The 144,179-nt window shown below is 40.2% G+C and overlaps 8 protein-coding genes across 19 annotated transcripts in view; 5 read left to right on the top strand and 3 right to left on the bottom strand.

The window, feature by feature from the left end:
* Positions 1–15,851, top strand: part of spon2a (spondin 2a, extracellular matrix protein) — a 22,962-nt gene extending 7,111 nt beyond the window's left edge. For all 3 annotated transcript variants that reach the window (XM_074647543.1, XM_074647544.1, XM_074647542.1), the window contains exons 2-6: positions 4,541–4,769; positions 7,528–7,748; positions 12,846–13,037; positions 13,352–13,523; positions 14,951–15,851. In XM_074647543.1, coding sequence (XP_074503644.1) covers positions 4,541–4,769; positions 7,528–7,748; positions 12,846–13,037; positions 13,352–13,523; positions 14,951–15,138 — 1,002 coding nt within the window. In that variant the 3' untranslated portion in view covers positions 15,139–15,851. The remainder of the gene's footprint in view (positions 1–4,540; positions 4,770–7,527; positions 7,749–12,845; positions 13,038–13,351; positions 13,524–14,950) is intronic.
* Positions 15,852–17,416: 1,565 nt separating this feature from the next.
* kdm3b (lysine (K)-specific demethylase 3B) lies at positions 17,417–38,819 on the top strand. Of its 3 annotated transcripts, none has more exons than XM_074647503.1 (25): positions 17,417–17,929; positions 23,384–23,548; positions 25,188–25,301; positions 25,496–25,601; positions 25,821–25,945; positions 26,323–26,382; positions 26,557–27,261; positions 27,361–28,546; positions 28,623–28,839; positions 28,973–29,187; positions 29,277–29,429; positions 29,598–29,705; positions 29,833–29,960; positions 30,052–30,355; positions 30,469–30,722; positions 31,113–31,385; positions 31,485–31,656; positions 31,811–31,901; positions 32,519–32,649; positions 32,762–32,881; positions 33,506–33,529; positions 36,452–36,591; positions 36,896–37,072; positions 37,183–37,317; positions 37,826–38,819. In XM_074647503.1, exons 1-25 carry the CDS (start codon positions 17,708–17,710, stop codon positions 37,904–37,906), a joined length of 5,406 nt encoding a protein of 1,801 aa, XP_074503604.1. In that variant the 5' UTR covers positions 17,417–17,707; the 3' UTR covers positions 37,907–38,819. The 3 variants fall into 3 exon arrangements, with proteins under 3 accessions (XP_074503604.1, XP_074503605.1, XP_074503603.1); XM_074647502.1 differs by having other exon boundaries at positions 17,418–17,929; positions 30,049–30,355; XM_074647504.1 differs by lacking the exon at positions 33,506–33,529 and having other exon boundaries at positions 30,049–30,355.
* Positions 38,820–40,391: 1,572 nt separating this feature from the next.
* reep2 (receptor accessory protein 2) lies at positions 40,392–57,658 on the top strand. The gene is made up of 9 exons (XM_074649444.1): positions 40,392–40,594; positions 42,310–42,649; positions 45,415–45,487; positions 48,382–48,458; positions 49,532–49,652; positions 49,815–49,928; positions 52,978–53,158; positions 54,429–54,595; positions 55,426–57,658. The coding sequence occupies exons 2-9, from the start codon at positions 42,618–42,620 to the stop codon at positions 55,495–55,497; spliced, it is 837 nt and encodes a 278-aa protein (XP_074505545.1). The 5' UTR covers positions 40,392–40,594; positions 42,310–42,617; the 3' UTR covers positions 55,498–57,658.
* Positions 57,659–65,286: 7,628 nt separating this feature from the next.
* On the bottom strand, positions 65,287–85,181 carry LOC141774742 (four and a half LIM domains protein 1-like). 3 transcript variants are annotated; one of them, XM_074647548.1, is made up of 6 exons: positions 84,618–85,181; positions 69,305–69,476; positions 67,778–67,955; positions 67,307–67,476; positions 66,967–67,153; positions 65,287–66,028 (listed from the first exon to the last, which is right to left on the bottom strand). In XM_074647548.1, exons 2-6 carry the CDS (start codon positions 69,458–69,460, stop codon positions 65,874–65,876), a joined length of 846 nt encoding a protein of 281 aa, XP_074503649.1. In that variant the 5' UTR covers positions 69,461–69,476; positions 84,618–85,181; the 3' UTR covers positions 65,287–65,873. The 3 variants fall into 3 exon arrangements, with proteins under 3 accessions (XP_074503649.1, XP_074503648.1, XP_074503647.1); XM_074647547.1 differs by having other exon boundaries at positions 69,305–69,486; positions 84,618–85,180; XM_074647546.1 differs by lacking the exon at positions 84,618–85,181 and adding an exon at positions 73,180–73,326 and having other exon boundaries at positions 69,305–69,486.
* A 2,963-nt stretch (positions 85,182–88,144) lies between these two features.
* LOC141774728 (sodium/hydrogen exchanger 6-like) lies at positions 88,145–107,496 on the bottom strand. Its single transcript, XM_074647514.1, has 16 exons — positions 107,016–107,496; positions 104,758–104,957; positions 103,252–103,329; positions 102,973–103,049; positions 102,681–102,793; positions 101,598–101,703; positions 98,984–99,125; positions 98,446–98,551; positions 97,914–98,002; positions 96,752–96,865; positions 96,417–96,528; positions 95,546–95,699; positions 95,177–95,207; positions 95,002–95,087; positions 93,463–93,568; positions 88,145–92,101 (listed from the first exon to the last, which is right to left on the bottom strand). Exons 1-16 carry the CDS (start codon positions 107,311–107,313, stop codon positions 91,832–91,834), a joined length of 2,082 nt encoding a protein of 693 aa, XP_074503615.1. The 5' UTR covers positions 107,314–107,496; the 3' UTR covers positions 88,145–91,831.
* A 2,307-nt stretch (positions 107,497–109,803) lies between these two features.
* On the top strand, positions 109,804–121,053 carry taf7 (TAF7 RNA polymerase II, TATA box binding protein (TBP)-associated factor). 2 transcript variants are annotated; one of them, XM_074647536.1, is made up of 12 exons: positions 109,804–109,994; positions 111,087–111,160; positions 111,254–111,332; positions 112,525–112,658; positions 113,281–113,401; positions 113,555–113,613; positions 114,105–114,177; positions 115,727–115,840; positions 118,167–118,361; positions 119,526–119,638; positions 120,253–120,312; positions 120,670–121,053. In XM_074647536.1, the coding sequence occupies exons 1-12, from the start codon at positions 109,976–109,978 to the stop codon at positions 120,712–120,714; spliced, it is 1,086 nt and encodes a 361-aa protein (XP_074503637.1). In that variant the 5' UTR covers positions 109,804–109,975; the 3' UTR covers positions 120,715–121,053. The 2 variants fall into 2 exon arrangements, with proteins under 2 accessions (XP_074503637.1, XP_074503636.1); XM_074647535.1 differs by having other exon boundaries at positions 111,084–111,160.
* A 2,306-nt stretch (positions 121,054–123,359) lies between these two features.
* LOC141774727 (uncharacterized) lies at positions 123,360–141,116 on the top strand. The gene is made up of 8 exons (XM_074647512.1): positions 123,360–123,489; positions 125,212–125,391; positions 125,757–125,945; positions 127,649–127,825; positions 128,370–128,511; positions 134,041–134,654; positions 138,782–138,923; positions 140,188–141,116. Exons 1-8 carry the CDS (start codon positions 123,394–123,396, stop codon positions 140,889–140,891), a joined length of 2,244 nt encoding a protein of 747 aa, XP_074503613.1. The 5' UTR covers positions 123,360–123,393; the 3' UTR covers positions 140,892–141,116.
* A 37-nt stretch (positions 141,117–141,153) lies between these two features.
* The window catches only part of drp2 (dystrophin related protein 2), a 213,592-nt gene continuing 210,566 nt past the window's right edge, over positions 141,154–144,179 (bottom strand). For all 5 annotated transcript variants that reach the window (XM_074647509.1, XM_074647506.1, XM_074647507.1 and 2 more), the window contains one exon: positions 141,154–144,179. This exon is cut by the window's right edge and continues 2,459 nt beyond it. The gene's annotated coding sequence lies outside the window, so the exon portion shown is untranslated.

Here is a 144,179-nt window from a genome sequence, read left to right as displayed (position 1 = left end):
CAGCTGATAAAGGTGTGGCTAATTTATATACTACTGCTGTGTAATTCAATCTACAATAATACATCATATTTTGATTAATCAAAATCTGCAAAGTAACTAAATAAATGAAGTGGAGTAAAAAAAGTACAATATTTACCTCAGAGATGTAGCGTAGTAGAAGTATAAAGTAGCATAAAATGAAAACACTCAGATAAAGTACAAGTACAGTACTTGAGTTAATGTACTTAGTTGCTATTCCACCAATGGAAATACTCAAGTAAAGCACAAAATTGTACCTCAAAAAAGTATTTTCCCACAACTAATTTTATTTGTTCTCATGCAAGAATAATGTTGCAAATATATCTGTTTTTTTTTGTTAGCATTGCATCCTTTTTTTTTGCTCATCATAACCCTGAACACAAATCTATTGCGACTAAATTCACACTTCATCTTTATTGATTTTTTGCATGTGTTTGTATCGGCAGTTGCCTCCCCTTCATTGGTGCAATTTCTATACAATATACGTTCATGCATATTCCATGCACATTGGTCTTTCCTGCTGAAATTGTGGCTCTAGTTAAGTAATTCAGGAGACCACAATCTGCATGCCCTCCTCACTTTCCTGCACCGCTGTGTTCACGGTCATGATTTCCTCCGCTTGACCTCCTGTTGTGATGCATACATGTGTGTCTTATCTGTCTGAAGGTGAACATTATACAGGAGTGTATTAAAAGTGTCTTTTCTCAGCAGAAAGCCCTCCTGAATCTTAGGGAAAACAGCAAAAATTACCTCCCCTTGTTAAAAATGAACATACCTCCCGCTGTGTGCACAAATCTGTGCTTGTGCGTGCATACCTGCGTGCCTGTGTGTGTATGAGCCGAGATGAATGCGTGTATTATCTCTGCATGAGTCTGCTGTAATTACACAGGGGAAAGGTGCCCATGGGGCGGCAGCAGCCACGCTTGGCTCCACGCCACATCCCCTCGTTTTATTGTGACTGAAAAAACTGCTGCGTGTGTCTGTCTGTGATGAGAGAAGGTCCGTGGTGGTTTGAGTGTAAACTCCCATGCAGTAAATAGCATGCAGACATCAGCTGGTAGCAGGTCTGTGTGGGAGCGCTGACTGGTGAAGTTCAGTGTGTCAGTGTTGGGAATTCAAGAAATGTCTCTATAGTGTGTTATAGTGACAAGTTCAGAGGGAAGGTCGAAGGGTTTACTGAGCCAAGTGCAGAATCTGATCATCTGATTGAATGGTTGTTATAGCAACAGAGATCACATAACAAGCCACTAACAGAAACACAATCATTTCAAGATCACGTTGAGCGCGTGCATCTCATCGCTCGCTGTGCAGTTTTAAAATGCTGATCTTCCTCATCTGGAATGTGTGTGTGAACTTTGCAGTGACAGGACTGACCTCCTTTTCTGTACCAAAACATAAGAGGACGGAGCAGACGGGGACCGCAGCAGTTAAAAAAGATCACACACTGATGTGAAAAACCTCCATGTGGTGAACTTCCATCAACCCCGAGCACACAGAAATCAATCACAAGCGTCAAAACTGGGGAAAGTTACTTTTTTGGAAGTAGTTGCACGGCTAAGCATCTCAACCTGGAGCTTCATCTGCCTCCCCGCGGAGCGGCGGAGTCGCAGCCAGTGAGATGATCAGATGACTGAGCAGTGAGATCAAAGTGTGTCTCTGTACTTGTGGTATTTTTACGGGCCGGCTGTTAAGTCTGCGCGGTGGTTAATATACGTTTAATGGAGACGGGGAATTGATAAAACAGTCAGTGTGACATGTCAGAGTTGGGAGTTTTGCAGCTATATATTGGCGGAGTAATACTATCTGACCTCTGGAAATAGACTTCAGGGACAATGTGCAGCTGGACATGAGTGTTATGTGCGTCTGGTGGTGGTGGTGGTGTGTGTGTGTGTTTGTGCACTTGCCCAAATTTAACTGTCTGCATTCTGCAGCTGCTTGGAGGTTTAGTTATAGTCTAGTAACCCACTGAAACGCCACACAAAAGGCTGCAGCCCGCGAACAAATACAGAGAAATAAATCTGTCATCAAGTCATAAACGCTCATCTCAAAGTTTAAAAAACAATGAAATAGGAAGAAAGAAATAGCATCACTTTCTTTGATGCATTTAGTATTTATTCACGGAAAACGTCCTCAGAGCTGCAAATTGGACAGACATATCATTATATCACGTCTTTTTATTCATGAGAATTTATTTTTATAGAAACAATAAAAAACTGTCACCCCGGTGCCAAATTACATCTGGTGGTTTCCATGGAAATTTTTAACAGCTCGCTCTTTTGAATGCAGCCCCTTAAAAAACGCAAGTCTGGAATAAATTAAGATGGAGCGTTTGTTGCAGATTCTCACACACAATAGAGTGGTTTGTCCGTTTCGGCCGTTGGAGAGCAGAGACAGGATGAGGATGTGGAGGATGTGGAGGATGCTTGTTCAAAGTCAAGTCAATTTTATTTGTATAGCCCCAAATCACAAATTTGCCTTAAAAAAAAAACTTTAACAGGGAAAAAGAAAAAATGGAATAAACCTCAAGAAGAGGAGGGATCCCCCTTCCAGGACGGACAGACGTGTGATAGATGTCGTGTGTTCAGAGTAACAACGTAATGAAAATACAACATAGACAATCCATAGACAAAAAATAATACATATAATGTGAAGCATATGTGTGAAGGTGGATCCAGGAGGATGTCAAGCAGCTTCTGGGCGTCGCCAAACAGATAGAGCCAGAGCAACACGACCTCCTCTCCACGCTCAAACAGATAGAGCCAGAGCAACACAACCTCCTCTCCACGCCAAAACAGATAGAGTGAGTGCAACAGGACCTCCTCTCCATGCCAAAACAGAGCCAGAGCAACACAACCTTCTCTCCATGCCAAAACAGACAGAGCCAGAGCAACATGACCTCCTCTCTACGCCAATACAGATGAAGCTAGAGCAACACAACCTCCTCTCCACGCCAAAACAGATAGACCCAGAGCAACACGACCTCCTCTCCACGCCAAAACAGATAGAGCCAGAGCAACATGACCTCCTCTCCACGCCAAATAGACAGAGCCAGAGCAACACAACCTCCCCTCCACACTAAAACAGATAGAGTCAGAGCAACACAACATCCTCTCCACACCAAAACAGACAGAGCCAGAGCAACACAGCCTCCTCTCCACGCTAAAACAGATAGAGCTAGAGCAACACAACTTCCTCTCCATGCCAAAACAGATAGTCAGAGCAACACAACCTCTTCTCCACGCCAAATAGAGCTAGAGCAACATGACATCCTCTCCATGCCAAAACAGACAGAGCCAGAGCAACACAACCTCCCCTCCACGCTAAAACAGATAGAGCCAGGGCAACACAACATCCTCTCCACACCAAAAAAGACAGAGCCAGAGCAACACAGCCTCCTCTCCACGCTAAAACAGATAGAGCCAGAGCAACACAACCTCCTCTACATGCCAAAACAGACAGTCAGAGCAACACAACCTCCTCTTCACGCTAAAACAGATAGAGTCAGAGCAACACAACCTCCTCTCTATGCCAAAACAGATAGAGCCAGAGCAACACGACCTTCTCTCCATGCCAAAAGAGACAGAGCCAGAGCAACACAACCTCTTCTTCATGCTAAAACAGATAGAGCCAGAGAAACACAACCTCCTCTCCACAGATGGAACAGATGGAGCTAGAGCAACACAACCTCCTCTCCACGCCAAATAGATAGAGCCAGAGCCAAACAATATCCGCTCCATGCCAAACAGAGCCAAAGCAACACAACCTCCTTTCCACGCCAAATACATAGATCGAGAGCAACACAACCTCCTCTCCACGCCAAATATATAGAGCCAGAGCCACACAATATCCGCTCCATGCCAAACAGAGACAGAGCAACACAACCTCCTCTCCACCATGGAAGTTAGAAAGAGGACCATGTTTTAGAGGTAAAGGGTGCAGAGAGGAGAAAAGTAGCAGGGCTCCGATTTACATTCATCTCCTGCAGCAGTGTTATCAGGCAACGCTCCTCAGGCCTACACGATGACATGTATAAGGCTGTAATGTTTTTTAGCGACCATAATGCTCGTGCCCTCCTCCCCTCGCTGCCTCTCTCTTAATATGGTGAGTCTGAGTCAGCAGTCGGTGGTCAGCGGATGGTCAGTCGGTGAGGTCAGTAGAGCAGCGGAGCAGACAGGATTTTGCATCAAGTGTTTTATTTTAAACCGGCTTCTGTTCACAGCAGCGAGCCGGCCCTAAAATAAAACAACACGGATGCCACGGCAGACATTACCGTGACGGCGTTGAATGTTAACCGTTTCGCCGTGTAGCCACAGATCGGCCCTCCCAGGGTCAAATGAGTTCAATCAGCTTTGTTCTTAGATGAAATGGATGTGTTGTGATATGAATGTCTGGGTTTGGTTTTCCTTTATGTTCATGTTTAAGATCCTTTCATTTGCTTGCGGTTACATGCCAAAGTACTTCTGACAGACTTCTTCAGCAGCTCTCTCTCACAACCATTTTTCATTTCTTCCATTTCTTTCAGATGATGTCATCAGAGCACCTGACCTGCGGCTGGCTGCAGCAGCTACTCGTTGTGCTCCTGAAGCTTTGCCTTACTTTCGCCGGGCCTCTGCGACCGCTTAATGGGACCGAATGCACGGCCAAGGGTCCCGCGTCCTACATCCTGGTCTTTACAGGTCACTGGAGCCCGCAGGCCTTCCCCAAGCAGTATCCACTGTTCCGACCCCCCGCACAGTGGTCCAAACTCATAGGTGAGAAAGACTCTAACCACCTGATAATCCATTGAACTATTATTTCAGACTCGCAACAGCAGCGAGGAGTCAGAGGTAGGGATGTCCATAATTAACCGTTTAACCGTTAACCGACATTAAGCATTTTAACCGATTAACGCTATCGGTTAAAACGGTTAAAAGTTATGTTAATAATTAACTCAAAAGCTGAGCGGCTCAGAGGAGCGGCTCCTCTCTTTAAGGAGAACAGCTGGTCCACCTTAACAGCCCACCTTACGAGACGGAGCCGGAGCTGCAGGATACAGGAAGTCGGCTCCGGTCTTGCTTGAGCGGAGCGGAGGAGTTGTAGTTTCGTAGCATTTATTCACCGATAAATAAACTGTACACACACTGCTACACCTACGTTCACAGCTATAACGCCACCAACAACCTCACACTCACCGCCAACACACACACGGTCTGTTGGAAACTCGCTAAGGTTATGCAGACTACGTGTGCGGCGGCGGCGAGCACGAAGCCTCCGGCAATGCTAGAGCTGCTAACGTAGCACAAATGCACACACTGTTTGTTGGACAATCGCTAAAGGTATGCCGGGCAGACACACAGCTGACAACCTGCTAAACTAAACTAAATGTGCGGTGGAGACTTTTACTGGGAAAGTGGCTGCATGTCGGTGACACTACACGCAGCACCGTAGCTGCTAAGTTAACGCTCCCAGACGGTGAACTGGAGACTCCCGTCAACCAATATCTGTTGCGCTCCTACACTGCAGCTGGTACACCGCTGCATGCGAGGCACAAATCTTGTCAGTTAACGGTTAATAATCGGTTAACGAGGGTCGGTTATTGGTTAAGAAATGTTTTCAAAATGAGCATCCGTAGTCAGAGGTTATGTTTGACCTTAAATATACCCACGCATAGTTTCTGTGTGACGAACCAGGGACAGAAATGGTGACCACAGTGAGATGAAGGGGACACGTAGCTTCAACTAAAGGCAGACGTTTGGCTCTCCATCATGTGTCAGAGGTTTAGAGCCTCATTGTCAGCGTACACGTCTGCACACAGACGCAGGGGTGAGTGATGTTAATGAGCAAAGCAGCAAGAGGCAGAGAGCAATAAGAAAGACTAAATGCTACCAGATGGGGTGTTTTTTATTTTTTTTTCTCTAACTTCTGTCCAGCCATATCTTTATATTTCTCTATTTCTTCTTCAACCCCCTTTACACTCCTTCCCACATTTCTGCTGGTTTCCCACAGTGTTGGCGGTAAAACACTGGAGTGGTGGTTTTCGGGGGTTGGTGAAGGTGGGTGATGATAGTCGGGGTGTGGTGGGGTCAGACCGCTTACCTCGGAGCCAGGAGGAGGAGAAGAAGAAGCGATTCAGGCCTCTCTGTTCTGCTTTTTTTTTCAAGAGCATGGGATGGATGGCAGATGTTTGTACATGTGTGTGTGTGTGTGTGTATGTGTGTGTGTGTGTGTGTGCTGGACTGCTCTTGTGCATCACTGTCTGTGGCGGCCGTGGCTTTGTCTGGTTTCCAGCTCTCCCACTGGTGCCCTGCTGCCCTGCCAGAGGATGATGGGCTACTTACTCCATATAGAGACAGGCACCGGAGATTCTGACATACCCATAATGGCTTTTAATGTCCCCAGCAACACCCCCCCCCACCAGGAATGGGAACACAATGAGAAGAAAAACACAAGGGGCCTCAGTGAGCTGACAGTCTGCTGGTAGGGGACAAAACGAACGTTGGAAATTGAGTTTGTCACAAAGAAAAGCATAAAACTATCGAGAGGTTTTGGGGAGGCCTGCGGTGGTTTTGTGTTGCTTTACCGTGGAGACTTGGGGTCGAGGGACCAAGGACACCACCAGAGGGGAATGGAGTTTGTCATGGCCAAAGAAAAAAAACACAATTTAAGAAGGGCGGGAAGTGGGCTTTAACTTCTTGGTGGGGCTTAAACGTGACGTGTTATCGGGTTTCAAGGTCCTGACGCTTGTGGGAAATTTGTTAGGATGGAAATGCAATTAAGTGCGTAAGTAATGGCAGTTCAGGGGAGAAACAAGATAGTGTGTGAAGTGTGCTGGGCAGGTTGTGTGTGTGTGTGTGTGTGTGTGTGTGTGTGGCTCAGTTTGTGTTAATACATGTGTCAAGAGTGTTTAAGTTTAAAATGCACCGTTGTGTGTGTGTGTGTGTGTGTGTGTGTGTGTACGCAGCTCTGCAAAGTGAGGTAAGGCAGAACCATCGGAGCATTTGTCAGCGTGTTTCTGGCTAACCTTACTCTGCCCTTAAAACCACTGGCCCGGGCCGGTGGCTCTCTGTGGGTTTCAATACGCAGCTCCAGAACCTGCGGTGCAAACAGTTTAACCTAAATCAGCCTCTTGATTCTCAACAGATTTCTTTGATAACCAGAACTAAATAGGAGAAAGTGAAGCAAACAGTTCTGTCGGCCCGACGGGGATGAAAAAAGGGATTTCAAAATAGTTATAAACTCCGAGATCCTGACCGGTCGCCTGGCAGCTCCAGCTTGCGTTGTGGTTTTTTATCAGTGATAGATGGAGAAAAGATTAAACTATAACCGTGCATGTGTGGGCAATTCCTGCAGAATTGTCTGTTTAATTACAGGATGTAGGAGGCAGCCGTAGAAATACACTCAGACTCCGTGGTGGAAATGATCTCACCGTCTGGCTGAGGCTCTGTGGTACTTCACTGACATTGATATGCATTCCAGTGAATAAGCATCTTACTCCTGTCTTCTCCTCTTTCTTGTGTTTCTCCCCTTTAGCGGTCAGCCATAATCGCCATTTTCGGTTGTGGAGGGAGGGTGCTACGGCCAGTGCAGGGGTGCAGAGCTTCGCCGAAGTCGGAGTGACGGTGGAGCTGATGAAGGAGGCCAAGGAGGCCAGGAAGAGACGCGCGGTCGGCGCCATGTACCGAACGGCCGGCATCCCTAACGGCATCGGGCACAGCTCCACGGAGTTGCTCGTGCATCCCCGGGGCTCCCTGGTAGGCACAAATAACACTTAAAGCAAATAACTCATTCACAAAAGCAAACACATGCTCAGACGCAGTAAGTCACACAAACCGTCTGTTTGACTAAATCCGTCATCTGGTGACCCGGGCCTCCCCATAACGTCGTCCATCCGCTCTGACCAAACACTACACCACTTCTTTCCACTATCCAATCAGACTATGTTTAGCCCAAGTGCTGAAGCCCCGCAGCCACAAACGCCCACATCCATCCTGCGCGGTCTGCTCTCTGTCTGCTGCCTGTCCCACTGAACTCTGTGAGCTCAGGACGAGGGGCCCCGGATGAAGAGTGGTGCAAGGATGACAGATTTTTGTAGGCCAATCAGGAAGTTAGCATCGCTCTGGCTCCTTGACAAAAAGCCAATGGGATTTTTCCATTGGGTTTGGAATTGTTGCAGAAAATAAACTCTGTGGCAAACAAACATTTATGATACTTACACGTTTTGTTCAACAAAATAATCTTCACAAATGAACACCACTTTTATGATTTTTGAAATGCAATCAAAGTAAAAAGCTAACGTTAGGCTATAAATGAACTACAACCACGGTCGCACGAACGCGAGTATACACAAGGAGGCTGTAAAGGCGGCGAGTTGGCGTGCTAACGTTTAGTAGTCTCATTTAGCCACTTGTTAGCAACCGCCTTTTTTTAAAGGTCCCATATCGTGCTCATTTTCAGGTTCATACTTATATTTTGGGTTTCTACTGGAACATGTTTACATGCTGTAATGTTCAAACAACACATTATTTATCTCATTCTGTCTGCCTGAAAATACCTGTATTCACCCTCTGTCAGAAACACTCCGTTTTAGCGCATTTCAACGGAATTGCGTTGCTAGGAAATAGCTTGGGTCCATGTTTACTTCCTGACAGCTGATGTTATTCACATACACTGCAACAGGAAATAAACTGGGACACGAATGTTTACATTTAAAACTGTGAAATGGTCTAAATATTGTATATTTGTGACATCACAAATGGACAGAAATCCTAACGGCTTGTTTCAAACGCACAAGATTATATCTCTAAAAATTACATTATGCCGCGTTACGTGGGGTTATGTGCTGAAGCCTCATACGACCTCATATTTAAGGTTGACTGGTGAATGGAGAGTAGTGGGCTGCAGGCTCATCGCTGGACTACAGGGCTCCACTGCTAGCTGAATAGTGAGTGAGGTTGGGGGCGAAGGTCATGGTTGGACTCGCTAAATTTTGGTCCTAGGGCTTAAAACAAACACAAAGGATTTGAGGTAGGAATAGAAAAATGTATCATACTATTCACAGAGTTAAATCTAGAAATAACGTGATCCTTTCCTGATGAACGAGGGCGAAAGAGGTGAAGAGGAAGGGCGGACATTCACTGGGGTTTTTAGAAATTGGCGTGTGCCTGTCTAAAAGTCTGGTGACCTACATTTGTTTATTGGTTATTCCACTGCCTGAACCCGGAGGCCCTTAAAAATAATAAACAACCCCGTCGGAGGGCATCTTCGGTAAGCACTTGTCATGGACAGCAGCTTAACAGCTTGTCATCTTGGTACATGATGTCTGTGGCTGCTCTTAAATGGTATCCGTCTGTTTTTAGATCAGTGGACAGAGCGGCGAAAAAACAAGCAGGGAACCAGACTATTATGTGTTTGTTTTGAACGTGACAACGACAGACTGAATTAATGTGAGTCTGTCGACAGCTTCATCTGTTATTCTGCTTCTCTGTCTGTCTGTTTCTCTCTCTCTCGCTAACTCGTATATAAATCCCATCCTTTCTCTCTTCCCCACAAAACCAAAACATTCAGACGCAATGCCCCAAAAATCCCAAACACATATGATTCCTATTTCCATATTCATGAGCCTCCTGCTATTGCTGCTACATGTGTAATTCGAAACAGACAGATCACGGACAAATAATCACCATTCAGGATTCAACTGGCATTATTCTTAGAAAGGTTCTCTATAGGATATCCAGAGCATTAACGCTATGTAAAGATATGGAGGAGTAATGTCTACCTGAGCAGAGAATGAAGTGTCTCTCCCTCTGTGTGTGTGTTGTAATGTGAGCTTCTCTGTGCTTTGTTGACATCGCCGGGCCGACTGCGCATGCCTTTAGTACATGTTGAGGTCTCCAAGCTACGTTTTGTCATGAAAACACACGCAAGAAATACACGGTAAATGACGTGTTTACATTTTCATTTTTTTTTCTCGTAAAGTTATGACTTTATTCTTGTAATATTACGACTTTTTTTCTTGTTAAGTTATGACTTTATTCTCGTAATATTACAACCTTTTTTCTTGTTAAGTTATGGCTTTATTCTCGTAATATAACAACCTTTTTTCTCGTTAAGTTATGACTTTATTCTCGTAATATAACAACCTTTTTTCTTGTTAAGTTATGGCTTTATCCTCGTAATATTATGACTTTTTTTCTTGTTAAGTTATGACTTTATTCTCATAATATAACAACCTTTTTTCTCGTTAAGTTATGACTTTATTCTCGTAATATTAAGAATTTTTTTCTTTTTAAGTTATGACTTTATCCTCGTAATATTACGACTTTTTTTCTCGTAAAATTATGACTTTATTCTGGAAATCTCAGATGTTTTTTCTCTCAATGTGGCCCTAATACTCCGTAGTACATTTACACTTTGGCCCTCACTGCATTAGACTTATATACTATATACTTAGACTATAAACTGTGTTACCTTCATCACAATGCTCAAATGTTTTGCGGCTCCAGACAGATTTTTTTTTTGTTGCCTAAAATGGCTCTTTTGATAGTAAAGGTTGCTGACCCCTGCTTTAGGTGCAACGACAACTTTGTTGCCATGTTGAGAGCTGTGTGGAGGCACTAGATGTGCTCTGAATATCGGATTTAACACCTTTAGAGGGTATCAGTGGCACCACAAACTGTGGAACAACAAAAACAACTGAGCATTAAGTGCTTGCACTACTGGACTGAGTTGCATGTTTTTTAGGTCGACTCCTTCTCTCCGGGGCTCTGCAGAAGATTTGCTGTGATGGAGAAAAAGTGCGAGGGATCATGGGAGCTTTGAGTTACCGTCTGTGTTCCAGAGATACTTCCTGGCCTGTATATTTGCAAACCACCATGGCCTGATCAAGCCGGTGACGGGGGATAGCCCTTTAGTAGACAACATCCTTGCTGAGTGGCCCAATGGATATAGCAGGACGGGACTTCTTGGAAAAAACGCTGTTTGAGAGAAGCCTGAAAAGGACAAGAGGAGGGAGGGATGTTAGCAGAGGAGGGAGGAAAGGAAGGAAGGAAGGAAGGAGGGGATCAGGGGAGGATTCTGAAAAGCAACAGAGCTGCTTCTGATTTGGTTTCTCTGTTTCTTGCCGTGCGTCACGAGCAAACAGACCCCATGTGTCAGGCTGACACTACCTGCCCGCCTCCTGTCCCGAGTGGTTCTGGTCTTCCTGGTGAACTGGTTTGATCTCTGTTCCAGCACACTTCTAGCCAGCGCTCTGGTTGACTCCGTCCAAAGCGCTCTCCAAGCCCACCCATCCCAACCCCGAGCCTCAGCAGCTCAGCCCAGGTCCTCAAATTTCAGGCCTGCAAGTGAGGAGGCGTTTTTCAAATGCGCTGTTTTCTGGACGTCTGCCACCTCTGCGTGTGCTGACCCCCAGGCCACTTCCTGTATGAGGTCACCAGCTCTCAGGAAACATCCATCACACAGGAGACACAGTCTAACCCTGCACAGGAAACTGAGCGGGTGCACGCAGGCAGTCCCTACAAAGTTTATAAACCCTGACGTTCAGCAGTGTTTGTGTGTATTTTACTAATTTATTCCCTTTCCTTTAATCTAATTTATTCTACACACAACATAATATCAACAGACAGGGGGCAGCGTAACACATCATATTGTGGTGAGGTAATCAAGTTGTTGTTGTTTCTACTACTTTTCTACTCATCCAGAGTGCTGCAGTTAGACTTTTGATTGGAGCCAGAAAAATGAATCAAAACTGTTACTTCTGTCTCCTTGGGAATTAAGTATTTCACTGCATTTTCTTTGTAGTTTCATTTGTGGCGTAGGCGATGTGTGTCTCATTTAGGTCTATACCAGGGGTCAGCAACCTGCAGCTCCGGAGCCACATACGGCTCTTTAGCTCCTCTCCAGAGGCTCCCTGTGGATTTATAAAAATGGAAATGAATATGTTTTTTGTTTACATTTTCATTTTTATTTATCATTGTTGTAGGTGTATGGTACGACGGTACGACGGTACGATGGAGTATTAGGGCCACATTGAGGAAAAAAATAAATCTGAGATTTCGAGAATAAAGTCATAATATTATAAAGTAGTAATTTTAAGTGTTATTTTCTTTTTTTTCTTGTAAAGTTATGACTTTATTAAAGCAATATTATGACTTTTTTTCTTGCTAAGTTAGGACTTTATTCTGGTAATATTTTTACCTTTTTTCTCGTAATATTATGACTTTATTCTGGAAATCTCAGATGTTTTTTCTCCCAATGTGGCCCTAATACTCCGTAGTACTTTTGCTCTTTGGCCCTCACTGCATTAGATTTATGTACTATATACTTAGACTATTAACTGTGTTACCTTCATCACAATGCTCAAATGTTTTGCGGCTCCAGACAGATTTTGTTTTTTTCTTCTTTGCCTAAAATGGTTCTTTTGATAGTAAAGGTTGCTGACCCCTGCTCTATCCCATTATAGGTGATCGCCTGTGCCACACCAACACTACACCTGAAATAACAAAATGAACTTAGTCACATGTAGGAGCAGGTGTGGTGTTGAGTGAAGCTGCAATGGTGAGGTGCGCTGTACTATCGAGCGACCTCTGACTCTACATCTAACACGTAGAAAATACAACACTTCCAGTTACATGTAGAGGAGGCAGGTGTGGCGTATCAGTGCAGGGTTTGAGTGAAGTTGAACACTATGTCAATGTTGTTTTAGTCATGCTTACATTTTATGAGCCATCGACTTGATTGATTAATAAATAATTGATCTCGTCATGTCATTATGGTCTATAAAGGAGTACATAATTGTGTAATTCTGCTTTGTTATTGTTCTAACTGCATTCTCTCTCTCTGACCGACAGTTGTCCCTGATGGTGAAGATGATCCCCAGCCCGGACTGGTTCGTCGGCGTGGACAGCGTAAACCTCTGCGAGGGCGGCCGGTGGAAACATGAAGTGACCGTCGACCTCCAGCCTTATGATGCGGGGACAGACAGCGGATTCACCTTCTCTTCTCCCAACTTCCCCTCCAGCCCCCCAGAAAACATCACAAAGGTGAGCACTTGTTCACAAGTACAAAAACGATCATCGGTTCGTACATTGACTCGATTCGAGGTCGTCTTATTCTTAAAATAGGTTAGCAGCAGCATGGGGGAATGGGACGTCAATCTGAGCTGTCTCCACTTAAATGATTGCTTGGCGGCCCTCATGCCTGACCTGAAATGATTTAAGTATAAAGGGCCTCTCTTACATAATAAATCTATACTTTCCCAGCATATGTTTTAAAGTGGGCTTAGTGTTATATTTGAACTTTTAGTTGAGAACCTGCTGGCTCTCCTGATGAATTATGCCCAAATGTTCTTCTCCAGATCACATCTGAGATGCCAAACCATCCAGCCAACTCCTTCTACTATCCACGTTTAAAGGATCTTCCGCCGATAGCCAGCATACGGATCACTCAACAGAGCAGATCGTCTGACCGTCAAACCCCGATGTCCAATCATATTCTGCCAAACTCCATCAGTCCCCGGCGCTTCTCAGGTAAGACCACGGGACTCCCGACATCAGTGACGAGCGGTGAGCGGTGAGGTTAGTTAGAAAGCAACCATGCTCATCCTCATCCTCTTCACTTCCAACCTCAAAGTGGAGACCTTCTGACTCTTCCTCACATTATATTCACAGCTTTAAAGGGGCTTTATGTAAGAATCAGCCAACGACAGTCGGCGTCTTGTTGCTCACGCTCGTGCTCGCACTATGTAGACGCGAGCGAGCATCGGTCTAAACAGTGAGGCGACACACAAGAGACTGAACGTGATTGACAGCTAAAACAACAATATCACTATATATTTCACATGCTTGGCAGTAATGTGAGCTTACCTGTCCAATAGGATTTTTTTCCAGCTCGGGGTCCGTTTTGATCCCCAAAACCAGACGAAAGTCCCTCCAGGAATCAAACGCCCGGCTGACGTTGATCTCAGTTTTCCCCCGACGTCGCTCACATTCCTGTTTATAACTTTGGTTTTTTTTGTGCTTCCGTGGAGTTTGTGTCGGAGTCTGAGTTGTGGTGGAGGCGGGACATTTGTTGGCGTTAGCGGACTCCATTTCCAACCGAACGTTAGCTATGGTTGCACACTGTTAGCCCTTAAACAGAACTGATGAGAGTTAAGACACTTGCGAGCGTGCATGACATCACATGCGTTGGATTTTCTCAGAAAAAACATTAAAGCCTGAAGTAGGCGAGATTGGAGCAAATATGATTAAAAAAAGTATTTTTATAAAACGGTCGCTTTATCGTGACAGTAGTACATGAAACAGGTAACCTGAAAAAAATCATGTTCCTCTGTGTCCTCCGGTGCTCCTAACGGCATCTGCAAGATTTCACAGACTGGAGGAAAACAAGCAGTAAGAACTGATCTGAGGTCTGCTGTCCATCTGCCGTCTATGAGAGCCGGCTGTCAATCACTCGCGAACTCCGACCAAACGGTCAAACTAGGCAGCGCTGATCAAATATGAATCAATATTCTGTTACTTTAATGCCTATTACTCTCCTCAGATGTTTTCAGAATCGTCTTGTAGTGCACGGTTTAGCTGTAAAATGAGAAAGTTTGTGACTCCGTCGTCATTGTAAAATCTGATGAAGGGACGCCAAGTTCCGGTCACATGACCAGAGCACAGCCAATAGGAACGCTCTCTCTCTCTGAAATGACCTGTGACCTGTAAACAGAGCCATGAGGAGGAGCAGAAGTCTAGTTATCTCTCAGAACACTTGAATTACAATATGCTGAAAGGTTATTATGGAAGTTTTGCCCAATGATGCCAAAAATATATACTGACTACTGAAGCTTTAAACAGTTCTACTCACACACACAATCACTTGCTTATAGAAACAACTCTTGTTTCTGCAGAAATTTGTACTTATGAAGTCTTTATTCTATATTTATCTCACATCTCTTTCTATCTCGATTCAGCGACACCGTTGGACTGTGAAACGTCTCTCTGGTCGTCCTGGGGTTTGTGTCTCGGCCCCTGCTCCAGAGGTGGTGTCCGCCACCGCACGCGTTACATCCTCTTGCGGCCGGCCAACGCCGGCGTCCCCTGCCCCGAGCTGGAGGAACAGGCTGATTGCGTACCACACAGCTGTATGAAACTCCAGTAACCCACAGATACTGCCAGTATAACAAAACACTGGGACTCTCATGTTATTACTGCTGGACGGAGAAATGGTGCTGCATCTTCTCGAGCATCTCCTTGAAGGATTCTTGTGTTTGTCAAGTTAAATTGTGGAAATGAAAGACTTGCTGCCTTAACCTGTGCAGCCCCTTAGTATTACAGTGCACACTCCTCTGGGTGTATTTTAATGTCAATAAGGGGAAGACTGACATCTGAGTGTTGCAGAGTTCTGGACAGTTAATTAATGTTTGAGATGAAAGTGATTTTTATAAATTGTCGTGGATGCAGAAGGAAGATGCATGACAAAATGTGTCCCCTCAAAACCTGTTTGACACATGTATGCACACAAAGGTCCTTGCACATACTGCATACTTTTACAGACACGGAGGCATTAGTTTACGTAACCTATACATGCTTGGCACATGCAGCTCTTTCAAAAATAACCTCACACCCCGATTTATAAATATCACCTTTCACAAGAAGAAACACCTAATAGCTAACTTGAGCTAGTCTAAAGAAGCTGGCCTATTTTATAATAAGATTTGTTTTTTTGTAGAAAGGTTTTTATAGAAAGAAAGATAAATATTTGTATTATTATATCTCTTTTTGATATTTTAATGTTGAGATTTTGTATATACTGTATGATGTATCTTGTGTAACTCATGAATAAATAGGGAGGTGTGTTTTTCAAATAGAAAACGTCTGTGTTACTTTGTTCACCCTGTACGGCTTCTCAGCTGGAAAGTGTTATTATTATGTAAATGTCTTTATTTAAAACTCTTGTGAGACCAAAGAGCATTCTCGGTTTTGGACGGCTCCAGTAATACGTGATGAAGTCAATTTATTTGTGTATGCCAGAGCATAATTTGACCAGTATTCTTTAATTGTGTCCAAAGAACTCACAGCCTAAATGTAAAAATACACAGACGTAAATATGACAGTGTGAAAAGTTTATGATGCCTTATATTCACCAAAATAGAAGTTACAGTTCTACATATTTATAGATGAAAATGATATGTATTCCACAATATCTCTCAGTGCTTCATGGTACTTTAAACTTTTTAAAATGTAATACCACTTTGTGGTATTTGGATGGTGAATAGATGAATGTAAATATGAATGTAATATATATTTTTACTGATAGGAATTATTAATTATGAAGTATTCACTCTGGCAGCACATCCCTAGAAATACTGACTGATTGACTGCACTGCAATGATGAGTGTGTGGCAGTGTAGCATCTCCTAGTGGTCACAATCAGCAACAACAATACTACTATGCATCACAACTGAGATCACTTTTAATCATAATAGAAACACAAAGAGTGATCAAGAGTCTTACGTAAAATTTTATATACTTTTATGTTCTTTTTTATTTGGTTGGATTTTCTGTTTTATTAGTCCTGTTTTATATAATTGTGTAAATGTGTGTTTTTATATGCACTGTATAGGTATGTTTAACATATACAGTGCAGTTAATCTACCATTATTTAATTTTTTAATCACAAAATGTGTGGCATTAAAAATATATCGATATATATTTACAATAATAATAATAATGATAATTTAAAAAATCGGAATATGAGCCATGTTATATTTTATTTTATTATTTTAAAAATATATATTTTTTATCTATATAATAATAATTATTAATAAAATTATTATTATTTATTTATTTATATATATATATATATATATATATACAATATACAGCATTTACATTTAATAATTGACCCATATTATATTTTGTTTATTATTTTTAAATTATATATTTTTTTATATAATAATAATTATTATTAATACAATTATTATTTGTATTTCCATATATATATAATTATTTATTTATAATATGGGTCATATTCAGATTTTTGTAACTATTAAATGTAAATATTGGTATTAGCCTAAAAAAATCCAGTAGACTACCTACTTATTATTTTTAAATAATATATTTTTTATTTATATAATAATAATAATAATTATTATTATATAAATAATAATAATTATTATTATTATATAAATAAATATATAATTTAAAAATAATAAAAGATTTCAGTAGATTACTAATTCGACCCTAATATAAATAATGCATTATTTAATTAAAAGTTATTTACCTTTTTGTTTTATTTCAGGCAAAAGTGTTGGTCCACTTTAACTTTAACACTGCGGAAAATCCTGAACTCCTCTCCCCACTAGAGCTCCCTGTACCCGGGTAGGAGTAGCTGATCTACCGGTCCTCACCGCTGGAGGTCGCTGTTCCTCTCTCTCTCTCAGCCTCCGCAGTGCCGCCTGGCTACGAGGAGTGCGTTTGATTGTTGCAGCGCTCAATGGCGGACAGAGAAGCAGAGAGAGAGTCAGTCAGACAATAACACCTCAGACTGAGAGAGAGGATTCACACCGCCGCTGCCTTAACGGTCACAACGGTTCTAACGGTTCTAACGGACACTCCCGGGCTCTCACTAACGGCTGTTTTCCAGCGTGTCTTCTTCTTTTCTTCGCATTCCTGAGTTTCCTCCGCGGAGAAGTTCCTCTGTTCATGGTGGTGCACTAACACTAACCATGGGGGACTCTCTGGAACTGATCGGGAAGCGGCTGCTGCTGCTCCTCGACGACGGTGGTGGTGGCGGCGGCAGGTCCGGATCCAGCGAGCCGGAGAAGGCTGACTGGCTCCGGGGCACCGTGAGGGCGGTCAGCGTCATCGGCCTGGCCGCTCCGGAGGTGAGCTGCGGCGGAGGAGGAGGAGGAGGAGAGGCGACAACAACAACCGCTGCTGGGCTCACGGTCAGTGTTTACATACAAACTACTGCCTCACCACCTCACTAAACACCTCCTTTAATCACATATAAACATGTAACTCACATATAAGTCATTTTAACCTCATTAACCGTCAATGTTTGACTTTTATACGCAGCTAACGTATATTTATGCTTCAAGTCTCAAGGCGGGGGGCGAAGCTAAACTCGAGGCCGAGGCTTTTTATGGCCTTCGCTTTGTTCTGCTTGTTAGCTCGTTAATGAGTCACATTAAGCTCCATTAATGTTTACAGTAACCTTCCTAGTAATCAGTGGCAAAGCAAAGATCTGATATGTATAACTAAACTATCATGATAGTGTGATAAATCGGTGTGAATAAACGGCGTTAGTGAGCTGACGGTAGTTTAAAGGCCTCAACAAGTTCAGATGAGGGTGAAGCAGGAATGCATCCACTCTGCTGGCTTTACTGATGGAGCTCCAGGCTTTAAGTTTGTTATCTAATAAATACATTCATCTCCTCAAACTGTTTAATCTATATTGTGCAGATTCTGATAAACTGCTAAAGACATATGATGGAGATTTGTAAGAAAGAGATTTGGGGTGTTGGTGACCTACATAATAACAAACACCAACAACAAGGCAGTGTAGTATGTAGTCAGCATTAAGTACACATAATGTTTATTTACATTAACAGTACTTTTTTAAGGCCTTAAATGTACAGATAATAAAACAAAAGTAAATAAAATAAGGTCTATTTATCAAAACATGGATTAATTGGATTAAAAATCACCCCCATTGGATATAATGTAGAGTGATGATTAAATTAATGAAAATACTGATACAAGTAAAAGTACTAGTACCACACTGTAAAAATACACTGATACAAGTAAAAGTACTAGTACTACACTGTAAAAATACACTGATACAAATAAAAGTACTAGTACTACACTGTAAAAATACACTGATACAAGTAAAAGTACTAGTACTACACTGTAAAAATACACTGATACAAATAAAAGTACTAGTACTACACTGTAAAAATACACTGATACAAGTAAATGTCCTGCATTGAACATGTTACTTCAGTAAAATAACTAATACTACACTGTAAAAATACACTGTTACAAGTAAAAGTACTAGTACTACACTGTAAACATACTATGTTACAACTAAAAGTACTAGTCTATTTATCAAAACATAGGTTAATTGGATTAAAAATGACCTTGTTTGAATTGGATATAATGTAGAGTGAGGATTAAATTAATGAATATCCTGTTACAAATAAAAGTACCACACTGTAACAATATGTGGTGATACAGTTTGTACAGTACTTTGAAAAGATTTTAAGGGCTTAAATGTACAGATAATAAAACATATATTTATCAAAACAATAGGTTAATTGGATTAAAAATCACCTAGTTGTAGAGTGAGGATTAAATTAATGAAAATACTGTTAGAAGTAAAAGTACGAGTACCACACTGTAAACATACACTGATACAAGTAAATGTCCTGCATTGAACATGTTACTTCAGTAAAATTACTAATACTACTCTGTAACAATACTCTGTTACAACTAAAATACTAGTACCACACTGTCTGATACAGTTTGTACAGTACTTTAAAAATTACCTAGTTGTAGAGTGAGGATTAAATTAATAGAAATACTCTGTTACAACTAAAAGTACTAATACCAGACTGTAAAAATGGACTTAAACAAGTTAATGTCCTGCATTGAAAGTGTTACTTCAGTAAAAGTACTAATACTACACTGTAAAAATACACTGATACAAGTAAAAGTCCTATTAGTACTTTTACTTGTATCAGCATTTTCATTAATTTAATTCTCACTCTACATTATATCCAATTCCAACTAGGTGATTTTTAATCCAATTAACATATGTTTTGTTAAATATAAGTTTTATTATCTGTACATTTAAGCCATTCAAATCTTTTTAAAGTACTGTGCAAACTGTATCAGCATATTTTTACAGGGTGGTACTAATACTTTTAGTGGTAACAGATTATTTTTACATTGTAGTATTAGTACTTCAGCGTAGACCTTCACAATGTTGATGTCTGGCATTTATTGTAATTTAATACATTTAATTTCTCTCTCTCACTTTTTCTTTTTCCTCTTAAACCTCATAAGCAAGCAGGTACTTGGCGAATCAGTTGCATAGATGGTGTTAATCAATAACTTTCCCACCTTGAATTTAAACAAAGCTGATTTGACTAGAAGCAATGACCGGGGGAGTCAGGCAGACTGATAACAGTCCAGTCTGTTTCTCACAGCTCGCTCTGTTAAATAAAAAAAAGCTTAGACGTGTCTGTGGTGTTTTACTTCACCCAAGCCCCACAAAACAATAAACCTCCACTATCAACTTTATAACCATGAAAATAGGCGGTGTCACGGTGTCTTCAGTAAGTGTGATAAAAGTCAAATGGTACAAATCTCACACACATTTCATAAGAGGGAGCCCAGCTGGTGTCAAGTTTACTTTGACTTTGTCTTTTTGAAAACCTTGGATAAGGGAGTGTCATTGTTCAGTTGGATTATCCATTGTGAATCAATGCATACCAGTTCTATTCTGTTTATTTGACACAGAAAAGAAGATGCATAACAAAAATATCTCGCATTAAGAATGAACTTTAGTTGAGGAACTGGTTGAGCAAAACACTTCAGACTGAAAACAGCCCTGTGTTAAAAACAAAGCAGGGGAAAGCGTTTGTGGTGACGTGTTGTTTAAGGGTAACAATGAGACATGAAATATAATCCACAAACCTATGTGGCGTCTGATAAATCTTATCCCAGTAATCTGTTACTCTAACTCAGGGGTCAGCAACCTTTACTATCAAAAGAGCCATTTAGGCAAAGAACAAAAAAAAATCTGCCTGGAGCCACAAAACATTTGAGCATTGTGATGAAGGTAACACAGTTTATAGTCTAAGTATATAGTATATAAGTCTAATGCAGTGAGGGCCAAAGAGACAATGTACTACGGAGTATTAGGGCCACATTGAGGGAAAAAACATCTGAGATTTACAGAATAAAGTCATAACTTTACTAGAAAAAAAAGTTGTAATATTACGAGAATAAAGTCATAACTTTACGAGAAAAAAAGAAAATAACACGTAAAATTTCTACGTTATAATATTATGACTTTATTCTCATAATACTACGACTTTTTTCTCTTAAACTTATGACTTTATTCTCATAATATTACAACTTTTTTTCTCGTAAACCTATGACTTTTTTCTCGTAATATTATGACTTTATTCTCAAAATCTCAGATTTATTTTTTTCCCTCAATGTGGCCCTAATACTCCGTCGTACCACAGAACTACAACAGTGATAAATGAAAATGTAAACAAAAAACAGTTATTCATTTCCATTTTTAAAAATCCACAGAGAGCCACTCGAGAGTGGCTAAAGAGCCGCAGGTTGCTGACCCCTGCTCTAAATGGACTTCCTAGATTGTAATACTCACAGACAGGATTTTAAAACTGTAAACTTATCATGGTGGCAACTTTTCAAAAAAAAAAAATTATATGACAATTGTGAGGTAAACAGCAGTAATACACCTTTCACGTTACAAAGTGTGCAGAAATGTGCACCTGCGTTTATGTGGTTGGCCAACGCAGCGTCATAACAAAGTTTGATCATGCTCACTGAACCCATCATGGATAAATTAATACAAAATACCATCAACAGAGACATTTGTAACTAACAGTGACTAATTCCAATCAATTCGTGACTAACTGGAGGTTCCCTGATGTGTGCTTATCGTAGAATTCACAAAATGTATATCTATGTATTTGTTACATTTTGTTTTACTCAGTTAGGAAAGCAGTGTTTAAGTCAAGCCTTACACATAAGAGAATGATCCCAGTCACTTCCACACAGTGAGGCATACAGCTTATTAATTAAAGACTGGTATCAGATCGGTACTCGGTATTGGCTGATACCCAAAGCCCAGGTATCGCTATCGGGACTGAAAAAGTCGGATCGGTGCATCCCTACTTTTTAATCTCTCTTAAGAGCACATTTTTGAACAAACTAAAATACAGGTACAAAGTGGGTCAGTATTTAGATACTACTGCACATTTTTCAGCCTCATGTACAGGCTATAATCCTTTTCAAAACTCACATACGGCAGTATACATATTAAATAAATCTATGCTTTAAGTCAGCAACAATAGACTAATGGACTATTTTTGGTACCACCCCCCCAAATGTTTCCATTTTTTAAGGCTGCATCTTTCATTTTAAGCCAATCAATCATCAACTTTTTTTAAAGTAGCTAGACAGCTAATGATTGACAGGCACTCCTCCTGTGATCCTTCCAGAGGATTATATCTTCATATGAGTCAGTGAGTCACAGTTCTTTGCTAAATGAAGTGTGTTATCCAACTCTTGCTCTAACTTGCTGTAGATGTAGACAGATTTACTGTTGTGAATTGTAAGAAAGGTTTGAAAACAAAATGATGACATTAACGACGCAGACTGGAAATTTTCCGTTTCTAGTATTCTCATTTGAATAAACTGAGTAGTATAAGTATGAGACTGTATTATCACGGTTGTAAAATGCTCTTTTAAAGGAGTTGCTGGTACACACAGACATTGTAGTGAAAGTGTCTAATGAGCTTTTGGCCACTGAAGAGGCTCTGTGTGGCTGTCTGCACTGGCACATAGTAGCTGGCCAGTCCGCTTGCAGTAATTCTGTCTTTGTGTTGTGTTACTTGCACATATTTCCACTTTATGCTGCACTTTTAATTCATTTGATTCGCTATAGTTGCAGTTATGTCATTTAAAGCTGAAGTAGACGAGATTGGAGCAAATGTGATTTAAAAAAAAGTTAAAACGGTCGCTATATCGTGTCAGTAGTACATAAAACAGGTAATCTGAAAAAAATCATGTGCCTCTGTGTCCTCCGGTGTCCTCCAGAGCTCCTAACGGCATCTGCAAGATTTCCCAGACCGGAGGAAAATAAGTAGTAAGAGCTGATCTGAGGTCTGCTGTACATCTGCCGTATAAGAAAGCCGGCTGTCAATCACTCGCGAACTCTGACCAAACGGTCAAACTAGGCAGTGCTGATGAAATATGAATCAATATTATGTTACGTTAATGCCTATTTCTCCCCTCAAATGTTTTCAGAATCATCTTGTAGTGCACGGTTTAGCTGTAAAATGAGAAAGTTTGTTTCAATGAAATGACCTGTGATTGGTCAAAGTCTCCCGTCACGGGCTAGATTTTCTAAAGCCTGTAAACAGAGCCATGAGGAGGAGCAGGAGTCTAGTTATCTCTCAGAACACTTGAATAACAATATGCTGAAAGGTTATTATGGGATTTTTGCTCAATGATGCCAAAAATATATACTGCCTACGGAAGCTTTAATTCATTTGATTTCGCTATAGTTGCAGTTATATCACTTAACAGTCCGTATGTTTATGTTCTGCTTCTTTCTGTTTTTCCGATTGCAGGTATTTGTGGAGTTTGAGAATGCTCTGCAGCGCTGCTCTTGGGTGCAGGTGTATGACAAGGGGGTGAAAGCCGTGTTGGTGGAAGACTCCATAGTTTGGGCCAATCGGACTGATGGTACCGGGACTGCTGGAGCTCCAGCGTCATCCACTGCCTGGCCTGCTCTGGTGAGTGCATTCCAACCACGGCTGCCAAATAGGCCGATAACTTTGGCTTTCAGTTTGAGTATTCCCTCTCAAGTTTGGACCTTGACCATTACTAACTAATGTTTTTTAATGGGTTGTCCGTCTGTCCGACCCATTCTCATGAACGTTATATCTATAGTAGAGCCGCTACTCCTTTGCGTTGAAAGGAGCCAGCTGAGGTGGTTCGAGCATCTAGTAAGGATGCCCCCCCCCTGGGCGCCTCCCTAGGGAGGTGTTCCAGGCAGGACCAGCTGGGAGGAGGCCACGGGGAAGACCCAGGACTAGGTAGAGAGATTATATCTCCACACTGGCCTGGGAACGCCTCGGGATCCCCCAGTCAGAGCTGGTTAATGTGGCCCGGGAAAGGGAAGTTTGCGGTCTCCTGCTGGAGCTGTTGCTTCGCGACCCGACCCCGGATAAGCGGTTGAAGATGAGATGAGATATGCAGGAAAAATGCTCAATTTGTTTTACCCTCCTGACCCTGAAGAGTTTGTTGATGGGGGCCAAGATGAGGGCAGCTTTACACCTCATAATGCAAAATGACTCCATTTATATTTTTGTACCTGTGCCACAGGTTATATACACTCACCGGCCACTTTATTAGGTACACCTTGCTAGTACCGGGTGGTCTTCTGCTGCTGTAGCCCATCTGCTTCAAGGTTGGACGTGTTGTGCGTTCAGAGATGGTATTCTGCATACCTTGGTTGTAACGAGTGGTTATTTGAGTTACTGTTGCCTTCCTATCATCTCGAACCACTCTGCCCATTCTCCTCTGACCTCTGACATCAACAAGGCATTTCCGTCCACACAACTGCCGCTCACTGGATATTTTCTCTTTTTCGGACCATTCTCTGTAAACCCTAGAGATGGTTGTGCGTGAAAATCCCAGTAGATCAGCAGTTTTTTAAATACTCAGACCAGGCCGTCTGGCACCAACAACCATGCCACGTTCAAAGTCACTTAAATCCCTTTTCTTCCCCATTTTGATGCTCGGTTTGAACTTCAGCAAGTTGTCTTCACCACGTCTAGATGCCTAAATGCATTGAGTTGTTGCCATGTGATTGGCTGATTAGATATTTGTGTTAACAAGCAATTGAACAGGTGTGCCTAATAAAGTGGCCGGTGAGTGTATATAATGTGAACATGTAATCATAGAAACTTGATATTTTAAGACATGATTTGGGTCAAATATATATGTGGACATAAATTGAAAATAAATGGGATAACTGTTGATTTTCATCTAATTTTGAATCCAGTTTCTTGGAGATTCATTTGAAAATAAAATTTGCACTTTGGACTAAACCCTGATTTGGGCTACAGATGCCTGTTGCTCTCCAGGCTCACCCTTCCCCACCCAGACTGGGCTCAAAACCATAGTCACAACTCCAGTTCACCCTCCAGCTGGAATAGTTGTTCCTGACTTGTTTGTGCCCGGTGCAGATGGCCGTTTGGCTGTGCTTGTGCTTCAGCTTATGTCTGGAGTCAGTTAATGTGTTCATGTGGGTGACCAGAAACACAGGAATCAGATTATGGCTCACTATAACATGACTTAATGCTGTTGAATTGAATGCAAATATATCAAGTGTACAGGGAATTTCACGTTGTTGACTTTTCTCCTCAGGTCTTCCGCTCCCTGGTGGACAGAGTGGGGATAGGATCGTTGGTTCCTGTGGAGTATTTTGGAAACAAAAATTTTGAGTTCCTGCCCGATAACAAAACTGTCCAGAGGTTTGAGGTGTGTATGTTTGTTTTGCAGTGTGTTAATCCTCTTAGTAGTGTTAAGTGCTAGAACAATAAGTTTATAAACCAGTTTGTTCAACTGTCAGTTCAACTGTTAGTTGCAGCGCTGGTGTTCTTTCTTGTAATATTTACATTATTGCTGTACCACTATCACTATTTCAGGACAGTGTGGTTTGTCTCCTTGTGCAGGTTGATAAAGACGCAAGACACCCTTTGTTGTTGGAGCAGCCCTCAGTGCAGGCTGCCATCTCCAGCTGGCGTACTGACTTTGAACTGCAGGAGATCTTCAGGAAGGGTAAGACTCAACCTTCACCAGTTTTTACGTTGTTTTCATACACTACCTCTGTGTATTCTCTGGGGTGTTGTAACTTAATGTTTAACACATTTTTTCTTGCTGAAATAAGCAACCCTGGAATTACTGTTCATTTAAAATGCTTAAACTTGGCTTTTGTCATTAAATGTTTAAATCTGGCAGAATGTAACTCCTACTTTTCTCCCTGTTCCTGTTCCTCAGGTTCATACACTATTCAAGGACGCAGGGTCCGCGTGTACCAGCCAGAGTTTGAGGAGTGCTGGGCCTCAGGACTGGTCTCACAGCACGACCCTATCTCACACATTATGGAGATTACCTTAGATAAGGTAAATAATGCTCATGTCACAAGTCTAATAGGAATGCACATTGTATTAGTTATTTACAACATCAGTCCTATGTCACTTTCAGACCAGAGGAGTTTGATTCAAATGACTGTATTGCTTCACATCTTATTTGTAATTCACCCACTACCTATTCTCTGCTATATTTAAGAAACGGGACACACAGTTAAACAAATTCCTCTGGATTTGGCAAACGCCTTGAGTAAAAATGCAAATTCAGAATTTAAGTAAATCTAGAGGTGGATCAGCGCTCCCCAATTTGCAAAAAACATCTTAAAATAATGCTTATGTTTTGCCTAAATGTATTCTGGTCATGATGTAAAATGATGCCACTTAAATTCCCACTTTTTTGTTTGCTGTAGGGAGAAGAAAACCAGGTGGTAGATCCTCGTGTGATACATGTCATGCTGGCAGAGGAGGAGGTACTGAATTGTTCCTGAATTTCCCCTCCAGGGATCAATAAAGGCTTATCTTATCTTATCTTGTCTTACTGTGCAGTACATTTTGCTAAAGTGGTTTTCAGCTTTAGAAATACATTTAAAAAAAAATGTAATAACAGAATTACTTCCTAAAATGTCCCCCCTTTTTTTTTTTAGCTTGGTAAGAATGGACGGCGAAGGAAGGACAGTGAAACAATGAAGGGTGACAGTGGACGCAGACGTAGGACTGCCTCCGAAAGTGAGGATGACTTGAACTTGAAACGTTTTAAAGGAGCGGCAGATACGGGAGCTGACGGGCAAAACTGTGGCGATTCCAACAAAACGCCGGCAGCAGAAGGGATTGGGATCTGGGGCGGAGACTCCGGCGAAAGAGTCAGCAGCACAACCAAAAACGGAAGCTCTTCAGAAGGAACCTTTCCTCAGGGCAGAGTGTCATCCCCCAACGCCAATTCCTCGCTCCAGATGGATCAATCGAACGCTACTCCGCCTCGTTATCCTGCCCATGTCAAAGAAAACGGTCGCTCCATCTCCACACAGGGGGCGGCGGACTCCACCACTGCCGTGCCTCACACCCCGACCCCTCCTCCCCTCAAACCAGCCCCCTCTCCCTTCTCCACCACATCCTTCCCCTCACTAGGCCAGATGCCGAGCCTGGTCCCCGGAGCTCCAGCCCCCAAGGCCTCCCCATCCCCCCAGCCAGACCGAGAGGAGGCCTCCCAATCAGCTTATTCCAAAACAGCTGCTCTTGTTTCCCCGGGGCCCGTCACCATTTCTTGGTCGCATGACAGCGGCCCTAGTGTGGCACTTTCTGCGTCTGTGGGTTTTAGTCCTAAAGCCCCCACCTGGGGAAGCCAGACTGAGGTAAGACGATCAATATGATCAGTACTGTCAATACCGTCATCACAGTTTTGTTTCTGTTATTAATATGATGTCGCTGAACCACCTTGTTTTCTTTCTCAGGGCTCCAAAACTGCATCAGGTTTCCGTTTGCCCGCCGCTTCTGTGTTTGGAGATGTCACCTCTCAAACCAACGGAGCTCCTACTACCACTACCGCCGCCTCCCAGGACACTCCCAGGCCCTTTGGCTTCGGCTTTGGCGGAGCAAAGAACGAGACTCAATCCAAGCAAGACCAAAACTTGTTTTTCCAGTGCATGACCCAGAATTCTGGGTCCAGCCCAAGCCTAGCTGCTGGTCAGACCCAGTCCAAGGACACCAATTACTTCACCACAGTGTCTGAGAGCCTGAGTAAGGAGGCCCCAAGCCTTTTCAAGTCCGCAACCTCCACTGAAGGGTTGAAAAAGCCTGAGCAGCCCAAAGTGCCTGAGACCCATTCAACGGGAAATGGTGTGCTCAACAAATCGGCCTTCCAGGGCATGGGTGGCTCTGCAGCAGGAGGACGAGGTTCTGGTCTAAGTATTGGTGGCCTTGCTGCAGCCTCTGGAGCTCAAAGTACTTCTAAGAAGAGCAGTAATAATGGGACTTCTGTGGGGGGCTTAGGACTGCAGTCTGGTTTTAATACTTCTGATAGCCACCAGAACCTTTTTCTGCAGGCGTCCAAAGAGCCTGCTAATCCATTTCTGGCATATGGGGACAAAACCTCCCACACCTCCTTCGCTGGCCTCACCGGGGCCGAGCCACAGACCCTCGGTCCGACCTCGGACAGCAAGCCTAACCTGTTCGCGATGGCAGAGCCGCCTAAGGGGATTCTGTCTTCCCCTTTCCCGGCACTCTCAGCAGCTGCTTCCCCCAGCTCTTCCTCCTCTCCAGCACCGACCTCATCACAGAGGTCACAGAGTGAAGGGACTGTGACAAAAGTGGAGCAGGATGTCGGGGAGATGCCTACGTCCACCTCGGGCTGCCCCATGTTTGGAAACACTGGCCCTGGTGGGATGGAGGACGTCCCCGTGTCCTTTGACCAGAGCCAGACTCAGAAGTTCACCCTGGAGGAACGAGGCCAGTCATCCAAACGTGACTCTGACTCAAGCAGCAACAGCGGCCTGTCAGACCTGAGTGACAACGAGGAGGGCCCGGAGAAAGGCCAAATCCCAGGAGGACCACCACACCCTCCCAAGGACGTAATCATGATGCAGAAAGCTAAAGTCCAAGGGGCTGCTAAGAGCCGTCCGCGTAACAAGCCTTTCAAAGGTAAGTCTTGTCCACTCTTTCCTCGTTTTGTGGTGACAAATGAAGCAATAGAATTAACTCAAGTTGTCTCCTCCAGTGGGCCAGTCTGTACTAAAAGACCAGAGCAAAGTGCGTCGCCTGAAGCAGTCTGGCGAGTCCTTTCTCCAGGATGGCTCCTGCATCAATGTGGCCCCTCACTTGCACAAGTGCCGCGAGTGCCGTCTGGAGCGCTACCGTAAATATCGTACCACAGGCGAAGACAGCGATGACGACGACGACCCAAATGTGTCCTGCCGCTTCTTCCACTTCAGAAGGTACACGCTTATGTGCTTTATATGTCTTGCTCTGTGTATTTGAGCGTTATAGAGAGTTATCAGAATAGAGGAGGCAATCATCATCAATCAATGATGTGTTACTGAATTAACCTTTTCTTCCCGCCGTGACCAGATTGGCGTTCACTCGTAAAGGTATACTGCGTGTGGAAGGCTTCCTGAGTCCTCAGCAGAGCGATTCCATGGCAATGGGTCTGTGGCTACCTGCACCAGCTGTCCAAGAGGGCCTTGACCTCGATACATCCAAGTACATCCTGGCCAATGTGGGAGACCAGTTCTGTCAGTTGGTCATGTCTGAGAAGGAGGCCATGATGATGGTGGAGCCTCACCGTAAGATATCATTTTATTCACATTCTATGTTTTATCTTGTCTCTCCATTTTGTCTCAACACTCTATTTTTTTTTTTACCCGTTCTTCAGAGAAAGTGGCGTGGAAACGTGCCGTGCGAGGTGTCAGAGAAATGTGTGACGTGTGTGAGACTACCCTGTTCAACATCCACTGGGTGTGTCGCAAGTGTGGCTTCGGAGTGTGTCTGGACTGCTATCGGTTCCGCAGGAACAGGCCAAGGGAGGGTGAGTCATCGCAGTGACATCTAGGGAACTTTTAGGGCAAAAATTGTGATCACGATTAATTAATATTCGGTTAATAGTGCAGCCCTAATAGACAGGGTTAATACTTTGTGAGGTCTTTTGAGTTGGAGGACGTTGGAAACACACAGGTCAATATGTTCTCTCCTTCAGATTTAGACGAAGGTCCGGAGGATGAGGTTTTCTCTTGGTTGAAGTGTGCCAAAGGCCAACCTCATGAGCCACAGAACCTTATGCCTACGCAGATTATACCTGGGACAGGTAACGTATACATTATGATTGAATCATAAATCTATCAACCCCCACCTCACAAGCATCAAGTAATTCGATACGATCTTGTATTGGTACAGTAAGAGTTGTATTGATTTGATTTGCCTTTCTCCTTTAGCTCTTTACAACATAGGCGACATGGTGCACTCAGCGAGGGGCAAGTGGGGTATCAAGGCCAATTGTCCCTGTACCAGTCGACACACTAAGCCTCTAGTACGCCCTAGTGCCCCCAACGGGATTACACAGGTACTGTTGGACCACATCAGGTTTTTCCTCAGTCCTTCATTGTGAGAGGTGTTTTAACTTTAATGTCTGGTTGTTGTGCTCGTCTCAGCAGTCTGCAACAAGCAGTAGTGGTGTCCTCGCAGCTGCAACTCCCGGTATTTCCACCACTCCAAAATCAGAGGGAGAAACATCAGCGATCAAAACAGAACCTACGCAAACAGCAGCGCCATCAGACAGCGGGGGAGGAGAAACTGTGGGTGGCGTCAGTAATTCCACAACCAGTGGCGCATCCTCCCCCTGTAATCTCACCCAGTCCGCTGCCAAGGAGTCGCGCTCATCAGGAGAGGGCAACAGCTCAGCTCTGCACTGGCTGGCAGACTTGGCCACACAGAAGGCCAAGGATGACACCACCAAGGGTAAGTAGGAAAGAGGAAACGCTGAGTCAGTGTAGTCTGTGCATAACAAAAGTTAAAAAAAATCAATATTAAAGCTGAAGTTACATCACCATCCTCTTGCCATCTTCTTCCAGAATCCGGTTCACTTCGCTCCATGATGAATCGAGACAGCCGACCTCCTTTCGGCCTGGACTCACTCAGTGCCCTGTCAAAGCCTTCTGCTTCCAGTCCTAAGCTATTTAACAGTCTGTTACTGGGCTCCAGCATGGCCCACTCCAAACCTGAGGGGTCCAGTCTCCGGGACCTGCTCAACTCCGGACCGGGCAAACTCCCCCAGGGGCCCGGAGAGAGTGGGGTGCCGTTCCCCTCCGTCTTTACCTCAGCAGGCGTACGTAGAAAGCTTTTATTATTATTACATGTAGTTTTATGAAGTGTACACATTCATACTGAAAATCCTCTCAGCAAGATCCGTTTCTGATTGAAAAATAAATCACACTTTACACAGTGTATGCCTGTTTAAATATGGAAACATTTTCACATACACAACATTTTCTACAAGAATAATTTAAATTGTAGGAAGATTAGATTCGGAATAACTGATCATAAATTATATTTCTACCAGTTACTGGTGTAGTAATGAAGCAGAGCATCCACTTTGAGTGGAAACTACTAAACAAATATTACTTTCAAAAAAGATGAGGCTTATAATTGAAGTCATTTACCTGAAAGTACAAATAGATAGCTGGGTAATCAAACATTTATCTATTTTGTCTGTCAGAGTGACAAGCTGAAGAGCAGCCTCCCGAACTTCCTGGATCACATCATCGCCTCGGTTGTGGAGACCAAGAAGGCAGAAGGTCGTCGGACTGGGGCCTCTGAGGGCGGCGAGCTCGGTGTGCTGGGGGGCCGCAAAGACGGAGTAATGGGCCTTAGTGTTTTGGAACCGCATACCTCCCACTCCTGGCTCTGTGATGGACGACTCCTCTGCCTACAGGATCCCAGCAACAGCAACAACTGGAAGATCTTCAGAGAGTGCTGGAAGCAGGGACAGGTAGGAACAATGATTAGAAAGATTGCTGTTGGAGAAACATGGAAACATTGAAACTTTACTGCACTGACTTCTGTGTAACCTCTTCTCTTTTGTGTCCAGCCCGTGTTGGTGTCAGCAATACATAAACGCCTGAAAGGTGAATTGTGGAGACCTGATGCCTTCAGTAGGGAGTTTGGAGACCAGGATGTAGACCTGGTCAATTGTAGAAACTGTGCTATCATCTCTGATGTGAAGGTGCGAGACTTCTGGGACGGCTTTGAAATCATCTCCAGTGAGTGCACACAACTATTTGTTCCTAAATTATTCTTATTTGTTGTTTTGGATTGATTGACTGATTGATTGATTAATATTTATGCCACTGTGTTATTTTTAGCTCGTGTGCCTCTCAGAAATGGTAGCTAATGTGTTTTTATCTGTGAATGCAGAGCGACTGCAAGATAGTGAGGGCCAACCCATGGTGTTGAAATTAAAGGATTGGCCTCCAGGTGAAGACTTCAGGGACATGATGCCCACACGGTGAGCAGACACAGAAATATATTTGCTTTGGTATTTTTTATTAATTTGAGCATTTTTTTACATTATAAGGACTAGGGGTGTCACGATTTTGATTCTAAATTGGAAATCGATCGAAATTGGTTTCCGATCATCGAAATCAAAAGCAGGATCGACTATTCCACACATGCCATAAATGCGTAAAAAAAAAATTGGTATTCTGGATTGATAATGAATTTATATTTTGATAAGGATAATTATATCAGTAATTCATTTATATTTCTCTATGACAGCGATAAAAGGTAATAATTATAGTTAGACAAGTTTAGGAAAATGAATTAGAGTATATGTATGGCTCAATAAGGAAGCTGGTTAATTATTAATGAATGACTTATGGAGAAGGGGTGGGATTAAATAAGTTTTCCACTTCTTCTCACTCCTTTTCGAATATGTAACCCACGGCGTCAAGTGTTTGATAATTTCTTTTACTTATGCTTTTCATTTTATTAAATACTACTTTTTTCTGGCTGTCCACTTGTTGATATGATCATTCTCTTTTTTATTTTTTTTTATTTTACATGTTCGAGATAAATTTTGAAATGAAAATGAATATGAATGGAGTTCTGTCATTCTTTTGCCAGGTTTGACGATCTGATGGATAACCTCCCTTTGCCCGAGTACACAAAAAGAGATGGTCGTTTAAATCTCGCTGCACGTCTGCCCAACTTTTTTGTGCGTCCTGACCTTGGACCTAAGATGTACAACGCCTACGGTGAGTAGGATTGACTGAGTCAACTAGATAGTCTCTTCTCTTTCTCTCCCCTTCCCTTTAGAACACATTTATCTTCATCCTCTCCCTCTCACTCTCCCTCTGTGTCTCTCAGGCCTAACCTCGTCTGAAGACAGGAAGGTGGGAACCACTAATCTCCATCTGGATGTCTCTGATGCCGTCAACGTCATGGTCTATGTTGGCATCCCTCAAATAGAGGGAGACCCCGAGCAAGGTCAGTGGACTTAAACACACACTTTGTGTCTTGTTCTCTCAGTTACACACACATTTAAGAAACATTTGAACTACTAAATGATATCAAAAGCACTACTTACTTCCCAAATAATTTTATTATGTATTATTTACAATATTACATGCAAAAGATTTTTTTCCCCATAACAAATTAAAGACAATGAATACATGAAGGATATGAAAAACATAACTAATTTCAAACACTGGACATGAATCACTTCATCTAGCTCAGGGGTCAGCAACCTGCGTCTCTAATAGTCCGTCGTATATTTACACTTTGGCCCTCACTGCATTAGACTTATATACTATATACTTAGACTATAAACTGTGTTACCTTCATCACAATGATCAAATGTTTTGCGGCTCCATACAAATTTTTTTTCTTCTTCTTTGCCTAAAATGGTTCTTTTGATAGTAAAGGTTGCTGACCCCTGATCTAACTGCTCCCTCCTGAACAATCTTAAAGAATATAGTCCCAGCTGTTCCCCGAACATAGTGCTTTTACTGTTTTAGTTGCCCCAGACTAGAATGGCTTGGATAGGACCCCTGAAAAGACCCTTCGGTCGGTTTCGCTCATTTACATTGTGGCAACATTTCTCATTCACAGAGCGAGATATCAATGGACGCAAAGGTCTGTAGACTTTCAATTGTATCACTTCAGTAGCATGTCCTTCTTTGTGACTAACTCCCCCTTCTTCACTCCTCCACTCCACCCTTTTGTTATTATCTGTGCAGCCGGGGGGTCGGAGCACTGGGACCCATTTGTTGGTTTGGTAACACTTCATATTACAGGTCTGCCAATTTCATGGTAATTAGGTAATAATTAGCAAGTAACATATTTGAAATTTCTTTGGAATTACTGCCAAATTACCCCGATATTTACCTCAAAATCCATCAAAAATTACTCTATCATAAACATAATTTAATAATTATATGCTAAAATAGGCTTAGGCTTGAGAAGTGGCTGAGAAGACACTTCTGATCTGGCACAAATCTCATCATTGTTTGATTTATTGTCGACACAAATGTAACCTGGTAGCTGATGTCATGATTCAGGGAGTTTTTTTTAAAGAAATTTCAAAGAAGTTATTATGCTAATTATTATTTATTTATCAGCAGACATGGAAATAAAGCATGTCAATTAACTTTGTATTCTTTTCCTGGAAATGTATTAAATAAATTACCAGCTATTGGGAAATAGCGGAATGTAATTATTAATTAATAAGATAAGATAATATATTACATTACATATAAGCATCAGTAAAAAAACAAAAATCAGATACAACACAGTGCAAAAGCAAAACAAAAGTAGACAGAACTTATAAAATATGAACAATTTAAATAGAAGGAATATAAAATAGGAACAATATAAACAAGAGGAATATTAAAAATTGGAACACTATATACAGTATTGACAATAAACAGGCTATTAACACAATTGCACAATTATAATTAAGTCATTTTTGATAGATTTTGAGGTAAATATTGGGGTAATTTGACAGTTATTCCAAATAAATTTCAAAAAGGTTACTTGCTAATTATCACCTAATTACCATGAAATTTGCGGACCTGTAAAATGAAGTGTTCCCGTTGGTTTCTACTGTGGCATGTTTTGTAAATTTCTATGTAAATGCAACCTTTATTAACACCTTCAATTAATAACAACAGATGGCGTAGATATTTCTGTAGTTGCCCTTTGGAGATTCTGACTTTCTTCCTCTATGTAGATTTCATGGTTGTGCTGTTTTGGGGTTCCGTCATTAAAGCAGCAAAGAATCCACAAATCTGACATAAAGTTCACACAAGATTTCATATAATTACTGGATATTTCTTCAGTTCCTGTTAGCTTTGGATGAGCTGCGTTCTGGTCCATACACTGTGGGAGAAAAGTTTGCTCCGCCGCGCACACCCGCTGTGACCGCTCCGTCCTCTGCACGGCCGTGGCCTCATTAACGTTATAGTTCCCTTATAGCGTTGGTTTAAATCTGAAATGCTGCCAAATAGGCGCTTTTGCTTTTTTCGCTTCGCATCGTCTTGTCTGTCAACTCTCTCGTCCCGTGTGTGAAACATGACTCCTGCTACGGAGCTGAGACTCCGTATGGAGCAGATGCATTCACTGTCAGGTTGTAGTGTCAGTCATCCGACTATCTATTGATAACACGGCGCTGATACGCCAAAATTAACTAAATGGGATTTTATTTCTGTAAAAAAAGCCTGTCACGGTCATTTCAACAGGACGGAGTGAAAACGCTGTCGCGAGTGTCTCGGAGGACTTCTATGAGAAGTGCTGCCTCCGGCCAGCTTTGCATTTTGCATTACAAATATTGCAACGAGCGTCGTCTGCGTCGAGATTTGAAAAGTATAACCACACTTGCAACCGTTTTCGGTTCGCCACTCACTTGAACACGCTGCAGGGGATGACTTTAGTAATATCCAGAGCTGTGATTGGTCAAAGTCTCCCGTCACGGGTTAGATTTTCTAAAGCCTGAAAACAGAGTCATGAGGAGGAGCAGAAGTCTAGTCTTCTCTCAGAACACTTGAATTACAATATGCTGAAAGGTTATTATGGAATTTTTGCCCAATGATGCCAAAAATATATACTGCCTTCTGACACTTTAAAAGTATAAAGTTCGGTACCCAACCCTATTCACTTATCCTTCTAAATAACTCGTGAATCAACTCTGTAAATGAGAGGTCAGCATATTTTCAGGCAGCAGAGTTCGCTGCTCTGTACGATCAACCTCAGGATGTGGATGTGAACATTATGTCAGTAATGTGATTGTGTAGTCTGTAACTTGTCCTTTTCTTTGCCCCGGTGGTTCTCAACTGGTCCAGCTACATGATCCACATTTGTCTTTTAAGTCACAATCCAGACATCATTGCAAATTTGTACCGTTTTCATTAATTTCTCAGAATGAATAGTTGAGTAATTTACAATGCTTTCATGCACTAGAAACAATAGTCCCGATAATTCATGTTTTACCAAAGGCTATATTAATAGTTTCTGTTTAGAGACATTTTCTTTTTTTCTCACAGTTCTTTGGGGGGGAAAACATAAACACATACAGAGCTGCTGCTTGGGATGTTTGTGTCATGACAGCCACATGATGCAGCTGGAAACAGTATTTTAAGAGAAGCTCTAGAAAATCAGCGCACTGCAGAATGAAACTGTTATGTTAAGTTCACTTATAACGAACCTGTAACGTCATGATGAGCCACCAGTTGAGAACTAGAGCTCTGTGCCATTTTTGTCAAACGATATGATGGATGTACATTAATTCAGTTGTTTAAGAATCATGCAATAAAAAATCAGATCCCAGTCACTGAGGCACGATACGTTTAGTCAGTCATCAAACTGGAATAAATAGAAGTAATGTTGAGACATCAACAACCACAGCTCAAAACCTAATTCACATTCACAATTTCTGATTCTTACAAACATTCCCTTTAAAGAGGTAACTGCTGTAAAAATGTTGTTGTGATAGAGACCCTGCTGATGACCCTTTGCTGCCCTGTATGTGTGTGCTTTGTTTGTTTATGTTTGGTCCTCCAGAGGTCATGACCACCATCGAGGAGGGCGACGTGGATGACATGACGAAGAGGAGGGTGTACGAGGGAAAGGAGAAGCCAGGAGCTCTCTGGCACATCTACGCTGCCAAGGATGCCGAGAAAATCAGAGAACTGCTCCGCAAGGTCAGCAGCCAGTGGATTTCTGTCTAAAATTTCATCTGAGCTCTGGAGCTGCAGTATCACTGCCTCCGAACCTCAGACTCCTTTACAAAGACAGTGAATTTAATGAAAGGTGCACTACCGATGGCCTGAATCTGATTGTGAAAACGCTTTACGTATGCTAACGTATAATTTTAGGACTATGAATTGATGTTAATCAGATTCCTGATAGGTTTACCCTCCACTACATCCTTGTTTATTATACTAAAACATCATCAGCTGAGAGATAATTGTGTGGTTCTGATTCATCGTGGTTTATCTGTGTCAGGTGGGAGAGGAGCAGGGTCAGGAGAACCCTCCAGACCACGACCCCATTCACGACCAGAGCTGGTACCTGGACCAGGCGCTCCGCCGCAGGCTCTATGAAGAATACAGCGTCCAGGGTTGGGCCATTGTACAGTTTTTGGGAGATGCAGTATTTATCCCCGCTGGAGCTCCACACCAGGTCAGACACGTTGTGTTATATATTAAGGATGCTTGCTATAGAAATCCATTTATTTAGATGATTCATATTTATTTTGTTTCATCTGTTCATTTTCTGCTCTTCCCCTCCAGGTGCACAACCTGTACAGCTGTATCAAGGTGGCCGAGGACTTTGTGTCTCCTGAGCATGTAAAGCACTGTTTCAGACTGACCCAGGAGTTCAGACACCTGTCCACTACTCATACGAACCACGAAGACAAGCTACAGGTCGGTGTGCTTTTTCTCTCGTGTAGTTTCAGCATTCAAATCCGCTAAACGTTTCTACTTTTAAATCTACTTTCTTTAATTACAGGAAATAAATCTGCTGATTTTTTTGACAAATACAACAATCTGTTTGTGACATTAAACTATAATTGATTTCTTTAAATTATTCTGCAGGATTCTTTTTTTTTTTTAAATAATATTTTTTATTCAATAAGAAGAATATTATTCAGATATTTTTTTTTTTAAATAATATTTTTATTTAAGAAAAAAGTGTTACATTCTGAGAATAAAGTCATACGTTTCCGATTAAAAAAAAGTATGACTTTTTCTCGTAAATTTATGACTTTATCCTCGTGATATTATGACTTTCTCTTGAAATCTCAGATTTATTTATTTTCCCTCAGTGTGGCCCTAATACTCTGTCGTCAAAAACATGAAAGTCAGTGTGAGGCATTGGTGTTGTTTCCATGTCGTTGTTTTAACAGACACTTCCTGTCATTTTTGTCCTCAGGTGAAGAACATCATCTATCACGCAGTGAAGGACGCTGTTGGGACACTGAAGGCTCATGAACCTAAACTAGCACGCCCTTAGTTCCTCTGATTTAACGCTGTCCCAAAACAACCAGCCTCTGACGACCACACACACACACAGTATACATTACATACCTACATACACAGTACAGGTTGCAGAGTGAAGCTAGACTGAAGGTTCTTTTGGGGCAGTGACGGTCCGGGTTTGGGGATAGAGAAACATTTGATTTGGGGAGGGATTAGACGGGGAGGGGCTAGTCAGCGCTTTGATGAAGGAAGTCCTTTATCGCTGTTACACAGTACGCTCAAACTTGTCTAGTTGTTTTCCAATTATAATTTTTTTTTTTGATTAACTCTGTATTTAAGGTCAGTGTGTTCGTTCTGTTGTTTTCATTGTACATGTAAGATGTGAGAGTAAGGGAGGTAAAAAGCTGACTTGCCTTCGGAGCAGATGTTCAGCTACCGTATAAGCGACTGACAAAAATGTGAGTTCTGGGCTAACTTTCCTATTTTGATGACGTTGATCTTATTTCTCTTCGATAGGAGCGAGGTTAATCCTGTTTTTGTAGATTTTATTTTGTTGTTGTTGTTGCAGTTTTTAAAAACAGCTGATTGCTTCTGCCCTCTGTGGCTGAAATGAATTTGCGAAGCAGCCGGCGAGGGGAGGCAGACCAAAGTTTTGTATTTTACGTTTTCTTATTTCACTTTTAGAATAAGAAGTCTTTTCTTTTTATACACCATCAAGGCAATGATCAGGAGGACTTCAGAGAGGCTAGGTTTTATTTTATTTTTTTTTTTTCGTTTTTGGTCACCTATCTTTGTCCCATGGGCTGAATGAACTGCAGACTTCCAACAACATTGTTCAAGAATCACAATTGCAGCTGAATAGAACTACTGGCCATTAACATTGTATCAATATATATATTGATCTTAGCAGTCTGTTTGATTTTTCACATTAAAGTTTACAAAAACTACCGTTTGTCAACTGTTTGTTTGTTTGTTAGCCACAAAAAACCCTCCATGCATGTAGAACCAGCGTTTACATAAAACGTGTCTGAATCAGGGTCGCAGCTCACAATTATTTTCATTATCAATTCATATTTTTGATCAAGTCCCAAAAAAAGAATCAGTTTACGAATGATAATAAAACAGAAATATTATAACATCTTTGGTGTCCTAGGCAAAAATGTTGCCTAGGACAAAACAAATCTGAGATTTACAGAATAAAGTCATAACTTTACGACAAAAAAGGTCGTAATATTACGAGAATAAAGTCGTAATATTACGACCTTTTTTGTCGTAAAGTTATGACTTTATTCTGTAAATCTCCAATTTTTTTTCCCCTCAATGTGACCTGTTTATTTGTTCATTTGTTACCTCAGTGCAGAAAATGAGGAAGAGTGCCCATGGCACTAGAAAAGAAAGTATTTAATTCTTTTATTTTTTTAGAAGGTGATGATATGGTCTAAACATTCAGACTTTCATTCATTACATTCTCAATATTTTCAGTGCTGAATTCGGTCTTATTTTCAACTCTTAATTGGCTTAATAAAGGTGACTTAAGTACTATATAGCTTTCCATTAGTTGTATCTTAAACGTGTTGCCAGTGTTAATACCACACACTAATATATATATATATATATATATATATTAGTGTTTTACTGATGCTACATGCTCTTATATCTTATGTCTTGTGTGGCCCAGCTTTCACTGCTCAGGTCTGAATTAGTAAGTAGATCACAGAAATGGGTCAGGGAGTGTACTGTACCTCCCCGACGAGGAGGAGGAGGAGGAGGAGGAGGAGGCAAGCATGAATTCAGTTAGTCCAAACCAACAAAGACATACAGTATCATTTAATATTACAAAATAATAGGTCTTTGTTAGTTTGAACTAACTTTACAACTATACATATTTCTTGTCCTTTAATAATAGTCGCTGTATAATAATCTGTCACTTAAAGCAGCAGTGGGTAGAATTGGAATATAATATATTCCATAATAGATCATTTTAATCTCGTAATATTATGACTTTTTTCTCGTAATATTACGACTTTATTCTCGTAATATTACGACCTTTTTTGTCGTAAAGTTATGACTTTATTCTGTAAATCTCAGATTTTTTTTCCCCTCAATGTGACCCTAAAACTCCGAAGTACAATTGCACTTTGGCCTTCACTGCATTACTAGACTAGACTATAAACTGTATTACCTTCATCACAATGCTCACATGTTTTGTGGCTCCAGACAGATTTTATATTATTATTTTGTTTTGTATATAATGTCATTCCTCATGTGAAGTAGATGTATTAAATGTATGCATTCTGTCATGTGTGGGTGGGTGGGTGGTAGCATGTGGTGTTGGGGATGACTGTTTTCAGGCTTTAAAAACATCTATCCAGTGGCGAGAAATTTTGACCAATCACAGCTCAGCGCGAGAGAGAGGAGCGTTCCTATTGGCTGTGCTCCGTGCCGGTGGGCGGGGCTCCGTACTGGTGGGCGGGGCTTTGGATATTTCTTCAACTGTTTTCAACATGGCTGCTGATCACAACAAACACGGTCACAAACTGTTTCTCATTTTACAGCTAAACTGTGCTCTATAAGATGATTATGGAAAACATTTGAGAGGAGAAATTAACGTAAGGCATTAATGTAACAGAATAGTCATTCATAGTTGATCAGAGTTGCCTAGTTTGACCGTTATTCGCAGTTTGAGGAGAGATTGACAGCCGGCTCTCATAGACGGAAACAGGTACGTTGTTGTTTTCACTGCTTGAGCTCACTGGATGAACGAACACAGATTACATGCATCATAAACTGTCATGTTTACCAGTAGAGAGAAAAGACTCGCCTTAAGCACAGCAACATTATTTAGTAAGAGCATTTATTCTACTAAACCAGAGTTTTTATACAGTCAAATTATCAAATAATATAAGATAAGAGGAACCTTTATTAATCCCCAGAGAGAAATTCAGGTGTCAAAGCAGCAACATCAGCAAACAGAGTGAAACACAGGAGAGGTAAAGGTATACAAAAATTATAAAAACAATAATTAGATATAAAAGATACAGAGTGAATGGGTGAAATTGTGTGTACAGTACATCAATAAATAAATGTAGTATGTACAATAAATAAATGTAGTATGTACAATAAATACATTTAAAATGAACAATAAATAAATGTAATATAAACAATAAATAAACGTAATATGTACAATAAATAAATGTATGTACAATAAATAAATTTAAAATGAACAATAAATGAACGTAATATAAACAATAAATAAACGTAATATGTACAATAAATAAATGTAATATGTACAATAAATAAATTTAATATGAACAATAAATAAATGTATGTACAATAAATACATTTAAAATGAACAATAAATGAACGTAATATAAACAATAAATAAATGTAGTATGTACAATAAATAAATTTAAAATGAACAATAAATGAACGTAATATAAACAATAAATAAATGTAGTATGTACAATAAATACATTTAATATGTACAATAAATAAACGTAATATATACAATAAATAAACGTAATATGTACAATAAATACATTTAAAATGAACAATAAAAAAACGTTATATACAATAAATAAAACGTAATATGTACAATAAATAAATGTATGTACAATAAATAAATGTATGTACAATAAATAAATGTAATATGAACAATAAATAAATGTAGTATGTACAATAAATAAATATAATATGAACAATAAATAAATGTAGTATGTACAATAAATAAATGTAGTATGTACAATAAATAAATTTAATATGTACAATAAATAAATGTAGTATGTACAATGTACAATAAGTAAATGTAGTATGTACAATAAATAAATGTAATATGTAAAATAAATAAATGTAGTATGTACAATGTACAATAAATAAATGTAGTATTTTCAATAAATAAATGTAGTATGTACAATAAATAAATGTAGTATGTACAATAAATAAATGTAGTATGTACAATAAATAAATGTAGTATTTTCAATAAATAAATGTAGTATGTACAATAAATAAATGTAGTATGTACAATAAATAAATGTAGTATGTACAATAAATAAATGTAGTATGTACAATAAATAAATGTATGTACAATAAATAAACGTAATATGTACAATAAATAAATGTAGTATGTACATATGTGCAGTCTATAAAGTGGTATAATGGATGTATAGTGTAAAGTAAGTGTAGAGTACAATGGTTGTGGAAGATGTGTATGAATGGAAAATGTTAATGTTATTAATGTAATGCAAATTTGATGTTGTATATATGTATGTGATACATTTAATGTACTTGATTTCGGACCCCAGGAAGACGAGCTGGTGCCATTGGTATCAGCTAATTGGGATCCTTTTTAAATAAAGAAATAAATTGGATCGTGTGTTTTATTGGATAAGAGGAGCAATGTAATTTATTTTTTAACTTAAAATGACATATTGTTTACAGCTTGGGTGCCTGGCCCTTTAAGAGCCAGTGTGTTTCCAGCAGCTTGGAGCAGCCAGAGAGACTGCAGCAGCAGCACATCATCATCCTCCTCATCATCCTCCTCAGCTGCTGCTGCTGCTGTTAGACCACCTGACAACCAGGACAACCAGGACAACCTCCACCACCTCCACCGTTCAGCCTCTCAGCCGGTTCACATCGCCGACCACCCCGCGTCCTGGAGCGGGGATATGGGGGGCATCTAGCCCGCTCTGCTGACCAACTAGACTCCTCTGGAAGCGGTCGAGGTCTGACTCCCAGCAGACAGAAAGATGGTCTCCTGGATGATCTCGAGGATAGTTGTGTGAGTATCCGAGCTGGGCTGCATCTTGTTGTTGTCTGTTCAACGTTACATCCTCCATTCATCATCAGCTGTCTCTTCTTCATGATTAACACCGCGCAAAACTAGCTAGCATCCATTTATGCGTCTGGATTTATGTTAAATGACAGTAAAACCGTGTTTATTGAGACAGCGAGCTGAGCAGTTCTCTATAGTAACCGTTGCTCTGTTATTCAATGAACTGGTGCAGCAGACTGCTCTGCTAGCTTGCTGGGAGCTAACGTGTGCTGGCTAACCACCTGACAGTTGGCAGAGGAAGGAGCTGTTAATCTGGCCACGTTATTCAAGAGAAACCTGCTTAATATGCCAGCCTCGCTGCAGACAACAAAACAGGCATTTTAAAACATCCCAGCCTTGATATAGCTGGTGTGTATACTGAGCACCATATGGTAACAACATGATGTGCAAGGCTAACTTAAAGCCCAGTCAGCAGTCATGCATGTGGGTCTACCCATCCATCCTGTATTCACATATACTGGCCAGATAAATGTGTATACATGTTTTTTACATTACAACATGTCTAGTCCTTGCTGTGTATGAGTGGATTCAGGCCTGGACTTCCACCTGAACACACTGTCTGTGGATGACTCAACTAAAGCCAGCAGCTGCCCTCATCCCCATCCCTCATGCAGACATTTTATTTGTTTAAACATCCCAGCCTTGGTGTGTATACTGAGCATCATATGGTAACAACATGATGTGATGGCAAGGCTAACTTAAAGCCCAGTCAGTCATGGATGTTGGTCTACCCATCCATCCTGTATATTCAGATATACTAGCCAGATAAATGTGTATATGTTTTCAATATTACAACATCCTTGCTGTGTATGAGTGGAGCAGGATTCAGGCCTGGACTTCCACCTGAACACACTGTCTGTGGATGACTCAACTAAAGCCAGCAGCTGCCCTCATCCTCACCCCTCATGCAGACATTTTATTTTTTTTATAATGCTGCATTAGTGTCATCTTATATCAAGAGACCGATCTGAGTTTTTAATCAGGATAGTGTGGCGTCTGACCTTCCGGATGTACCTGTCTGTCAGTGATGTCGTCAATTTCTTGTGGATTTAACCACGATGTACTTGCAGTAGGCAGTATGTTTTTGGCATCATTGGGCATAACAACCTTTCAGCATATTGTAATTCAAGTGTTCTGAGCGATAACTAGACTTCCGCACCTCCTCATGACTCTGTTTTCAGGCTTTAAAGGTCCCATATTGTAATAAGTGAGATTTTCACGTCTTTTTTTATTATAAAGCAGGTTGAAGTCCTATATAAATACTGTGACAGTATTGAAACGCTCAATCCACAGGGAAATACACACAGCTCGTATTCAGAAACTCTGCATTTGAAACAAGCTGTCAGGATTTCTGTCGATTTGTGATGTCACAAATATACAATATTTAGACCCTTTACACAGATTTAAACGTAAACATTCTAAAACTAGGCAGCGCTGATCAAATATGAATCAATATGCTGATACAGTTACACAGCTGCTTTAAGCTTGGAAGTGTTTTTTTTTAAAGGCCCAGGTGTAGAAATGTTATCGATGTTTCATCATCATCGCTATAAATATTCTGCTTGCCTTGATTACATAAGTAGAGGATAACATTGGCAAACGGTTGCTTTTAGTGGCTTCCAGCTGGCTCTTCCACTTCACTGCACCTCAGGTAGTCATGTGAACGATGGGAGACAAACAATGTGACTGGATGTGCATCATAAAGGCTGCTGCACATCTAACACAAGATCAATCATTTGTCATCTTAACTTTGCACTTTAAACATGCAGCTGCCTCTAAATTGGACAGTGTTGTGTTTTTCATTACAGATGAATGATTAGTCCTAACCAGAAAAACTGAAAACAGGTGAATAAGCAGTGTAAAACACTATGTTCAGTATCTCTGATCATATAGTCTCAGCGAGAGGACGGGACGGCCTCAAACTCGGTGAAGTGACCCTGAGATGGGGACACAAAGAGGCACAGGGCGTCTGCTGAGGAAGTCTACTGGCCTAGAGGCCTGCTACGAGTCGCCTCAGCTTACTGTACAGAGCTGAGCGGCGCTGCACACATGACTGAGCAGCTCAGACACATACTGGGACTGCGGACCTTCTTGAATGCTGAGAAAAACAATAGAAATGTAGCTGGAAGCCTCACAGAGAGACTCTTAGTGAAAAACATTCAATCTTTTAGTTTAGATTAGGTCACAATCGGTGGTTACACTGTAAGCAAACGGGCAAACTAGTGACTCTCTGAACTCTATTCTCCCTGCTATCCCGTAACTCAGCGTTTAGCATCCTGTCACATCAGCACATATCACCACAATGGCACAGGACGCAACCAAACGCACATCAAAAACACGGCTCTGTTTGCACGGTGTCCCGATCTGCACGTGGTGACCCACCCCTGGCACACTTTTGTGTGTTTTTCCATTTTGTGTCGCTGCAGTCTTCCTGACTCCATGAGCTCTGTTATATATTTGTTTTCCACTGATAATCAGACCAGTGTGTTTTGACAAGCCACCGCCCATCCACTCTCTACTGTGTGGCGTCACCATTCAGATCAAAACCACCAATAATACATACTTGTGTTTACATAAGCTCCAAGCTAACATAGCTAAGTGGCCTTGTTAAGCAGGAACACATTGATTAGGTGTCACAGTCGACACCCAGAGGCCATGTTCTCAAGCTGAATCCCCTCCTCTGACTAACGCTTCTCTCCTTTTGTTTGCAGCCTTGCCTTTGGGACGCTCTACCCGGCATACTCCTCATACAAGGCAGTCAAAACGAAGAATGTGAAGGAATATGTGAGTATCACCTCTAATTATTTAATCACAGCAGACCGTTTCTGACTCGTCTGCTTTGTTTCACTCTTGGGATATTTTGCCCCGGACTGCTGTTTGCTATTTTTAAGTTTTAAATGCACATTGTGAGAAGGAATATAATACAAAGCCTGCAGATAGACTTTAGGCCAGGCACACACACAACATAGTTTAATAGGAGGACACATATTAATCACCTGGAGTAATTTTTGTTGAGATGTTGGCCACTAGTGATGTACTCGACTGAAGAAATTCTTAGTTGACTAACATTCATACGATTTTGTCAACTAAACGACTAATAGTTGATTTAATCGACAGATCTGTAAAACTGAGTTTCTCCACAAAGAATCATGCAAAAGCACCACTTTATATCTAGTGTTTACCAGAGATGTGCTCATAAGTTTCTCGGAAAAAAGTCATTCAGCATAAAAAACGACTAATCGACTAAAAAAATCTTAGTCGACAGATCAACTAAGAGCTGGCAGCCCAGTTGGCCACACTGACTATTCTATGTCTTTGAGCATTATCACTCAAAGACTGATAACCAACATTTTAAGCATGTTTTCTAATGATCACAGATGACCATGATAACTGGGGCACACCAACCTTCATGAAACTGGGTCACTGAGCCACCATAATTACTCTAAAAGACAAAGTAATACCTCCATATCGCTCTCCTGATTCTTCTTTTACATGGATTTTCATGTCCATGTGGGATAAAAGACGAATTGGGAACAAACAGATAATTTGTATCCAACACCTGCAAAGAATATATGAATGTGTGCACCTCCTAATGATTACATAACAGCCTGCCGACGCTGCAGATCGTGAATACACGTCTTCTTCATCTGGTGCAGATGTTCCCAACCCAACCTAGGGAATAAATGTGATGGATCACAAGAAGATTAACTCGATAGGAAAGAATAAAAAAAAATACTTTTCTAAGTCAGAAAAAAATAAACTTTAAGAGGAAACAAGCTAATAGAATTGGGAACAACTGATCTGGTAGGCGTTTTGTCTGAGACTAACACCCATAGCATGTTAAGTGCATGAAACTACCAAATCGTTTGGTACCTAAATGATTCATAGTTTAAATGTACACGTCCTTATGTTGTCATGACGGCCTATAGTACCTTAAAATTTCCTCTCAGCTCACTGTTCTTTTAAAACTCAACACACGTGAATACAGTTGGGCTCATTGGATCCACAAGAGTCTCAGCTTTACAGTGATACCCAATTTATGTAATTTAAGACTGTTTAGGGACCCCAGTATGCAGAAATATTCAAACACATCATTTTAGAAACACATGAAATAATAAAACGCATACAAAACTTAAACAGGAATTAAAATTCCAGTATATGATGTATATAATAATTTAATTTAAAGATCCCATATTATGCTAATTTTCAGGTTCATACTTGTATTTTGTGTTTCTACGAGAACATGTTTACATGCTGTAATGTTAAAAAAAAACTTTATTTTCCTCATACTGTCGGCCTGAATATGCCTGTATTTACCCTCCGTCTGAAAGGCTCCGTTTTAGCGCATTTCGACGGAATTGTGACGAAATTGCACAGAATTGCGTTGCTAGGCAACAGCTTGGGTCCATGTGTACTTCCTGTCAGCTGATGACATTCACATACACTGCAACCAGGAAATAAACTGGGACACATTTAGAATGTTTACATTTAAATCTGTGTAAAGGGTCTAAATATTGTATATTTGTGACATCACAAAAGGACAGAAATCCTGACAGCTTGTTTCAAATGCAGAGTTTCTGAATACGGGCTGTGTGTATTTCCCTGTGGATTGAGTGTTTCGATACTTTCACAGTATTTATATAGGACTTAAGCCTGCTTTATAATAAAAAAACATGAATATCTCACTTTTATATAATATGGGACCTTTAATAGCTCGGCTCCATTGTCACCGATACCCGATCCAACTATTTGAGTCAGTATCGGCCCGATATCGAATCCATTATGAGTGCATCCCTACCTTTAAGTAACACAACAAATAAAGTGGTAATGATGTTCAGATGGAATAACCAGTGTTACCAGTGGAAACCAGGAGAAAAAAACCCAGTAGATTCCCTCTCGATTTTAATAAACGGGGTCCTCCGTGCTTACCTCATCATCACTGCAAGGGATGAGAGAGGGGTGGTCCAGGAGGAGGAGGAGATATCAGCATCCTGGCTCTCTGCCTAGATTTGCATCGGAGAACAGTCTCCTCCTGGCTGGTTACCATGGCAACACCCCCCCGCCCCCCTTCCCAATTGCTACTCAAGCAGACAGCCACAGAAGAAGCGAATAAGGGAGGGAGAGAGAGAGAGAGAGAGAGAGAGAGAGTGGAGGATGCCATTTTTAGAACTGATGTTTTCATCCCCCTTTCCTCTAGTTTCTGATGAGTCAAATGATTCACTGTTATGTGTGTTTATGCGGCTGTCTGTGGCCTGTTAATGCCTTTTAAACACACCGTTACAGTGCAGGGCTTTACTCTTCATTTTGTAACATTTGATATAGCAATATTTTTGATTATTGGATAATGTATTTTCCACTAAATCTATGGTATTGTTTACTGAGCTAGTTTGTCTCTAAGTGCCTCATTTATTGCATTTCATTTAGTTTAGACGATGCCCTACATGTCCTTTGTCTCCGGGACATTATCCACGCATACTGATGTGATCTGACACGACTTAAAACATATGTTCCATTTCTGCATTGGCATGTCTGTTTAGCCCCACGTGTCTCAGCACGTGTACACCGGATGCTGTGGGTTTTTTATGTGCTATTTTTTGTGATGTTCTCTCTCCTCACCTGTGTCTGTGTCTGTGTCTGTCTGTGTCTGTGTCTGTGTCTGTGTCTGTCTGTGTCTCCAGGTGAAATGGATGATGTACTGGATAGTGTTTGCGTTGTTCACTACTGCAGAGACGGCCACAGACCTGCTGCTATCGTGGTGAGTCAAGAGAGCTGCTGATCGTGACCCTCGTGCCCTACTGGCTTGAAATAAACACACTTATATAATATCAATAGTCATGTGTGTTTCTAGTGCTAAGGGTACTTGATATTTTTAGTACAATGCCTCTTATTGAAGTGTCTTGTCACTTTAAAAAAATGCAACTCACACAGTTATTCAGCCTTTTTATATATCAGATCAGCGTCTTATCTTATTGTGTCTTTGTGTACGTTTTTTCTTTTTTATTATATTTTTATTGACACTTAGCAACAAACTTACTTCCATGAAATAAGTTACAGACCCTGTATACATACATCACCCACCTATGTCTGTCTGAAGTGCCGTATTTTAAGATTTGTTATAGAAAAACAAAACGGTAAAAACTATGAACAAATAGGGAGTGATCTTTTCATTTCCATACAATCCTAGATTTGCAAAAATAAAATCTGGCCTCAGTTCTCCCAGCGTGACACAAACAATTCCAACTTATGGTTGACGTATGCTGTTATCCTCCATTTTTTAAATGGCCATCTGGGCAATTTAAAGTTGGGCTCTCCTGTGATAACCACTTCCTCGTTAAGAGCCTTTTTTACCAGCTACCAGCAATATATTTAATAAATGTCTCTTTTCAACCATTCTTGAGGCTTAACTCCAAAAAATAAAGTCTTACTCTCCAGGGGAACATGACATCCTGTAAGGCATTATGAATCCCTCTCCAAAGATCTTGAATGACGGGACAATCCCAGAAAACTTTGTAATGATGTGCATTCAGATTTCCACAATTTCTCCAGCAAGCTGGGGAGTTACTGTCATAGTGGGATTTCCGAGAGGGTGAAACAAAATACCTTATCAGACTTTTCCAACTAAACCCCCTCCAAATGTTTTCTTCCCTCTCCCATTTAGTTTTCATATACAGCGTTGAGTGTATTTTAAGATTTAATAGCCCTTTATACACACATGAAATGATTCTAACAGTATTTGAGTTATATGCTTTTTAAAACATTTTCTATCAAACCCGTCGTGTGTACCTTTTTTCAAAGTTTTCTTTTCCTCTCCTCCGTTTCATTACCCAGGTTTCCATTTTACTTTGAGCTCAAGATTGCCTTTGTGATCTGGCTCCTGTCCCCGTACACCAAGGGCTCCAGTGTCCTCTACCGCAAGTTTGTCCACCCAACGCTGTCCAGCAAAGAGAAGGTAGGAACATGACCCTTTTTTTTTTATTTTTTTTAAATCTTTACGTTCATCCCACAAATATAATCTGGTTTGCACGTCCACGTTGAAATATTCAGATTTTCCTCTTTGTACCGATGGCTTATATTATTGTCTTTCTCTTTCAACTGTCGCCCTGTGCTGTAGGAGATAGATGAGTACATAGCGCAGGCCAAAGACAGGAGTTATGAGACCATGATGAGGTTTGGAAAGAGAGGTCTCAACCTGGCTGCTACTGCTGCGGTCACCGCGGCCGCCAAGGTGAGCTCTCCATGATCGAATAACTTGGACTAATTAATTGAAGCATGTTTTCATTAACGTTTGACATCTATAATATCTTCATTGTAGACTTCCTGTCTTCGTTCCAGATCTGTACAGATTACGTGACTCTAATGATGCAGTTCACCACCGATATTAGAACGTGTTTCAAATAGAACAGACTTCAAAGCTTTGTTGTTTTGTAGAGCAAAATGACCATGAATGAGGTTTGCTACGACATTAACCCCCCGAGAACCGCGATCCCGTCTGACTTTACTGTCTTTCAGAGGCTGTAGCAGGTTCAGTGTCAGGGCTAGAGTGAAGGCACAGATATCATATGAAAGTAGCAAACCTAAGGAATCCAGTGGTACCAAGGAGGATAAATAACGCTTCAAATTTGGGCTAAAATTTAGCGAGGAAAAACTGGCAAGGTCATTTTCAAAGGGGTCTCTTGACCTCTGACCTCAAGATATGTGAATGAAAAAGGGTTCTATGGGTACCCACGAGTCTCCCCTTTACGGACACGCCCACTTTATGATAATCACATGCAGGTTTTTTCATGCAGTATAAATGTGTTATTTTCGCCTATTCTAAAATAGTATATTTTAATATTTCTGCATACTGGGGTCCCTAAACAGTCTTGAATGACATAAATTGGGTATCACTGTAAAGCTGAGACTCTTGTGGATCCAATGAGCCCAACTGTATTCATGTGTGATGATGTTAGTCCCCATAGGAGACATTTCATTGTAGTGAGACCATTTTTTAAAAACTTGACCTCACTGTATAAAATGACCTGTGGTGACCTCTAGACCAGGGGTCTTCAACGTTTTTCAGGCCAAGGACCCCCAAACTGATGGAGAGATGGAGCAGGGACCCCCTACTATATATATTGTATAAATGTGTGTTTTATATTAAACTGGGCCTAGTGCCATGTATAAATGTACCTGGTTCAAGTGCATTCAATACTAAGCTATTCAAATAATACACAGGTTCATATATTCATGTTTTTATTTTAAACATCTGCAAGGTACAGTGAGTAGATAAATTGATAATAAATAATATATAATTATACCTCCGAGGACCCCCTAGGAGTCGTGGACCCCCTGTTGAAGACCTCTGCTCTAGGATAATAACAGCCTCATGAAACTCTACAGCCACAAACTAGAGACCTAGAGCATTCAGAGGATGGATGGCTTTCATAGGTAGATTGACAATGAGGGGTTTCTGAGCAGTTTACATAACAGAAGTGTTCGCCATCCAATTGCCGAAAAATTGCAATTCTTGCAGAAATCTCCAAATCTATCTAGTCTATTGTCTATCGTGGGTCTCAGAGGGTTAATAAGGACATCCTACAGTTTGGTCAAAGATGCCTTGTATCAGTTCTATAGTGCAGACCAGTGATCACCCCAATGCGTCCTCAATATGTTTGGGATGAATTCACAGCTGTCTACTTGACATAAATTGGATTGCCTTAAGTTATATTAAGCTCGGTTTCTGATGCCCCTTGCTAGTTTAAAACAATATGAATAGACCAAATTATACCTTCTACCAAGCCGGTCAAGAGGACCAAATCCCTTACTTTACTGACTGACTCTAAACAGCAGCCTGAAGGTGCAACAAACTGTTCTTGAGCTGATGTTGTCATGGGCTCGTAGCAACAGTAACTTGTTGGCGCTGCCAAATCTGTGTTCTAATCTAATCGCAAATGATTACAGTGACTCCAAAGTCCTAAATGTACTGTAATGTTTAGTGGAAGTTTTTCAAAAGTGTTTAGACTTTAGCACATTTACACAATACTAGTTGATGCTCTGTTCAATATTAACATGCAACTCAGTTAACTGACACTCAAGCAGAGATTCATTTATGCACAAATTGTGCAAAAGAAAATCTTTTCAATGCAGTTTCTTATTATTCGCTCTGTCAATCAATATTATATTTAATCTAGATTAATCACACACTTTTTATCAGTTCAAAATGAACCTTAAAGAGAGATTTGTATTTAATACTCTTATCAACATGGGAGTGGGCAAATAGGTTTGCTTTATGCAAATGTATGTATATATATTTATTATTGGAAATCAATTAACAACACAAAACAATGACAGATATTGATCCAGAAACCCTCACAGGTACTGCATTTAGCATAAAACAATATGCTCCAATCATAACATGGCAAACTGCAGCCCAACAGGCAACAACAGCTGTCAGTGTGTCAGTGTGCTGTCTTGACTATGACTTGCCCCAAACTGCATGTGATGATCATAAAGTGGGCATGTCTGTAAAGGGGAGACTCGTGGGTACCCATAGAACCCATTTACCTTCATATATCTGGAGGTCAGAGGTCAAGGGAACCTTTTGAAAATGACCATGACAGTTTGGAAGTTTGGTATGACATGGTTGATGCCGATGGATTCATTAGGTTCTCTAGTTTCATATGATACCAGTGTCTTTCATCTAGATTTTAAACTGAACCCGCTACAACCTTGGAAAGATCGTGAAAACAAATCTGCGTTAACGCGTCATTATAGCGTTAACTTTGACAGCCCTATTCCATTATTGATATTTTTCAATTAATTGACCAAAAGATGCCAGAATCCACAGTAAAGCCTTCAAATCCCTTTATTTACTCAACCAACAGCCCCAAACACACAATGGTATGAAATGTAGACAACCAGCAAATCCTCACATAATAGTTGACTAGTCATTGCAGCTCTAGATGATGCAGTCGGGAAAGTTTCATGCCCATTTCAAGTGGTGGAAAAGCTGAAATGGCCAGAAACATAAAGTTGTTTGTACAAGAAATAAATGGGAGATTTAATATTGAGAACCGTGGCTGCACAATATAATTGCCATAAAATTCTGTCCTATATTTTCAGCCTCATGTAGATCAACTTAAAACAGTGTTTCAGTAAACATGAGAATTAGTCATCAAATTTTATTTTTAAAAGACCTATTCCTTTAAGACATGAGTGATGCAGCTGTAAGGCTTGATATTCTCACGCTGTCTCCTGTCTGACGTGTCTGTGTTTGTCTTTGCTGTGATGCCCAGGGGCAGGGCGTGCTCTCGGACAAGCTGCGGAGTTTCAGCATGCAGGACCTGACTCTCATCAACGCCGAGGACGAGCTGGGTCTGCGCACTACAGACGCCCGCATGAGACGGGACCCTATGGACGAGATGAGCTCGGGGTCCAGCACGCTGCCTCGGGCCAAGAGCACCACTGCACGGCAGAGTAAGGCCTCACAACACACACTGCTTCATTAGCAGCTAGTCAGGCCATGTGGAGTCATGTGATTTTTAAAGCACTGCAGGATGGCAGGGAGGAGGAGATGCAAAGAAGTGTGGAGTCAGGGGGGTGAAAGCATGTGATTCCAGTGGGAGGAGAAGCTTGGAAGGAGGACTCTTTGTGTCTCGCTCCAGTGCCGGCTGGCGGGCTGTGTGGGCCTGACGATCTGTGAACTGAATACAGAGAGAGAGACACAGAGGCAGTGAAACAATGAACGAAGTGGCTCATTTTGATTCATACTTACAGAGAAACCATGAGCAACTTCAAAACCCAGTCAGAGAGAAAGATGGAGCAACACACTGAAGTGAAAGAGTCAAACAGCTAGAGTTCAAATAAAGGGTAAGGTAATATAGTGAAGAGCAGCACACAGCCACTTCTCAAGCATAAGGGCCTTATTTTAACTATTATATGCTGTTTTAGCATAGAATTGTTAAATAATGTTTATAATAAAGTCATTTTCGATAAACTGAGGTAAATATTGAGGTAATTTGGCAGTAATTCCAAAGAAATTTCAAATAGGTTACTTGCTAATTATCACTTTATTACCATGAAATTTGCGGACCTGTAAAATGAAGTATTACCAATAAAACTGTCAGTATTTCACCAATTTTATTTTTTACTATCCCTTTAATCATCTCATGACCACTCAGATTAATCTGGCAACCCCCTTACAACACAACACGTTTGGGAACCACTGCTGTAGATGGTTAAAGTTTGTATTGGGGACTTCCAGTCTTAGTGAAAGAGGAACAAGCTGCAGCACCAGAGTCGACCAAAGCGCTCTCTGCTGCTCATGTAGCTTTTGGTGTGAGTGCACTAATATGGATGCACCTATGAGGATCCTCTCTTTACTTTTTATTAGCACATTTCTTTATACAGATACTGTAACAGAGAGACTCCTTTAACTTCAAAACTGTTGGAAACAAAACCTGTATGTTGAAATGTGGCCACCGGGTGGCGTTAGAGGCTGTGACTGCAGTGATGTACCAGTCTGCTATACACACTTTTGGACAGTTGCTTCAGTCTTTTTCAATTAAAGGGAACAGAGTTTCATCTATTTAGTACTTTAATGTTTATAGAATGAAATCCTTTCGGTTCAGAGGGAATGAAATGCATAAATCGGAGTTCAATCTCTCAGCTGTCTGGGAGATTAGCTCAGATCATCAGATGATTCACCAGTGAGTGACCAACAATTTTTTTTGTCCAATCCTTGCAGCCCGCTCTTTGGCGGCCGCATCACTTGCTGACGAGACGTCATCCCAACACAGCTCTGACCAATCAGACACGAGAACTGAACACTCTGATGAAGACCCTGGAGACAAAGCCCCCAAACGCGCCGCCACTGTCAAGGCAACCAAGAAACCTGCTGCTGCTAAGACGGAGGTAGGAGCAACACAGGGCGAGAGAAGGCTGACTCATGTGATGGTTTTAACTATAAAATAGTGTTTAAGAAAAGCATTTTGAAAGAAAGATATATTATATATAATATATTATGCTATATATAATATATAATATGATATTATATTTTATGTTATACTATATATATAATAAATATATCATTTATTATATTATTTATTATATATTATATATAATTTATTATATATTATATATAATAATATTATAATATAATATATAATATCATTATATATAATATATTACACTATATATAATATATAATATGATATTATATTTTATGTTATACTATATATAATAAATATATAATTTATTATATTATAATTTATTATATATAATTTATTATATATTATATTTAATATATAATAAATTATATATAATATAATATATAATAAATTATATATAATATTATATTATAATATAATATTATATATATATCTTCAACTGTGCAATAATGACTTAACAGTACAATAATTTAGTGCATTAATTCAGCTGTACAATAATCCGGTTTACTCTGGCTAATTCTTGCATTTTTACACAATTAATGATAGATCCTATTTTTTATCATTATTATTTGCAGTGTTGTTAAACATATTTCATATCTGTATTTTCTAATGATTTCTCTGTTTATATAGGACCTTTTGTGTCTTATCATAAAACTTGATGTGTCACCCGACTTTAGTCGAACTGTTGGACCTCCTTTCCATTTTTAATGATTGATTGTTGGCTTTCTCCTTAATTTCCTTCTGTCATTTAATCAACAACTTTAATTATTCCTGTTGCTCTCGTCTCTCTGCAAGACTCAAACCAAGACGGTGAAGAAGCCGACCAAGAAAAAGGTCACGGCTGTCAGCGCGGAGACGCCACCATGAGGCCTGCTGTCCACATCCACCGACCTACACCCTCTCTCCCCCCACAGCCTGTAGGCCTCTTCTTCCTCCGTTTGGTCTCCACACAAACACACACTGTAAATATGTCGAGCACTGAAACGGTGTCACTCTTGCTGGGGTTTTAGAGTAAAGTGCAGGTTTTGTTTTTTTAGCAGTATCTGGGCACCTTCAGGTTGGGAACTGCTCTTTTCTATTTTACTGGGTTGTTGCATATTTTCTTTACTTTCTGTGAGCTCATCCCAGATTTAACAGTCTGGGATGTTTCTTTTAGTCTGATAATGGTTAGTTATACATCCATAAATGCTCCTTTTTCCCCTTTAACCCCTAGACGTTTGATTGAATTATCTCCAGTAGGATGTCACATTCTTCTCCTAGTTATCTAGATTCCCTTATGTGTCCTCCGGGCTACTCCTGCTTGGTTTCAGTTTAAAAAAATAAGACCTTCTCGGTGCGTCGCAGGATACAAGTCTGGGTCCTCATCTGGACCGGACCGTGATGGTAGATCTCCTCAGATGTTGTCTCTGGAGCACAAACATCACAAAAACAGTTGGCTATAAGTTTATTACTGAGGAGTAAGAAGGTGGTTGACCTCAACTTTAAAGCATTGCCCAATAGTTATAGACATCCTTAATTACTGTTTCAGACCTAATCGTTCCCACTTTTAACTACAGCTCAGCTCATGCCAACTGTTTTGGTTCCCTATTTTAACCTTAATTTAAACTTCTTTGACTGCATCTTAGGCCTCACAGCTTGTGGAGGAGTTTAACTTCCCCTCATTAAGCCTGTATACCTCTGAGTGAGTCTAGCTCTGCTAAGTTCAGGTCTCACTTACGGCAACTTTCTTTCTCACTGCTTCTTAATGTGACTTTCACGTCACATGTACTGGTGGTGACGGGAGTGGTTTGTTTAGTGTTGGCTGGTTATCCTACATCTAGACTTCACTCCCTTATTTTTACTATACCTGTTTTATCCAGTTCTTTTGGTCATGTGATATATTAGTAATAAGTAATGATCAGTTGTGCATAGCCGGGGGCCTCTTAAGGTTAATGCTGTAAACTCCCGATAAATGCAGTAGTCATAGAAGAGCTGCCGGTGTTTGTGAAGTAACCTGCTTTCACCACAGTAAGTGACGTCTGTATATTGTTTGCGTTCAAGTTCAACATTAGAAAGTCATGGAGTAGCTCTGCACTGTCTCACTCCTTTTGACCCTGCTGTGTGGTGACACGCTGCTCTCTTTGTAATATTTATACTATCGCAGAAGCCAGGATAAAGCGAAGCAATATGGAAGTAATTAAACCAAAATGAGAACATATACCTGTGCTGTTGTTCCAGATGTAGAGGAAGTGTTTCTAAACAGACTGGACTTTAGTTTTGGGATGGGCTCTTCTGGTTGCACTGGGTGTGGTTTCTTCTGAGTCCTTTAATGAGAGAGATTTAAAAGCATGAGACTACTTCTGCTGTCTGCAGTGTGATACTAGTTTAAACCAGTAGAGGGAGACAAACCCCACCTCACAACTGTTGGCAGAGTTACTAAACAATATGTAAACACAGTGTAAATAGTAACCTTGACTGTATATACAGAATGAGCTTGCTTGCCTTATTCATTCTCTGGGCTTAAATCCATTTACTTAAAAAAAAATGTAGTCTTGACAAATCGTATGATCTTAAACTGGAAGAAGCGCAGACTAAGTGATTTTTTTGTTTTGTTGTATTTTTAACATGTTTACTTGTATTTTTTCTTGTTAATTTTAACTCCTCTCCATCACTAAGTAGGGAATATCCAAATGCGTATAAACTGATGTTTGTACATCCACATTCTGCTCTGTACTCTACTTAGTCTTTTAAGGCCCAGAAGTTGAAAACAGACTTTTGACATAATTTAATGTTTGCACTCAATGAAAATACTTTTTTTTTTTACACAACCCTGTATTTTTATCTTGTGTTTATACCATTTTTGGATATTTGTTTGTTATTTTCTGTTTGAAATCAGTATTGTATACAGGGATGCTCATTTGTATATTATTTGTGCCAATTCTCAAAGCTCCATGTGAAAAAGGGTTACAGTGTGTGTGCTGGGACAATGTTATCTATAACAAGGACATGTATCAGTAATAAAACTACTAATAAAGGAAATCAAATGTTACCGAGTATTGAATTATTAAAATTATTAATACAGGTCGACGTGAAAGAGCCGACGTGTAAAGTCTGAACATGGGTGCAAAGTTTTGTTTTTGTTTTTTATGTACTACTACTATACTATGACTTTTTTTGACATACTATACTGTGAGTTTTTTTCCTGACATGGTTATACTATGACCTTTAAAAGAAAAAATGTAGACATACTATACAATGACTTTTTTCGACATACTATGAATTTTTAAAACATTTTTACAACATACTATACTATAACTTTTCTTTGCATTTTTCCGACATAGTATACATGGACTTATCCGTTTTTTCGACATGCTATACTATGACTTTTTTTTCTGACATACTATATTATGACTTTTTTCGTCATGGTTATACTATGACTTTTAAAAAAAAAAATTCCGACATACTATACTATGACTTTTTTAATCTTTTTTCGACATAGTATACTATAACTTTTCTTTGCATTTTTACGACATAGTATACATTGACTTGTCAGTTTTTTTTGACATGCTATACTATGACTTTTTTAAAAATCTTTTTCCGACATACTATACTATGACTTTTTTCGACATGCTATATTATGACTTTTTTTGTCTAATCAACTTTCCCTTTAAGTGCAGTATTGTGCTGGACCTCTGGTGGCTGATCGACACACGAACGAGATGGCCACGCTGATCGTTGGTTCCATGGGCTGGAGGACGGGAAATAATGTTTTTGTGGAACTGTGAGCTAAAAGCAACGAGACCTTGTGCGCCAAAGAGACCACGACTGCAGAGGCGCATCGTCCAATAGTTGTGTATTTGTGTTGAAAGTGTGTGAGATCAGTCTGAAAAATAAAACTATCATTGTTCGCTGCAATCTGACTCTTTGTCTACATTGACATAAAATACAATGACTTTTTGTCATAGTATAGTCTGTCGAAATATTTTCCCAAAAAAAAAATCATAGTATTGTATGTCGAAAAATTTGATATAAAAAGTAATAGTATAGTATTTCGAAAAATTTCCTGAAAAAAAACCGTCATAATTTAGTCTGTCGAAAAATTTCCTGAAAAAAAAAGTTATAGTACAGTATGTTGACGGTTTCGGCTAAAAAAAGTCATAGTATAGTATGTCAAAAAATGTTATGTAAAAAAATCATAGTATAGTCTATCGAAATATTTCATAAAACAGGCAAAGTATAGTGTGTCAAAAAATGTTATAAAAAATGTCATAGTATAGTATGTCTAAAAATTTCATGAAAAAAACATCAGATTAATATGTCGAATTATTTTATGAAAAAAATTCAGTATAGTATGTCGAAATATTTTCCAAAAAGAAAAATCATAATAACGATGTCGAAAAATTTTATGAAAAAAAAGTCATAGAGTGTGTCTAAATATTTCATTAAAAAAGTCCTAGTATAGTATGTCGCAAAATTTCAAAAAAAAAACCCTCTGTATTTTGAAAAAATAATTTTGAAAAATTTCCTGAAAAAAAGTCATAGTATAGTATGTCGAAAGTTTTGGCAAAAAAAAGTCATAGTATAGTCTGTCGAAAAATTTCCTGAAAAAAAAAATCCTAGTATAGTCTGTCGAAAAATTTCCTGAAAAAAGCGTCATAGTTTTTGTCGAAAGTTTTGGCGAAAAAAAAAGTCATAGTATAAACTGTCGAAGAATTTGCTAAAAAAAGTCATAGTATAGTATGTCGAAAAATTTCATGAAAAAAAGAGTTATAGTATAGTCTGGCGAGAATTTTCATGAAAACATTCAAAGTATAGTTTGTCGAAAATTTCATAAAAAAGTCATAGTATAGTATGTCGAAATCTTTTGCGAAAAAAAAGTAACAGTATAGTATGTCGAAAAATTTCATAAAACAGTCAAAGTATAGTAGGTCAAAAAATGTTATAAAAAAGTGCATTGTATAGTATGTCTAAAAATTTCATGAAAATGTATGTCGAATTGTTTTATGAAAAGAAGTTATAGTATAGTATGTCGAAATAGTTTCAGAAAAAAAATTCAGTATAGTGTGTCGAAATATTTTCCTAAAAAAAAAATCATAACGATGTCGAAAAATGTTATGAAAAAAAAGTCATAGTAGAGTGTGTCTAAATATTTCATAAAGAAATTCCTAGTATAGTATGTCGCAAAATTTCCTGAAAAAAAGTCATAGTATAGTATGTCGATAAATTCCATAAAAAAGTCATAGTATAATATGTCGAAATTTCTTCCGAAAAAAAGTCATAGTATAGTATGTCGAAACATTTCATGAAAAAAAGTCATAGTATAGGATGTTGAAAGTTTTGGCGAAAAAAAGTCATATGTCGAAATATTTCATTAAAAAAGTCATGTCGAAAGTTTTTGTGAAAAAAAAGTCATAGTTAAGTATGTTGAAATTTGTTGCGAAAAAAAGTCATAGTATCATATGTTGAAAGATTTTGGCAAAAAAAATGTCATATAATATAATAAGTATAATATGTCGACATTTAAAAAAAAGAAGAAAAGTCATAATATCATATGTCGAAAAACTTTATGAAAAAAAATGTCATAGTTTAGTATGTCGAAACATTTCACAAAAAGTCATAGTAGAGTATGTCCACATTATTTTCCGAAAAAAAGTCATAGTATAGTATGGCGAAAAATTTTCATAAAAAAAAACGTCATAGTTTAGTATGTTGAAAGTTTTTGCGAAAAAAAAGTTATAGTATAGTATGTTGAAAAATGTCATTAAAAAAAATCAGATTATAGTATGTTGAAATATTTTCCGAAAAAAAAATCATAGTAACGATGTCGAAAAATTTCATGAAAAAAAAACGTTGTAGTATAGTATGTCAAAAAATTTTGGCTAAAAAAAGTCATAGTGTAGTGTGTTGAAAAATGTCATTAAAAAATGCATAGTATAGTATGTCCAAATGTTTTGTGAAAAAAAAACTCATAGTTAAGTATGTTGAAATTTGTTGCGAAAAAAAGTCATAGTATAGTATGTCGAAAACTTTCATGAAAAAAAACCGTCATAGTACAGTCTGTCGAAAAATTTCATTAAAAAAGTCATAGTATAGTATATCGAAAAATTTCATGAAAAAACCCGTCATATTTAAGTATGTTGAAAGTTTTGGCTAAAAAAGTCATAGTATAATATGTTGAAAATGTCATTAAAAAAAGTCTTAGTATAGTATATTTAAATATATATAAATATAATTCTTTCTTTACTCTTATTCAGCTTTGTTGACCCTTGTTTTAGTATTTCTATTTCTGTATGTATAATGACAGCAAAATAAAGTCAAATTCCAATCAAGCTTATAGTGATGATGATCCAACAAAACAAACATGAAAATAAAAACATGACATACAGTAGCTGGCACAGCAGTCACATTATTCACAAACACAGCTGACAGAAGCAACAGCATCATTAATCAATTATCAATCATCAACAGCATCATTAATCAAGTCTATAATGGATCAAAGAGCACTTTAACGTCAAATAAATACACTTTAACAGCCTGGCACGGCGGACATCACACACACTGACAGCTGACAGCAACATAACATCCAGCTGTGAGCTGACCTGAACTAAACCCAAACAAGAATACTGAAATAGACCACCAGTCAGAAACTGTTAAGTGTCTTACTTTAGTTGATGACAGCAGGAGAGGTCTTGGTGTTGAACCAGAGACAACGAGCTTCAGTCTGGTTCTTGTTGAGGAGAAACTGTCCTCAGGAAGGAGAAGAAGGTCTTGGTTGAGGCTGAACTCTTCCACCTGCTGCTCAGCTTCCTCAGGTGTTTCTGTTCTTCAGGTGTTTCTGTTCCTCAGGTGTTTCTGTTCTTCAGGTGTTTCTATTCCTCAGGTGTTTCTGTTCCTCAGGTGTTTCTGTTCTTCAGGTGTTTCTGTTCTTCAGGTGTTTCTGTTCCTCAGGTGTTTCTGTTCTTCAGGTGTTTCTGTTCTTCAGGTGTTTCTGTTCTTCAGGTGTTTCTATTCCTCAGGTGTTTCTGTTCTTCAGGTGTTTCTGTTCCTCAGGTGTTTCTATTCCTCAGGTGTTTCTGTTCTTCAGGTGTTTCTGTTCTTCAGGTGTTTCTGTTCTTCAGGTGTTTCTATTCCTCAGGTGTTTCTGTTCCTCAGGTGTTTCTATTCCTCAGGTGTTTCTGTTCTTCAGGTGTTTCTGTTCTTCAGGTGTTTCTATTCCTCAGGTGTTTCTGTTCTTCAGGTGTTTCTGTTCCTCAGGTGTTTCTGTTCTTCAGGTGTTTCTGTTCTTCAGGTGTTTCTGTTCCTCAGGTGTTTCTATTCCTCAGGTGTTTCTGTTCTTCAGGTGTTTCTGTTCCTCAGGTGTTTCTGTTCTTCAGGTGTTTCTGTTCTTCAGGTGTTTCTGTTCCTCAGGTGTTTCTATTCCTCAGGTGTTTCTGTTCTTCAGGTGTTTCTATTCCTCAGGTGTTTCTGTTCCTCAGGTGTTTCTGTTCTTCAGGTGTTTCTGTTCCTCAGGTGTTTCTGTTCCTCAGGTGTTTCTGTTCCTCAGGTGTTTCTGTTCCTCAGGTGTTTCTGTTCTTCAGGTGTTTCTGTTCCTCAGGTGTTTCTGTTCTTCAGGTGTTTCTGTTCCTCAGGTGTTTCTGTTCCTCAGGTGTTTCTGTTCTTCAGGTGTTTCTGTTCCTCAGGTGTTTCTGTTCCTCAGGTGTTTAACGACTGACCGTGTTATTATCTGGTGACTTTCAGCCGGATGCTGACTACTAGTAGTAACTTTAATGTAACAGGTTGAATGTAGATAATAAACACAGAGGAGGAGTATTTAATTAAAACTGAAGAAGTAAAGTTGAAGGCCTCCTGTTGGTGTTTTCAACAGCTGCTGGTCACTTACGGCATCAATCACGACAAGAGAGCACACCGCGCGGCTGCTGGGTCAGGTCTAGAAGGTAACCGGCAAACTGCAAAATCTGATCTGAGATCTGAGCCAAACTCTCGCGAGACTCGCTGCCCGACGACCTATCGTATTCGAGATCCAAGCATGTAGTCCAGGGGTCAGCAACCTTTACTATCAAAAGAGCCATTTTAGGCAAAAAAAAATCTGTCTGGAGCCGCAAAACATTTGAGCATTGTGATGAAGGTAACACAGTTTATAGTCTAAGTATATAGTATATAAGTCTAATGCATTGAGGGCCAAAGAGCAAATGTACTACGGAGTATTAGGGCCACATTGAGGGAAATAACATCTGAGATTTACAGAATAAAGTCATAACTTTACAATAAAAAAAGAAAATAACACGTAAAATTAGTACTTTATAATAGTAAAGTATGACTTTATTCTCATAATATTATGACTTTATTCTCGAAATCTCAGATTACTTTTTTTCCTCAGTGTGGCCCTAATACTCCGTCATACCGTCGTACCATAGACCTACAACAATGATAAATAAAAATGAAAATGTAAACAAAAAAAACTGTTTTTCATTTCCATTTTTAAAAATCCACAGGGAGCCACTGGAGAGGAGCTGAAGAGACGCATGTGGCTCCGCAGCCGCAGGTTGCAGATCCCTGGTATAACGCATGCGCAGTGTAACTGGAGCTGCGGTCGTGCGTTGCTATTGGCTCAATAGAGTGCTCCTGGGATGATGTGTTTTTCTCTGTAGGCCAACCAGGAAGTTAGCATCGTCCTGATTCCTTCTACAAAGAGCCAATGGGATTTTTCCATTGGGTTTTTAATTATTGCAGAAAATTAACTCTGTGGCAAACAAACATTTATGATATTTACACGTTTTGTTTAAGAAGATAATCGTCACAAATGAACACCACTTTTATAATTTTTGAAGCGTAAATGCAATCGCCAGAAGTAAAAAGCTAACGTTAGGCTATAAACGAACTAAACCACGGTCGCGTGAGCATGACTGTAACGGCGGACAAGTCAGCATGATGACGTTTAGTAGTCTCATTTAGCCACTTGTTAGCAACCACCTTTTTTAAAGGTCCCATATCGTGCTTATTTTCAGGTTCATACTTGTATTTTTGGTTTCTACTAGAACATGTTTACATGCTGTAATGTTTAAAAAAAACTTTATTTTCCTCGTACTGTCTGTCTGAATATACCTGTATTTACCCTCTGTCTGAAACGCTCCGTTTTAGTACATTTCAACGGAATTGCGTTGCAAGGCAACAGTTTGGGTCCATGTTTACTTCCTGTCAGCTGATGTTATTTACATACACTGCAACGGGAAATAAACTGGGAGTCATTTAGAATGTTTGCGTTTAAAACTTTGAAATGGTCTAAATATTATATATTTGTGACATCACAAATGGACAGAAATCCTGACAGCTTGTTTCAAAAGCTCAGTTTCTGAATATGGGCTGTGTGTATTTCTCTGTGGATTAAGCGTTTCGATACTTTCACAGTATTTATATAGAACTTAAACCTGCTTTATAATATAAAAGACATGAAAATGTCACTTTTTACAATATGGGACCTTTAAGACACATAAAGGCTTCAAAATTGACAAGTGGGATATTTATTGATGTATTATATATTATGTTGTACAATAAAACGTTAAAATCTCTTAAGCTTGTGTTAACTACAGACTTTATTTCTAACTAAAAACCCATTAAAAAAGAAACATTGACTTCCAACCGAGGGAACCGGAAGTGCTAAAATGCTAACATATTTTTCCGGGTTTTAGGATTCATTCCTGTAGCTCTCTATTGGCTCAATCTCGGTGAGTGCAGATCCGATTCTACTGCTTATGTGTAGTAGAAACCCCAAAGATATGACGTGTTGATGACGCCTGACATCTCTTCTTGGCATTCTGGAGGAAAAGAAAAGGTAATTTGTTCCTTCCCAGATGTTTTAGAAGTCTTATTCGTAACCCAAAACTTGCCCCCAAAACCTTTCCACTCATGAGTAACACCATCTATTATATCCATTATATCTATTCCATCTGTATCTGTAGCTATTCCAGGTCCTGCTGTATCTTTGAGGGCTCGAGTACAGAGACTGCTCTAAATCCTCAACGTTGTCTATAACAATAGGACAGAATGGTGCCTTAGATTTAGATTTTGTATTTTTATTGTATCTAACAAAACTTTCCCTTACCTCGGCCTCGATAATCAGTCTACCCAACCTTTGTGAATATGAATATTTCTCTGGAAGATATACAAACCTAACAACACCCTGCCCACAAGCAATTTGTACTGTAAATATATCTAAAGTGTACGAAGGTGATAGAAACCGTTAAAACAGATATTGCTATATCTCTGCCCCCCCCCCGACCCCATTTTTTTACTTCTCTATTAACTTTTTTATTTATTTAATTTATTATTATTACTTTCTTTTCTTTGTATTAATATTATATTTTTTATTTTTTTATTATTCCATTTTATTATTGTTATTATTATTTTATTTTATTTTATTAATTTTATTTCAATTTTGAATTCTGAAGTTGTTTTCCCTAGTGTACTTATTGTGTTCGTCTCTAAGCTTGACTACTTTATTGAATTGTTTATAAACTATTGTAATTACGAACTGTAAATTGCATTTATGAAAACAACCTCGAAATAAGGGAAAAAAGAAAGTATGAAAAAAAAGAAACCGTTAAAACAAATAACGTCTTGCAAAAATACTCCTTTGCCATGTTTTTAATGTCTTGCTGAAGAGAAATAATAGACTTCACATCACGTCCTTCTTTTTATTCTTGTTTTGCATATAACTTCACTCATAATAGTCTTGAATACATGAGCAGTTTATATTTCAGCATCCTAATTTTTAAAGTCACTCTAAACAGTTTATTGAAATAATCCATTCAAACGTGACTGTAACAGATTATTAATGAAAGCTGGTATGTATGTATGAGCAGCAGCAGTATGCATGTAAATGATTATTATTCTCTCTGAAAGATTCCAGTAAGGCACTGAAAAGGTCTCACAAAATCCTGGATTAGAGTAGACTAATGGTGCACATCACAATCCCACAAAAGAAATCCTGGTGCCATGTTAGTATCCAACACTGAAACAAGTTGCGGTAATGTATATGTAGATAAATGACTCAAGCTAGTGCATATTTAGTTGAAATAGTCTATACTCTGTCAACCTCGTAAAGAGAAGTTTCACCAAAATTGACTGTTTTGACTGTTAATTCAGACACTTCTATTATCTTGAGGCTTCAATTTCACTCACCAAAAAAAATATGTTCTTTATCAAATTAACAGTCTAAAAGTCAGTTTTGGTGTAATTCCACTTTAAACAGTGATCCTCTGCACTGTTCACACCTTCTTAGCACAATCAGGGCAGTAGATGTGATCTCCGTTGATGACGAAGCGCTTATTGGCCAGCGAGAGGCAGCACTTCTTGCAGTTGAAGCAATACTCATGCCAAGAGAATCCCTCATAGTTCACCACGTTGGTGCCATGGCCGAACCCTGCAGAGACAGAAAGGGACATCTGTCAGTCAGCAGTGCAAGGCAGGTAATGATGCTTCCAGATAACAGAAGCAAAACACACAGACCTCATATATGAAAAACACTTCTCTCAATTGTCCTAATGTTGAGCACAGACTGGGCTAAAATCATGACAAAATTGAGTTCTTCAATCTAAGTTTTAAGGTGTTATTGGCAGTGTGTGGACAAAAAGTAAGGTTAAATGTTAAATTGGGTTTCAAAATATATATTTTTTTACCTCAGTTGAGATTTTATCTACCAGAGTATGAATTAAGTTGAAAGGAAAATTAAAAAGAGATCAATAAAAAAAAAAAAAAATTGGTAACACTTGATTTTACAGGTCTGTTGAAAAAAAGTCATAGTATATATAGTATGTCAAGACAAAAGTCATAAAAAAGTCATATAATAGTATGTCAAGACAAAAGTCATAAAAAAGTCATATAATAGTATGTCAAAAAAAAGTCACAAAATTCATAGTATAATATGTTGTAAAAAAGTCATTTTATAATATGTTGAAAAAAAAGTCATTGTATAGTATGTCAACATTTTTTTTTCGTATAGTATGTAAAAAAGTCATAGTATAGTATGTCATAAAAAAAATCATATAAAAAGTCATATTCAGGACAACGTCTTCTCTACTTTTCTTGCATTGGGACACTGAAACTATCTCATGATATAGCCTCTGTGGTAGTTGCAGCTCATCCTCTAAAGTATGTCTTATGGCCAAAGTGCATCTTGGTCTATTGAGATACCTGTTAATGGATTGTAATCTGTCAAACCCGTTATAATTGTGCAGGAAAGAACAACGGAAACTACAAAAAGATTTTCCATTAATCCCACCATGCGTTCTGTATACATTCAGGTATGTGTTTGCAACAGAAATCATACCAACAACAAACATCTGTTTGTGCTGCCCTGACCTGTGATTGGGTTCTTGCATCCGTGGCACTTCTTGGCCACATCGGTCTTGAAGCAGTCCACGCAGTAAACGTCGTTCTCGTGGGAAGTGAAGCGAGCTCCCGCCAGAGTTTTACGGCAGGTTTTGCACACGAAACACTCGGAGTGCCAGGGCTGGTCCTGGTAGCTGATCCCTCCAGTTGTGATGGGCTTAGAGGGACAGAGGAACATTCGGATCACGATCTCAAACACTACAAGGCTGGAATATCATTCATTCTGCTGGAGGTGAACCGTCTGCACCACAGTTTTATTCTGTATAGACAGAACACCACACTATAGTCGATATATAATCAGTGCTTGTACCTGCTTGCAGTGGAAGCACTTCTTGGCAAACTTCTTGTCATGGCACGGTCCACAGTAGATGTCATCACCCTTGTTCAGGAAGCTCTGTGTGCGGATCGGCTGCTTGCATTCAAAGCAGGTGAAGCATTCCTCGTGCCACACCTTGTTCTTGTACTCCACGTTCTGGGATCCTAAAACACAAACAACAAATCATTTTGTGACATTATCATATATATTTTTCATCACCTTTCACCACCTTGTAATTGAAGCTTTATGATGCTCATACTGAGCGAAATATCCATGTTTTTATGGTTGTATCTTTCTCACAAATAGAAAATATTCTAGATGTTTTGTTTTCGTGGGTACCCATAGAACCCATTTTCATTCACATATCTGGAGGTCAGAGGTCAAGGGACCCCTTTGAAAATGTACTCACTCGCTCACTGGAGAAAAATGGGTTTTAAAAAGAAAACTTCTTCATAGCAAACCCACCTGGCATGACCACCTTGTAGCATCCCTGGCACCGGTTGCCGTCCTCCCGGGAGCCACACTTGCCACACATTATCTTGCCATCATCCCGGGCGTTGAACGGCTCGCTGGCCAGCGGCTTGTAGCACTTGGCACAGCGGAAACAGTCCTCGTGCCAGTAGCGGTTCTTATGGTGCAGCTCCTGAAACACAGAGAGAGGAAGGAAGCTCGGAGGTGAGCAAGAGGTGGCCTCACTGAGACCTCATTAAAGTGTTTACTCATCACGTTTGTGGACGGAGGCTCGGAGCCAGAATACAGAACAAGCCCTCATGTGGCAGCAGGCATTAAAGTGGAGCTGAAGTGAGCTGGAACGTGGTGAAGGAGTTAGGGGGGACTTAGAAGGTGGAAATGTGAGATTTAAAGTATTTAAGCCTCATTAGTAGTAATGACAAGTTTTTCACACATTCAGCCGCCTGTGACTGAGTGGTGAGAGTATCCTGGAAGCAAACGCCACCGCTGGATGACAGACAGGTTGTATAACAGCTTGAGACTGCAGAGCTCTCTGAACAGATTAACCCAATAACATCCAAAAATTCAAGGTCTTTTTTCACAGAAGACATTTTGACATATTACGGTCGGAAGCGCATAGGAGTAAAATATAAAATCAATGATGGATAAATTCCATTTAGCTGCTTCAGGTTCAGCGTTAAGTGCTGGCTCACTGTCACGGTTTACTGAGACACTTGAATAGAACAGAACCATCATTAATGTTATTAGTCAAAATGTCTGCTGAGGAAAAAGGCCTACGAGTAGACCATAAATTAAAGGTCCCATATGGTGCTCATTTTCAGGTTCATGCTTGTATTTTGTGTTTCTATTAGAACATGTTTACATGCTGTAATGTTAAAAAAAAAAATATTGTCCTCATACTGTCTGCTTGAATATACCTGTATTTACCCTCTCTGTCTGAAACGCTCCGGAATGGCAACGGAATTGCGTTGCTAGGCAACAGCTTGGGTCCATGTTTACATCCTGTCAGCTGATGTTACTCACATACACTGCAACAGGAAATAAACTGGGACACATTTAGAATGTTTACGTTTAAAAAACGTGTAATGATCTTAATATTGTATATTTGTGACATCACAAATGGACAGAAATCCTGACGGCTTGTTTCTTGTTTCCTGACGCACAGTTTCTGAATACGGACTGTGTGTATTTCTCCGTGCATTGAGTGTTTTGATAGTTTAACAGTATTTATAAAGCACTTAAACCTGCTTTATAATATAAAAGACATGAAAATCTCACTTTTTACAATATGGGACCTTTAAAGCATCGGATTACAGTATACTTGTACATAATTTACACATCAAATACTGCATGCTGTATTTTTTTTTAAACTTTTCTGTTTATCAGATTTTAAATGGTGAATAATATGTCATATGTCGAAACAGAACAGAGCAACTTCAGTGGTCATTTTTGTTGTTTACTTTGATTTTTGTATTTACTTTACTCATTCATTCTTTTTCCTTTCACTCTAAGTGTTTTCACCTTGGAGTCAGCACCGATGGGGCGTTTGCACTCTACGCAGGTGTTGGCACAGAGCTTATTGAAGCACTTGGTGCACACGTGCTTCTCGTCCTTCTTCACGTACTTCTTCCCGTGCAGGTTGTCCCGGCAGTAGTAGCAGTCGAAGCGGTCGGTCATGGTGGAGGTGAGATAGCTCCTGGGACCTGCAGAAAGAAAACACAAGAGACTTAGATGTCAGATTTACACGACTCCTATAAACCTACTGTACATTACTGGATGTCACCAGACGGGGACAGTGTTGCCTTTTCTATCATCCTCATCACTCTCTCTGAACAATGCAAGACAATGAATACATTTATTTATATTAGCCCTTTAAAAACACCATATAGTTGATCAAAAGTGAAAATTAAAAATCAGCATTTAATGACTGGAGTTTGGTGAATAGCACAATGAATTACTGTAAATCTGACCTCTGCACCTTAAAGGTCCCATATTGTAAAAAGTGAGATTTTCATGTCTTTTATATTATAAAGCAGGTTTAAGTGCTATATAAATACTGTTAAACTATCAAAACACTCGATATACAGAGAAATACACACAGCCCGTATTCAGAAATTGTGCGTTTGAAACAAGCTGTCAGGATTTCTGTCCATTTGTGATGTCACAAATATACAATATATAGAGCATTACACGGTTTTAAACATTCTAAATGTGTCCCAGTTTATTTCCTGTTGCAGTGTATGTAAATAACATCAGCTAACAGGAAGTAAACATGGACCCAAACTGTTGCCTAGCAACGGAATTCTGTTGCAATTCCATTGAAATGCACTAAAACGGAGCGTTTCAGACAGAAGGTGAATACAAGTATATCCTGGTAGACAGTACGAGGAAAATAAAGTGTTTTTTTTAACTTTACAGCATGTAAACATGTTCTAGTAGAAACACAAAATACAAGTATGAACCTGAAAATGAGCACGATATGGGACCTTTAAAATGCAAAATCTGTGCAGGAATTGGAGAAAGCATGTTTTCCCTTTAATATTACTAAGACACAGTGGAGACGCAGCTCTAACAGCAGCATACCAAACTGATGAGAGAAGTGTGAGTGAGGTTAAAAAAAAAAAAAGCAGCCCACAGATGCCTGCTTGTTGTCTGCGTGCTTTCTGGCCCTGCAGACTTTTTTATCAAGCCCTCCCTGGAAAGCTTAGGTCATATTTTTAGACCGGCTGGCTCGTTCCCTTCTAAGACCTCCCTCCGCCTCGTTGAGTCTGGCCAACACTCGCTCTTTTGTCTGCATTTCGCTCAGGTAATTTTATTGGCTGTCAGTGTAAACACCCAAGTTGCTTCTTCATTCATCAACATTCCTGCGTCCCCCAATCGCACATGGGAGCAGCAGTTTCCTGGAACAGCTGTGTGCAGGGTGGAGTGAAGTGTGTGTGGATGCTTTATCTACATCACTTTACTCTCTCTCACAGGATGTCAGGGAAGAGCAGCTGAGCGGCGTGTGAACTTTAGCAAAAGAGATTCATATATCAGTTTTAATCCGGTGGGCGACAAATGGAGGAGACAATGGATGGAATGGCATTTTTTTGTCCTGGTAACCATAGGAACAAGGACAATATTTATGAAAGGGAAGGGGGGCTGCAGCTATTTAAGTGGGATGTGGTAAACGGCCGAGATGAGCCTCCTGGAGCGTGGTATGTGCCCCTGGTGGGTGGGTGTATGTGTGTGGATGGATAGATGGGGAGTTTCTATCTGCAGCTGTGCTCCAGGGATAAAAACCTGGACTGAGGACTGAGCCCCGATCACGCCCCCACTCCGCCTACGCTCACCTCCATTTCATAGCAGGAAAAAACCCACCCAGTCCAACACTGTTGCACAGATCTATTCTAGACATGGACTTCTCTATTTAAAGCACATTGACCTTCCAGAGGGGACAAATGGGAGAGGGATACAGAGTGATGACTAACTGGGACTATGCAGCTATTGTGGCTCCTCCAGTTGAGACGCGTCCAGTAACTTTAATCTTTTGTTACATACAGCGTGACAGCTGCTGCCCCCTGGTCAAACAGGCGTGGTATGTACCGACGCTCAGCTGAGGAGGGGAGGGGAGGGGACTACTGTGGTCCCTTTGGGGGAGCAAGAAAGGTCAATGTGAGACCAGTTTGAGAGGTGAGTCAGAGCGGTGTGAGACGATCAAAGGCCAGTGAGGACAGCCAGATAAACGTTGTCAAAACTTTCGCTTGGCTCTCTCTGTTGCAAAATCAGGTCATTTTAACATCTTGCTATCATGCTGCTTTGGAGAAGAAAAACTACATAATTGAGTTACAGCAAAACAGAAAATGATAGAGTACAATGCAAACCCTGGAACAGCCTGTTATTTAGCCTTTCTCCAACATGCATCAAATGAAAAATATAAAGACAGCTCCAGATATAAGACCTCAGATCTCCACTACAAGATGACACCATCATAAAACTACAAATGCTCAGTTCATTTAACATCCATTTGACTGAGGAAATCCACCTTATGAGTAAAAAAAAGATCCTCTGTACAATTATATACTTCCTCATGACATTGATGACACAACAACATAATGTGGTTTAGTTCTAAATGAAACTTTTACAGTTCTCCCCAAACAGAGAAGAAAGGAAAAGGTGAAACACTGGCTGAAACTAAACCAAACCTGTGATCACTGATTATTGATTGGGAACATACATAATGTAAATTTATTGTAATGTACGATGTTGTATAATGTGATTTTATGTATGATGTGCTATTCTGTATTTTTATTTATTTATTTATTTTCTTTTTCTTAAAAGCCTAACCAGGGACAAGGTCTGCAAATTAGCTATGGCTAGAAGTCCTTTAATATACGTTGCATCGGTTGCACTTTAATTAAGTGTAACAATGCCTAAGTATTGTTCCTGTCAATTAAACTAATAAATAAATAAATAAATAAGGAAGGTTTTCTGATTTTAGATTTGGACATTCGAGCAGCTTAGCCATTCATTTTGCTGCGAAAAGGTTGTTTGAACACATCGACGATGTGCTGACCCTAAAGGACCTTTGATTTTAGATTATATTGTTGCATATTGTTACACATTTCTTTGTGTAATCCTATATTGTATTAGGGCAATATAGTAAAGTATCTGTTTAAGATAAGATAAGATAAGATAAGATAAGATAAGATATTCCTTTATTAGTCCCACAGTGGGGAAATACAGTATATACAGTATTGACAATAAACAGACTATTGACAAAATTGCACAAGTGGAAAGATTATATTGCACAGTGAGAATGAATGAATTTATATTCTGTTAATATTCTGTTTATATTCTGTTTATTTTTTGTTTATAGCTTATATTGTATATTGTATATTGGTAGATTTCACTTTTTTATTCTTCTTTTATTCTAACGTTTTTAACTATTCTATTGTTATTTTTACTGCTTATTTGCACCAACAAACCAAAGCAAACTCCTAGTGTATTCCTCAAACACCTGGCAATAAACAAGATTCTGATTCTAATAAAACCCTGAATCCATGTCCAGTGAAAAACATGCATCTTCAAATTTGTGGATTTAAAAAAAAAATTGATAACTCAAGGATTCCATTTTCCCTTTATAGGTAGAGAAAATCCTAGCTAAATAAAAATATTCAAAATGCGTTGGATTATATGAAAATGCATCGTCACAAAGCTGAAAACAAGGCGTTTTTTCTAAACTCATAAAAACAGCAATATCACCTTAAACATCGTTTTACAAATTCAGTTGAACTTGAGGAAATTTTTCCTGAGCTTTGAATGGAAACATGCCAACAGGTTTTTATATTTTAACACATCCAATAATAATATTAATTTAGCATCCTTTGTTGGCACCAGCTTTTTTTTTATTTTACCTGAGTGTTTGTAGGCCATGTTTGGTTCCAGTCAGGAGGTAAAAAAGAGGAAAAAGAAAGACAATGCAGGAGGAGACAGGAGGAGACGGTAGCATCCACAGAGGGTCAAACCCAGAGACCGTAAGCCTGGTTAAGTTATGGGGGGCCTGTATATACCCCTCTGTGACCCGACCCCACGTCCAAATCCAACCCTATAACCCTAACCCTCCGCTCCTTTTTAGGGTATGCATCAGAGAACAGAGTGGATGAGAGGGAGTATGAAGGGATGGATTAGGTGATAGAGATTGGAATCCACTGCTGTAACATCAGAGGTTTTTGAGTGACGGCCATGAGGGATAACAGATACTCCCACTGCCCCGACATCAAAATGTTTTGTTAGAGACATGTACAGATGACATGATGGGTCATCTTAACTTAAAGGGATGACTCACAAAGAGGAGCGGATTGATTTTATTGACTGAGCTGAGGAGAGACAAAGTGTTATATAAGTATCTCATGTACATACATACTGTACGCCTACTTTTCCAGAAGACAATGTGGTACATGCTCAAAACTAAACTATTAAGTGAGCAGAATATTTATATTATAAGGGAGAAAAACATTTTCTTGCTGTCAGTGATGAATTTTTCTCTCTGTTATCTTTTTGTGATTCTTATTCCAAAAAGAGAATATTTCTTTTAAAGCTTCAGGAAACACGCGATGCATTCCTGATAGAAAAGCAAAAAGACATCATGAATACTTTCCTCTCTCAATAATGAACGCTCTCTCAGGGAAAATGTTTCCCCCCATCCATCAATACTCCATCTACTCAGACCGACAACAACAACTAGCTGATGTTAATATAACATATTGCAGCTAAATACTGATTGTAATAATGGGAACCAGCTTCTTAGGAACTTTAACATCTTACTAAAAAGCTGAGTATTTGTTATCGCATGTAATTAATCCTGCAATAACAGATTTTTTTGGACCACTTGGGGAGCAGCAGAAACAAGTTGTGAACACAACACTGACATAAAATCACCTTTTAAAGGGACAGTTTGTAACTTCTTATACGTATAAATCATTGTGTGTCGGTGTCCCATGCGCGCTCGCGTGTGGCTACGCTGTTCAGACTCAGACTCCAACACAAACTACATGGAAGCACCAAAACCACAAAGTTGTATCTAGTGAAGCCCGTCTGTTAAACAGTGTTGGCCGCGGTCGGAGGACGCGGGGGAGACCGTAGCTTTGGTCTCCAGGGCCAGAGTCTCTGCTGTACTCTGCTCCTCTGCCTGCCTTCACTCACACACCGTGCTCGTTCTCCCGCTTTCGCTACACTCTCACGTTGATGTATATATAATTGTTGGTTTGCAGCCCTGCTGTGAATATGCAGCAGACTGTGTGAAACCAGATGAACTTTATATTAATGCTGTCAGAAAGTCAAAACAGGAAGAAAACGGATAAACAAACATGCCCTGCAGCTTAAAAAGCTCATTTAACAACTTGATTTTTAAACAAAAGTTAGTTACAATAGATCATCTGGCAAACATCTAATACATAATTCCAAGTGTAACATTTAACAGTTTTCCACCGTTGGACTTTTTGGTGTTTATATTAAATGTAAAAGCAGGAAATGTGTTGTTCCAGATAACAAAAATGGCAATTGAATGCAACACGAGAGAGTTTGACCAAGACAGATTAAATGTGTTTGTGCAAAATACCACAATGACAAATTGCCCAAATTTGAAAGTTGATATTTTTTGGTACAGTAATATGTGTCACCTCACATTCACTCAGAAAAAAAAACAATATTTATCTAATACAGGGTAAATGCCGGCAACATATATTTCCATGTTATATACAAATTAGCATTCAAGCATTATGTACATACAGTATATAATAGCAAGTTTCCTTGCTGAAGTGTTTGTTGTCGTAAACCTATGATATATACTGTTTGTCCCGTATTAATGCTAATTGGTTCCAGTAGCACTTTGCTAACTGGAATGTAATTATGATAGGGTTTCTAAAACACCTTAAGCACTTTATTCTGAATTATGCACTGTTTATTTATGTGTTTATTTATTTATTTGTTGAATGCTGCTGGTACACACATTTTTTCCCTGCCGTAATTATCCTCATTATCATTTTTCTATTCACCACGATCATTATTCCATTTGAGTATTTCTCCCTCACGTCTGACTGTCAAAATTAATTCAAAGCTGCGAATGATGGAACAAGAGAGAAATGCATCATGGCACAGACTAAGAGGTGTGAAATGAAAGGTTAGAGATTAAAACATTTGAAACAAGAACAATTTAAATGTTAACAGGAGCGTAAAGAAACAGAGGAGGAGGAGGAGGAGGAGGAAAAGATGTAAGTGACGTAACTCAGAGTGGACTGGGGGGAGTCGTGGCGCCTTCCTGCTCATTAATTAGTCTTTGTGGGTTTAGAGAACATTGTAATTGGGTGGCCGATTAGAGAAAAAGGACAAACGCGATGCGGTGCTCCGTGGTAATGGACCCAATCAAATCTGTAATTACATCCAGATGCCCATTATACAACCAAGCACACAAACACACACTGATTTGTTTTGTGTCTGACCTATGAAGAAGTTTATTTAATAGAGTTAAGAGACGAGTCTTTTTAAAAGGAAATTATTATGGTTCCTAACCAAGTCTAACAAATGTATATCCTGTCTCGCGAGGCGTCCAGTCTCCTCTCGTTCCCATCATGATCCCATATTTCTCTATTTAAGCTCGTCTGACTCTGAGGGCCCAAACCAATCAGAGTTAAGTGCCGTCTGTGGAGCCGTCACTCTGCTGCAGAACAGATGATGATGTTGATCACGATGGGTTTGATCGTGATTGTCAGTTGGCGGTAATACAACGATGATATTCAACTGAATTTAAAGCAGCTATAATCAGTATTTTTATAGTAACAATTAGGGATGCACCGATACTGATACCAGTATCGGGTCCGATACTATGCTCATGTACTCGTACTCGCAAAACGGCACCGATACAACGGCACCGATACCACTTTACAGCAGTGTGACGTTAACCTCTCGTCACCATCTTTCGGGTCCTCACGCTCTCACTTGGCCCTCACTTTCATTGCGCCACGGGGGTTTTGCATGCACCCTCTGACTCGCACCTGCGTTACACTCCTTGGTCCGTGTTTCAAGACAGGTCGGGTGGGTTTTTCCGACAACGCCACAGACCTGGCGCCTTTTGCGTGGGCCACGGCACGACGCGGTTGGGGTGCACTGAGGACAGTAAGTCCCGGTCGACAGTCGCACCGGGAGCAGGGAGCTCCGTCACTGTGCGGCGAGGTCCGGGTGGGGAACGCTGTCAAGCTGGCGAGCCACTTTCACCCCGAGCCTTTCCAAGCCGACCTAGAGCCGGTCGCGGCGCACCGCCTCGTGTGCGGGACTCCACAGCCTGCCGTGTGTCGCTCACACCCTCCAGCTGGCTGTTAACGAGGGTCTTTTGGCACAGAGAAGTACTCGTATCGGTACTCGTATCGCCGAGTACCCAAATATAAGTACTTGTACTCAGCCTGAAAAATCGGTGCATCCCTAGTAACAATGGATGGATGACTGTAAAGGTGTTGCTCGTAGTGATGAACCCACAGAGAGTTATCATCTGACTTAACTTTTTAGACTTCTTTCAGCTCATTGTTTTGGATCTCCAACCCACAACTTTACTGTTTTTGGTTCACTCTCACGCTCTCATAGCTGTTTTTTAGTGAAAACCCCTCATTGTGTACATTATCTGCTCAGCAGCAGCAAACAGCAGGCCGACACGTTAACGACCAGCTGGTTAACATAGTGGAGCATTTAGCAGCTATAAAGCCAGATATTTCCCCCTCAGGAGTTGGTAGAGACCATAAAAAGAGCTAAAAGCATCTGGGTAACCTCCGGGGTCTGAAAAGTGAAGCCAATGCTGAAGTGCCATAAACTTGCATTCTTTCTACGAGCCAGCAGGGGGCGACTCCTCTGAAGTCTGATTGTATAGAAGTCTCTGAGAAAATGATCCTACTTCTCACTTGATTTATTACCTCAGTAAACATTGTTAACATGAGTTTATGGTCTCAATCTCTAGTTTCAAGTCTTCTTCAATGCAGCATGATGTTCATTTAGTAAATTATGGTCCCATTTAGAGTCAGATAGACCATAAAGCAGGGGATGCTTTAGGACGGGGCTACCTTGTGATTGACAGGTCGCTATCACGGGGTTGTAGTACTTTGACACTAATGAAAAATGCTATTATATACTGTATGTACATAATGCTTGAATGGTAATTTGTATATAACATGGAAATATATTTTGCCAGCATTTACCCTGTATTAGCTAAATATTGTTAATACTATTACTGTTCCAAACTGGCAGACTAAATATCATAAACATGAATCTCTCATGCCATTTTTGTTATCTGAAACAACACATTTCCTGCTTTTACATTTGATATAAACACCAAGACGTCCAACGGTGGAAAACTGCCAAATATGTATTAAGTGTTTGCCAGACTATCTATTAACTTTTGTTTAAAAATCAAGTTGTTAAATTAGCTTTTTAAGCTGCAGGACATGTTTGTTTATCCATTTTCTTCCTGTTTTGACTTTCTTACAGCATTAATATAAAGTTCATCTGGTTTCACACAGTCTGCTGCACATTCACAGAGGGGCTGCAAACTAACTATTATTTTAATTTCTCGATTTATCTGTTCATTATTTTCTCGATTAATCGAGTAGTTGTTTGTACGACGGAGTATTAAGGCCACATTGAGAAAAACAAATCAGAGATTTGGAGAATAAAGTCATAAGTTTACGATGATAATTACGATGTAATATCATGACTTTATTCCCGTAATATTACGACTTTTTTTCTCATTAAATTTATGAATTTATTCTCTAAATCTCCGATTTTTTCCCCTCAATGTTGCCCTAATACTCCGTTGTATGTTTGGTCTATAAAATGTCAGAAAATGGTGAAAAATGTTGTTTACAAAGCCAAAGATGACGTCCTCTAATGTCTTGTTTTGTCCACAACTCAAAGATATTCAGTCTACTGTCATAGAGGAGGAAAGAAACCAGAAAATATTCACACTTAAGAAGCTGGAGTCTTTTTTTTCTTAAAAAATTACTCAAGCCAATTAGTTTAATAGTTGACAACTAATTGATTAATCAATTTATCGATTAATCGTTGCAGCATGTTCACAGTCTCATCTTGTCTCAACTCTACCCGCTGACTTTACTGTCCTGATAGACAATACAGCAGGAATGCAGCGCCAACCTCCCCACCTCCAAAGCCGCGCTTTTAATAGAGCCAAAAATACCTGCTGGTCATCTGGAACAATAAACAAAACTATAAATATATTCTTTCCAAATAAAGAGAATCGTGGTTAAATACGTCGCTGGTGATGTGTCCAATTTGATATCTCTGAAAAAGGCTTGAAAATGGTCCAAGAAATATCTTTTAAATATACAACTCACAGCAGCAGTGAAGTGTATAACCATTAGATGGCTGAAACCAGACCTTCCTACATACAATATGTGGATTCATAAAGTATATCTTTATCAGATGGAGTAAATTACACACTTATTAAGGCTCCAAAAAACTACCCTTTACTAAATGGGCTTTTTATTAATACAATTAGTTATATTATCCAGCAGTATTATCTCGCCCCTCCTGCCTAACTCTCACTTTTATATTCTCAGAATCAGAATCTTGTTTATTGCCAGGTTTATCAGGTATACACTAGGAATTTGCTTTGGTTTGTAATAAGCAGTAAAAATAACAATAGAATAGTTAAAAATGTTAGAATAAAATAAGAATAAAAAAAAATAAATTTGAACAATATACAATATAAGCTATAAACAAAAAATAAACACAATATAAATTATTATAATATTATAATTATATAATAATATTATATTATATTATATTGTATTATATTATATTATATTATATTATTATAATTATAATTATAAATATATAAACACTTTATCTTCTCCTTTCCCAGAGTAAATATTGTACCTGTATCTTTACCTATGCTATCATACCTTGGAGTGGAAAATCATTATTATTTATTTTCCATTATCATCATTTTTGACGGGTTTGTTTAAGTGCATTTTGGAGTGGTGGATATTTATCCCCCTTTTTTGTTGTTGTTGTTTTATCTCTATCTCTATCTATGGATGCACCGATCCGACTTTTTAAGTCCCGATACCACTGTGTGGAAGTGACTGAGATCATGTGTTATGTGCAAAGCAATATCAGGTTTTGACTTAAATATTGCTTTCCTAACAAATAAATGCATAGATATACATTTACTGAATTGTTGTTTATTATTCAAATATTAAATATTAAATATTAAATTGAAATTTGAAATGTAAACCTTTTTAAATGCAGCAACAATTTGGTCAAAACTTAAAACAGGAATTAAAATTACAGTATATAATGTATATAAACATAGAATTGAATTGAATAGATTGGCCGATCGTCACCGATACCCGATCCAACTATTTGAGTCAGTATCGGTGCATTCCTTCTGTAGTTTTATCTTGTTTAATTCTTGAATATTACACTATTAACTGCTGGAAAAAAAGAAAGTAATTGTATGAAAATGTTTATATTGTATTGTTGGGACTGTAATATATATATATATATCTCTCACATAACGTCCTATCATGAGATGCATGGGTTGTTTGGTAGGTGTTGCCTCTTGGCTATGAGCCCATCACCTCTCTCTAAAGTGAAACAGGAAATCTGTCCGATACTTCCTGAACAAATGAGATCAAATCGCTCAGTGTGAGAGGAACGAGCGCCCACACACACACACACACACACACACACACACACACACACACACACACACACACACACACACACACACACACACACACACACACACACACACACACACACACACACACACACACTTCACTGTTACCACGGCAACAACAGCCCCGTCTATGTGTCTGAGAGCTCGTCTCTCAACAAACATGACCCTTCGCCCTGGACATCCATGTGTCACCATCCAAATCTGGTTAGCGGGCAGACAGAGCAGTGACAGACTGAGCCACACAGGAGAGAACAGTGACTCACAACACAGGGACAAGACAACAGGACAGACACAGATTCTCATTAGTCCACACACACATTATTACAACACGGACATAAGGTCAGTGAGAGACTGAAGGAACCAGGGTGCGGCTGCAAGACCCAGACACACTGAGGTCAAATATGTGTGGACAAAAGGCCACGAGGGGAACGTTATCAACACAGTAACACTCCCGTCCAACGGATATGGCTCCAAGCACTTTCAGATAAAGCCCTCACTGTAAGCCAGCGAGCACTTCAGCTCTCGTCGGTCTCATGACTCGAGCCTCTAAACACAGAAGAAGTCAGTTCCTCTTGCTGATATGTGGAGCAATATTTTATGTGCTTCACTATTAGAATCAATATGTCAGCACATAAAAACATCATAAAACATACATTTTTCATGCGCACTGCATTTCTGTGACATGTGAGGTTTGAGAGACTCGCTGCACGACGACCTATTTTAACCTTACCTATTCAAGGTCAATGCCTAACCTTGACCATCACACAAGAGTTTCGCAATTTACGTTCCAGCCACAACCAGGAAAATGGTCAAAACACGGAGAAGAAATTCTCCCACTAACGGCCATTTGTGGTGGAAAGTAACCAAGTACATTTACTCAAGTTCTGTAATTAACTTAAAGCTGCAGTAGTCAGTATATCATTTTGGCATCATTGGGCAAAAATTCCATAATAACCTTTCAGCATGTTGTAATTCAAGTGTTCTGAGAGATAACTAGACTTCTGCTCCTCCTCATGACTCTGTTTTCAGGCTTTAGAAAATCTAGACCGTGACGGGAGACCTTGAACAGTCACAGGTCATTTCATTGAGAGAGCGTTCTTATTGGCTGTGCTCCGGTCATGTGACCAGAACTTGGCATTCCTTCAACCAGATTTCACAATGGCGGCGGCGTCACAAACTTTCTCATTTTAGAGCTAAACCGTGCACTACAAGATGATTCTGAGAACATCTGAGGAGAGAAATAGGCATTAACGTAACAGAATATTGATTCATATTTGATCAGCGCTGCCTAGTTTGACCGTTTGATCGGAGTACGCGAGTGATTGACAGCTGGCTCTCATAGATGGCGGATGGACAGCAGACCTCAGATCAGCTCTGACTGCTTGTTTTCCTCCGGTCTGTGAAATCTTACAGATGCCGTTAGGAGCAGCGGAGGACACAGAGGAACATGATTTTTTTCCAGAGTAAACTTGCACTGTGGTATTGATACTTTTACTTTAGTAAAGGATGCTCTTCTCTTTTAGAAATAAACCATATATATATGTTTTATATCTACGCATCCAACCCTCTCCGTCTCTTTCATTCCCTTTTATTGTGCCTCTTGCTCTCTCTTATCATTTCTTCCTCTTTTATATTCACAAAGTAATCATGTGCAATTCAGAAGAGGAGGAGAAAGACGGAGAGGACGAGCAGTTTGACATCCACAAGAGAGAATATGTTGCCTCCTCTCAGCCTCGCTCAGCCCACACAGACAAACAAACTTGCATTGCCTATTTAGGAGTAGAGAGCGCCGGGCTGGTGAGAGAGCTGCTGCTTCATGTGTTTCATCAGCTCGGTCATCTGCACTCAGACACACCCTCTCTCTCCCTCTCTCTCTCTCTCTGTCCGTCTCTCTGCTCCATTTACAAGAATAAAAAAGACATGATGAAACTGTCCTTTCAACAAACAGCATGTCTCTGCCTGAATAAACTGCAGGCTTCAAAGCTCCCAGTATAGTGTGGCAAATGTCCCGATGCTGGCCCCAATAGAGAGGAGACCTCACAGGCATCTGACATACAACGGCTCCAGAGAAGAACTGGTTTATAAATTATACACCACATGCGACGAGGCTTTATGAATCTGTAACTGCACTGTTGGATTTGTGCACACTGATTTTGTGCTGATTTTACATCAAACATTTTAAAGGTCCCATATCGTGCTCATTTTCAGGTCCATACTTGTATTTTGTGTTTAGACTAGAACATGTGTTTACATGCTGTAATGTTAAAAAAACAACTTTATTTTCCTCATACTGTCGACCTGAATATGCCTGTATTTACCCTCTCTGTCTGAAACGCTCCGTTTTAGCGCATTTTGACGGAATTGCAACAGAATTGCGTTGCTAGGCAACAGCTTGGGTCCATGTGTACTTCCTGTCAGCTGATGACATTCACATTCACTGCAACCAGGAAATAAACTGGGACACATTTAAAATGTTTTACGTTTAAAATTGTGTCAAGAATCTAAATATTGTATATTTGTGGACAGAAATCCTGACAGCTTGTTTCAAATGCAGAGTTTCTGAATACGGGCTGTGTGAATTTCCCTGTGGATTGAGTGTTTCGATACTTTCACAGTATTTATATAGAACTTAAACCTGCTTTATAATAAAAAAACATGAAAATCACTTTTTTATAATATGGGACCTTTAAATAAAACAAGACTTCTAAGATGCATCTGACTGAAGAAAGAGCAGCCTTTTCCTTTTCAAGTTGAATGTGGGTTAATTTATTACTCAGTGACGTATACACAGTTTTTATGGCTTTTTGAAGGGTGGTGAAGTCATACTGGAGCCACAAGGAGCTCCAGTGTGCCAGAGAAAAGGACTGTAATCTCCAGGTCTCTCTAATGACATCATGCATTTGGTTTGGCAGCCGCCCAACCAAACCAGGAAGGGAGGCGACACTAAGCTGATGTATGTTTTAACAGTTTAAAGCCACACATGGTGCCTTTGGGATCTAGTGTTCGTTACACTGATGCCAGCTGTACAATAATAATAACAACATCAGATGATCTATAGAGCTGATGCTTCTATTAGCAGCTGTTTGTGCTGGAGGACGTCACATCGTACAATCAGACTTTACAGTATGTATGATGGAAGAAGCATTCAGATCCTTTACTAAAAGTAGCAAACCCACACTATGAATATACTTTATTACTTTATATCAAACATATATTATCATAATTATTGATGCTCGAACATGTAAGTTGCTCATTTTAACTGCTTTATATGCTTTTGGGTGTTTTTTTTGGGTTGTAACAGCGTCAGCATCATATTTTATAAAGAAATCATAGTTTTCGTTGTGTAATCTTGATATATAAAGTAACTTAAAGCTGTTAATAGAGTGAATAAAAAGTACAATATAACCCTGTGAAATGTAGTGGAGATGAATCAGATGAAAATACACCTTCAAACGTTGATCTTTTTTACTTTTAAAAGGAAAATCCCTGATATTAAGGACATGAATAATAATAATAATAATAATAAAAAGCTCAAAGAACACTTGAATTACAATATGCTGAATAATGATGCCAAAAATATACTGCCTACTGCCACTTTAAGTATACTTTTACTTTACTGGAGTATTTAAATGTTATGCTGCTTTATACTTCTACATTTCAGAGGGAAATAGTGTACTAAATATAGTCTAAATATACTCTATTACAGTGATCCAACAGCTATAGTTACTAGATACTTTGAAGAATAATCTTATACACAAAACACATGATCAGCCTCTAAAATATGATGATTCATCATAGAGTATATTCAGTTTATATAGAGTAGGGCTGGGCAATATGACTATATATATATATATCATCAAATCTATATATAAATGTGTATTATATATATTTTTTTCTAAAAAAATATAAAGTTAAGTTGCTCCAAAGAAAAAATACATGAACATATTTGATGGAAATATAGAGGTCAGAAATCATTATAGATATTTAAATCAATATCCTCCTCACAAATACTAACCATACACTTCCACGCAACACACACACACACTTATCTTTTTGATATATTTACTGTATTGTTATTGTTGTTATTATATATATCTTGTCCTAATTGTTTGTTATCACTATTATGTAATTTATTATTTCTTTATATTAATATTGTCTCTAGGTGGAGGCTTCAGATAAGCCCAGTGTTTTTTTTTGCCTCTTCCTGCACTTTATATTATTTATTTTTTTTGTTATGTTGTATAGTCTTAAATTGTGCAAAACAAATAAAACAAATAAACAGAATAAACAGGTTTGAGTCCAAAATACGTGCAGTGCCAAACAAAGTGCATCCACCTGTTGTGCCACTGAGTGCGTAAAATGGTCCAAGTGGAGTAAAATGTATATTTATACGCACATTCAGTATTTTCCAGTCAGGACTGTCTGTGTGTGTAACTGAGGATGTAACTGACTCAAATTATGTCGGAAGACTCCACCCGATAAGATAAGATGCAGCAATTACGCATAACTGTGCCAAATATGTGCCATGTGAGAAACTTCTTCTTCTGTCCTGTTTAACATCACCTGAAGTGACCTGAGCAGCGACCTGGGAATCTTTTTTTTTGGACTCACCTCTCCAAAGCAAACAGATGAGATGTCTTTCACTCCTCACCACCAGCAGCAGCAGCAGCAGCAGCAGCAGCAGCAGCAGCAGCAGTAGTAGTGCGTCTGTGTCTCTGTGTGTCACTCAACACCACCACCAGCAGCAGCAGCAGCAGCAGCAGCAGTAGTAGGAGCAGTAGTGAGTCTGTGTGTCTCTGTGTGTGTGTCCGGTGGGTTTAGCCGAGAGGTGAAATGTGCGGAGGCAGCTCAGCTTTAAAAGACAGAGGGAGCAGAAGAAAAAAAAAACTTCAGGACATGAGCCAAAACCTCTGTAAGCTCTCATAAACAATGACCTCAACCAGGAATTCACAAGCTCTCTCTCTCTTAGTAAAAGTTCTCATCGGCCCCTCGAAGCAAAAACTGGAAAGAAAATAACTTTTCTGCGTCAACGAGCATGAAGACTCAACAACGGACCTTTCTGTGTTAGAGAGGCCGGCTGTGCTGAGATCTCCATGAACATTTATCATCCTTATAATCTCTCTAACATGTCTGCTGTTTACAGAAGATGGACTGACTTGTTAAGTTCTTCTGTTTTTGCCCCTCACTGCTCGTCTCCTTCTTTGGTAATGAATAGAGGGAATTGCATCAAGATGACTCATTCTCAACCTCAAGAAGTAAATACATGCAGCCCTTTAAAACTCAACCCCTCAAAGTTAATCCACATTACAATTACAAATGGATGATGACATGTCCAAAAGGTGTTCCTCTTACATATGCCAGCTTTTATATCAACAGTGTCATTGAGACTAAACAGCCTCTTTGAGCTACATCTAAAGTGCATCCATGCACCGAGATACACATCTGGTGAGAGTGAGGAGGATGCTTCATGTGTTTGCACAGTCAGGATGAAGGTATGAAGGGAGGGCTTTCAGGTCAAGTGTGTTGTGTTTAATACGGCTTCTTACGAACATGTTGACACCATAAATGTCTTCTTCTTCTTCTAGACATAAAACAACGTTCAACTCGTAACCCATCACTGACTTGTTGGAGTAATTAAAGGTGCTATTGATAACATTCAGCCACCAGATGTCTCATTCTCACTCCCCCTGTGCTGTTGTATTCACTTAACAACAAGTTGTTGCCAGGCACTTATGGTACGTGTCCACCGGGGTGTTTATGATCGTGAGCGATCGCCTCGCTTCCCAGCGTTGGACGCTTGGTGGGCTGCCACTAGACACAAGCCAGAAGCCATCTGATTGGAAGAAAGCTTTCCCTTGTGGGCTGCTCCTTCCAACTTTCAAACCGGAACCAACATGACGGTTCGTTTGGAAACTTTCTTCTCTTATTTCACAAAAATAGTTCCCTGTAGTGTGTTTATGAAACATTTAATGCGAGAAGTTTTTATTTTGGATCTACAACGAATGGGAATGGTATGTGTCCACCGGGGTGTTTTATATCGCAAGGGCACGCGCCGCTTCCCAGCATTGGACGCTTGGTGGGCTGCCACTAGACACAAGGCACTCGGCACCTGATTGGACGAACGCTTTCCCTCGGTGGGCTGCTGCTCCAAGCTTTCAAACCAGAACAATATGGAGGCTCATTTGGAAACTTTCTTTTCTTATTTCACGAAAATATTTCACTGAAATGTGTTTATGAAAACATTTAATGCCAGAAATAAGCAGTTGATGAATCTGTCTTTATTTTGGATCGACAACAGTTAGTTTAAAGTTCCTCAGGAGTTTTTGAGAGGCGGCAAGTCAGGGCGGACTCGGACGCCCCCTGATTTGCATAAAGTAGCCTAGACCTCAACTTTATGCAAAATGAAGAGCGGGCGACATGACGGTCCGTTTCTCAAATCGCGCTGCCGCCACGCTTCCAGAATGCATTGCATGGCTGCTTACATACACAATGAATGGGAAGCGTGGAAAGGACGGAGCATGTGGACACGTACTGTACCACCTCCGTCAATCTCAGCCATTTCCCACACTAACTGACGACCCAGAGACACCACGTGATGCCAACGTCATTTTACGTCGGGTATCTTCCGCAGATAAACAAAATATTCATTTATGGCCCGCCAAAATTTGTAAATGATTAATTCACAGTCAAAATATATATATATATATATTTTCAGGGAAAGCCATACTTTTATTTGGCACCTTTCTAAAAGCTATGTGGATTATTTAAAAAAAAATATTCGTCTACATAAAAATGTTATCAATAAGACCTTTAACAAACACCAGGTGGACCGTTGTTACCTCAGATCAGTGTTGATGAGATCCACATGTTCAGTCTGTGCGGGTCCTTCTGTCATGAACATCTGGCTGGAGATGTTTACTGTGCAGGAGTAAAGGCAAGTCATTATTTAATGAACAATACATTATTTACTGGATGAATTCAAATGTTGCATAAAATACATACCTTCATCTGCTACTGTAGTGGAAGAGTGTCATTTTGTGTCATAACAAGTTGCTTGATTTAATACCATTATAGTTTGTACATTGAGTGATTTGTCATGATTAACAACATCAACCTGTTAATCAGGTTTAAAGACAGTTCAGCTGAGAGAGAGACGTCTTTCTAAGTGGCCCCTTTAAAACGACTGTTTCCTCCCCGAACTGTAACGCCACTATGCAGACATTCCTGAGCAGACTGGAGGGAGTTGTGCCCATATTAGGAACATGTTACCTGATATCTGGCACAAATCGAGCCTGGGAGAATAAAAAGGCCATCAGTATTGGCTGTGCAGGATCGCGGCTTTCATAATAACACCACTCTGCCTCTTTATCCTGGATGGAGGAGTGAAATCTGACATATCTATATTTTAGTTTAGGGGGGCGGTGAAAAGATTTGTTAGAATAAGTTATTAGAGCAAGGTGCATATTTCACATGGTGCCTTAGAGTTAAAACTTTTTTTAAATAAATGTATTCAATAAATACAGCATGAAAAGGAGTCATTTAGCTCTAACATCACACACTAGAGCAGGGGTCTGCAACCTGCATCTCTTTAGTTCCTCTCCAGTGGCTCCCTGTAGATTTTTAAAAATGGAAATGAATAATTGTTTTTTTGTTTTTGAGTATTAGGGGAAAAAAAAAAATCTGAGATTTCGAGAATAAAGTCATAATATTATAAAGTAGTAATTTTATTATTACAACATTTTTCTCGTAAAGTGTATGACTTTATTCTCATATGACTTTTTTTCTCATAAAGTTATAACTTTATTCTCGTAATATTACGACTTTTTTTCTCGTAAAGTTATGATTTTAATCTCATAATATTACGACTTTTTTTCTCACAAAGTTATAACTTTATTCTCGTATTATTACGACTGCACTGAAGGCTTTTCTTGATGGAAATGATGGTTTCGCTCTTCTCCCGACTGGCTTCGGCCAGAGCTTGATTGACAGACGGTTAGTCCAATCACCTGCCATGTGTCTATCGGGTCAGTCAGGTAAAAATCTCTGGAGTTCAACAAATGCATTCTTACACAACCTAGACATATAAATAAATTAAAAAAAGGAAACAAGGTAAATGAGGAGGCTGTTAGAGCGAGGCGTTTAATCAAAAGCTCAAGCTTCTGTTTATTGACTGTTGCACGCACATGTGAGAGTATATTTACACAGATGTAAACAGTCAGTACCTGCAACACAGAGAGAGAAAACACAACGTCTCTCTCTCACGCACACACATCCATACACACTTGCAGGGCATGAACACACACATTCATACACACAGATAGTTTTGCAGTATAAAGATAAGAGTGGACTGTCTGGAAACACACAAAGCACAGCAGGCCTCTTTGGTCAGCTACTTCAGACGGGATGTCCAACGATGAAAGCCGATCACTAGTCACCATTCAGAGAACAGAGAGAGAACAACGCTGGCGGAGCAGCAGGCAAACACCAAATAAACCTACATCAGCTTTTTCACATTGTTTCATGTGTCAGTCTAAAGAACAGTGGCACAAAATTCTGCTTGTATATATTTGTTTTTTTCCCTCCACCATCAGCGGAAGATGAATGATTAAATGCTCTGTAGAACACACACAAAGTACCTGAATGGTGAAGAGTATGAAAGGAGTCTTAATCATCTCGGCTGCCACTGCTATCTGGAATTAATTCTTTACAAAGAAACGTCAACAAACATTCATTCATAAACCGACATGAATTTGCTCACGACCTTCCAAAAACATAAAGGTAAATAATATAAAAGCAGCTGTTTGATAAAACATAAGAGCAAAAATGATAATAAAAAACATTCTAAATGGCTGGAGTGCAAATTATTCTTTTTCCCTTCCACAAAATAATATTCAATAACAGCACAAATGAAAAAAAGCATAAAATGGTAGAAAGAATAAATCATTTCCTGGACGATGTGGCGTCAAGAGGCCTGAAGATTATGATTTAGAAAAAAAAAAATGTCAACACTTTCAATTAGAAGTTCCTGCACAGCAGAAGATAAACTGTGGACGGAAAAGAGATATCGAAAAGTCTTCCTTCCACCTCTGTATCGTCACGAACACACAAACAGGCCTATAAACTATCCTTCCTCCATTATCATCTACTTCTTTCACTCGTCTCTGAAACACTATCATCACCATCATCTTCTTGCACCCACATTTTTTTTTTCTCCGGCTCACCAAGACGATGAACCACAAAAAAACATCAACTTAAGTCTCCGTTGTTCGGAGTGTTTTCTGGCTTCTGTCCACATCAACACAGCGTTGTCACGACGACACCCTATCAACGCTTCCTGTTAAACCCGCGTAAACAGCTGCTCCAAAACAAAACACTAAAGAGCTCACGAAACTCTTCTAGTGCACCCACACTGACATACTGTAAGACTACATGTTTAATGTAACACATCCATCAACGAGTACTCTTTTAATGCATCTTTACATTAGCATTAATTCAGTATATAATATACTCCTGTTTAACCATCAAACCCTCAAGGACACTATTGTGTACAGCAGATAAAAAACATCCAGCGTATCAACAACAACTATTGATTGTTGTTCTATTCCGACAGTTCTCATAACGATGAACTGCCACAGTACCGACGTAAATAAATAAATATCTGCTCATCATGTGGCCTTTCCTGTCGTATTCACTGATTCTACGGACCTCACCGTATAAAAGGGCTCCAGGGCTGCAACAATCATTCGATAAAAACAAACCACTTTGATAATCGATTAATCGTTTAAGTAATTTTTTTTTTAAAGGTCCCATTTTGTGCTCATTTTCAGGTTCATACTTGTATTTTGTGTTTCTACTAGAACATGTTTACATGCTGTAATGTTAAAAAATAACAACTTTATTTTCCTCATTCTGTCTGCCTGAATATACCTGTATTCACTCTCTGTCTGAAACGCTCCGTTTTAGCTCATTTCAATTGGAAGTTGGAATTGCAACGGAATTGCGTTGCTAGGGCAACAGTTTGGGTCCATGTTTACTTCCTGTCAGCTGATGTCATTCACATACACTGCAACAGGAAATAAACTGGGACACATTTAGAATGTTTATGTTTAAAACCGTGTAATGATCTATATATTGTATATTTGTGACATCACAAATGGACAGAAATCCTAACGGCTTGTTTCAAAAGCACAATTTCTGAATACGGGCTGTGTGTATTTCTCCGTATATTGAGCGTTTTGATAACATTACTTATACAGCACTTAAACCTGTTTTATAATATTAAAGACATGAAAATCTCACTTTTTTACAATATGGGACCTTTAAACAAAACCTCCTCACATTCACCGCGTCCAGCTTCTCAAATGTAAATATATGCTTCTTTGTTTTTTGTCTTCCATGATTATAAAGTTATTTTTCTTTGGGTTTTCAACTGTTGATCAAACAAAACAAGACATTTAAAGTATGTCATCCTTAAACTCTGGGAAAATTGTGATGAGCGTTTTATACTTTATAAACCAAATGATTAATCAATTACACAAAAAAAAGACAGCAGATTAATGGATGATAAAAAATAATAGAAAGATAATCAATTCTCTGATATGCCAAACTCACAAAAATCACTTGTGTTATTATTAATTATAAGGTGTTGAATTCATGTATATATATATATATATATATATGTGTGTTTTTCAGATTCATTTAATGAGAAAATCTCGACATTAATACACGATTGTAATAGAAAATGTACGCACAAAAAGCTAAATGTGTACGACAAATGTGTGACTCGGTACTTAAAGTACTCTGTTGCAAAAATAATACAAAAACACTTTAAGGTCGTCTGCATTCACAAAATGTCAAAAATGCAGGACAGAAATGGCACTACGTCTTTCCTCCGTTAAATTTGGATCTCGTTTTTCGGGAACAACAGCCCTTCTTTGTTCTGCTGTGAGCGACATCAGCTCTTAAAACACGGTGTAATAATAATAAGTCCCTCTCTATGTCACAGTCAAAGGTCATTGGGAGAGATCCACAACTTTCACTGCCAGGTTACACTGCGATCAGTGGCATCACGACACTATTTACAGGCGAATAGCACAAACTTGAGTATATTGCTACCTTATGTCTGTTTTTGTGTTTTTTCTTTTCTTTTTTTAACAAAGGAAAACTACCGCCCCATCCTGAACTGGCTCTGCTTCCAGGAAGCTGATCCAGTATGGGGGTTTGCCAGGCTTAAAACTACAATTCCCAGGCACTTGATTGTAACAAAACGTACAGTAAAGTTGTCCACTGGGTCAGCATGCCTCTGATGCGCAGAGAGAGAAGGCAGCAACATTCAAGGTCGACCCGAAAGCCCCTCAACCGCCCCCCATACGAAGAAAAACAACAAGCATCCTCAGCATGCATATCAAAGTTATAGTACTCTTATTGATATACTGTACATCGACAAAATTAGCTAGTGGTTGCATTTAAACACATGCTGCTAGACCTCTGTGCAATGCTACAGTAAGGTGACTGACACGCAGCTTTAAGCAAAAACTAAGAAACTTTTTCAATTGAATACCAAAAGAAATAAATACGATTATATTACAATTATGGCAGACGCCAGAGAGGTGTGGGAAACGAGCAGAGCGAGAATGAGGTAGAGACAGAGATATGCCGCTAGAGGAAGTGAGAAGAAATGTGTGGAAACAAAAAGAGGAATGAGGCAAGAGCAAAAGGGGAAAAAAGAAGTGTGATAGAAGGAGTGTCGGGTACTGGTCTTTTGCTCGATGGCTCGTGATCAGTGTGAGTCGGACGGTTTCGTCTGGGGTCTGCTGCGTTGATCTTCACATCCGCAAGCGGTGGTGGGGGTCCGTAAAGGGCGGCTCAGAGTCATCCATGGGCAGCACCAGGCGCGTGCCCCTCATCACCAGCTCGTGATCTCCGTACGTCAACTCTCTGTCCAAGTCGTCGGAGATGCCGGCGAAGGCCGCCGGGCCGCCGCTCGTGTGGGAACCCGAGGCGTCCGTGCTGACCGTGATGTCGCCGTAGGTCAGGTTGAGGTCGCCGTCCGTCAGGATGAGGTCGGAGTCGTCATCCTTTAGCTGGCACTCGTTCTGGCGAGAGGGAAGAGAGAATGATGTTAAATACTCACACAAACCAGAATAAAAACGACTTAAAGGCCCAGACACACCAAACCAACATCGAAGAACTAGCGGCGATGAAGGCCGGCAATTGAATCGTTTCACGTCGCCTGTGTTTTGGCCAAAAAGTTGCTCTCTAACACGCCGCAAAGACGACAGCTAACGGACAACTACCACGTACGTTCTGCGCCTGCGTGAGACAAAATAACTCTCCATACCAACAGGTAGCAGTAGTCTGTATCCGTCATTCAAAAAGGGAAAGCCGAAGACCGAGGACAGCAGATATACAAGACGTTGTTAGGATACGTACATGAAACAAAGCAGCGTCTGACGACGCTTAGCTTCATTCCAGACGGACACGTCGCTGTGAAAATATTTTTGAACTGGAGTGGAAAAATGAGAAGAGCCTTCTGTGTTTGTCCTCTTGACTTTTACTCGTTGGCTTGCTTTCCTCACTTCCGTTTCTCTTCTTGTGCACTGATTCGCTTAAGCTGAACGGCCAATCTGAGTGATTTCTCTCACCGACGGCCTCCATCGCCGATACAACATGCTGAATCATTCAAAAAGCCTTCGACGCGGTCAGACTAGAGCCGGCGGTGCGAGACACACCGCCAAAAGCAGGCTGACAGACGCTCATCGACGGCCGTGTGTCAGGGCCTTTAAACTTTGTATAAAGCAAAACGTTTTACCAATAAAAGGTCGTAACTCTGGTTAGTGATTATTATCGTTTCACAATCTTAAAGACAGGGTCGCCTCAGGAGCTCCATCTAACCCCCCCCCCTTGGGGCTCCTTCCAAGGCAACGCCCCCCACACACACACACACATGCACGAGCACCGCCGCATCGTAACACTACTTCACAGACACAGAGCGGAGAGAGGACCTCAACTCAACAACGCTACCTCATGACCAGTAACCGCGGCAGTTTTCTCTTCCATTCTCCAGGAAACGTGCGGCGGCGACGCGCTTTGAGTTCAGGCTGGTGCACGCCAAGGGTAGAGTACGAGCAGGGAGGCAGGGAGGCATCTGATTGGTTCTTTCCAAGCGGACCGCGAGGCAGTGATTGGTAGACGTTTTTACAGGATTACAGCAGCTACAGATGACGGCTCTTTTCCAGTCCTTTTTCAGAGCTCATCAGTAATGGATCGCTGTCGGGGTGTAAAGACCATTTCAACCAATATAACAGATAGTGGAGACTGGAGAACATCGTCAACTCTGCCTTTAAGATTCAAACTGGACTTCTGTGCTTCATGATTCATCAAAATAACTTATTTTTCATGGGTTAATACAGCTTAAAACCAAAAATAGCTCCTCCTGTATGAACCGGTGTCTGACCTCATAGGCCTGAGAGCTGGTGAGGAAGCGGGCGAGGGGGCCGCAGCAGGGAGGCAGCGTGGCGGTGAGAGGGGGGCCGCTATGAGTCAGGATGGGCTTCACGTAGCTGGAGGGGGGGGCTCGAGTCAAGGACACATTACGTTGAAAACAACCATTAAGAGAGAGAGAGAGAGAGAGAGAGAGAGAGAGAGAGAGAGAGAGAGAGAGAGAGAGAGAGAGAGAGAGAGTACAACACGACAAACAGAAACAAAGGTTCCTGTAAAGTGAGATTAATGAATGCTGTGGTTGTTGTTCAACTTAAAATCATCAAATTTAAGTAATTCAATTAGGTAATTTACTTAAAATACATTTATGACCTTCATAATACACAGCCAATAAAAGAGATAATTTGTCTTCAAGTCTATACAGACTGCTCCCTCTGCTGTCTGACACCGTGAACTACAGTCAACTGTCTGACGCCAGTACAGTCCACATCTTCTAGCCTTCATTTATCCATTGTAGTGTTTTGCGCTTTATCTGCAGTTTTAAATACTCGTGTTTGTTATTGTATTTTGTGACTGTGTAATTATTACTGCTGTATACGTTACATATATATATATATTACGTCATGTTAATAACACTCGAAAGTTGGGCTAAATTTGGGTGAGGAAAAACTTGCATGGCCATTTTCAAAGGGGTCCCTTGACCTCTGACCTCAAGATATGTGGATGAAAATGGGTTCTTTATATATATGATATGCCCACTTTATGATAATCACATGCAGTTTTTTTTAATGCAGTACAAATGTGTTATTTTCGCCTATTCCAAAATAGTATATTTCTGCATAGTGGGGTCCCTAAACAGTCTTGGAATTACATAAATTGGGTATCAATGTAAAGCTGAGACTCTTGTGGATCCAATGAGCCCAACTGTATTCATGTGTGATGATGTTAGTCCCCATAGGAGCCATTTCATTGTAGTGAGACTATTTTTTTTTGTATAAAATGACCTGTGGTGACCTCTAGGATAATCACAGCCTCATGAAACTTTACAGCCACAAACTACAGACTTAGAGCATTCAGAGGATGGATGGATTTCCTAGCTATAGTTTGACAATAAGGTGGTTTCTGAGCAGTTTACACAACAGAAGTGCTCTCGCAATTCTTGCAAAAATTTCAAAATGTCCAAAGTTTTTGATCCCAAATCACAGCATGGCTTTCTCTATGGTCTTCCTCAAGGTCTTGGTGTCTTAATGTGGTATTTTGGAGGGATTATTGATCGTTTTTATCAATTCTCAATTGGGATTGTTAATTAATTAATGTATTCATATTTATTTCTGATTTATTTCTAGAAGAACTTGACACACAGTGCTGAGCAGCATCTCAGATTATGTTCCCAGCTTTCAGATGATGTACACCACTTCTATGTGACATCTACTGCTGACCTGCTATCTCCCCCTAAAGACCCCCTGTACCCCCCTAAAAAAGACATAAACAGGTCTATTTTTGGTCTTACAAGGGTTAATAAAAACAAATCACTTGTTGCCAAAGCAAAGGATACTTGTGGTCAAAGTTGTACCACTTTCTGAACAGCCAGGCACTTTCCTGTTTGGTGCTTCTCCTCTCTGAGCCATCAGTGATGCTCACCTGTACAAAAAACAGAAAATGTGGTTTAGCTAGTTTTCTCACTATCAAATCACAGCAATAAGTATTTTTCACAAGGGGGCAACACTTACAGAGTTATCTTGATCAGCGTCCACGCCCACTCTGTTGAAGGAAAACAAACACATGTGAACCAGCTGCATGTTATAAACTGTCGGAGCAGAACGGTGTTGTGAAAGCGTGTTTCCCCCGTTTAGCGAGTTCCTGAGGTGGGCGTACTGTGAAGAAAAGCCTGGAGCATTCACCAGAGCAGAGCCAAAGGTCATATTGAATGATTCGTAGAGTTTTTTAACCTGATGAGCCAGTTAAACATGTCTGAACAAAGTCTGGACAAACAAGCATTTGAAAAAGTAAATTTATCTCTGACGTTATCTGAAATCCCCCGACGTGTTAAACTCCAGTTTGACTCAGGAATGGGTTTTATAGGTGGAGGAGAGGCGTACCGTATGCGCTGGCAGGACAGCATCTGGGTGGTGCCACCTCCACAAACCCAAACAGTGAAGAAGACCACGAGCAGAGTGGTGGTAAACATCATCTGACGGGCGTACGTCGCCGTGTCCCTGATGGACAGGGCGAAGGTCATCGCGCCTCGCAGTCCTGAGGAGCACAGCAACGGAGAATGTTACACACAAACAGGAATGCAAGTTCCTATATGAGACTTATCAGGTGATCTCTGTTTACAAGCCTGTGTAGGTTTTATCTTTTAATCTACTCACAGAGAGCTGCAAGAAACAAGAAAATGTTTCAGTGCCTCCACAGGATGCCTAAAAAAAAAGTCTTATACTTAAAGGGATAGTTCGGGTGTTTTGAAGTGAGGTATGAGGTATTTATATACAGTCAGTGTATTACCTGCAGCAGATGATGCTCCAGTTTGGAGAAACAGACAAGAGTTACTGTTGTGTTGTACTGCTGTGATCAATATCACTTTAAGTGTACGCTATATTTTGAATATTTTAACCAGCAACTCCCGTATTATGCGAGGCAAAATTACTGTTTCTGTCAATTGAGTCTGGTTGCGAGAGCATAGATATAGCGTACACTTAAACTGATATAGATTTGTTTAGGTGGGTCTTTCTTTTAAGTTACTAAAATACGTTTTGCTGCCTGTCTCGTCCACAGCATTACGACACAACAGTAACTCCTGTCTGCTTCTCCAAACTGGGGGCGTGCCGACCGTCATCTACTGAATACACTGAATACGGATAAGTGCCTCATACAACCCCACTCCAAAACACCTGAACTATCCATTAACCAAAAGATTTTACAGGGGGGGTTACAATAAACAAAAATTTTGTCTATCTGTATATCACTAACCTGCAAACATCATCATGTGCTGGAAGTTGGATCTGATCTTGTTGCGTCGTCCAAAATTAAGAAGGAGCGAGAGAGGGTAGATGTTCGCAGCTCTTCCAATGAACACCGCCACCTGGGTGGGAACGAGGTTAAGGAGAGGACAACAAAACAGAGAGCTGGTGAAGTCTCCTCACCCTGTGCCCAGCTCATTTACTGCCCCTTTAAATCAATCACTTCTTGGGAGCTTTCTTCTTCAAAGCCGATACTAACATGCGAGAGAAAATAGCCAGCGAGCAGAGGGGTGATATCAGACTCTGCGTGTGCATCAGATAGTTTCATATATATGCAAAAGATACAAAAGCTCCGACGATGAACATGGGATTAAAGACGTGGCTCTGGAAGGTGAACAGGGTCAGACCCATGTAGGAGAAAATGAAGTTCTCTGCCAGGAAATTTAGCACCTCGAACAGCTGCAACACAAGAGAAACAGCAGCAACTGATTTAGAGAACAGCAACCAAATTACATTCACAAAGGTTAAACAAACAGCTAAATACACTTGACCTGCACGGCTTTGACTGCAATCAAACTTTAAAGGGACTCTATGTAAGAATCAAAAATTGCTTGTTAGCAGCGACACCTGTGGCCGTTAAGTCAACGAAAGTCAACATCCTGTTGCTCGCACTTGTGCTCGCTCTACATGAACGAGCATCGCTCAAAACAGTGAGGAGACACACGTCAGCTAAAACCACAATATCACTCTATATTTCAGCTGCTTGGCAGTAATGTTAGCTGACCAGACGAAGGTCTCTCCATGAATCAATGCTGATCCTAGTGTTGGCTTTTCCTGCCTCAGCCTCCCGACCGCGGCCGGAGGGAACAGGGGAGACACCGGAGTTTTGGTCGGAGACGATAACGTTTCTCTCTGTGGAGCCCCGCCACTTCACAAGACACGGGAAACCTCTGTTGGTCTGGAGGAGCTGCAGCAGTTATTTCTGCACAAACTTACACTGTACATTCACTAGATATTCTCAGAGCTAAACTAACTCTTCTGTAGTGTGGAGTGTGCGCGCATGCACGTGAGAGGTGGAGCAAAAGAGCGAGAGCGAGCGCGGTGTGTGAGTGAAGGCAAGCAGGCAGAGGAGCAGAGTACAGCAGAGACTCTGGCCCTGGAGACCAAAGCTACGGTCTCCCCCGCGTCCTCCGACTGCGGCCAACACTGTTTAACAGACGGGCTTCACTAGATAGAACTTTGCGGTTTTGGTGCTTCCGTGTAGTTTGTGTTGAAGTCTGAGTCTGAACAGCGTAGCCACATGCAAGCGTGAGACACCGACCCGCAATGATTTATACCTGTAAGAAGTTACAAACAGTCCCTTTAACTTTTAAAACATTTCTTGACAAGGTCACTGATAAACTCCACCTTTAACTTTGTTTTTCTACCGTCAAAATAAAGGCACAAACATTAAAAAAACAAAAAAGAACAGAGTGAGCAGGTGGTGTGGTTGTAGTCCAGGCCTGACCTGTTTGGTCCTGTCCTGGGACTCAGGAGACAGGTTGTTGAAGGTGTAGTGGGCCTGAGTGATTCCACAGAACAGCACTGCGACCACACCTGCAACACACCAGGAGAAACAGAAGAGTTAGAAGATCAATAAAACACTGATTGTTATCAAGAACATTAAAGTAATAATCTCCAAGATTTTCATTTAAAATGTTTGTCAAATGAGGTAACACAACGGTGATTGGCCCACTGATGAAAGCCCATGCATTTTGCAGCATTACGAGCTGATCGTCTGAGGCAAGGATCGCTGGGGAAGTGGGAGCCAATAACACACCTGCAAAATTACCGCTTATCGCCATAGGTGCTGCCAAAGAGATTTCAAATGTTCTGTAGCTGCAGCAAAGTCTCTGCAACTAAATTACTAAACAGAATTTTATCAAGTCCTTTATCTGATCTTGTCTTATAGAACGGCAACAGAATATATTACAGTATGCCATTATTACCTTGGATGTTTTAGCACCATGTTTGAATGTGTGTGTGTGTGTGTGTGTTACCTGTGAAGCCACAGGCCTCAGCCAGCAGGAATGTGCTCCATGACATGAGGAAGAACAGAGCCGTCTCCAACAGCGGGAAATCCCTCAGTTTGGTGAACTTAGTCACGTACGGACAAGAAGTCAAGGAGTTTAACAAAAAGACACTGAAAAAATTAATTCACATTATAACATCTTTGTTAAATTGACAGCTTCTGATGTGGCGATTGTCCACCTGTTTCAAGTGGGTTCTTCAAACAAGAAAAAATATTGTAATTAAGTCCCATTATTGACTCATTTTGTAATTAAATATTTTAATCTTAATTTTTTTACCTTTACTCTACAAAAAACAAGGTGGTACCACTCTGTATCAATCAAATTGTAAGTTTTTTGTAATGTAGTATTTTTACAAAACCTCATCTTTCAAACAACAACTGAGTAAATAATTCAGATTTAATTTAACTGCTGATGCTTTGTAAACATGCTCCAGTGGATGTCTTAAGAGGACAGTTTTAGAAATATCTATTTCTTATATATAAATAAATAAATAATGAAAAGATATGAGAGCAGTGACGACCCCGGTGGCGACTCCCAGAGCAAAGGAGCCGCTGAAAACTCCGAGGAACATCCCCAAAGACTTCAGCAACGCCATGACCTCGAAGGTGTGAGTGTTGTCCCCTTGTGGCTGGTACGCTACTATAGACCTGAGATAACACACAGAGAGTTCATGTCAAACATTAACATCAATAACTGCAGACTGAAGGTTTATAGAGTTAAACATAAACTCATTTAGCTAAAGCTAAAGCCCTGCATACAGTAAATGTAGAAGGCATCTCTATAATATGATCTAACCTGTACTGTAGAATAATCTTTTGTCAATAGCTGCACATTGCATCATCTATAGTAGGCCTCCTCAAACAGGGACATTCTTTGATAACATTCCAGGTTTGTTTCTGATAAAGAACAGGATTTCACAGCAAAAACTCCCCCTCATGCAAGTTCAGATAAAGAGAAAAGCAGAGTGATGTAGAGGTCAGAGGAACAAAAGAAGTCTCTATTTGAATAGTTCAGGGTTAATACTCAACTTATTACATATATAGCTTAAAGCTGAAGAAGATATTTTATGAAACAGTAGCTATATTGTGACAGTAGTACATGAAACAGGTAACCTGGAAAAAAAATCATGTGCCTCTGTGTTCTCCGGTGCTCCTAACGGCATCTGCAAGATTTCACAGACCGGAGGAAAACAAGCAGTAAGAGCTGATCTGAGGTCTGCTGTCCAGCTGACGTCTACGAGAGCCGGCTGTCAATCACTCTGAACTCCGACCAAACGGTCAAACTAGGCAGCGCTGATCAAATATGAATCAATATTCTGTTACGTTAATGTCTATTTCTCTCCTCAGATGTTTTCAGAATCATCTTGTAGTGCACGGTTTAGCTGTGAAATGAGAAAGTTTGTGACGCCGCCGCCATTGTGAAATCTGGTGAAGGAACGCCAAGTTCTGGTCACATGACTGGAGCACAGCCAATAGGAACGCTTTCACTCTGAAATGACCTGTGATTGGTCAAAGTCTCCCGTCACGGTCTACAACAGTGTTGAAGCTGCCAAATGCAGGAAGGACAGCTGGCAAAAGAAAAAACTCCCGATGTGTGAATGCGTAAATTAACAGACTTATTCATTTAACGGAACACTCAAAAGTCAGATAGTCGTTTAGATATAAATAGCTTTGAGAAGTGTAATGGATGGATGGATTACACCCGATTATGCACATTAACAAAAATGCGACGTGTATGACCATTTTAACCTTTTTTCAGCTGCGTCCCCATCTCCGGCGGTGTGAAACGGACTCAAGGGCAAGTAAACACCCACAGCATACAGCCAGCTGTCCTTCCTGCATTTGTCAGTTTATACTGTGTTTTAATGGCTTAAACTTGTATTGTGTGTAATATTATCATACGATCACCGCACCGAGCTCTGATTGGTCAGTACTTTTATACGAGTTGATCTCTTATCTGGAACATAACCTGCTCCGGAGCGCCAAATCCTGCTTCATAGTACAGGCCTCAGAATTTGGACACAATAACAAACAGACTGGATCAAGCGAAAGGTAAGAAAACATTCTATTTCTCTTTCCATAATGTTGTCAGACACTTATAACAACAATCTGAGCCTGTCAGTGGCAAAAACAGGCACTTTTAGTGGATGTAACGTTACACTGATGCTGCTCACTTGCCCTCAGCTCGTTTTGCTGGTTACAGCGTTCTCCCTCCATACTGGACCAACTTTTGTCACCTTATACATCACCTCTGTGTCACCTGATAGTTGAGTATCAACACTGAACCATCCCTATAAAGTCATCAAAAGAACAAGATGATACTTTGGTCAAATAGCTTTTGAAAATAATTCAGTTTTCTTAAACTGGAGTCTGGGATGAGAGCGATTTTTATCACAGCAGAATTATTTGAAATTCAGCAGGATAGTTGTCAGTCAGAAAAAAAAAATGTTTCAAATATTCCGCTGAGGTAGTTTTGTGATAAAAAATGTATTGAAAGTGATATATTCACCTTCTCCTCTCCATTCACAGCCCACACACACTCACAAAACAAATCACCGGGCATTGTGTCTATAAGCATTCCTGGCTTCCTGCCTTCTTGGCTTTTGTATATAAAGTAATCTTCAAAAATAATAATAGGAAATGTGTTCGTCGCTGACTCAGTTTATCAAAAAATAAATGACTAAATAAGGCAATGTTTTGCATCTCTGCTTGAATAAGCCACAGTCAAAAAACAAATGGCCGGTGATTTGTCATGTTTGTCCCAAGGCACCGCAAAAGGCACACAACGCCATGCTCTACTTAGTGCACCCGTTCAACGGGCTGGTCCGAGTCTCTCCGCGGGGACCGGCCCTTCCACCGCGCCTGCTATTACAATTTATTATTCTGTGGAAATAATAACAGTCACATGCAGAGGAGGAGAGTTAGTGTTAGCTGAGAGACCACCTCGTGTTCAGCGTGGCGTTAATGAGAAGCTGATATTAGGTTAGTTAAAAAGGTCACTGGCCGATCGATACGAAAGCATGACTTCGCCTTTTCTCTCAGGAGGAATCTAGCAGCTCTGTGCAACGTCAAGCTGGTTTGGAAAAGACTCTTGGTTTGAATGTGATGTGATTTACTTACGAGGAGAGAACCACGGCCACAGCATCGTTGAGCACGCTCTCTCCAAACAGCAAAGCGTACAGATCCACGTCGACCTGCAGCTCGTTGAAGATAGCCAGGACCGTCACTGTGAACAAACAGGAACACGTTAAACTCCTCTGGTGTTCCTGCACGTTAGAACTGAGCCAAATGACGACAGAGATGATGAGTTTTACAACACTTATTCTTCACTGTTTTGTAGAACTAGGAAAAAATACAAGACTTGCATTGGCAGATTTTAAACAACTTTAAACTCACAGCAGCAGAAGAGCTGATATTAAACTACAGTTTGTATGCAATGAAGAAAATCTAGAGATTGTTCATTGCTTTAAATATCTCGATGTCATTATGAATTATAATGGTTCATTTAAGACTGAAAAAACTGGATAGAAACCAAACCAGAGGATCTGCAACCTTTGCAATCGTTTACCATATTTTATCTGAAGCATTTGAAGAATGTCCTTCCTTTGTTTATTTAAGTAACATTTGTTGTACTTTAGCCAACGTTTTGTAATTATTGTTTGTTCTGTTTGTGCTCCACACCATGTGATCATGGTCCTGAGAAATAAAATAATAATCAAATCAAATCGAATCGAATCGAATCGAATCGAATCGAATCGAATCGAATCGAATTGAATTGAATTGAATTAAATTAAATTAAATTAAATTAAATTAAATTAAATTGAACAAACTTAAATTTTGAAATTTTAAAATTACAGGAAATTTAAACCAAAAATTGTCTTCCAAGTATTTATTTAATTTAGTTTGTGTTTTCTGAGCTTTTTCCCCCCCCGACACACTTCACTACAGTTTTTTCACTTTTTATCAGCTGTGGATCTCATCGCCATCTCAGTTGCACTTTTTTTTCCAATGTGAATTAATCATTCTTAGTATATTCTGTGCAACTTTGACAAATCTTTAGTTTAATGATGAGTTGTTTGTGGCTGTTTGTGAGAATGTTTACAACAAGCTTTGAGCAACTCTAAGAGGTAAAAATGAATCAAAGTTATAATTAGTGTCACTTGTAAGCAAGAAAAACTAAAGACTGAGAGTAAGGCTACGTACCGGGGTCTGTGGCCGAGACAATGGCTCCAAAGAACAGACAATCGGTGAAGAAGAAGTCTCCGCCCAGCTGTCCCATGTGCTTCATCAGCAACACACAGCCGTACATCAGCAACCTGACGGAGGAACAGCAGCTGGATCAGCATCATCGTCTTAAACACCACTGACTTTAGTGGCATTAAGGGCACGTTACCACCACAGTAACTGACATGTACAGTATGAATACTGCTCTGCTGTTACAATATAGAGTCCTACATGTGAAATCATTTGTTTTTTTGCAAATTAATATTCTTACCCAATAACAAAACAGGAAACAACCGTCCCCAGGAAGGCAAAAGCCAGGATGGATCCCATGTTGAGGAAAAAGTGTCTCTGAAAGACAAAACAATTAAACATGTCAACGATCATCTGCATAGTGACTTTAATCATCATTAATCTCTGAAGATGAGAAGGAAGAAGTGGATTTCATATATTGAAACAAAGACATAATTTCACCAGTCAAACTCGTGTTAAAAGTATTCACATTTAGTTTTTCATGCAACAACAGAGCGAGTGCCTTAAAATACTACTGTACCCTTTTCAAGCTGTAGCCAGCATGGAAGATGATAGGTGGGAGGAGAATATTGAAGAACACTTCAGGGTCAAAGGTCACCTGTGTCACACACAAAAACAACAGTATCACATTATGGTTCTGAATCAATAGGACTAGGAATTAAAAAGAAAATGGATACTTGGATTATTGGATAACTTAAATAAGTTAATTAGTAATAAATGACACATCTGGGGCGGCATGAGGTAGCTTCCAGGACAATCAACAAAAAGTTATTATAAAAGTAAAATGACAAGACGGGACAAGAAGCTTCTATACGTAGGCAGATCAGACACATTACGGCTAATATACCAGTTATGTTGTTGTAAAAATCGATCAGTGCTGTATTAAATGTTGCCTGTATTTCATTTTGTCGTGTTAATTCATAACAGACAATGCTACAGCAGCCTCTGTGGCATTTTGTTTACATGTTGCTTGTTTTTTTGGGGTATGATTTTATGTGGAATAAAGCGTGTAATTTTAGCACATATATGAAATCTGACCTCAGCATTTAACCCATCCTAAACATTTAGGAGGAGCAACTTGGGGTTCAGTGTCTCGGTCAAGGACACTTTGACATGCGGACAGGAGGAGCCGGGAATTGAACCGCCAACCTTGTGATTAAAGGATGACCCGCTCTGCCCACTGAGCCACAGTGCAGGCGACAGGCTACACACCTCAAACTTCTAACCCAGGTAAACAACTACTTTCACTTTCGCAGACTCGTGCTGTGTGCTACATAAAATCAGATAACTGTTGCTCACAGAATGATGGAAAGAGGCCAATTATTTCCTGACAAAAGTTTGTTTTGCTGCCTCCAGGGACCTGCAGTATTAAACCACATTTGCTGTTACCGCCAGTAAACAGGATGTCGCCGAATCAACCATGGCTGAAATCTTACAGATTGCCACTTTAAAGTCCCAGATGTCAGAAATACACACCCGCAAATGACCACAGGATAATAGTTATGGATCCAAAAAGTCCAAGTGACCCTCCGGCAAAGGGCATCTGTCCCTCATCATTTCTTTTCTCTGTCAGAAAGCAGCATCCTGACACTCAGTTTACCAGAAGTAATACTGTTTTTATAAAAGTTTCTTATCAGACCTCTATAGAAAGAAGATATATTTAATCAATTAATCTGACAAACTTTCTAGATTAATTGATTAATCATTTTGTCTATAAAATGTCAGAGCTGAAACATGTAACATAATGTAATTTCTCAGAGCTCGAGGTAACGTCTTCAAATTGTGTTTTGTCCGACCAACAGTCCAAAGATGAAAAAGTTCCAAATAGTCTGCAATTCATTTTCAGCTGATTGACTAATCAATTCATCAACTGATTGATTGAGCTCTACATTTTACAGCTGCAACATAAACAGTAGGAAAAAAAAAAGATTAAACCTGTTGACAGATACATAGAAACTTCACAATATACTCATGAAATGTAATCAGTGGTGGCATTATACAAATTACGATTGGCGGCCTGTTGTACCTTTCTCAGCATCTCGTTGTCTTGCACGTCGTTCAACTCGTTGGCGCCGATCTCTCCTTTCAGAGTGTACTCGTAGAATCTGCCGCTGACGTTGATCAGCAGAGTGGCGGGGCTAGCGTTAACGTGGCAGCTCATCGTGGCGTTGCTAATGTCTCGAGGAACATGGATGCCATAACGCAAGACTGCGCCAACAAGCACGCCTGGGGAAGAGGGGAAAAAAAGAGACAAGATGAATAGGATACAGAGGGGATAGTTGATTAATGTAAGGAGTCCGTGCTTGCAACAAGGAGGCCTAAACCGATGAAGAGGTGTCACGAGAGGAGGATTGTTTTGTGGAAAAAAAATGGAGAAAAAGTAAAATTCATAGCCTCAAAAAGCCAGACTAAATGGCTTTTTAAGAGCTGCTTTTGCTATGAAATTAAAGCCTGAAAAACATCCATTTGAGAATGAATTGCCCTGTCAGATTGTACCAGACAAATTAGGAATACAATGTGCTCAGATGTTGACTCAAAAACACTCTGGCTTGTAGGCTGATAAGACCTGTAGTCAAGAGGAAGTTGAGTGAAGCTATGTTGTGATGTCGCCAAACACAATGTGCTTATCCAAACAATAATATGTAAGTTGAGCCGTCATGGCAATACCTGTCCTGGACACATTAAAGAGGACATATTATGTTTTTTCCCTTTCCTTTAGTGTGTTATATATATTTTGTTGTGCACGTAAAAGTTCTGCAAAGTTACAAAGCCTAAAGTCCACGCCAAAAGGGAGTTACTCTCCCCCTACAGACACACTGCTTCTGAGCTGCCTGAAATGCCTCGCTTGAAGTTCTGCCTTTTTCTTCTGTAACGGGGTGATGTCACCAAGTAACACATTCCCATAAAACCTGCCTAGCGACTAGTTTGGCATGCCAAACTATCGGGTCCGATACTGTGCTCATGTACTCGTACTTGTACAAACAAAACACATACTGGACTGTGGGTAACAGGATTCTACTACAGCATGAGCAACTTCTCCATTTATAAACTTATTTTTAGAGGTCAGCTAAGGATAATTTTGACAACTCTCCAGAAATGGCACCAAAGAGCAATGACAGCCCAGTAAGTGCGTGTTGTTTATCCTGTCAGGTGTAGGTTTATGTTGGTGTCATTGTGTGCAGCCTGCTACTCATACTGAAAGCATCCTTGGCCTTTACCAGACCACATTGTAGAGAAGTGAAATTTTAGGCTTGCTTGTTCATGCTATATGGGGGAGAAAAATACACACCTGGTGGTGTTTATACTGCTGTAACTAAGCTTGTTACCTCACTACAGCATCTGGTGAGACATTTATAGTCGGGGTTGGAAGAATGAAACCAGATATTGACATGCAATCATTTCAAATGTGATAATCAGGACACACTTGATTTACACTTGTATAGGCCAAACACAGAGATGTCATTCATACTAATATGTATCAAACTAAATTCATCTTTTATTGAACCAATAATGTAGTTAAATCTTTTGAGAGGAGTATTTTGTTGTTGTACATATAGTAATGGTTTAAGTTTGACTACTTTATTATTTGCCAGCAGGAATCAAATCAAACTCGACACTAAAATATGATAACCCCCCAAAAATATCATATATTACTGTACATTGTTTTATACTATCCATTATTGCAATAGACTGAATGTATACCAAGATGTAATGTATATCTAATGTATAATAAGAACCATGCATGTAGTATCAAAACAGAATAGAATTATTAGGATAGCAAAAATGTAAATAAGTTCAAATGTGTTGTTAAAGAGGATTGTGAGTTAATTTGCTGGCTTTTTCATGCTAAAAAATGCACATCTGGGGGTGTTTATACTGCTGTAACTAAGCTTGTTACCTCACTACAGCATCTACCTGGAGTAGCCCAGTGAGTGGGTGTTGTTTATCCTGTCAGGTGTAGGTTTATGTTGGTGTCATTGTGTGCAGCCTGCTCCAAATGACGTCTACTGAAAGCATCCTTGGCCTCACCAGACCACAGTGTAGAGAAGTGAAATCTTAGGCTGGCTTTTTCATGCTAAAATGGGCACATCTGGAGGTGTTTATACTGCTGTAACTAAGCGTGTTGTCTCACTACAGCATCTACCTGGAGCATGCACTAAAATGCGTCACAGCTTTGAAATCTCTAGCCTGGGTTGCAAGAATGAAACCGGATATTGACATGCAATCATTTCATGTCACGCCGGAGCATCATGACGTCACGCTGGAGAGCATCCTCATCCTCACCGTAGATCATGGCCAGCCCGGTCTCGTGCAGGAACCTGAACCTCCTGTGTTTGAAGAGCCAGATGGTGAGGATGGTGAGGGTGAGCAGCATGATGAAGATGAGCAGGTCTGCGCTGTCCTGTCGGTGGCTCTCCTCAGCCTTCTTCTCGGTGAAGATGTTCTCCATGGCGCTGTCCTCCTCTGATGAAGAGGATGAAGATGCTGATGCTGCTCGGACCACACAGATGCTGACTGACAGACTCACCAGCAGCAGCAGCCTCAGCAGCCTCCTGGAGCCGCTCACTGACACCTTAAACATCGTTTCAGCTGCTCGGCGGTGGAATAACTGAACTGTCGACGTCGATAAGAAGCTAAACTTTGTGTTGATATGATTCACGAGCTGACCGGAGTGAGTCTACATCCATGGAGGAGAAGAGAGCAGAACGACGACAGAGCAACAGCAACAGAGAAGATCTAGGCCCGGAAGTGAAAACTAGTTTATGTTTATTTCAGTGTAAAAGCACCACAGCAGGATGTTATTAGTTTAAATAAACCTCAGCAGACAAATTCAAGATTCAAGATTCAAGAGTTTTATTTGCCATTTGCACCTAAGTACATTGGAATTCTGAGCAGTTTACACCGAGTCAGATTTAAGAAAGGAAAAAAGGTAGAAAAGGTAATAACAGTACAAAATAATTAGCACATTCAACTCAACACAATAAATCAATCAATTATTAAAATATAAAACGCCCTCAGTGTAGTCAATAAATAAACTAAACTACCCTCTGCATAGGAACGATACCCCCAGAATACAAATATACAGTATATATGCTCCATGACCATGTTAAAAGAACTTCTAACTCTCAAAAATATTTTAAAAAATAAATAATTAATATATTTCAGACAATTACACAGTGGAAGGCAGCATGTTGCACATCATTACAGTCCATTCAGTTCAGGTGTGCTGTGTGTCAGTAATGGTATGGAGGTGAGGTGAGGTGTGGGGTATTTGTGTCCCTCTTTAACGTATGTTATCGTAACATATTGTGTATGATTGTGAATGAACAAAAATAGCAATTTGGTTGTTTTTTATGGAGCATTTCCATAGTTGATGATGCTAGTTATAATTGGGATATTTTATTATGAAATCTCAATTTTTCAACCGGAAGTGAGATGAAAATAGCTAAAATAGATTTTTATATGAATTTTTTTTTGTATTTATGTATTGACCAACTTGTTTTTAATGTGAGAATACAATTTTATGTTGAATAAAAAGATTTTGTTGAAAATGTAACGATTCATATTTTGACCGGGACGTTTTTTTTTTCCGATGTCGGGCCGGAAGTGAAAACTCTTTTTTCCCCAGAAAGTGTTATTTCAGTGTAAAAGCACCACAGCAGGATGTCGCTAGTTTAAATACACTCTAACAGACAAATGTTATCTGAACGTATTGAGTGTAGTTATGAATCAGCAAAGACGTCGATTCGGTCGTTTTTCATGGAGTATTTCCATAGTTGATAATACTAGTTACAAATGGGGACTCTTATTATGAAATCTCAATTTTTCAACCAGAAGTGAGATGAAAATAGCTAATTAGAAAAATAGATAAATTGAAAATGTATTTTTTTTTTAATTTATGTATTGACCAATTTGCATGTTATGTGAAAATAATAATAATAATAATATATTTTTTTGTTAAATAAAATAGATTTTGTTGAAAATGTAACGATTCTTATTTTGCCTGGGATGTTTTTGTGATGGTGTGTCTCACTTACAATACATAATGCACAAATACGGGGGAAAAAAAGCTGACTAAAATTGCAAAGGGCTGCTAAATAAGTGATATTTGAGTAAATATCTGTATGTTTTTCCTCCTGTGGTTTTCCCCCCAAAACTCATCTTCGTCACAAGTCTCGCGATACAAAGTACAAGACGAGATAGTGATGTGATGGTCAAGAACGAGCCGGTTCAAAGAGCCGGCTCTTTTAAGTGAACGACAAGAGCCGGCTCCCGTCCGAGAGACGTTTTTTTTCATTTAATTTTTTTTTTACTTTAATTAATTCAAGGCAGAATGATGGGACGATCTTCTCCGCACCACGGGCACTCCATGCACTGACTGTGACTGAATGTTGTGTTAATGATGTCCGTGCAACCAATCAGGTGATGACAGACAAGGATCATACCATTAAGTAGGGAGGGGCGGGGGTGCGTCGCGCGCTGAGGGTCTTCAGGTACAGAGCAGGAGGGAGAGGAGGAGAGAAAGAGAGAGAGGAGTGCGGTGCGGGGCGGTGCACGAATAGCAGAGAAAATGAGTGACAGTTGAAAATGAAGCAGCATGTAAATTTATGATATTCTGGAAATTATAAGGTTTAGTATAATTATATTGAATAATTTAAGTGATATATGTGCACCGATACTAATCATAGGTCAAAACAGCTAAAGATAAATTTGGCTGAATTATAAAAGGCAGAAGTGGTAAAACGAAGAGCCGTTTGGGAGCCGAAAGAGCCGGCTCCTCTTGGTGAGCGGAGCCAAATGATCTGGCTCACTAAAAAGAGCCTAAATTCCCATTACTAAAACGAGAGTCAATGTGACATTCGCGTTTATCGGAAATTATTTATTTCTAGTGGAAACGTGAATGTTAGTCCTTAATAATTTTTTTCTGTACAATATAATATCAATGGATTTAATTTGATTTAAGACATATAATAAGGTGTATGTTAATCAAGCTATATAACAGAAGTAATGACGGACGTAGTCCGCAATGGTACGCTGTAGCTTCTGGTGCTATAAAGTCACGTTAGAAATTTCCGAGGAGTACCTGAATGCAGCAAGACACAATCCCCACTAGCAGTCTCGTCTGGGCTTAGCTTTGTGTAGCTAAACTGAGTTGTTTTATAACAAAACCAGCACATTTAGGTGTTATTTTTATCATTTAATCACGTTTATGTAGCTGCACCGTCCACATCACAAAATCGAGGATGACATCTAAACAGAAAGGTGCGTTTAAAGCCGTTGATCTAGCGGTTAGCTCTCTCTGTTGTAAACACACTGAGTCTGCTGATGCTAATGTGTTGACATGATTTAATTATAATCAGATTTAACAGGCGAAATTAAGATCATTTGGTTGCTTCAAGATGTGAACAGTGTTCACTATTCAAAGATTGCAACGTCAGTGGTTTTTAATCAGGTTATTCTGTAGCACTATACACATTAGCTTAACGTTAACCCTTACACAAACTGACAGACCAACAGTTATAACTGGTTATAACCTAAGATAGATTTATGAGTAATGAGCTGTATTCACCTGATGTTTGCTCTGACATAAAGTTTATTATAATGCCACTTCATAAGAGGTGCAATTCAGAGTAAACTTACTCAACTAGTACTAGATCACACACTTGATTTACACTTTACCAAACACAGAGATGTCATTCATACGAAGATGTATCAAACTCAATTCATCTTTTATTGAACTAATAATATAATTAATACTTTTGAGAAATGTCTTAATAGTGTTGGCTGTTGTACATATAGTAATGGTTTTAGTTTGACTACTTTATCATTTACCAGGAGGAATCAAATGCCAACACTAAAATATGATGTATTACTGTACATTTTGTATACTATCCATTAGTGCAATAGACTGAATGTATACCAAGAAGATGTAATGTATATCTAATGTATAACAAGAACCATGCATGTAGCACCAAAGCAGATTAGAAATATAAAGGATAAAACAGGATTAGGACAGCAAAACTGTAAGTAATGTGTTGTTAAAGAGGATTGTGAGTTAATTTACTCTTAATTTACTCTTAAGGCCCAGTATGAGTGAAGGGCCTTAAAAGCGCTGTTAAAAGCTCAGAAATATGAGATGAAATTGGTCAAAAGACCAGACCATCCCAGCAGTAACATACTGCATTTTTGCTTTAAAACAAGCAAAAAGAGTACCCTCCTTTAATACTGAAGCCAGATACATTGAACCATATAGCTGCACAAGTCAAACATCCCTGTGTGTTTCTAGTTGTATTGTGTTGATCGTAGTTTCATAAATGCACTCTTGTTCACGCCGGTGTGTTTTGATTCCAGTAGGAAAGGTCGGCTCAAAGAATAAGGAGGATGCTCCTTATGAGTTGGAGAGCCAGTTCATCCTGAGGCTTCCTTCGGTGAGACACGCTGAAACAGATTATTTCTATGAAAATTCAAATGTGACCTGAATATGACGTGGATGGATTCATCTTTTTTTTTTACTTTTACAGGAGTACGCCTCAACAGTGAGAAGGATTGCCCAGTCAAGCAGTATGAACATTAAGGACAGACTCACCATCGAGTTGCACCGTAAGCTGATTTGTCATTAGTCTACTCTATTACTACTACTACTACTGCTCAAACACCAATTTCATTTGTCTTACCAATCGCTATCATATAAAAGCTATCAGGTTATCGATTTGAAATCTAGTCCAGAACTTGTTTAATAAAAGTAAATATATCTACAGTGAAACAAAGATTTTCAGTCTTTGTAGTTTGTAATCAGGGACACGATGAGATATCGCCGTACTAGCACTACTGACCTATGTTAAAGTTCCCATATTGTAAAAAATGAGATTTTCAAGTATTTTACATTATAAAGCAGATATCAAAATACTGTTAAACTATCAAAACGCTCAATATACGGAGAAATACACAGCCTGTATTCAGAAATTATGCGTTTGAAACAAACCGTTTGGATTTCTGTCCATTTGTGATGTCACAAATATACAATATTTAGACCATTACACGGTTTTAAATGTAAACATTCTAAATGTGTCCCAGTTTATTTCCTGTTGCAGTGTATGTAAATAACATCAGCTGACAGGAAGTAAACATGGACCCAATCTGTTGCATAGCAACGCAATTCCGTTGCAATTCCGTTGAAATGCACTAAAACAGAGCGTTTCAGACATAGTGAATACAGGTATATTCAGGCAGACAGTACGAGGAAAATAAAGTTGTTTTTTTTAACATTACAGCATGTAAACATGTTCTAGTAGAAACACAAAATACAAGTAGGAACCTGAAAATGAGCACAATATGGGACCTTTAATTCACAAACATTGGAATCAGTCTCTTAACAGCAAATATTTAGTCAATTTAGAATGGGTATTTTCGTTTTCAGTTTTGTTGCCATACATTACGAACTACAAATGTCAATTTGAAAACTAAACTCAAGTGTCATGGTCTTTGCTACCAAATAAGGGTGTCACAATATACCGGTATTGACGTCATTTAAAAATGAAACAGTGATATTATGTTTATAATACACATATGATAATAACGTGCAGGCTAAATAATCCAGCGCCTCGTGATTAAATCATTTTGTATATGCTGTTAAGATTACAGACTCTCTCTCCTGCTCTCTACACTCGTATTTTGAGTGCAATTAATTTGCCAAAACGTAACAAAACGTCCTAATGACAATGGTTACCTTTGTCTCACACACACACAACATGTCATTATAATCAATTATGTCGTCCCTCCCTCTTACTTGTAGCTGACGGTCGTCACGGCATCGTGAGAGTAGACCGCGTCCCTTTGGCCTGCAAACTGGTGGATCTGCCCTGTATGATCGAGTCTATGAAAACGGTGGACAAGAAGACATTTTACAAGACTGCTGATGTCAGCCAGGTAAAACCACTGCAGAGGCATTACATTTAGGACTTCATCTTCATAGGATACATCTCTTGTTGTGGTTCTCCACCAGGGGTCCGGGGACCCCCAGGGGTCCTTGAGGGAGTTCCAGGGGGTCCCCAGAAAAATAGTTTATTTTCACTGTTTAATTCACTATAGATTATAGAAGTGAGCCCGTTGTGAGTAAGAGTCATAAGAGTGACTATTCTGATCAGAGGTTTCACTTCTTCCACGGTTACCTCCTCAACTGTAGTTGATAACTATAACATTCTGGTCTTAATCATATCTAACAACCAAAATCCTTTCAGGTGGAGATCCCTGAAGCAAAATCTTATCAAATGGGGGTCCGTGACCTTTAGTGTATCAATTTAGGGGTCCTTGACACAAGAAAAGGTTGAGAACCACTGGGATATAGGATAGAGCAGCAGAAGTTTATGATGTGATATTAATTGGATACGTTTGTTGTTGAGTTTAGGATACTTTTTTTAATGTTTACATTAACATTTAAAACTAAGATTGTGTCTCAGCTGTTCTTGTTTGTTATGATCCTGTAATACAACAGCATTTATCAGCAGAATGCAGAGTCATTTATCATTTGTTTTTTGCATCCATGGGTCAGATGCTGGTATGTACACTAGATGGAGACCTTTACCCTCCTTTAGAGGAGCCAACCGGAACCGACCCCAAGAACAAGAAGAAGGACAAAGACAAGGACAAGAAATTTGTTTGGAATCACGGCAGTAAGTCGACAAATATCTACACACACAGCAGCTTTTTGGCTTTTCCATCAGTGCTGAAGAACTTGGCACATCAGCAATGCAGGAAGCATAAATTGCCCTTTGCAGCTGATTGAACCATTTTGACTTCACTAATCCTGTTGTTTTTGTCTCCAGTCACCTGCCCTCTGAAGAACACACGCAAGAGAAGATTTCGGAAAACGGCGAAAAAGAAGGTTTTGACATTATTTCATTTTGCCTTCAACGCCTCCCCTCCCCTTTCCCATCCCTCTCTTTAGCATCCCGTCTGATGATCCATCTCTTTCCTAAGCTCTCTTCCAACAAAGCATTTACATTTCATACAACAGAAACTGTGGTGAAAGTGAAAACTAAGATTTACATATAAATAAAGCCTTTCCGTCTTAGTTTGCCCCAAAGGCATGCGAAAAAGCAATTTCACTATTGCCTTGATCAAAGTGAAAGCGAGTGTGGTTGAGCACTACACTTCTACTTTGTCTTCTGAATAAATCTTCCTGAAGGTGCAGAGCCGAGTCATATTGATTTGGCCCCTTCTGTTTTTAATCGCTAATGTGCTTCCTGGCATGCAGCCAGCTGCTACCTTGGTGTGTGTGTGAGTGTGAGAGAGAGAGGGGGAGAGTCGGAGGAAGAGAGCGAGAGAGAGATGCTGCTAACACTACTTGTAACCCAATCTCTTTCTTTCTCACAGTACATTGAATCTCCTGATGTGGAAAAGGAGGTGAAGAGATTGCTGAGCACAGACGCCGACGCTGTCAGTGTCCGTATCCTTTTATACACCTACAGATATATTCTGCACGTCCATCTTGCAAAGCCTGAACTGATAACCAATCAGTAGTGCAACCAAGCACTTCAAGTGAAATTATAGAGACTATGTTTTCATGCATGCACACAAATACAGAGTAAGTAGATTAAGACGATAGTTTGATTTAAAGCATCAGTAGGCGAGATTGAAGCAAATATGACAAAAAAGTTATTTTTATTAAACGGTCGCTATATCGTGACAAAAGGACATAAAACAGGTAACCTGAAAAAATCATGTCCCTCTGTGTCCTCCGGTGCTCCTAATGGCATCTGCAAGATTTCACAGACCGGAGGAAAACAAGCAGTAAGAGCTGATCTGAGGTCTGCTGTCCAGCTGCCGTCTATGAGAGCCGGCTGTCAATCACTCTGAACTCCGACCAAACGGTCAAACTAGGCAGCGCTGATCAAATATGAATCAATATTATGTTACTTTAATAGCTATTTCTCTCCTCAGATGTTTTCAGAATCATCTTGTAGTGCACGGTTTAGCTGTAAAATGAGAAAGTTTGTGACGCGACCGTCATTGTGAAATCTGTTGAAGGAGCACAGCCAATAGGAACGCTCTCTCAGTGAAATGACCTGTGATTGGTCAAAGTCTCCCGTCACGGGCTAGATTTTCTAAAGCCTGAAAACAGAGCCATGAGGAGGAGCAGAAGTCTAGTTATCTCTCAGAACACTTGAATTACAATATGCTGAAGGGTTATTATGAAATTTTTTGCCCAATGATGCCAAATCTATATATACTGCCTACTGCAGCTTTAACTGAGTTTGATCAGATTTTCTGAGAAATTTGATTTAGTATGTGTTTGTTATTATCAATTTAGACGACGTAATTGTGTATCACGATATTGCGATATATGATTTCATCACGATGCGATTGCATTGAAAGAGGATAAATTATCATATTGAATTATCGGTCTTTATCTCATATAACAGAAACAGAAACCGCCTGTAATGTAGAATCAGATGGAGATTGTTGTGAATGTGAAATCTAACCCCTAGCCATGACTTTAGCTTTCAGGAAGCCTCAGATAGTTCGTACTATTTCGGTCTTTTTAAGACAAACATAACCTCTAATGTCTAAAACAGGTTGATCTGCAGACCAAGCGGGAAGTCCTGACTCCTGCTTGGCTCACCTGACTTGACTCTATCTAATGCCTTTGTGAGAGAGAGATGCACTTTGCAAGGCTATTAGCGCTCTAATGAAACTCTAAACTCGCCTGACAGAATAAGAGCACAGCAGGGCCGCTTTGAGTGCCCGCTTGCTGTGTGTTAATTGAGATGGACTGTTCATTAGCGTTGCTTAGTTGCTCACAGTGAAGCTGGATGCTAATGATAGTTTTAGCGTTTGCATGCAAGCAGCAGACATACACATGACACACTAATTAATGTTTAAGCTTCTCTGGAGCATCATTTGGTTTTTCACCCTTCAAGTCTACTTCAAAGAAGAGTCTTTTAATGTAGGAATACTGAAAGTGGAGGATGTTGACCTTAACACACGATGTTCAGGGTATGAAATCATAGCAGAAGATGAGTCCAAGGAAGCTGATCAGCACGGCTCTCTGGGCAACCTGGACTCCTCGCCCGGCACCTCGGGACACAAGATGGGTCATGGGTCCTCTGGTAAGGGAGACATGATTCTCATAAGTAAATCGTGGCTGTGTATTGCTACCTCGACCACATGGCCTACAGAAACACAACGTAATAAAGCCTGATCGATACGGTATTTTTGAGGCGAATACAGATATTGATATTTGAGAATTAAAAAATCGATACGGATGGATTGTCTTAAATACATATTTCTACATAATCACGTAACATAAATAAACATTTTTGATGCGAAGACTCTTTTAGGGCGCTTTCACAAGCCATAGTCCGTTTGGCTAGTCCGAATCAGAGTGAATAGACACTTTGGTTTCAAAGTGCACAAATTAAAGCAGACCAAATAAAAAAAAAAGGATTAGCTGAGGGGCGTCTCATGAGCTGCCACGTCTGTGCAGGGAATCGCGGACTTGAATATATTATTGTCGAAGTTTGTTCACTTTGACTCGGCACTGATTTGCTGTGCGCATGAATCCCTTCTCCCCCAGTTCATCTCAAATTACTTTATAAACGTCATTATTATTGTGGACTTTTATTTAGCATATTCTGTATGTTGTCTTCGGCCCAGATGTCAAGCAAACATCAGACTTCTGCAGAAGTTCAGGTTAGTCCTCTCCCACTCATTCGTCCCACGACGAACCGCCCAAACGAACCGCACCAGAGTTTGATTAAAACGGACTAAATGTTGACTGGTGAAAGTGCCCTGTGAATATTTTTTAGGAATATGACCAAGATATGCACTAATTGGGACATTTTACTTAAAGGTCCCATATTGTAAAAAGTGAGATTTTCATATCTTTTGTATTATAAAGCAGGTTTTTAAGTGCTTTTTTAATTTTTTTTAAATTTTGCGGTTTGAAACAAACCGTTTGGATTTCTGTCCATTTGTGATGTCACAAATATACAATATTTAGACCCTTACATGTTTTTAAACATAAACATTCTAAATGTGTCCCAGTTTCAGTCTTTGTAGTTTGTAATCAGGAACACGATGAGATATCGCCGTACTAGCACTACTGACCTATGTTAAAGTTCCCATATTGTAAAAAATAAGATTTTCAAGTATTTTACATTATAAAGCAGATATCAAAATACTGTTAAACTATCAAAACGCTCAATATACGGAGAAATACACAGCCTGTATTCAGAAATTATGCGTTTGAAACAAGCCGTTAGGATTTCTGTCCATTTGTGATGTCACAAATATACAATATTTAGACCATTACACGGTTTTAAATGTAAACATTCTAAATGTGTCCCAGTTTATTTCCTGTTGCAGTGTATGTGAATGACATCAACTGACAGGAAGTAAACATGGACCCAAGCTGTTGCCTAACAACGCAATTCTGTTGCAATTCCGTTGAAATGCACTAAAACGGAGTGTTTGAGACAGAGGGTGAATACAGGTATATTCAAGCAGACAGTACGAGGAAAATAAAGTTATTTTTTAACATTACAGCATGTAAACATGTTCAAGTAGAAACACAAAATACAAGTATGAACCTGAAAATGAGCACGATATGGGACCTTTAAAAACAAGTAAAGTAATAGAGACACAGTTTCTAAACTATCTTAAAAGTATCTGGCATTTCCGTACTGCAGTTTCTTGTTCGTTATTGGCTGACATACACACAGAAATCGATATATCTGCAATAAGATAATATCGTCCGATTTATTGGTCGAGCTCTACAAAGCAAGGCCAGTTTCAAGTATAGTGTAATTTTGAATGGTGATAAAACTATTGGCCTGTCTGTTTTCGTTGTGGTTTAAGAACGTGCAGCTACTTTGAAATGGCTCTCGTCTGTAGTACAATGATTTCTTTGATACTCACCTCACAGGAAAGGTTTCCTTCTTCATTTTGAACATGCACACACCACCTTTGTGTCGCTCTCGATAGCCTCTGCCCCGGTGGTCTGAAATGGAAATAGAGCTCACTCGAGCATTAGTTACTCTTTGGCCTTAAGATTATTTTGACCTCTGGACTCCCCAGAAGGCCTTCTTAGCTCCTTAGGTGTAGAGTAAGAGCTTACACTGAAAGGTACTTCAGTGAGGGGTGTGCATGAGTGGCATGACTGATATTTCTTTAAAAATCAAAAGTAGGAGCACAGTGTTGATGTAACAACGACATTTCAAAGACAAAACAATTTGAAAACATTTACGTCCCGCTATGTGAATGTAGCGAACAACAATCTGGAGTTGACTTCTACTGTAGGGCCAAGAGTCATTTGTAATTCACCATGTAAGAGAATCTACTCTGTTCACATTAATCCTACCTGTTTTATGCCAGACGAGACAATCTCCCGAACTCTGTGTCCACGTTATTAACACTAATGTGCTAATGTTCCAGCCCAGCGTGACGAACTGAGGGAGATCTTCAACGACATCAGCAGCTCCAGCGAGGACGAGGAGGACGAAGTGGACCGGCACGAGGACGAGGACCTGAACATCATGGACACGGAGGACGATCTGGTCCGACAGCTCCAAGAGAAGCTCAACGAGTCCGATTCTGCGCAGCATGAAAGTGACAGAAACAACCAGATAGGTGAGATGACGTCACGGTTTCTATTTCATGGTGGTGTATTACTTGTTGTCAAAAATAACTTGCAACTTGCATCTACACTTCAGTGTGAATGCGGATTCTTTTGGCCAACTTGCAGCCTTTCATTTTTCAGTCGTAGCGAGAGATCCTGCATGCTGATTTCAGAACGGACTTGTTGAGCAGAGATAGTCTGACGTGAAGTTAAATCAAACCCCCTCAGATGCTCAAAAATAACCTCAGCCAGGTGTCTGGACTTGATCAGAGCTGAGTTTTCGAGGCCAGACTTCACACACTCACACACTCACACACTCATGAGTAGCCATACTTTCACTTAAGTACACGTGCTGCGCCCTCGCCCACAGAGATGCACGCACGCACGCATGCACACACAGACAGACAGACAGACAGACAGACAGACAGACAGACAGACAGCGAGCGAGCTCTCCTCCTCACCTAACCCGTCTGACAGGTGTTGTGTGGCTCAGCGTGCAGCTCAGACAGCTGTCCAGCCTGACAGCTCAATGCCTCCTTATCTACATACATAAAGCTGTCAGTCAGCAGCAGCACCGGTCAGCTCGGCTGCAGCCGCCCAGCAGAGCATCTGCTGATGTGCTGCTGGAGTCTGGCTCTTTACTACGTTTCCGTCAGCACTGCAAAGTTGTAATGAATGGGTCTGCGGGGGCTCCTCCCTGCTTGATTTTGTATATTAGATGGGCAGAGGATTGAGAGTCAGCTGGGGGGGGGAAGCAGAGGATAGACACAATTAGTTTGGAAGATAGTTGCTGGCGATGGAGCCACAGGTTGTTGTTGTTGCTGTTGTGAGGCACTATCACTTTGGCTGGATTTAATGAGAAGCCTCTGTGGACCCCGGAGCAGACTGATTTAGTTGTGTCTTTTAGTGCTTCGGCCTGCTGGCTCACGTCCTTTTAAATGGATTTGTTGTTCCCATTAACCGCAATTTGTCAACTGAATTGGAGGCATCCTTGTGCTTCAAACAAGCCAAGGTGCTTATCTTATCCTCATTGGCTTTGCGGGTGTAGCGTCGCTCTCAAATTATGTCACATCATCATCTCTCTCCGGCTTTTGCTCTTCTCCGCACAAGGAAGCATAATGCGTGAACGACACGTTGTCTAACTGAGTGAACCTCCTGCTGTTTTTCCCCTGCAGTCATGGAGTATCAGGTGCAGATCAACGGCGTCAAGGCCAAGCTTCAGGAAACCCGTGCCCGAAAGAAACAGCAGGAGGAGCTCATCATGAAAGTGGAAAACCAGGCTCTGAAAGTAAGCACGCAAACACACAAACACACACACTGTGTTTTTCGCTAATTCAGAAACTAGGTCTGCATGTACAGAAACATAAACAAGAACATGCAGATGAGCTCGGAGGCAGAAGTCTTCATGCAGCATAAGTTCTCTCAACAGTGATGTGAAAACATCAAAACAGCTGATTACACACAGAGTTGGAGGCCATTGTTTTGTTTTCTTGTTGGGGGGTATTTTTAAATCCTTTTTCCTCCCGTCAGCCCTTTAACTATATCAGCAATGTAGAAAAAATAGCATGAAAGTGTCTTGTGTCTCTTTAGTAGAGCCTTTACAATGAGTGAAACATGAGCAGACATGGCCCCTTTTTCACATTGCCATTTGGAGCGCTCATTGCCCTCGTGTTTTGGGAGCGTCAAAGCCTCATCTCCAGTCGTTATTATCACAGTTGCAGGGAAAAGGTCAGCCGTCTCTGACTGGCATTCCAAGTGGCCTTTTCCTTGTCAGAGAGGAGATGGTGACACGAGCAGCCCGGGCAGACACACACATTTTAAAGCAATCACGATTTAATGAGGCTCGGCGTGTCGACTCGAACAAATCTTGTTTGTTTCTCTCTCTCTCTTTCCTCTTCACAGAACCGCTTCCAAGCTTTGCTGGATGAGATTATTCAGCAGGAGGAGCGGGAGATGGAGCAGGTAAGAGAACCTTTTCCGTAAAAGCTGAGGGATCAGTGCCTCGCTGTCAGCTCTCGACAGGACTTTACATGAATTCATCTTGTATGAATGTCAAAAAAACATGTTAGCAGATGGCATTGTGCTTGCTGTCCTTTTTTCATGCCTGATAGCACATTCAAATTTAATTTGTGAAGCGGAGTCCTTTTTTGCAGCTATGGCATAGTGGCCACCCACTGTCTGAGGGGTCGTTGTTTGTATTGACAAATGAAGGCAGCAAATTAATGTGAAAAGACGTGTTAATCATCATCCACTTACCCTCCAATTACACCCCGGGGCTGTCGGGCATCAATCACCACTTCTGTTTTTCTGCTTCAACAGCTGGCCTCCCTGCAGGAGCAGCTGGACTCACTGATAGAGAAGTGACCACCAGGGGGCAGCCTCATTTCATCTTCAGCCACACCTACACACACATGAAGAGGAGGAGGAGGAGGAGGAGGAGAGCCTTCATCCAGGGAGGAGGAGGGAGTCTTTATTAGCCGACTTGCTGTGTCATTCCTTTCAGTTAGTCGTCTCCATACATGACGCCATACATCATACTGAGAATTAAAAGTCAATGTTTTTTATTAGATTGAAATGTTTATTACTGTATGATTTAAGTATTTGATTGGCCTCAACTGTGAATATTTTTGCTTGTACTCACCTCAACTCACCTTTATATTTCACGACCTGTAAATGACGAATAAAATACAGTGATAAACAAAAGAATTGGAAACTGTCAATTTGTTTTCCATGTGGGTACAGATTTACGCGTGGGCAGGTTGATGTTGGCCATAAATGCTTTTTCTGTAGGTGGATGATGTGAAACATAAACAAAGAGCGTACAGTATATTGCCAAGAAGTGAAAGTCAATTGTTTGTTCCATTGCAACATCAGCGATCAGCAGCAGAGCTACACTTCTGCTATTTTGGACTGAAAGCGACGGACGGCAGTAAAATGTCCGTCTAAAAAGTGCAAAAGTTAAACAAAATAATTTTTTTATTTTATTGTCATATTCTACCAAAATGGCCTGTGTTGAACTATAAAATATTAAAAATATAATAAGCGTTTTCAGTCCAAAATGGCAGCAGAGTTTCGTCTCTTTGCTTCTATACTCTGTAACGGAAGTCAGAGCGTCTTTTACGTAATGTGACATATTTCCACGTGAAATGTAATAAATGTAGGCCTCCGGTGTTTTAAGTTGCTATGGGGATTTAAATGAAACGTGATTGGTTGATTGAAATGACGCCGTTGTGGACCAAAAAGAAAAAGAAAACAAAGACATTTTGATATAAATTCTCTCGTTTTTCTCCCAATTTATGGCAATTTTTCACATCTTTTTTTCTTCAGTGAGTGAGAGAAGGAAAGAGGGAACTGGAGAGTACTAAGAGAAAGAAATACTCCAGCAGGAGCTAAAAATTAATGAATGAAAACTGATGAATTTTATTCTAGTTTATGCCAGAGATTCACACAAGTTCACACCAGAGGGGCGAATTATTCAGTTCTCTTTCCTGAGAATTCAAAGTCAAATTAAAAGTAGGCCTCGTTAACAAAAATGCTGTTGCAGTGTACTTATTATTTCACCAGAAAGAAGGAAACGAAGTCTCTGAAACTAAAAATGTTCCAACCCCGTGTTGGTTTTGAAATCCTCCTTATTTATGAGGTCTCAAGGTTGGCAAGTACGAGCCTTGGGCTTCAGTTTGTAATGGCCTTTTTCTGACATTTGATGGGAGGCAATCAAATATGAATCGAGAAACTAATAGGACGATTAAACAATAATGAAAATAATCGTTAGCTGCAGTTCAAATTTAAAGGTGCAGTGTGTAGGATTTGGTGGCATCTAGCGGTGAGGTTGCAGATTGCAACCAACTGAAATTTCTTCCATGTGCCAGGCATGTAGGGCAGGGGTCAGCAACCTTTACTATCAAAAGAGCCATTTTAGGCAAAAAGAAGAAAAAAAAAATCTGTCTGGAGCCACAAAACATTTGATCATTGTGATGAAGGTAACACAGTTTATAGTCTAAGTATATAGTATATAAGTCTAATGCAGTGAGGGCCAAAGAGACAATGTACTACGCAGTATTAGGGCCACATTGAGGGAAAAACATCTGAGATTTTCAGAATAAAGTCAAAATATTACAAGAAAGAAATCGTAACTTTAGGATAAAAAAAAAAGTTGTAATATTACGAGAATAAAGTCATAACTTTAAGAGAAAAAAAGAAAATAACATGTAAAATTACTGATTTATAATATTATGACTTTATTCTCAAAATCTCAGATTTATTTTTTTTCCTCAATGTGGCCCTAATACTCCGTCGTACCGTCGTACCATAGACCTACAACAATGATAAATAAAAATGAAAATATAAACATAAAACAGTTATTCATTTACATTTTTTTAAATCTACAGGGAGCCACTGGAGAGGAGCTGAAGAGATGTGGCTCCACAGCCGCGGGTTGCTGACCCCTGGTGTATGAGAACTACGGTGGCCAACGTGAAAACGCAAATGTCCCAATCCCTATCTAGCACCAGTCTACCACCTACATGGCGGTGAAGTGGATCCGCTCCGTATGTAGATATAAACAACTCATTCTAAGGTCACGAAAACACACAACTATTCTTATTTTCAGGTGATTATACACTAAAGGTTAAAGGTTAAAGGGCTACTTCCTGTCCACTCTCCTGTGTGATGTTAAGGCCTCCCACCGTGGCCGGACAGCTGCGTCGCTAAACCATCAGATTACTCTCCTTCCAGAATGATCTTAACTTGATCAAGAGTGATCTTCTCGTTGGCCCGGCGATCATCCCCGCCTCTCCTGCTCCCTTTCTAGCAGGGATTGCCCGCCAATCGCAAGAGGGTAGGCGAGAGATTAGCTCCTCAGATTAAAGTGTCCACCTCCAAACCCTGCTTAATCCTGCCATCTGTCAGAGAGCAGCTAACCAGCCAAGACTCTCTCCACTCTAGGCTAATTAGAAAGCCAGAAGAACACAGACTCGAAGAGGAAGAAATCTCCAAAAAACACATATATTTTTTCTGTCTGGTGCTGCTCAAGGAAGAGTGACGATGGAGGAGACGTACCTTGTCAACCATCCAGGAGTCAGGAAGAAGATCCTGGCAGGAGGAGCAGGACCGCTGCCACACTTTGCACCTGGGACAAAGGTAGCAAGTCACAGTTAATTTGATAGCATAAATAAGATTCAAAATCAGCACGATAGGATATTTAGTCCTTACATAATTGCTGTTGTGATGTGTTAATATTCCACTGAAGAAAATCAGCTATTTTTAGCCATATGTTGCATTGCTCACTTCGATTAGATCCTGTTGAATTATTCATGAGGTGGGGGAATTTATTCTGTATCTGGCTCTTACACACAGAGCAAACATTTGGTCAACCAAATTGCAACATGTTTCTTGGCACCGTGTCTGTGTTTCTGTTCATCCACTGATCCGCCGGTCGCCGACTTTTTTTCCCCTTCCCAGTCAAATCCAGCCATATGGCACCAAGCCTGGACACTGTGACAAACACTTTCCATGACAATGCCAGCATGAATTCACCTGTGCGTCTGTATTACAGTGTGTGTGTGTGTTCCCTCGCCAGCGAGGTGATCCCCCAGTGGCTCACACAGTTATCATACCATTATACACAATCTGTCAAGCTATAAATAGAAGGTTACACGGAGCCCAACGTAATGTTACAGTCAGAGTGACGGCGAAGGCTTTTTCAGTCTTTCACACGCACACAAACAGATGGAAAAACATAATGAAAACCAGCATGTACGTATGCTTTACAAAAGAAGTGACTGAAATATATCACAGCATTCAGTCTAATTCAATTCTCTGAAAATAAATCAAGCTTTAAGCTGCACGTCATCAAAGTTGACTCATTTTCCTTCTATTGTATCCTGTAATATGTCATCAGAGATATAAAACAATCTCAAAAAGGAGAGAAGAAAACATATATATATATATGTGTACACATACCTGCATACAAAACAATCCCACAGAGGATTCTTCAATACTAAAACTTGACTTCACTGTCTTTCAGAGGCTGTAACAGGCTCAGTTTTAGAGCTACAGTGATGTGTGGTGATGTTAGTCCCAATAGAAGCTATTTCACTCTTTTGAAATTTGACCTCACTGTATAAAATTACCTGTGGAGACCTCTAGGATAATCACAGCCTCATGAAACTTTACAGCCATAAACTAAAGAACTAGAGCATTCAGAGGATGGATGGCTTTCCCAGCTAGATTGACAATAAGGGGGTTTCTGAGCAGTTTACACAACAGAAGCGCTCGCCATCTAATCGCCGAAAAAATGCAATTCTTGCAGAAATCTCCAAATGTCAAAAAGCTATTTATACCAAATCACAGCATGGCTTTTTCTACGGTGTTCCTCGAGGTCTTGGTGTCTTAATGTGGTATTTAGAAGGGATTGTTGATCATTTTTATCAATTCGAGTGGTAAAAAAATGTTAAATTTAGCCCCAAATCTGTTTAACAAATGGTATCAACCCCCCAAAAAATGCTGCAGCAACTTATGAGACATAATAGAGCATGGAGATGACCATCATACACTTCCATTTATGACTAGAACAACTTGACTCACAGTGCGGAGCAGCATCTCAAATTAATCATCATGTTCTCAGCTTTCAGATGATGTACACCACTTCTATGTGACATCTACTGTTGACCTGCTATCTCCCCCTAAAGACCCCCGTACACCCTAAAAGACTGGTCTATTGTGGGTCTCAGAGGCGTTAAGTACAAATTAATGACCTAGTAATGGACAAACTGAACACCACTATTAGATTTTGTATGCATTTGTTTAAGTATATTTTGTTGAGGAATAGTTTAACTCATTAATTTCCTCCTTCCATCCCAGCTGGTTTTCCATTTCCAGACTCTGCTGGACGACTTTGAACGAACGGTCATCGATGACAGTCGACTGGCCGGCAGACCGTGTGAGATCTTTTACGGGAAGATGTTCAAGATGGAGATCTGGGAGACCCTGTTGGCGTCCATGAGGATTGGAGAGGTGGCTGAGTTCTGGTGTGATGCCATTGTGAGTTGAAACTACACACATACACTGAGATATTAGGCCCCTAAAAGAGGTCCTAATGAGTGTTCATGAGCGAGGAAGGGAAGCGTTTGCTCCTCATTATGATTCGCATGAATCAACCTTCTGAAGCCTCCTACATGCTCCGTATTACAAACACAACACAGCAATCTGTGCAAAGTTTAGTGGGTTTTTTCCTTCTGAAGAAAAACATTTGCTAGTTAAATTGTGGCCATTTCTTGTGTTTTCCATCTAGGACTGATTGAGCGCTGGCTGGCAGCACCAGGGGGGGGTTAGCATGATTAAGTGCTTCTATGTCTCGTTGCAGACTCGTTGTTTATGTGTTTTTGTTGATGAGTTAATTTTTGCAGCACACAGGCTTGTATCCCATCGTGTCCAAGGGAATGAGGCTAATCGCTCAAGGGAAAGACCCACTGGAGGGCCAGAGACACATGTGCGGCATGGGAAACATGTTCCACTATCACTCCACCGGGTTCCCAGAGCTGGACGAGCTAATGAGAACTCCTCAGCCACTTATATTTATCATGGAGCTGCTGCAGGTAAGCACCAGGGCAAAACACTGCAAAGTCTGACTGGATAGCGAAAGAAGATATAACATCTGTAAACATAAGCTGACAGTAAATAGAAAAATAAGACACATTTACTTATTCAGTCAACCCTCTTCTAGAGTTGAGGCATTCCTACAAACTATTTTTTTTAAAAATTCACTGACAGAAATGACAAAAGTCAGAAGTCCCCCCGTCCTAAAACATTCAGCTTTGCAATGATATGTTATCCAGAACAAGCGTGAAACTCACCAGAGGCTCCAGTAGCAGCTGTGAATTAGCATCTTCCCAGTTTCAGGTAGTTTCATAATGGCTTTCCATCAAGTTGACGACTCTTCAGTGGTGGAAGACCGATCCTTTACTCAAGTAAAAAACACCACAATGTAAAAATATGCTCAACATTCGACCTTCCACAACTTTAACCTGAGCAGCTCTAATCAGCCACATAACTGAAAACACCTGTGTGGTTGTGCAGGACCTTTAACCTTTAAAGGGACAGTGTGTAGCATTCGGTGACATCTAGTGGTGTGGCTGTAGATTGCAACCCACTGAGTACCCCTCCGCTCACTCCTCCCTTTCCAAGACGGCGGTAATGTGAGACGCCGAGTGCAAAATCCGCGGTAACGCCATTCGCCTCTCTAAGAGGGCATCATTACCATAATAACACTACTTTAGGGAGCAAAGCAAGTCAGACAGCGGCTGGCGGTACCACGGTTTAACACTCTGCAGCTCACGTTACCGCAGTTTCACAAGCGTGAAAGGCTCTCTCTAGAGTCATTGTTTAGTTTGTCCGTTCCGGGCTACTGTAGAAACATGGCGGACTGCGTGAAGACTCCCTATGTAGATATAAAGGACTCGTTCTAAGATAAAAGAAACACAACGATTCTTAGTTTAGTAATGAAGTAGTATGAAGTATGAAAACATAGTTATTAATATTATATTCCATTTTTGCCAATAAATCCCCCTCAATGTTTTCTTTTTATTCTCGTACAGTTATGACTTTATGCTCATAATATTACAACTTTTTTCTCGTAAAGTTATGACTTTATTCTCATAATATTTAGATTTTTTTCTCGTTAAGTTATGACTTTATTCTCGTAATGTTACGACTTTTTTCTCGTAATATTATGACTTTATTCTGGAAACCTCAAATTTGTTTCCCCTCAATGTGGCCCTAATACTCCGTAGTACATATGCACTTTGGCCCTCACTGCATTAGACTTATATACTATATACTTAGACTATAAACTGTGTTACCTTCATTACAATGCTCAGATGTTTTGCGGCTCCAGACAGATTTTCTTTTTTTTTTCTTTGCCTAAAATGTCTCTTTTGATAGTAAAGGTTGCTGACTCCTGAACTAGCGGGGCACAGCTAGCCAGGTTCCGTCCAAAGATAACAAAATTGCCTACCAGCACCTCTAAAGCAATATAAAAGATTATATTATATTTCTGGTACACACTGTTCCTTTAAATACATCATGTTTTGTATGTAAAGCCAAAGTAACAAGTATTAGAGGTCTAAAGTATCTTAAATTGGTGTTTTGTGTTGAGTAAATGTACTTTCTTTCTTCCCACCACAGCTAGTCTTTGTACCTATTTAACATTCACTTTGTGCTTCCATCAGTGGAGTTCTTCCTCCCGTTGACTGTCTTTGTTTTGTGTTGTGTTCTCGTCTTGCCCCCCTGCGGCTTCCAGGTGGGAGACCCCATGTCCTACCAAAGAGAGTCCTGGATGATGGAGAAGGATGAGAAGCTGCAGATGGTGCCAATCCTCCACATGCAGGGCAATGCGCTGGTCAAGCAGAGACAATACAGAGAGGCTGCCAGCAAGTACAAAGAGGCCGTGCTGCTGCTGAGAACAGTCCAGTCCAGAGTGAGTGAAGGATTACAGGGAAGGAAGATGGGAAGGAGAGGGATGTGCAGGCTTGTTAATATTGAAGGTTTTCTCAGGATTTCAGGTTTTTGGGACATCCAGCTCTCGCTCTTTTCCAGTGGGAGACTCCTGTTTTCCTGTTTTGCTATGCTTCACTGTGTCCCTGATTATAGGCAGTAGGTTGGAAGGGCTGGCAGAGGAAAGAGTCTGAGATAAGAGGATGGAGGAATACTGGAGGGAGACTTGTGTATGAGATGTTTTGATAAGACAGTTGTAGAGGATTCTTCTGATTTTTTGGCAACTTAGACACATTCACAAGTTTTGATGTCGGAGGCTTTCAGATCGTTGGCCTGCGTGCAAACAGCTCTGTTCAGCAGGCTTTGGGGGATATCCTTCAGTATCCTAAAGTCATGTCATGTTTGAGTCTGTGTGAAAATATATAACAACCTACAGAATTCAAATAATAAATTATTAAAATACGTGTAGATGAAGATGCCAACAGACACAACAGCACTAATCTTGTTCTTCCATCTGTGTGTTGTAGGAGATGCCGGGCGATGTGGACTACATTAATTTGGGTCGGATGATCGTCCCCCTGGAGTTGAACTACTGCCAGTGTATGCTGGAAGTGGAGGAGTATTATGAAGTTATAGAGCACACCACCGAGCTGCTGGAGAAACACAAAGGTATAAACGCTCTGGACTCTGCTAGATTGAATTTGACTTATTTATTCTGATAATTAATTAATCCTTGTTTTTTTCAGCACTGAAACACATCTTTAATTTACCCTTTTCCAGGGAGAGCTGACTGAGACACAGCTGCATCAGTTTGAGAAATATGCTTATTCTCATTCTCGCCAAGAGTTAGATAAGAAGACTGATAGTATCACTCTCATGTCTGTTGGTTAAATATGAAGCAAAGCCAGGAGATAGTTAGCTTAGCTTAGCATAAAGACTGGAAGCAGGGGGAAACAGCTAGCCAGCTCTGTAAAACTAAAACTTGTCATATTTTCTCTTCAGTTTTTGTACAAATGAGACATAACATGATAATTAGTGAGCTTTAGAGATGCTGGTAGACAGATTTTTTTTGTTTAGACAGAGCCAGTCTCGCTGTTTCCCTTAAAGGTCCCATATCGTGCTCATTTTCAGGTTCATACTTGTATTTTGTGTTTCTACTAGAACATGTTTTCATGCTGTAATGTTAAAAAAACACTTTATTTTCCTCATACTGTTTGTCTAAATATGCCTGTATTAACCCTCTGTCTGAAACGCTCCGTTTTGGTGCATTTCAACGGAATTGCAACGGAATTGCGTTGCTAGGCAACAGTTTGGGTCCATGTTAACTTCCTGTCAGCTGATGTCATTCACATACACTGCAACAGGAAATAAACTGGGACACATTTAGAATGTTTACGTTTAAAACCGTGTAATAATCTAAGTATTGTGGATTTGTGACATCACAAATGGACAGAAATCCTAACGGCTTGTTTCAAACGTGCAATTTCTGAATACGGGCTGTGTGTGTATTTCTCCGTATATTGAGTGTTTTGATAGTTTAACAGTATTTATATATCACTTAAACCTGCTTTATAATATAAAAGACCTGAAAATCTAACTTTTTACAATATGGGACCTTTAACGGGACAGAAATGAAAATTGCGTTGCTAGGCAACAGCTTGGGCCTGTGGTATTACTTCCTGTCAGCTCATGTTACACTGAAACAGGAAATAAACTGAGACACATTTGTCATGTTTACAACTGTGAAAATGGTCTATAGCAATTTACTTTTTCTAACTCTCAGCAAAAAAAACCTGAGTATTTTCCCCCAAAATGTCAAACCATTCTTTGTAATCATGTACATGAAAAGCTGCTCAGCGAGGAGTAAAATGAGAGCCACAGCGTTACTTCTATCCCTGGATATGAACACGGAGACAAACACAATAATTTCAAAATGTTGTAAAAAAACAGCTGACAGGTCAGGGTCTGATGCCTGCGCTGGGTTTACTGCCGCGGCTGTGTGTATGTAGGAGGGTTGAGGGCTGACATTACAAAGGGTTTTACAGTTGGAGCAGCCCTGGGCATTGTACTGTCATACCCATGGCTACTCATATAATCCTAGAGGAGCTCACATGCTGGCACAGCCTCCACTTCAAAGCCTTATGAATTATGCCCCTCACCCAGAGACAGGTCCCACCGAGGCAGCCTTTATTTTACTCTCCGTCCCTCAGCCCCGGATTCACAGTTTTATATTTGTCTTTGTGGCTGTTTGTGCTCGAGCTTGTGTGGTAGGAGGAGGAGGAGGAGGAAGGGTGTCAACTTGTTAATGAGTGAGGCGATAACGTGGAATGATTGGGCAGGAGTTTCTGAGCTCCACTGGTTATAGTACGAGCTGCCGCCACACCAGCATCACTCCGCCTTTCCCTTCTTCTCTCCCTTTTCCTGCCGGTGTTCCCTCCTGTCATCAAAATGATATCGTCTGTATCAGTTAAAGTCAGCCCACTCTGCTCAGCCCAGCTATTCTTTAGAAAAGAGCCCCGATGGTGGCTCACTGCGGTGTCTCGGCTTCTGCCAGAGGCGACAAAGAAATCTGTTTAAATGTTGGCTGAATGAAGATTTTAGCGTAGAGGGAAATTAACTGCAGAGGAAGAGAGGAACTGAGCCATCGAGCACATAAGTCCATTCTGCTGAAACAGAGGAAGCACACAGTGTGTGTGTGTGAGTTCATGTGTTTTAAAAGAATATAGTTCGACATTTTGGGATATTCACTTCTGCAAGTTAAGCTTCATATTTAACAGACAGACATGAGAGCGGTATAAATTCTCATCTAGAAGGAATAAGCATACATATTGCAAAACAACTTTTTGCTTTAAAGGTCCCATATTGTAAAAAGTAAGATTTTCATATCTTTTATATTATAAAGCAGGTTTAAGTGATATATAAATACTGTGAAAGTATCAAAGCGCTCAATATACAGAGACATAAACACAGCCTGTATTCAGAAATTGTGCGTTTGAAACAAGCCGTTAGGATTTCTGTCCATTTGTGATGTCACAAATATACAATATTTAGACCATTACACAGTTTTAAACATAAACATACTAAATGTGTCCCAGTTTATTTCCTGTTGCAGTGTATGTGAATGACATCAGCTGATAGGAAGTAAACATGGGCCCAAACTGTTGCCTAGCAACGCAATTCCATTACAATTTTGTTGAAATGCACTAAAACGGAGCGTTTCAGACAGAGGGTGAATACAGGTATACTCAGACAGACAGTATGAGGAAAATAAAGTGTTTTTTTTAACATTACAGCATGTAAACATGTTCTAGTAGAAACACAAAATACAAGTATGAACCTGAAAATGAGCACGATATGGGACCTTTAAAGGTGCAGTGTGTAGGACAATACTGCAAGTCTGACTGGATAGCAAAAGAAGATGACATCTGTAAACATAAACTGACAATAAATAGAAAATTAAGACACATTTACCTATTCAGTCAACCCTCTTCTAGAGTTGAGGCATTCCTACAAACCATTTTATTTTAAAATTCACTGACAGAAATGACAAAAGTCAATTCCCCGTTTGCCTAAAACATTCAGCTTTGCAATATGTTATCCAGAACAAGCTTGAAACTCACCAGAGGCTCCAGTAGCAGCTGTAAATTAACATCTCATCCCACTTTCAGGTAGTTTCACAACGCTTTTCCATCAAGTTGACAACTCTTCAAGTAAAAGCAACAACACCACCATGTAAAAAAAAAACTCTGTTACAAGTAAAACTCAAAAATTCCACCTAGCACAACTTCAACCTGAGCAGCTCTAATCAGCCACGTAACTGGAAACACCTGTGTGGTTGTGCAGGACCTTTAACCTTTAAAGGGACAGTGTGTAGCATTCGGTGACATCTAGTGGTGTGGTTGCAGATTGCAGAGTACCCCTCCGCTCACTCCTCCCTTTCCAAAACTGCAGTAATGTGAGACGCCGAGTGCAAAACCGTGGTAACGCCGTTCACCTCTCTCAGAGGTCATCCATACCATAATAACACTACTTAAGAGAGCAACGCAAGTCAGATGGCGGCTGGCGGTGCCACGGTTTAACACTCTGCGGCTCACGCTACTGCAGTTTCACAAGCGTGTCGGAGAACTACGGTGGCCTTCAGGTAACGTAAAAACGTGAAAGGCTCTCTCTAGAGCCAGTTGGGAAACTCTCGTGAGATGGTTAAGGTTGGGCTTTAACCTTGAATAGTTAAGGTTAGGGAAGGTCGTTGGGCAGCGAGTCTCGCAAGAGTTTTTGCAAGTTTTTGCCAGATTTCATAATTTGCGGGTTATCTTCTAGATACGACCGTAGAAACATGTAATAGAAACATGGTGTAGAAACATGGAGTAGAAACATGTAATAGAAACATGGTGTAGAAACATGGAGTAGAAACATGTAATAGAAACATGGAGTAGAAACATGGAGTAGAAACATGGAATAGAAACATGTAATAGAAACATGGAGTAGAAACATGGAGTAGAAACATGGAGTAGAAACATGGAATAGAAACATGGAGTAGAAACATGGAATAGAAACATGGAGTAGAAACATGGAGTAGAAACATGGAATAGAAACATGGAGTAGAAACATGGAGTAGAAACATGGAGTAGAAACATGGAGTAGAAACATGGTGTAGAAACATGGAGTAGAAACATGGAGTAGAAACATGTAATAGAAACATGGTGTAGAAACATGGAGTAGAAACATGTAATAGAAACATGGTGTAGAAACATGGAGTAGAAACATGTAATAGAAACATGGAGTAGAAACATGGAGTAGAAACATGGAATAGAAACATGTAATAGAAACATGGAGTAGAAACATGGAGTAGAAACATGTAATAGAAACATGGTGTAGAAACATGGAGTAGAAACATGTAATAGAAACATGGAGTAGAAACATGGAGTAGAAACATGGAATAGAAACATGTAATAGAAACATGGAGTAGAAACATGGAGTAGAAACATGGAATAGAAACATGTAATAGAAACATGGAGTAGAAACATGGAGTAGAAACATGGAATAGAAACATGGAGTAGAAACATGGAGTAGAAACATGGAATAGAAACATGGAGTAGAAACATGGAGTAGAAACATGGAATAGAAACATGGAGTAGAAACATGGAGTAGAAACATGGAGTAGAAACATGGAATAGAAACATGGAGTAGAAACATGGAGTAGAAACATGGAGTAGAAACATGGAATAGAAACATGGAGTAGAAACATGGAGTAGAAACATGGAGTAGAAACATGGAGTAGAAACATGGAGTAGAAACATGGAGTAGAAACATGGAGTAGAAACATGGAATAGAAACATGGAGTAGAAACATGGAGTAGAAACATGGAATAGAAACATGGAGTAGAAACATGGAATAGAAACATGGAGTAGAAACATGGAGTAGAAACATGGAGTAGAAACATGGAGTAGAAACATGGAATAGAAACATGGAGTAGAAACATGGAGTAGAAACATGGAGTAGAAACATGGAATAGAAACATGGAGTAGAAACATGGAATAGAAACATGGAGTAGAAACATGGAGTAGAAACATGGAATAGAAACATGGAGTAGAAACATGGAGTAGAAACATGGAATAGAAACATGGAGTAGAAACATGGAGTAGAAACATGGAATAGAAACATGGAGTAGAAACATGGAATAGAAACATGGAGTAGAAACATGGAGTAGAAACATGGAGTAGAAACATGGAGTAGAAACATGGAGTAGAAACATGGAATAGAAACATGGAGTAGAAACATGGAATAGAAACATGGAGTAGAAACATGGAGTAGAAACATGGAGTAGAAACATGGTGGACTCCGTGAAGAGGACCCGCTCCCTATGTAGATATGAAGGACTCATTCTAAGCTAATGAAAACACAACAATTCTTAGTTTCAGGTGATTATACTCTAATGAAAACATAGTTATTAATATTATATAAATAGATCCCCTGATATGTTACACACTGGTCTTTAAAGGCTGGTGATAAATACACACACTAACAGTACACACACCTACACACAGTCCTAAATGTAGACAAATGGCCGCCTCAGCTTCAGCAGACAAGAGCAGGTTTATTATTCAATATCTCAAGGTTATAGGACATCAATAACTCTGCTTTTTATTTGTGCTTTTCTCTCTCTCGTTCTGTATCTGTTGTTGTTTTTCTGTGTCTCAGACTGTGTGAAGGGCTACTACAAGAGAGCGAAGGCCCACGCCGCCGTGTGGAATGAGAAGGAAGCCCGGAGAGACTTCAACACGGTGGCCAACCTGGACGCCACTCTGGCCTGTCTTGTCGGTCGAGAGCTGAAGGCCCTGACAGACTGCATGAGGGAGAAGTACTGGGAGGAGAAGGAGACATACTGGAACATGCTGGAGAAAAAGGAGAATGGAGAAGAGGAGGAGGAGGAGGAGGAGGAGGAGGAGGAGGAGGAGGAAGGTAAACAAGAAGACAGTGAAAGTGTGACTGCGGGGAGTAAAGATGAAGTGGAGGGAGAGAAAGGTAAAGACGAACCTCCATCCATTCACTCTGCCGAAGAAGCCCATAAAGAGGAGCTCGGGGGAAATAAGTTTACACCAACTGAAGGAAGAGATAACGAAGAGGAAGCGAGCTCTTCCGAGATCAATCAAAACGCCAGCGGTAAAGAAGAGGGGAAGGACTGGCAGCAGATGTTACGACTGGTCATGTTCCTGCAGAACGAAGGAAACTTCCTCGTTAAAGAAAACGAGTTTGAAGAGGCATCTGCAAAGTTCACGGAGGCCATCGGGTACGTGGACGTCCTCCAGAATACGGTTAGTGTCATTGATTACATACGTAGGGCCGTCAATCGATTCAAATATTGATGATTTATGATTAAACGCACATTTTTTATTTGTTCAAAATTAACCTTAAAGGGAAATTTGTCAAGTATTTAATACTCTTGTCAACATGGGAGTGGACAAATATGTAAATATATGTATATATTTATTATTGGAAATCAATTAACAACTCAAAACAATGACAAATATTGTCCAGAAACCCTCACAGGTACTGCATTTAGCATAAAAATACGCTCAAATCATAACATGGCAAACTGCAGCCCAACAGGCAACAACAGCTGTCAGTGTGTCAGTGTGATGACTTGACTATGACTTGCCCCAAACTGCATGTGATTATCATAAAGTGGGCATGTCTGTAAAGGGGAGACTCGTGGGTACCCATAGAACCCATTTACATTCACATATCTGGAGGTCAGAGGTCAAGGGACCCCTTTGAAAATGGACATGCCAGTTTTTCCTGAAAATTTAGCGTAAGTTTGGAGCGTTATTTAGCCTCCTTCGCGTCATGACATGGTTGGTACCGATGGATTCATTAGGTTTTCTACTTTCATATGATGTTTCACTCTCGCTTTAAAACTGAGCCCGCTACAAACCCCGAAAAATCTATTGCATTAATGTGTTAAAAAAATTAGTGGTGTTAAAACTCATTTGCTTTGACAGCCCTACTACATAGTGAAGTTGTGTTAAAGCATCCACACAAGGAAATGAGATGTAAATTAAAAACCTTTTGTGATGGCAATGATCGTCCAGGTGGACGTCAGGATTGAATGTGCCAGAAAGTCGTCTTACAAAAGGGGACTGTAAACTATAATCATCCGTCATTGTTGCTTTTTTTTTTTTTTTTTACTGAAGAGCAGCTGTGGCATTGTAGGTAGCGAAAGTGAAGAGCAGAGAAAAAAGAGCGCTAAATATAACAGCACAGAGAGATATCACCGTGACAGCGCTCGCCTTGTGCTGCTTTTCTTTCTTTCTTTCCTCCCTCGCTGCTGCCACACCTCGCTGTCGAACTCCCTCACGCCTTTTTTACACACAAAACAAACTCCCTCTTCTTGTCAGCCCACCCTCCTCCATCTTCATTTCTCCTCCTTATTCTAACAATCCTCTACCTCATCTCTCTCTTTCCTTTGCTTCATCATTCCTCCCTTGTCAAGTCCCAATATCACAAATCACAAATTTACCTCAGGGGATGTGGGGGCTTTACAATCTGTACAGGATGCCCAACCCAACCAGATCCCAACAAACCAAACGTGGGACAAGGAGTATGTTTGTGTGGGACAATGTGGGACACGTTACCAAGGCTGAGAGACAATTTTGATATAATGTCTATCTAACTTAAATAATAAAGCTTTGTGGTAAAGGCGGCCTACGACACCCTCCCATGCACCCGGAATCTCACCCAGTGGTTCGGAAGCGAAGTTGTCTGCCTGCTGTGTAGCAACATCAAGGCAAGTCTGCGACACGTCTTATCAGGATGCAAGGTGGTGCTGACCCAGGGATGCTTCAAGTGGAGCCATGACCAAGTCCTGGCCAAACTGGCCAAGGTGCTGGAGAGAGGTCGGGTAGCAGCAAACCGCACCCCAGAAACAGCAATGTCTACACTACACTGCACGTTCAAAGTACCTGCACACGAGAGGAATGCCATACTCAGACCCGGCAGAGAGTGGCAGACGTTGGTGGACCTTCAGAAAGCAGCTGGTCTTCCCGAGAGAGATCCCTACAACCGCTCTCCGGCCAGACATCATCTTATGGTCCACAGTGGAGATAAGGGTCCTTATCATTGAGCCTACCGTCCCCTGGGAAGACGGCATGACAGCAGCCCACCAAAGGAAACATCTAAAATACTCAGAGCTGGCGGCGGAATGCCAAGAGGCTGGCTGGAAAGCCGAGGTTTATCCTGTGGAGGTCGGATGCCGGGGCTTTGTCAACAAAGCAGTAGTCCAACTGCTCCGTGGTGCCGGCATGACGGGGTCAAACCTGACCTGACCTGACCAAATGGCACTGGCGGAGGTACGACAGGCTGAAATGCCGAAGCAGGAAACAACACCTCACCTGAACAATGATCTTTAACTTAAATAATAAACATTTCTCTTCTGCCCCTTATCTCTAACATCTCTATGCTTTACCAGAATGCATCCATGGATCGGCACATCTCTTTTTGAGCCGCACGTTTCTTAATGAGACTCACATCTACTGTGTTGCTTGGCAAATTTCACAAAAAAACCCTTATAGAATCGCCTTCCACCGGCTTATAAATACTCATAAGTAGTTTCACAGTCTTTGTTGTAGCTGCTCTTCCTTTTCTTTGTGGTAGTTTCCATCAATATTCCGCCCTAAATCTGCAGTTTGTGACTTTGCTGTGACTCGCAATTTTCTCCCGTTGGGCGTAGCGAAGCAAAGACGGTGAAGTGTCGACCTGCACTTGACCCACGTGTGCACAGTTTGACAGCTAACATGATGACAGCCTTATTCCCTGCTTTCTTCACAGCCAATTGGATAAAAGCCAGATTTTAAGAAAAGCGTCTGTCCTGCAGTGGTTTGACTGTAGTGGACTTTTGAAAACTAGAGCCAATACAAATGTGGGACATCGTCTTGATATGTGGGACGTGACACAAGGGATACAAATGCTGTGCAGTCCCTCGTAAAGTGAGACACCTGGTCACCCTATAGATAGGGAAACAGGGAAAACAATGGAAGAAACCTCAGGAGGAGCAACAGATGGACAGAAGTGCAATAGATGTTGAGTAACAACATAATAAAAATACAATATAGACAATCAATATGACAAAAACAATTATACGTCGGGTGAGTTGCTGTAAAGTGGGACACCTAAACTCCAGTGTAGGTCTTCCTCAAACAAAGAAAAGTCAATAAAACTGTTGATATTTAATGTCTTTCTAATACGCCGAAATTCTTCAAAACTATTATAGTCTTTATTTATTATTATTTATAGTCTTATTGTTTGTTTGATATTGTTCGATTCTCCATGTAACATTCACACCTAAGCCTACGTTTTGTAACAGCAATAACATTGTAAATGGTAAAATGATTGCACATTTAGCCTCGAGTGTTTCCTACATTAATTAAGGAGATTTTTAGTGTCTCTTAACAGACTTTTTAGTGTCCCACATTTCAGATATGACTGTTCCACATTAGGAAATAAAGATTTGTCTGAGACAACTTGGCACTGATATGCCTACTATTTATTTTATGAGTGTGATATCTGCATTTTTGGTTTAATTACACTGTAAAAAAAAGTGTAAAATAACGGAAATTTTCCGGCAGCAGGGGCGTCAGAAAATGTCTGTTAAAAAACGGAAAAATACTGTCCGTTAATTAACATAAATAAACTGTAAAAAAACAGTAATTATCTTTATATAATTAGCCTTTATTACTGAAATATTACAAGAAATATTTTACTTTTAACATATATTTATTGTTAGAATAGTCATACACCGTAAATCTAAGACCATTTACATATAAATCACAAATGAAACATGTAATTTTACATTGCAAAAGCCCAAATTTACATTAACTCTCAGAAATTTTGCAAAAAAATCTGTATTTTTACAAGAAATATTTTTAGAATACCATGAAATCCTTTTCTTCTAACATAAATTAATTGTTAAAATAGAGTCATAAACCTCTAAAAAACAGAATTATTATCTTTAAAAATGTTCAAGAAAAGCTTAAATACAGATAATTATGATTGTGATTACAAAAAATACTGTAAATCTAAGACCATTTACATGTAAATCACAAATGAAACATGTCATTTTACATTTTTTTTCTGTCATTTTGAAATACAGACAAAAAATGTAAAATTTCTTGAAAAAAAACTCCAAAAAAAATATTTTTTTTACATTTTAGGACACATCCTGGGATGTCGGAGTGGTACTAGGTTGGAATTTAAAGTATTGGCTTCATATCACAATATATTCCAGATATATGAAATGCAAAAAAATGTCCCACATTAGGCTAATTCACCCTATAATCCGTCATCTCTCCTGTTGTCACTCTTCCTTGTTTCATCTTTTCAACATTTGCTCTGCTATCTATCTACCACCACCTCCCACCCACCTTTGTCCTCTCTGTGTACTCAGGTGGATCAACATGGCGAGGACTGGGACTCGCTTGACAAAGTGCGTCTCCCACTGACCCTAAACCTCAGCCAGTGCATGCTGGAGCTCAAACAACACGGCCGAGTGGTGGAGCTCAACGACGAGCTGCTGAAGAAGCACAGAGGTGAATAATGTGTTAGTGTGTGAAGAGAGTTTCATGAGGAGGAAACACAAAGAGACGTGATTTCATAAAGAAATAGGTACATGAGTATATATAAACATTATTTCTTTCCTCACACACCTTCATTATTTGAGTTTAAAAATATCAGTTGCGAGTACAAATGCATGGCCCTCAGCTAACGCCTGCCTTCACACCGCAGCTCTCCTTCATCTCTCTGTTTACCAGGGAAAGAAGAAACCAAACATTCACAACCGCATTGCCGAGTCTCTCTCTCTCTCTCTCTCGCTCCCCCGGCACCCACCCATGGACATCACAGTCAAAAAATGAATTCATTGTTTTCCTTTTTTTGTTTCTGCTATGACTGAATTATTTATAGTTGAGGCTGATGTGAAACGGTTGTTCTTATGCTTTCCCTTCATTTACTTTTCTCTCCAACTTTCGCCTTCTGCTTTGTCTGTCTGCTGTCTCACTGCTGGTGTTCAGTGCAGCTGTTTCATCCTCTCTCTGCTACTTTATTTTACCCTCTAAACCTCCTGTTTCTCCTCCTATTGCCTCAAGAGGTCAATATTTCACTCATTTATACTCGGGCTGTCAAAGTTAATAATAATAATAATAATAATATTAGATTTATATAGCGCTTTATAATATTCTCAGAGATAGTAACGCAATTTTGTTTTAACGCCACTAATTTCTTTAACGCGTTAATCCAACTTGCGATTTTTTGGTTCTCAGTTTTAAAGCTAGTTGAAGATACTGGCATCATATGAAACTAGAAAAACTAAGGAATCCATTGGCACCTAGCTTGTTGATGAGGAGGTTAAATAACGCTCCAAACTTGCGCAAAATTTTGGCTTCCATTCTCCAGTAATTTTGCAGTGGCGACACGCTTTGAGGTCAGGCTGGTGCACGCCAAGGTTAGAGTACGAGCAGGGAAGCATCTGATTGGTTCTTTCCAAGCGGACCGCGAGGCAGTGATTGGTAGACATTTTTACGGGATTACAGCAGCTACAGATGACGGCTCTTTTCCGGTCCTTTTTCAGAGCTCATCAGTAATGGATCGCTGTCGGGTTGTAAAGACCATTTCAACTAATATAACAGATAGTGGAGACTGGAAAACATCGTCAACCCTGCCTTTAAGGTGCATTTTGAACATAAAAAATTTAGGATTAATTTGCGATTGACTGTGGATAATCATGCGATTAATCGCGATTAAATAATGTAATCGATTGACGGCCCTAATTTAACCCTTACTGTCTGTTCCCCGTAGGTAACTTTAAGGCGGTGTATCAGCGAGCACGAGCACACGCTGCTTTGTGCAACGAGTCCGAAGCTCGGAGGGACTTCGCTACGGTGGAGAAACTGGACCCAGCGTTCAAACCCTTCGTCCGCCAGGAGCTGAAAAAGATGGGCGACAGGCTGCGTACCATGCTCGTCCGCCAGAACAAGACCTACAGCAACACAACACAGGAGAAGTGGGGGCCTGGTGGGAGCAAGGCAAAGAGCGCAGCAGGAAAGAAGAAGAATAAAGAAGAAAAAAACCCCAAAGCACATAAGAAGAAGACAGAAGATAGTGAGACGGAAGACAAGGAAAGCTCACAGAAAGCCGCCCCTGCTGCGAGCGAGGGAGTGGATGACGCAGGAACAAAGAGGGATCCAGATGTGAAAGCAGAGCGGAGTAATAAAGAGCTAGAGAGTGGGAGAGAGACGAGCGGAGAGGGGTTAGATAATGAAAACACAGAGTGTGTCGTGGTTCAGGGTGCACCAGATAATCGAGCGACAGATAGAGATAGCGATCCCGCTGCGGCCAACGGCACAGGCACGGATAGTGTAGCGAGCAAGAGATCAGCGCGGGATAAGGTCAGGAAGAAGGTCAAATGCCAATCAAGTTCTCCACTGGTCCCAAGCAGGAAAAGCCAAGGGGACAAAGCCGCCTGTGATAAGACAGGAAACGCTGGCACTCAATCAGAATAGGGTTAAAGTTGTCGTGTGAAGACCCAAAACAACACTGAAGCTAAATACACATTAAACTAACAGCAATATGGACGCAGAAAGAGAAACGACAAGCAATAAACAGCCAAGTTTCAACAGGGATTATTGATTCTGCCACATACAAATCCAAATATAAACACAAGGAGAAGAATTCATATAAACAGCGTGCGTTTGGCACCTTTCTGACTTAAGTTTTATTGTCAGCTCTCGGCAGGCACATGAAAAAGCACAGGCAGACGAGGAGTTTGCCAAATACAAAGTAGTTTTTATTTCTGTACAGAAAGAGTAGAAAGCAGCCAGTAACCCACTTGTTATTACAGTAAAAAGCCTTTCTTCAGAAAACTTTTTTTTATACAGATTAAAAACTCCAGAGAAAAAGACAGCAAGTGAGTGCTGGACAAGAAAATAAAAACATTAAAACATTTGAATGATTAATGAGGTATATTAATGGTGATTTAAATCAAACTAAACAAACCTCAGTTCACCAGTATAAGGTATGAGAGTGAGTGTATAGATGTGTTTTAGTGTTATCAACACCGTGTTGGAGGTGATTCATCGCCGCGTCATGTGAGAGGTGACACACACAAGCGTAGATAGTAAACATGGAGGTCGTGAAACAAAGGCGAAGGGAAGGTGATGATCGTCGTCGGCTACATGCGGTAACAGAAGTCTGGAGAGAGATAGTGGAGAGACTTTTTCTCCAATCACACAGCGTCAGTCACGCCACGGGGAGTAGGGCATGTTTCAGCGTGTGATGGGGGGGGATATCAGGAGCTGCTACCAGTATAGAAATGTGAACATGGATTAGATGATCACAGTCAAACACAGGGGTTCCCGAAGTTTTGTGGGGGCCAAAGATGCCCTCTTAAAGCTGCAGTAGGCAGTATATATATTTGGCATCATTGGGCAAAAATTCCATAAAAACCTTTCAGCATATTGTAATTCAAGTGTTCTGAGAGATTACTAACTTCTGCTCCTCCTCATGGCTCTGTTTTCAGGCTTTAAAACATCTAGCCCGTGACCAATCACAGGTCATTTCAGAGAGAGAGAGCGTTCCTATTGGCTGTGATTGTCATGTGACTACTAAACTAAATAAACATAGTTGGTATAAATGGTATCAGCTATCAAATTGTTATTTTAAACATCGGTATTGGCCCAGAATTTTGCAATCGGTGCATCCTTAACAGTTTTATAATTTATAGCAACTTATTTCGCGGACCCCCTGACGGAGTGCCACGGACCTTTGGAGGTCCCTGGATCCCCACTTTGAGAATCCCTGGTCAAAGAGAGGTGACTCTCCTGCAGCTGGATGACCCTTAACGTTAATGTTGGAGTCAAACAGCAGCAGGAGAGACACGTGTGGACAACCTGTGTATGTCGTGAAACCACCTGGTGTATTTATCTCATTTATCTGCCTCCTCTATATTGTCTTAAAATAAACACGACCGTTGTTGACAGGCGGCCCTGTGGGGAGTTCCTCCTCTTCTTTTCTCACACGCTGTCACCGTTACATCACTCCGTGTACCCACATACCGAGTAAAGAGATAAAAGTGTGATCATCAATGCGTAATGAGATGTGTGTGAACACCAATAAATTAATGTCTATGAATAAACATTGCTTGTCATGGCTTCTTTTTTTTTCTCTTTTCTTTTCTTTTCACCCACGATGCCGAGTTGCTTTGCTCTTTGTTCTGACTTCTGAGAAGCTTCGCCAGAACAAACTCTTAAAGTGATGCTGGAGACGGATTCAACGAATGATAATGACTTCTCTCCAGCAGCCGAGCAGCAACAGGCTTCAGTGGAGGTGGACGTGAAGAAGAGGAGAAGGGCGCTCTCTCTCTTGCTTCCCTTAAGGCTATTTAGCATTTATATTATGAACGGCACATCACCTTCCCCGACTCACAGAACCTGTGGTACCGCGTCCTTGGGGACAGTTCCCTAGCAACAGTATCAAAACTAACAGGCAGTGGGTGCCGAGGAGGACGGTGTCAAAATGTGAGCGCTGTGCGCCTGGAGGGGGGAGCCCGTAATGAATGCAGAAAATGGGTTTCAAGCTCGCGTGTGAGGTCAGAGTGTCATTTTAAGGTTTAAGAAGAGTTCCTCGCCGTGTATGAATCTCTCTGTGAGAACGATTTGCTGAGAAACCCACGGAGCCACGGCTCGGCTTGTTTCAGGCATCCTGCTTCTGGAGATTTTCGCTGTGGCAGGCACATCAAAGTGGATCTCTCCCACCAGCCCTCCAGCAATGAATGGATTGTTTTTTTTTTCTTTCCACCTTTCCTCTCTTGTTTCTCAGATCTTTTAGTCGCTCCGAGCGCCCCCCAGCATCACAGCTTCACCCATAAAAGCCCTGTTTAACTGGTTTCAACGTATGGATGCTCGTGATGCTGTGATCCACGCAACACTTTTCACATCTTCTTCCTCGAGACTGACGGAGAGTAACACCGGCACGTTCTCATTGCCAGGGCGTCAAATATCAACACTTTGTCGGGGCGTTCGATACCGCTGCACAAGGCACCCTTTAGCACCGGTATGCGACGCACCGAGCTTTCCGTTGACTACAATGTAAACCAATCCACGGCGACAGTAAACGCACAGGAAGAGTGCTGTGGTGACGTACTTTAAAGAGAGAAAAGAGACACACAGGGCCTTTCTTAAACTCTAAACCCTCCTCATTCCCTCTCTCCGTGACGGACTGAACTCCGTTTGTAATCACGCTCACAGCCGAATGAAGCACCCTTCTTTAAGGGTATAAATACATCGGCAAGCTTTGGGATGAACTTCTGACGGAAACTGTCGTAACCATGGTTTCGAATCAAGTGGAGGGGGATGTTCAAAGGTTTGATAACACTTTACATCAAAAGAACACCGTTTTCTAGACTAAACATTTGATCCTAAACACATTGTGACTTTGTTAACGTCTGTTTGACAATATTAAATGTCTGTCTTGGTTTTGAGCAGTTTACATTTGTACTGGTAGTTGCACGGAACTTATATATTTGTACGGAGCGTGTTCCGTAGTAAGTCGGAGTTAAGGAAGTAGGAAGGAAGAGCGCCGGGCTGTGAAGCAGATTTTTGTAGTGGCCAAACGGCGGTACTACCACTTCCGTGTCCGTCATGTGACGCCATTGGGCCCAAAATGACTTTTTCCCATAGACTTACATTGGGAAAGAGACGTTTGTAACTCAGCGGATAAGTGTTTTTGGAGGTGAATCAACACTTGAATAGCCCTTATTTAAATCATTAGGACCCTGAATAGGATAAGTGGTT

The sequence above is a fragment of the Sebastes fasciatus genome, chromosome 10, assembly GCF_043250625.1.
Source record: "Sebastes fasciatus isolate fSebFas1 chromosome 10, fSebFas1.pri, whole genome shotgun sequence".
Lineage (NCBI taxonomy): Eukaryota > Metazoa > Chordata > Actinopteri > Perciformes > Sebastidae > Sebastes > Sebastes fasciatus.
The sequence above is the reverse complement of the archived record's forward strand: the minus strand, read 5'-3'. Positions and strand labels throughout refer to the sequence as shown.

Excerpts from the sequence above, each read along its gene's own strand:
- kdm3b (XM_074647502.1), top strand. The coding sequence starts at position 17,708 with ATGGGGGACTCTCTGGAACTGATCGGGAAGCGGCTGCTGCTGCTCCTC. Across the intron at positions 25,302-25,495 it reads AAACTGTCCAGAGGTTTGAG|GTTGATAAAGACGCAAGACA; the intron begins GTGTGTATGTTT and ends CTCCTTGTGCAG. Across the intron at positions 29,188-29,276 it reads GATGATGGTGGAGCCTCACC|AGAAAGTGGCGTGGAAACGT; the intron begins GTAAGATATCAT and ends CCCGTTCTTCAG.
- reep2 (XM_074649444.1), top strand. The coding sequence starts at position 42,618 with ATGGTCTCCTGGATGATCTCGAGGATAGTTGT. Across the intron at positions 42,650-45,414 it reads ATGATCTCGAGGATAGTTGT|CCTTGCCTTTGGGACGCTCT; the intron begins GTGAGTATCCGA and ends TTTTGTTTGCAG. Across the intron at positions 49,653-49,814 it reads CGCTGTCCAGCAAAGAGAAG|GAGATAGATGAGTACATAGC; the intron begins GTAGGAACATGA and ends CCTGTGCTGTAG.
- LOC141774742 (XM_074647546.1), bottom strand. Across the intron at positions 67,956-69,304 it reads CCATCGGTGCTGACTCCAAG|GAGCTGCACCATAAGAACCG; the intron begins GTGAAAACACTT and ends TCTGTGTTTCAG. Across the intron at positions 67,477-67,777 it reads CTACAAGGTGGTCATGCCAG|GATCCCAGAACGTGGAGTAC; the intron begins GTGGGTTTGCTA and ends TTTGTGTTTTAG.
- LOC141774728 (XM_074647514.1), bottom strand. The coding sequence starts at position 107,313 with ATGTTTAAGGTGTCAGTGAGCGGCTCCAGGAGGCTGCTGAGGCTGCTG. Across the intron at positions 101,704-102,680 it reads TGTCTCGGCCACAGACCCCG|TGACGGTCCTGGCTATCTTC; the intron begins GTACGTAGCCTT and ends GTTTGTTCACAG. Across the intron at positions 98,552-98,983 it reads CCGGGGTCGTCACTGCTCTC|GTGACTAAGTTCACCAAACT; the intron begins ATATCTTTTCAT and ends TCTTGTCCGTAC.
- taf7 (XM_074647535.1), top strand. Across the intron at positions 115,841-118,166 it reads GATGGGTCATGGGTCCTCTG|CCCAGCGTGACGAACTGAGG; the intron begins GTAAGGGAGACA and ends CTAATGTTCCAG. Across the intron at positions 118,362-119,525 it reads TGACAGAAACAACCAGATAG|TCATGGAGTATCAGGTGCAG; the intron begins GTGAGATGACGT and ends TTTCCCCTGCAG.
- LOC141774727 (XM_074647512.1), top strand. The coding sequence starts at position 123,394 with ATGGAGGAGACGTACCTTGTCAACCATCCAGGAGTCAGGAAGAAGATC. Across the intron at positions 125,392-125,756 it reads AGTTCTGGTGTGATGCCATT|CACACAGGCTTGTATCCCAT; the intron begins GTGAGTTGAAAC and ends TAATTTTTGCAG. Across the intron at positions 128,512-134,040 it reads GCTGCTGGAGAAACACAAAG|ACTGTGTGAAGGGCTACTAC; the intron begins GTATAAACGCTC and ends TCTGTGTCTCAG.